At 39.6% G+C, this 144,179-nt stretch overlaps 2 protein-coding genes across 2 annotated transcripts; both read right to left on the bottom strand.

Annotated features, from left to right (window-relative positions):
* Positions 1–72,317: 72,317 nt before the first annotated feature.
* OPTC (opticin) lies at positions 72,318–96,280 on the bottom strand. The gene is made up of 7 exons (XM_074222417.1): positions 92,990–96,280; positions 84,024–84,252; positions 81,699–81,834; positions 79,928–80,086; positions 77,552–77,751; positions 77,009–77,104; positions 72,318–72,767 (listed from the first exon to the last, which is right to left on the bottom strand). Exons 2-7 carry the CDS (start codon positions 84,246–84,248, stop codon positions 72,597–72,599), a joined length of 987 nt encoding a protein of 328 aa, XP_074078518.1. The 5' UTR covers positions 84,249–84,252; positions 92,990–96,280; the 3' UTR covers positions 72,318–72,596.
* A 1,766-nt stretch (positions 96,281–98,046) lies between these two features.
* PRELP (proline and arginine rich end leucine rich repeat protein) lies at positions 98,047–128,279 on the bottom strand. The gene is made up of 3 exons (XM_074222416.1): positions 128,133–128,279; positions 111,447–112,438; positions 98,047–104,466 (listed from the first exon to the last, which is right to left on the bottom strand). Exons 2-3 carry the CDS (start codon positions 112,432–112,434, stop codon positions 104,291–104,293), a joined length of 1,164 nt encoding a protein of 387 aa, XP_074078517.1. The 5' UTR covers positions 112,435–112,438; positions 128,133–128,279; the 3' UTR covers positions 98,047–104,290.
* Between the last annotated feature and the right edge of the window lie 15,900 nt (positions 128,280–144,179).

The following is a 144,179-nucleotide window of genomic DNA, read 5'->3' as shown; positions in this document are numbered from 1 at the left end:
TTGATGGATGCAACTCCTCTAAGCACTTCAGAGAGCTAGGACAATCCTAGGAGACTGCTATGGGCAATGTTATCCCCATCCAGAGGAAGAAAAACAAAACAAAACAACAAAAATGTAAAGAATCTGAATGAACACTGCACTCACTTTTTAAAAGTTTCTCATATATTTCTTTCCTATCTCATGGTTTTCTTTCTTTTCCCTTAATACTAATTCCTCATACCAAAAATAACTAATCTATAAACACAAATGGGTATATACAATATTCACCAGTCTGTTTACCACTGAGGGGGAGGGGTGTGGGAAGGAAAGGAAATTATGTAACTTAAAAATATGCATATGCATGTGGATGAATGTTGAAAAACTTTCATAACATGTAATTGTAAAAATAAAATAAAGTATCAATTAAAAAAGAAAAAGATCAATTTAAATAGATCATGTGGAAGTGTGGGAGAAGGAAGGCATGACAACAAACTATGGAATCAGACTTTGTAACATCGAAGTGACTAGTCTTTGGAAAAATGTAGAGCAATGTGGGAGAGGGAGATAAGACTGATTCACAGGCTTTCTTGATGGAATTACTTATTTTCATTGATAAAATCATTTGGCATAGGATCTTTTTGAAAGTTAATGACATTTGTGAACTTTTAAAGGGATAAACTCACATAATCACAGGACCTGAAAGCCTAGTCCCAGATATAAAACATCATTCTAATATCCCTGATAAATAATAATCTATCTTCAGCTTGAATACCTCCAAGGAGGATGAACTTATGCCTTCATGGGGCAAGCCAGTCCACTTTTGTACACCTCTGACTTTTAGGAAGGTTTTCCTGGGATCAAGCCTAAATTAACCTTTATGCAACTATCCATCCATTTTACTTAGTTTTGCCCCCTAGAACAAAACAGGGCAAAACTCATTCTCAACAACCTTTTAAATAATTAAAGATGACTAACATATGTCCCTCATATTTCCTCCAACCCAGTCTTATCTTCTCCCAGGTAAAAATACCCAGTTCTTTCTCAAAGGCCTTCACCATCTTGACTTCCTTCCTCTGGGCACTGATCACCAATATCCTTCTTAAACCCAACACCCAAAACTGAACATAGTATTCTATATGAGATCTGACAAGGTCAGAGAGCAGTGAAATTATCACCAGCCTATTCCTGGAAGCTAGGGCCACCTTAATGGAGTACAAAATCACATTAGCTTTTTTGGCTGCCAAATTATACTACTGAGTCATGTTGATCTTAGTTCAATAAAACCCCCAAATTGTTTTCAGATCAACTGGGATTCTAATTATGTCTTTCCTATCTTATACCTTAGTAAGAGAACTTGTATATTAATACATTAGAATTAGGGACCAGGAGACATGAGTCCTAATTCTGGCCCAGTTATTAGATTTCTGTACTCTCTTCTGGATTCAATTTCAACCTAAAAGGATTGGGCTCCATGACTTCAATGAGTCTGATTCTAACTCTATGATTATTTCTAATAAATATATTTTTCCAATCTTTATTTGCTCTTGCTGATAAGCTCATTTGATATAGTTCTAGCCTCAGTAGTTACAATGCTAACTGTTCTCTATACAGCATCCCTTTACCTACCTGTTATTTTTGACCAATAATATGAGTTCCTTTTACAGTTGGATTATAATCATTATACAGAACTCAATCTACTATAGACTTACTCTGTTTAGATAGAAGTTTGTAAGATAGAAGTCCAGTCACTCTTTTGCCTTGATATCACTGCTCAGACTCTTTCTTGGAAGTCTGAGGAAATTCCTTCTTTTGAGAATATCCCACCAAGAGAAACTGTGAATGAGGTAGGAACCTAGACATCTACTTCATTAGGAAATCTAGTTAATGACCTTTTCCAAGATTAATTAAAAACAACAAGCAAAAACATTCCAATGGTAGTCATGGAATTGCTAAATGGAGATATTTAGGTTCCTGGGAAATACAACCAAGATGAACTAGCTCTGACCTAATAGTCTAGTTCATCACTATTCATTCAGACCTTAGACTTACCTCCCAAGTCTCCTTGATGGATTTGCCATCTCTCAAATCATAACTTCTTTTCTCTGGTACTTGGCATTTTTCTAATCACTTATAAGTCCTAGGATAAAGCATTCCCTCCCTAATATGTACGGGTCACCATTACTCAGTTAACCAGGGTGCCTTTAGCATTTACATGCAAACTCAGAAATGTACTCATTTTAATGTAGTTCACATTTATTCAACAATTTAGCTTTGAACTAGGTACTAGGCACTTGTAGAGATAAATGGTTGTCCTGTGTAGCTAACTCAAAATACAATGTGTCAGGGTTAATGTAGAAAAGATGAGGGAGGATAGTTGATCTGGGGATCATAGGCTTCTAAGTTTAGAGCCTTGAAGTACTCTCAAGACCAGGTAAATCAATCCCTTACTTTACAGGTGAGGGAATTTCCATGGAGAAGGTAGAATCTAAAGGAAGAGAAAGCTTTCAGTTTTTCTTCATCCATGCTCACACTTGATCTCTGTGTCTTGAGGCCCAGGCCAGCCTACCTCCACACTGCCAATCCCAAGCCCCAGTCTCCAACCACTCACAGCCTTATTCCCAAAGAATTATGTTTCTCCTCTATTAGAGGCAGCTTAGGTGATATGACAACAATAACAACAAATTTATATAGTGCTATACTTGTCATCTTACTTGAGTATCAAAGTTCTATGGGATAGGTACTCCATTTTGCAGATGAAGAAGCTAAAGTTGAGTGTTGTTAAATGACATTCCCTAAGACCCACAGTTAGTAAGTGTCTAAAGCAGGATATGTATACAGAAGACAATTTTTTTAATCCAAGTCTAGAATTCTATCTATTGTGTCATATTGCTCTTTAGTTTAGTTAATAGAGTGCTGAACTTGGAGAGAGGAAGACATGAATTTGAATCTTGCCTCAAGACCTCTTTAGTTAGGTGACCCTAGTCAAATCATTTAATCTCTCTCAGCCTCAGTTTTCTATCTATAAAATGGAGAACATGGTAGCATCTATCTCACAGGATTGTGAGGATTGAATGAGATTAGTATATAAAGTACACTTTCTAGAATTTAAGTGCTGTATAAATAATAATTATCATCATCATCCTTAAGCTGAGAACTTCCCAAGGACAGAGGTTGAGCCTCTTCTTCCCTATAGATTCCCTTATCCTTCTCTCCCAGGATCACACATAGAGGGCATTTTCTCACTGACTAGAAGGGTAATGTTGCTTTTTGTCCTTCCCTCCCCCACCTCATCAATGTTAATCCAAGTGACCCAAAACTGTTTTCAAACCCACTTGGGACAAGTTGCTTCGACAAGCATTTGGCTTAGCTTGTGGTTTGTCTTGAGAGGGCAGATTCCCACAATATATTTCTCTTCACTCTGGATTTCTCTTTTGCTGACTTCAGAGGCAGGCAGTTGCTTATCATAGCTGATTTTTGGGTTTCCCTTATCTAGTTATTTGGGATTTAAGGGAGTTTACTAACTACAGCAATCTGTGAATTGAGCCCTGAGCTGAATGGTGAAGGGATCAAAAAAAGATATTAGATGGTCTTTATTCATTCCAGGTTTTGGTGGAAAGTGCACATCTGCAGACTTAAGGACATTCATCAGTAAAACTGTCTGTAGAAGACAAGTGACCTAGTATATTATAGTTTGATTATGTAATTAAGTGTGTCCAGGAGATCAAATAAGGTAGGATGAACCAGGGAAGACTTTCTCCAGAAGAAGAAATTAAAAAGAGGGGTGAACTTGTCTTGATGATTGATCAGGAGGAGGAAAGACTAAATGTTTGGTGACTATATGGGGATTTAGAGGGGTACTGAATGACCCAGAGGAAAGAACATTAAAGTTAAGACCTTGGGTAACTCAATTCGATTAAATAGTTAAATTACGAATTGTTTTTTATTCTTCAACTTGAAGAGGACCATGACATCAGGAAGGTTGAAGTCATGTCTTGCAAATGTATTGAATTTAAGTAAGGGAGGTTTGTGCAAAGTCACCAGCATCACTTTCTCTTCTGGAGTCATCTGGGTCCAGTGGTAAGAAAAGGATCAGGATGCTGGAGATGACCCTGGATGCAATGGAAGATCTTGGTCTTTTTAAGCTAAAGTTTTTCTAGGTCTCATTTTGACAAAGGCAAGGCCATTCAGTGATTAAGGCTAGGTAAAAAAAATGAGGTAAAGAGGAAAAGAGTGACCTTTTTTACCTAGTCAAAAAAAAAATCAATCTGGAAGGGGAACACCCTCAGAGTTTCTGGCCCAAACAGAAACAATTGCTATTTACATTCACTCTGAGAAATCAGGACTCAAACAATGACTCTTGGGTTTGGACTGGTGAATCAATAAGAGTCAGAGTGATTAATGTGGCACTGTGCTACAAAAGACATATAGAGACAGAAAGGAAACACTGTCTGCCTTCAGAAAGCTTATTAGGAGTATAAAACATGTATATTTATATGGAATTTTTACAAATAATTTAATTTTTTTATTGTGATTTTAAAATTATTAACAAACCATTCAATGTACCAAGAACAAGATGGTTTGTCTAAAAAACTATGAGTTTCTATTCTGTACAATTGTTTTTTGTTTGTTTGTTTTTTTAGTTTTTGCAAGGCAATGGGTTAAGTGGCTTACCCAAGGCCACAGAGCTAGGTAATTATGAAATGTCTGAGGAAGGATTTGAACTCAGGTACTCCTGACTCCAGGGCTGGTGCTCTATCCACTGCACCACCTAGCTGTCCCTACAGGTGTTTTTAGAGAAAGATTTTATTTATTTTGAATTTTACAATTTTCCCCCTAATCTTGCTTCCCTCCCCCCCACCCATTACACCCCACAGAAGGCAGTCTGTTAGTCTTTACCATTGTTTCCATGGTATACATTTATCTAAGTTTAATGTGATGAGAGAGAAATCATATCCTTAAGGAAGAAAAATAAAGTATAAGAGATAGCAAAATTACATAATAAGATAAGGTTTTTTTAAATTAAAGGTAATAGTCTTTGGTCTTTTTTCAAACTCCACAATTCTTTCTCTGGATACAGATGATATTCTCCATCACAGATACCCCCAAATTGTTCCTGGTTGTTGCACTGATGGAATGAGCAAGTCCATTAAGGTTGACCATCCCTCCTATGTTGCTGTTAGGGTGTACAATGTTCTTCTGGTTCTGTTTATCTTATACAGTTTGTTTTAAAGAAATATTTAAACAGGGTAGAGGAAAGAGAATAAATACATAGATACACATACTCATGATATTCCTGGCACATAGTAGGCAATATTATATATATCCAAAATACTGCTGCTGGCAGCCACAACAGTGTGATTTTATGTGGCCCATCTGTGGGTTTACCAAATGCTTTAGTAATCGAAGCTCAGCTACCACAGAGCTCTCACTAAAATGGCAAATCAAAATATATTGTCTATTGTTTCAATAAAAACTTTTAATAGTAAGGTTGGACAGCCCTTTTATATATGATTGTAAATTACATTATTTAATTATATTATGTTATATTTAATTACAATATATAATATAATATTTCATATATTATCTATATAAATATATATTTTACAAATATTATGTCACATGATTCTCACAACAATTCTGTGTGGTGGGTTCTGCTATCATCCTCGATTTAAAGATGAGGAAACTGAGGCAACCAGAATTACATAACTTGCTCAGGGTCATACAACAAGTGTCTGAGTCACCTTATACTCAGGTCTTCCAGACACCAAGTCCAGCACTACCATCAAGCTCTCAATAAAAAAGATGCTATTCGTGTCCCCTTTTGCACTCATTTTATCCTGAACATTTTGGTTTATTTCTTATAACCCTTTATTGATATTTTCTGATCCTTTTATTGCCATAGTAGTCCCTATATCCCTTTCCCTCTTCCTTCCCAAGTACCTTTCCATATGACAAATTATATTTTTTTAAAGGGAGGATAAGATAAAGTCAGTGCAACTGATCAATACATAAAAAAATCTGAAAACTAGTATAATATTAACCTCTGTGAACAACCCCCCCCATCTCCAAAAAGGGAAACGTTGGGAGTATTTTCTTATATTTTCACATACAAATCCCATTTGATCTTTATAATTTTGTTACCTTTTTTGTTATAATATTACATTAAATTTTGATATGTTGCTCTTTTCATTTACATTATTATAGTTACTGTGCATGCTTTGTTTTCTTGGTTCTATCTATTCATTCTGTATTAGTTCATATAATTGTTTTCATGCTTCTCTATTAATCAAAGAGGACTTCTTATAGTACAGTGATATTCTATTACCTTCATGTGCCACAATTTGTTAAGACATTTTTCCAATTGATGGATATTTACTTTGTTTTCAGTTCTTAGCTATCATGAAAGTACTGCTATAAATATTGAGGAGAATGTAGGAAAAAATTTTTTACCTAATTTTTGGCTTCTTTAGGGTATAAGCCCATTAACAGAGTTTTTGGTTCAAAGGGCATGGACATTTTAGTCATTTTATTTACATAATTTCAAGTTGCTTTGCAAAAGTGTTGTACCACTTCATAATTCCACCAACAATTTATTAGCTTCCCTATCTTTCCCCCAAAAGAAAATGCCATATATTGTCATTTTTATCAATTTATAAAATATGAGATGAAACCTTAGGTTTTCTGTACTGTTTTTTATTTCAAGAAGAAGAAGAAACTAATATGTGAAGGGATCAGGGAATGACTTTTCAAACTAATAACCATGTATTAAGTGCCTACTATGTGCCAGACTGTACTGCATACAAATAAGTCTTTGCCTTCAAGGAGCTTATAATCTAATGGGAGAAGACAATACAGAAAATGAAGCTGACCAGGTGAGAAGGGTAAGGAGAGTCACCAAAGGCCACCAAGTGTGGTGAAATAATGTTGTGTGGAGTCAAAAGTAATCTGAACCATTGTTGGAAAATGGAAAGTAACTTGGAAAGTTTTAAACCCTCTATAAACAAAGGTTTTAGGAAGAGTTTAATACTTTACCCTCTAGCTCTCTATGTAATTAGAAGAGAAAAGAAATTGAGGGATTTGAGAAAATTTAGAGTATTAAAAGTCAGCTAGGTATAGCACAGTAGGTAGAGCAGTTGACCTGGAGTTGGGAAGAATCATTAACCTGAGTTCAAATCTGACTTCAAACACTCACTAGCTGTGTGACCTGAGGCAAGTCACTTAAATCTATTTGCTTCAGTTTTCTCATCTGTAAAATGAATTGGAGAAGGCAAATGGCGAAATGGCAAAAAAAAAAAAATGGTATCTCTGCCAAAAGAAATAAACAAACCCAAATAAAGTCACAAAGAGTCAGACAGGATTGAAACTATTGAACATCCACAAGGGTATTAAAAGCTGAATCATTTGTTTGGGTGATGAGATTTCAGGTGAGCCATTTATTCTGGGAGAGGCATGATGAAAGCAGATTGGGTTGTCAGTGGAAAACAAAGAGCATCTTTTGTAGGAGATGGCATCTGGGTTATATTTTGATGGAAAATATTTATTAAAGAGGGAATGAATTTCAGACATGGGAGAAAATATGTATAAAGGTGGAAGTTGGTATGTTGTATAGTAGACCAGTTAGGCCTACTAAAATGAGGGAGAACAGAGGGGAAATAAGAATGCCACTGCCTCTCTCTGTGGTTATATTTCTCATCAATAAAATGAGTGGGTTGGACTAGATGAGGTTCTTTCTTGATCTAAATCCTAGAATCTTATGAACTATACTGATTCAGAATTAACTGCCATACCCCTTGTGCCTAGAACTAGAATAATCCTATTCAGAGAGATGATTCTGATGGCACTCAGATGAATGGGAAAAATGGTCTGTGCAAAAGAGAGGGTAAAGCAAGCAGATGGTGCAGAGGATTGAATGCTGAGTCTAGAGTCAGGAAGACTCATCTTCCTAAATTAAAATCCAGTCTCAGACATTTACTGACTGTAAGGCAATGTGACTGTAGGCAAGTCACTTTACCCTGTTGCTTCAGTTTCCTCAGTTGTAGAATGGCAGGCTACTGGTATCTTTACCAAGAAAATTCCAAATACACTAAGAGTTGGACATGACTGAAATAACAGAACAACAACAGCAAAAGGAGAGGGTAACTTCATATCTGTGATGATTGCCGAATTGTAGACCTGTACCCTTAGAAATCTTCCTGAGCAAAAGGCCAGAACCACTCACCAATTTGGGTTTGGGGGTGATCTTGTTCTAACATGAGACCCTTCATTGCTCACTGGGGTGCCAGGGAATTCAAGTTTCTCAGATATAGTATGAAATTGCCTTCTCTTTGGTACATAGAGAAAAGAAGGAATTTAATTTTAACATCACTAAATCTGAGAGTTCATTGGCATCACAGAGGTCAATTAAACCAACCAAGTGCTTAAATACAAATTTCCCCTACAATGCCTTACTGTCCATTTTTTTTGTCCTTCTTGTTCAGTCATGTCAGTCATGTCCAACTCTTTTTGCTTTTCTTGGCAAAGATACTGGAGTGATTTGCCATTTCTTTCTCCAGTTCATTTTACAGATGAGGAAATTGAGACAAAGAGGGGTTAAGTGACTTGTCCAAGCTCACACATTTAGGAAGTATCCGTGGTCACATTTGGGCTCAGGTCTTCCTGACTCCAGGCTATCCATTGAACCTCCTAGCAGATCCAAATGTTAGAATTTGGGGATTTTTTCCCCAATGGTATGCTGGAGCCAGTCAGAATCCTACCAAATTGTCCAATTTTCAATGTAAGCATTTACACATCAAATATCAGTAAATGCTACAAATTAGGGCTTGATATATTGTGTTATGGATTGTCTAGATTTAAGAAAGTAATGGAGAAAATGTTGATAATAATAAAATATATCTTGTATATATTCTTCCTTGTTAGCTGGTTTTTAAATGTTTTCTAGCCAGTCCCTGTTTTTTCCCCCTTATATCAAGTTTGAATCTGGTTCCTCACAGCTTCTTTCCTCTTTAATTCTTCTTTTCCTCTTTATCCTTCTTCACACTGGAACCAAGTAAAACAAATTGGATACTTCTTCCATGAAAATATCCTCAAAGACTTTAAGAATCCTATCTTTGGGGGCGGCTAGGTGGTGCAGTGGATAGAGCACTGGCCTTGGAGTCAGGAGGACCTGAGTTCAAATCTGACCTCAGACACTTAATAATTACCTAGCCATGTGGCCTTGGGCAAGCCACTTAACCCCATTGCCCTGCAAAAACTAAAAGAAAAAAGAAAAAGAATCCTAGCTTTTTCTAGCTAAATCTTCTGTTCTCTGGGTCAAATATCCAAATTATATGGAAAGATGGATTCTCTGGAGTCAGAAGATGTAGGTTCAAATCCTGCCTCTGACACTTATGCCTGTGTATCATTTGGTAAGCCTTCAAGCCTCTGTAAAAGAGACAGTTGGATTAAATGACCTCTGAGGGTCCTTCCAGCTCTAGATCGATGCCCTTGTAATTCTTTCCATTTCCTTCAATCAATCATGGCTTTAAAGTTCCAAAGTAAATCCACCTACCCTTTTCTGAATGGACTCAGTATTCTAAGAGGAGAGAGAAAAATACAAAACAGAATACCAGGTTAAGTTGAGTGGGTAGTGTAGGGTAATGGAAAAAAAAATACTTGATTTGGAGTCAGGAGATTTGAATTCAGCATATCACTTAGTTGTATAATTGTGATCAAATCAATCTCAGTTTTCTCATCTTAAAATGAGGAGGGTTAATAATGTCTACAGTACTGTCTTCTTAGAATTGATGTGAGGACATTAAATAAAGATGAGTTATTATAATGATGTGAATTGACCTGAACATATTATATTAAATGCTTATACTACTGCATTTGTTGGGTATGCTATGATAAGGATTTCTTTTATGTTTGGGTTGAACTAGATGAGCTGAGAAGCCCCTTTCCACTCTCAGATTGTGTGATTTGGTGGCTTTTGTTGCCAAGAGTAGTGAGTCCTTATTAGAGGCTATGCCAGCAACCAGGGAAATCATTGTGATCTCTCTGCACAGGTAGGTTCTCAAATGGTCATGGTCATCTCAACTTGAAGTCTGTTTCCAGAGCTACTGAGAGCACAAATGGCTTTGTAATTATAGGGAGATCTATAATGTGATAGTTATAAACTTTGGGCAGGGAGCAAAGTCAACAACAGAAACTAGAGGGTAATTGATCAAGAATTTATGTATTTTCTGTTTTTGTGACTAACTGGATTGGCATTTTTCTCAAATGAACCATAGAAGGCATTGACTAATCAAGGAGAATGATCCTCCTGTTATTAAGGGGGAAACTGAGGTCTCAGGGTAAAAGGTGTCTTGAAGATAAATGTAAGATGATGTGCCAGTTCTTAATCTATGATCCTAAAATCTAGAAGCTAACAAACTGTACCCTGCTCCCCCATCAACCCCTGCTATAATCTTTTGACTCCAGATGCAGACCTGTGATGCTATAAAAGGCAAAGATGAAAGCCCCTGTCTCCTGTTGAAGTCATAGGTTGAACCACTTTACCTTATGTTAAAGGATATGTACCTGGGTGCATTCAAGCCAAATTATCTAGGTACCAGACCATGGTCAGAGTTTATAAGACTCAATAATACAACAGAGGAGGCAATGTTAGTCTGAGCAGAGGCAGAATTCTGCCAGATCATAGGACTATAGATTTAGAGAGGAAAGGGCTATAGAGTCCATCTACTTCAACTGATGAAGAAACAGAGCCCATAGGATCCCTAGACTCCACATAGGTAATAAGTATCATCAGAAGTAGGATTTGAAGCCAGAGCCATTGTTCTTTCCATTGTATTACTGTTTATCCACTTCTTTTTATCTTGCCACCCTATCTCTCCAACCCCCAACCATACTTTCTGGGGGGAAATTCCCAAAAGCCCTTTGAGGCAGCCCAGTTCTAGGCTTCTGCAAGATGAAGCTCCTTCTAGGGAGATGTGATATCTCTTCAAAGTCTGACAGTGAAACTAGATGCATTTCAGGCTACATCAGCTCTCTTACTAGCAAAGTGAGGAGTGATAGGATTTCCTCACAGCCCAGGAGGAAAATGACTACATTACCTCTTGGGAAGTTCTCTTATCCTCTACTAGACATTTCCCCCCTTAGAGTTTACCCTAGTCCTGGGTATAAAACAAGAGAATATTGGTTCTTGGTGACTACCTACTCCAATTCTCTCATTTACAACTGAGACCCAGAAAGATTAAGAGCCCCAAGGTCATACTGGTAATAAATGGCAGGTAAAATTTGAAACTCTGATAAGCTTTTCTCCACTAACTATCTTAATACTAAATCCATAGGTGAAAAGAAAAGGCAGCAACCTGGAAATGTCCAGAATAACTTTCCAATGGGGCTAGATTATGGACCATAGTTCTTAAGACTTGATGATATCACACAAAAGTATAGAATCAGGTTTATAACTAGTATATTGCTCCCCCTCCTCCAGTCCTTCCTACAGCTGGGATCTCATTCCTTCTCTCTCCCTCTCCACTCTATGAGTCTAGGAGGCATTATCCATTCATCTCCCAGGCTATTAATACACAATAAGTTGGGAAACCAACTTGTTCATTTGGGGGCATAAATTTGCCAAGACACTGCCTTAATAAACAGAATAAATCTCTCTTCTAAATATTTTCTCCCATTATGAATATGAATAAGCTCTCATAACCTTAATGGGGTTGAGAAGAGGTGGAGAGAGCTGAGCTTTGTTAAGACAGCTCCTGAATGCAAACTGTGTAAGAGAATATCACATTCAAGAGCCATGCTCCCAGACACCTCCTTGACCATTATAAACCCTGGAGAAATTTGAAAGGGCTAAATGGAGAGGTTAGAATGATGTACTGAGAAAATGGGATTTAGAAAAAAGACATATTAGAATTTTTTGTGCCCTGGAAAATAGAAAGAGAGTAGAGTTTAAAACATAGGAAGTTAGCAAAAAAAATATGATATAATAGAGGTGGTCAATGCAAATATCGTTCCTGGAGAAGAGAAGGCTGAGGAGAATGGAATTATAGATCAAAATGAGTTGAACTAAATGTGATCCTGGGACTTTTCCAAATCACTTTATAACTTTGATTTATTTTGGCTTGAGAAGACCCCTCTGTAGATAGATACTCTTGGCTTGCTTGTCAGAATACAATTTAGAAACAGAAGTGGCCTCTCTTTGGGGGAGAGTAAAGAGTACTGGGCTATAAGTCAGGAAACCTGGGCTTTAGTTCTCTGCTCTTTTGCTAATTTACTGTGTTACTTTGAGCAGGTCACTTCATTCAGTTTCCAACTCTAAAAAATGGATAGAATAATTCACCCTGCTCTTTATATAAAGGGTCATTATGAAGGTCAAATATGATCATAGATTCAATCAATGAGCATTTATTAGGCACCTTACTCTGAGCCAAGAACTATGTTTGGAGCTGAGAATAGAAAGAGAAAAGTGAAATAGTCTCAGTCCTCAGGAAGCTTCTCTCTGAAGAGATGATGTATACATATCTAGGTATATACAAAATAGACACAAGGTAATGGGGGAAGGGACCCAATCCTTGGAAAGGAATAATATAAAAGGAAATGTGAGTCAAGTCTTGAAAGAATCTAGAGATTCTAAGAAATAGAAGTGATGGGGGGATCCATACAGCAGACATCAGGGCAAAAGCATTGAGCTAGAAAGTAGAATGTTATATGTGAATAAGAGAAAGATGATGGAATACATGAAGAGAGCTAATGTATTAGTCTGGGGCCAAGTTATGAAAAGCTTTAAATGCCAAACACTGGAGAAAGGACTTTGAAAAACTTGAAGAACCTTGTACAAATATGAAAAGTTGGGAACGAGTGCTTTCTGATCATGTATCATCTCTTTGTCTCATTTGGCACCTCTATGCTGCTTGGAATCATTAATTTTATTTTCCTATGGGTAGGTCTTATTTCTCTATTCATATTACAACCTATTTTCAAAGTTAAGTGTAGTAGCATCTCTCATAGACCTAACACATATTCTTACAGCTAAGAAATGCTTGACAAATCACTGTTGGAAGCCATCTATGCAGGTCTTGGGTTCTGCTGTATATGTGGAGACACAAGTTTCTGAAAGACACAACTAAGGACAAGATTAGGAAGTATGAGCCTGACCTGTTGAAGGAAAGATTTAAGTTAAATCTGAAAGAGATTGAAGAGACTGAAAGGGAAACAGGGTGTTACCAAAGAAGACTGCGGAGTCTTTATCCTCTTCTGTTTGGTTAGGTTTTTTAATTTTATTTTTCTTGATATCTTTGGTTTTTCTATCATCTTCATTTCTAAATATAGCCCTCTTTTCCTCCCCTCTCCAGTTTAAATGTCCTTTGACAGCATAAAAACAGAATTGATATCTGTTTTTATTACCATCATTTCTGAATAGTTCCCTTATAACAAAGTCTAAAAAGAGAAAAGCCAGTCAACAAAACCAACCAACACCTAGGAGGGAATGAGTTCAGGATTTGGAGGCATTTGGAGAAAGGGTTCAGGATTTGGAGGCATTTGACTGGGGTTCAATTGTCTCCTCTGATTATTACCTACCTTTTGGACCATGGGCAAATCATTTAGCTATCTTTGGTCTCAATGACCTCTAATGTCCTTTCCATCAATGATCCTATAATATCAACTGAAACAGCATATATGAAACTACACAACCTTCATTCCCCACTTCTGAAATGAAGGTTAAGGAGGTTCATTTTCCCAACTCCTTTCTGGATCCAAGCTTGGTAATATAATCACACAACTTCATTTTTATTGTTTTTTTTTTCAATTTAAATTGTTATATTAATTGTGCAAATTGTTTTCCTGGTTCTGCTTACTTCACTCTACATCAGTTCATATGTCTTCCCATATTTCTTTGAATTCTCCATAAATATCTTTTCTTATGGCGTAGTACCTTGTTTAAATAAGGGAATAAAGAACCCTCTTTTTCTCCCCTCAGAATCATACAGTAGATTGTTAGAGCTGGAAGGAATCTCAGATGATCTGAACTAGTCCAACTTGAGGCCCAGAGAAGGGCAAGTGACTTATCCAATTCTATATGACTAATGAGTGTAGAGTTGGAATGCAATGCTAGATCTCCTGACACCATGTTCATTTGATGTAACCTTTCTTAGCAGGGGAGAAATGCAAGCATGGCTAGGATTTGGGGAATAAATTGAAGGACTACTTGAAGCCTATTTTGGCCTAGGATTCTTGTTTCTGGAGAGATTCTTTAGCCAGCAGGATTCTGTAAAGTTATCATTGGTGGTGTGGTATTCCTGGATCAAGAGAAAGGAACAGATGGGCAAAGTTGACTTAAGGGAAAGTTTAATGTTTCTCTTTCTCCCTTCATTGCCTTTAGCTCCTGTTGCTTAGTATCCATCTCACCAGGGACTCCTTCATCTCTCTCCATGAACCCTGAACAAAATTGAATGCTGAGTGTGTGCCAAAATCACAAATCAGTGGAACTAGAATTAAATATTGATTTTTACCTGCCCCTCACTTTTCTTTCTTTCCTTCCTTCTTTCTTATAGGGTAGTTTCTTTAGTGTAATTTGCTTACTGGTTATTCCACCTTACTACTCCCCCACCCCCAAACAGTCTCTTATTGAAAGACTAAACTTCAGAGTTAATCTGGGCCCCCTCACCTCAACCCTTCTCCCCCCTCATGCTGGTAACTTTCCTCTGAGACTGAAATATCAGGAAGTGGAAGAAATGTCTCATAAAAATGTGACTCCCACACAGTTGAACCACAAAGCTATAGCTGGGTAACTGTAATGGAGAGAGCATCTTTCTGATATTTTGAGGATGTTAGGTTTTTGCTGGCAGCTCCAGAGTTCAAACTTTGACTTGGAGATTCGGAGGAAAGTTAGGTTCTGGTCCAGGTCATCCAGGGAGGTTGGATTAATCCCACAATCCCTCTAGGAGTTTGTGTATAGTATGATGCTCCTCCCTTTCTTCTCCAATAATTTTCTTTTTCTCTTTTCCATCCTGTTTAGAATTCTCCTCATTTGGGAAGATTTTAATAATCAGTTCATCCCAATCAAAAGAAATCATTCCAAGCCCTTCATTAGTCATAGAATTTAAGATTCTAAGGGATCTTAGAGACAATCTAGTTCATTTCCTTCCCTCATTTCACAAATAGGGAAACTGAGACCAAGATAAGGGAAATTATTGTTCTAAGGTTTTATAGTTAATATTAGAGTCAGGATTTTCATCTGACTCCAAATTCAATACTCATCTATCATATTACACTGCCCCTCAAGGCAGTGGAAAATGGATAGCAAAGGAACTTTTGCAATTTTTTTTTTGTTGTTGAAGAGAGAAGAATGACTGGAGGTCCTTGGATATTGTCCAGTGACTAGGACTTCTGAGGATAGGAATGGCTGGTTCTGGGATGGTTGTTTGAAACAGATTGTGAGAATCCATGACTGGCTATTACAGAGGACAGCTTCCTTCTGGAGAATTCTCCTTTTATTTCCCTTATTCCTGTGTCTGCAGTCTTTCTCCAGTGACCCAGGTCTTTGGGGTTAGCTTGTCACTCAGGCAGTAGAAAAATAAAACAGACCAACTTTCTATCTCTCAAGGGACAAGTCTGGAGAGTAGGCTGTTCCAGGACAGCTTATTAAGGCCTAAACAGAATTAAAGTCCAGACTGCTGGCTCTGCATTTCAAAAAACCCTCCCTCTCCATAGTTTTTCATGAGATCTGTATGACTCAAAAAGGGGGAAACTGAGGCTCTGAGCCAAGATCTCTTGAATTATAGCAGAGTAAAAAGTATAAAAGAGCCCTCACCACTATTGATTTTTACCTTCCCCCTCACTTTTCTTTCTTTCCTTCTTTTTTTCTTATAGGGCTGTTTCTTTAGTGTAATTGGCTTACTGGTTATTCCACCTTACTACTCCCCCAGCCAAAACAGTCTCTTATTGAAAGACTAAACTTCAGAGTTAATCTGGACCCCTTCACCTCAACCTCCTCCCTCATGCTGGTAACTTTCCTCTGAGACTGAAATATCAGAAAGTGGGAGAATTTTTCTTCTTTTTAAAAAAATCAATAAACAAAAACTTGAGTCCTAAACCCTGTGCTTAGAGATGGGAAATGATACAGCCCTACTCTCAGGATGTTTTCAATCCAATAGAGAAGAATATTCTTATGCAAATAACCAATATGAAGTAGACAGTAATTGCAGATGAGAGGTCTACACACAGTACTATGAGAAACTGGAAAAGAGAAGGATCATTTCTAACAGGGAGTTGGGAGAAGTGTTCCCCACTCAGCGAAGGCTTCAAGGAAGAAGTATTTCAGTTGGACTCTGAAGGAAAAAAAAATGTTTTCAACAGAATTGGGAGAAGTATCCATTTTAAGCACAGAAAATAATTAGTAATAATACCTAGCATTTATAGAATATAGCATATTCAGATTTGCAAAGCACTTTACTAATAGCTTATTTTATCCTCACAAGAGCCCAGAGAAGTACTATTATAACCTCCACTTTACATATGAAGAAATTGAGATTTCTTACCTTACCCAGACCATAAATATCTGAGGTCAGGTTTTCCTGATTCCAAGCCTAGCGCTCTATCACCTATTTCTCCTAGCTGCCTCTAGATACTTCTAGGCAAAACTAATCCAATGTTGCCATGAAGATTTTTTTGATTACACAAAATATTTTTTAATTTTTACTTTTCCTCTTTTACATTATTTTATGTGACTCATTACTATAATCTAATAAATCTCATAATTCATTAGTTATAAAGTAACACAGAATTCCTGAGTAAAATTTTTTCAAATTGAGAAGATAAGGTTGGAAGTTCAATTTGCAACCAAAGTTTGGAGAAGTTGGAATGCCAAGATATTCTATGATCTCATTGAAGTAGAAATCTGCCATTTGGCGTGCTGGGTAATTTCTTCTAGATCTCTGGAAATGGGTAAGAAAACAATGGCACACAGGAACCATGTAGCAGTTAGGTCTCTCTCTTGGTATGTGATCAGCTTATCCCCTTTATTCCCTCCAATTAAACATTTCTTTGATGGCATCTTTTATGCTAATCTTTTTTTTGAGGCATTTGTATCAATGCATTGTTTTTTGGGTGATTACTTACAATCCAATAAAGGAGATTATTCTTATTCAAATAACCAATATGAAGTAGATAATAATTACATTGATCATTTTCCTTTTTTGTTACCTTGAGTTAAGATTCTATTAATTTAGATTGAAGAATTTTCTCTAGAATTGAGATGCTGAAACAGGTAAAGTACAAGGAAATAGTCATTTTTTAAAGGTGTCTACTATTTCCTAGGTACTTCACAAATAGTATCTTTTATGATTCTCATAACAACCCTGGAAAATGTGTGCCATAATTATCTTCCCTTTGCATTTAAGGAAACTGAGACAGATGGGATTAAATGACTTGCTCAGGGTCATCCAGCTTGTTTCTGGGGTCAGGTTTGAACTCAGGTTTTCCTGATTCCAGTTCCAGCACACTATCCATGGTCCCATCTCGATACTTCAAGGCCACAAAATAAAGGTTGTCATGAAGACTTTTATGCATTAGAAAGATAATCTTCCTTCCGATGCCTGAGTAAACCTCCATACAGGTTGATAGCCTAGAAAAACTTCAGAACTTTTTTCTCTCATACGTGGGGCTGTAAATTTGCTTATACCAACCCTGGGCTTCTCTTCATGGAGACAGTGTGGCATAGTAAATAGATTGTTAGATTTGGAGTAAAGAAGACCTGAATTTGAATCTGACCTCATGTTCTTATTTACTGAGGGTTCTTGCACAAATTACCAAGCTTTAGGGGCAGCTAGGTGGTGCAGTAGGTAGAGCACCAGCCCTAGAGTCAAGAGGACCTGAGTTCAGATCCAATTCAGACATTTAATATTTACTTAACTATATGATCTTAGGCAAGTCACAACCCCATTGCCTTGCAAAAACAAACAAAAAGAGGCATTAAGCTTCTCTGATTCTACTTAAGAATAAAATGGAGATCATAATAAAGATAGCCTACTTTCCAAGAGTTGTAGGAATTAAGGAAAGAATGTTGTAAAACACTAAAACACCACATTAGCATGAGCAATATTTTTAATTGTTTTTTTTAAAGTTTTTTTACAAGGCAATTGGGTTAAGTGGCTTGCCCAAGGCCACACAGCTAGGTAATTATTAAGTGTCTGAGGCTGGACTTGAACTCAGGTACTCCTGACTCCAGGGCCTGTGCTCTAGCCACTTCACCACCTAGCCACCCCTGTAATTGTTTTTAATAGGTTTTATTGATGCCTTTTGTTTTTACAACCCCAGATTTCTTTCTAAAATCTCTTCCTGTTTCCTCTCAACCAGCTATCTCTTATGGCAAATAATTTATTATAACTACAATTAATGGAATGAACTCTGGATTCAGCTTTGGGATTAGAGGACCTGATTCGACATCTGGGCCTTGCTTGTGAACAATATGGTCTATGTCCTGGACAAGTCATTTTATTTATTTGACTTCTACCAAAGGGAAGGAGTTTGGATTTAATTGATCCCCAAGATCCCTTCCAGTGAATGAACTTGTGGGTAATCTGTTTGAACATGAACCTGTGAAATTTCACTCCCATCAAACCCACACATTCAGGATGAGTTTTCCTATGAAAGATTACCAAGGTCTGCCAGGTTGAGGTCAAAAAAATCTACTCTGAATCCCCCTGATGCTTTGATTCTGCCCTCATTCTCCTCATTCCCAACTCCCAGCTCCCTCTGGGATTGAACACCCCCACTGAATGCTGGTTTCCTCAAGGGAAGCTCCTCCTGAAACTGTATTTCTAGGTTTTTTTAAATTTAGAGCATATAAATCATGGAGGAGTCTGTCAGTCTGCATGGAAAGGAAGTGAGAGGAAGTGGGAAAGGGGCTGGATGCTGGAAGGGAAGGTAAAGTATAGAACCCTAGGAGTGATGTCACCTCTCCAGAACTGTGGTAAGGTGAGGGATGAGGTTTTAATAAATCTATGAAATTTGTCTCCATTTCCTTTGAGTACTTCAATAAAGTTTATCTGAAAGTAGTTTAAAAATATCCCTAGCCCTTGGTCAGGGAACTAAGCAGGAGAGAAAGGAGGCTAAGTTTGAGGCTTCTGGGGCTAAGCTCTAAGAATGAGGTGGGGGTGGGGGGAGGGGGAGATTCAGAGAAGAAAGCAGGAGAGAGAAAAGCAACTTAGGTCAGCAATCCAGTCTTAGCTTCAGGTTCAGGAAATTCCCCTGAGACTTGATCCTAACACTTACTGCTTTCAACCTAGGTCAGGCTAAGTCAGTCAGATTCAATTCACCAATCTCCAAGGACATCAAGCAATCAACAAATATTCATTAAGTGCCTACTCTGTATCTGGCATTGTGCTAAGCACTGAAGACACAAAAAGAGGTAAAAAGCAGACTCTGCTCTCCAGTAGCTTATAGTCTAATGGAAAGATATTATCCAAATAATCACATACACACATATGCATATACATATGTGTATATGTGTATGTGTATAAAAAACATTTGGGTTATTTCAGTGGTGTGTGACCCTCAATAACCCTATTTTCAGTTTTTCTTGGCAAAGATGCCAGAGCAGTTTGCCATTTCCTTCTCCAGCTCATTTGACAGATGAGGAAACTGAGGCAAACAGGGTTAAGTGACTTGCCCAGGATCACACAGTTAGTGTCTACATTTGAACTCAGATCTTCTTGACTTCATATCTAGGGCTCTATGCATTGTGCACTTAGCTACCCCAAACCATATATAGCAGAAATAATTAGGAGAGAGAAGGCCCTGGAATTATGAGGGATCGGGCAAGGTTTCTTGTATAAGATGATATTTTAACTAAAACTGAAAGAAAACCAGGTCAGATAATAGTTAGAATAGAGGAAGGAGAATATTCCAGACTTGGGGGACAAACAAAGAAAATACCTGAAGCAGAGAGATGTGGGATATCTTGTTACTAAAGTGACCAGGAGGCCAATGTCCCCAAATCAAAGACTATGAGTTGGGTAGTATGGTGAGAAGAGACTGGAAAAGGTAGGAGGGGGACTAGGCTAGGAAGGCTTTGAATGCCAAACAGTATTTGCTCTTGGAGGCCATAGGGAGCCACTAGGGTTTATTGAAAAGGGGGTTAATATGTTGGGACCTATACTTTAGGAAAATCATTCTAATGGCTGAGTGGATTAATGGATTCTGGTAGTTCATAGACTTAAGTGGGGAAAGACTTGAGGCAGACACATCCACCCACCAACAGGCTATTGTAATAGTCCAGGTAAGAGGTGATAAGGGCCTGCACCAGAGTGGTGAAAGCATCAGAAGAGAGACAGGGGCTTATGAGATATGTTTCAAAGGTAAAATTGATGAGCCCTGGCAACATATTTTATACTGGCAGAGGGTGGTGTGGGGGTAGGGATTAGAGATAGTAAGGAATGCAGAATAACTGCTAGGTTGTTGAATAAGAAAATGAAGTTTTCTTATAAGTAAGTTCTCTCGAGCCTGTATGAGGATGTGCCTTCCTCATGAATTTACACCCCCCCCCCCCGCCCCGCCACACTCCATAGGTGATTTGGCCACATTCCAAAGATTCCAGGAGCCAGCCACTCCTTGGGATACACAGGTAGTACTGGGGAGAACTGGCTATTCTCACAGTATTGACCTTATTCAAAGTAAAATCTTCCAGCCCCCTATGGCATTTCCTTGAAGTCTTCAAACTGGTAGACTTGCAGACTTTTCCCATAGTTCTGTTAAAGGAACTAAGGGAATCCCTCCTAACTAGATTAGCAACTACCCTTCTTTGTTCTCCAATGACAAACTGGTAGACTTGTAGGCTTTTCCCATATTTCTGTCAAAGGAACTCAGGAATCCCTCCTAACTAAATTAGCATCTAGCCTTCTTTGTTCTCCACTGATAAATACTCTGAGGCTCCAAGCATTGGTGGGAATCTCACCCATGGAGAGTTGATTCTGCCTGGGGCTTTTTTTTGTTTTTAAATTTATTTTTTATTCTCATTTTGTACAAATGTTTTTTACATTAATAAAATATTCTTGTTTACAAGTAAACAAAATAACCCTCCCCCCATGAATATAGATAGACTTGCTTGGGCAAAAAAAGTAAAGGGGAGAGGAAAAAAAATTAAAATTAAAAAAATAATAGTAATAATTGTAGGTATGGTCAGGTGGCGCAATGGACGAAGCACCAGCCCTGGAGCCACGAGCACCCGAGTCCATATCCAGCCTCGTAAAACCAACAATCACCCAGCTGTGTGACATGCAAGCCACCTGATCCCCACTGCCCTGCAAAAACCAAAAAGAAGAAAAAAAAAAGACCCAAAATAAAATAAAATAGTAATAATAGTAGGGGTGGCTGGGTGGTAGACAAAGCACTGGCCCTTGAGCCAGGAGCACCTGGGTCCAAATCCAGCCCTAGACACCCAAAGATCACCCTGCTATGTGGCCCCAGGCAGGCCACCCAGCCCCACTTGCCCTGCACCCTCCCCCAAATAATAATAACAAAAAATGTGCTTCAGTCTTTGTTCCAACACCAACAACTCTGTCACGGGTGGACCTCATTCTTTATGATAAGTCCATCACAAAAATTACTTCCATATTTTTCCAACGTTGCCATTTCTGATCGCAACTCCCTCCTTTCTTATTTCTCCACTACCATGTACTATATTTTCTCTCTCCTTTCACTCTGACTCTGCTGTAGGGTCCCTGAGTGGTGCAGCAGACAGATCCCTGGTCCTGAGGCCAAGAAGCCCTGAGCCCCCATACCACCCCTTAGGCCCAGAATCCACCTGGCCCTATGGTCCTGGACAGGCCTTCCAATCCCAGCCCCTTGCAAGAAGTAAAAAAGAAAATGTGTTATATCTGACCACTCTCTCCCCATGGTCCATCCTCTCCTCCTCTATTCACATCCCCACCCCTTCCCCCTGCTCCCCCCTCCTTCTTATTCCAGATGTCTATACCCCATTGAGTATATTTGCCGTTTCCTCTCCTAGGCATCTCTGATGAGAGCAAAGGTTCCCTCATTCTCCTTGCCTCCCCCCTTCCATATCATTGCAATAGCTCATTGTAATAAAAAAAAAATCTTATTATGTGAAATATCTTGGACTATTCCCCTTCTCCTTTTTCTTTCTCCCATTACATTTCCCTTTTTTCCTATTGACTCCATTTTTACACTATATTTTATCTTCGAATTCAGCTTTCTCCTGTGCTTCAACTTTAAAAGCTCCCTCTACCTGCTCTATTAACTGAAAAGGTTCATATGAATATTATCAGTATCATTTTTTTTATACATGCATTTCATCCTCATTTAGTCCCTCATATTTCCCCCCTCTCCTCCAATCTCCATGCTTTACCTGAGTCCTGTATCTGAAGATCAAACCTTCTGTTCAGCTCTGGCCATTCCAAAAGGAACATTTGAAATTCCCCTGGTTCATTGAAAGTCCATCTTTTTCCCTGGAAGAGGACATTCAGCCTTGCTGGGTAGTTCATTCTTGGCTGCATTCTAAGCTCTTTTGCCTTCTGATATATTGTATCCCAAGCCCTGCGAGCTTCTAGTGTAGCTGCTGCTAAGTCCTGTGTGATCCTGACTGCAGCTCCATGATATTTGAACTGTGTCCTTCTGGCTGCTTGTAATATTTTCTCTTTGACTTGGGAGTTCTGGAACTTGGCTATAATATTCCTAGGGGTTGGTTTTTTGGGATCTCTTTCTCTGGGGGATCAGTGGATTCTCTCCATCTCTATTTTGCCCTCTGCTTCTAGAATATCAGGGCAATTTTCCTGTAGTAATTCTTTGAAAATGATGTCAAGGCTCTTTTCCTGATCATGACTTTCAGGTATTCCAATAATTTTTAAATTATCTTTCCTAAGTCTGTTTTCCATATCAGTTTTTTTTTCAAGGAGATATTTCACATTTTCTTCTAATTTTTCATTTTTTTTGTTTTGAAGTATTGATTCCTGATTTCTGGTAAATTCATCAATCTCCCTGAATTCTATTCTTTGTCTGAAGGATTTGTTCTCCTCAGAGAGTTTTCTTATCTTTTTTCCATCTGGCCAATTTTGCTTTTTAAGGCATTCTTCTCCTCAATAACTTTTTGAACTGTTTTATCCATTTGACCTAAGCTGGTTTTTAGCATGCTATTTTCTTCAGCATTTTTTTGGATTTCCTTGACTAAGCTGCTGACTTCATTTTCATGTTTTTTCCTGCATCTTTCTCCTTTCTTTTCCCAGTTTTTCTTCCAACTCCCTCATTTGATTTTCAAAGTCTTTTTTGAGCTCTGTCATAGCCTGAGCCCAATTTCTGTTTTTCTTGGAGTCTTTAGAGGAGCTTGTGCTTCCTCATCTTCAGACTGAGTATTTTTTATCTTTCTTGGGCTCATTTGCAAAATATTTCTCAATAGTCTTCCTCTTATTTCTCTGCTTGCTCATTTTCTCAGCGTGGGCCTAGTTTTGGGGTGCTTCCTGAGCTTTTGGGACACTCCCACAAGGGTTTCAGTGTGGCTCTGTCCTCCCTCCTGGTCTGTGAATGACCATAAGCACCCCCCTCTGCCACGGGGCCGAGGTGGGGGGGCCTGTTGTTCTATGGGGGGGCCTAGACTGCGATCAGGATCTGAATGTGGTCAGAGCCCCAGAGTCCTGTTCCAAGGGCAGAGGACAGAGCTGGGCAGTCTCTCTCTCTTCACTCCCCTCCCTCAGCTCAATCTGCCTGGGACTTTTCTTTCTTCTTTCTTTTCTTTCTCTCTTTCTTTCTCTCTTTCTTTCTTTCTTCCTTTCTTTCTCAAACTGGGACTTAACAGAAAGGCTGGACAAGAACTTGGGGTCCCCCCAGCCACGGACTGTTCAGAGTTGGTGCTCCCCCAAATTGGTGATGTTATCTTCATCTTTTTCTTCTACTTTGATTATAGTATTACTAACTCATTGTCTTTAATGTATTAGTTGCTGTATTGGATGTTATTGTAATCAGTCTATTCCTTGTGTTGTGTAATTAAAACACTTTCATTCTCACGAGTGTCAGCGAGAGTGTCATTTGCAGGAAAGAATCTGAACCTCATTTAAAATCACAATATAGTTGTGAACTTGAGAAACTTGGAGAATGGTGTTGACGACCTCTACAGTAACAGGGAAGGAGGTAGGGAGGGTTTAGGGGGAAATATAATTTCTGTTTTGGATATGTTGAGTTTATGATGCCTACTGGACTGTCTTTCAGCTTAAAGATGGGAATGAGATTGGAAGTCAGTAGAGAATAATCAGTATAGAGCTGATAATTAAATCTGTGAAGTGGTATAGAAGGAGAAGAAAAGAGGATACGGGACAGAATCCTGAGGGACACCAATCTTAGAAGGTGAGGTCTAGAGGAAGATCCAGCAAAGGAGAAAGAGAAGGGGCAGTCAGGTCAGTAGGAGGAGATCCAGGAGAGTGGGGTGTCCTGAAAATCTAGAGAGAAGAGAGAGCAGCAGAGGAAAAGAGAGGGGTCAACAATGTCAAAAGATGCAGAGTGGTCAAGGAAAATGAGCACTAAGAAAAGGCCAATGGATTTGCAGCTGATTTTGGAGAAAGCGCAGTTTGGGTAGAATGCTAAGGTTGAAAGTCAGATTGTAAAAGATTAAGAAGAGAGGGAGATGAGGGAAATTGAAGTCAGTCTTTCTGAGGAGTTTAGCTACAAAGTGCAGAAAAGATATAGGATAATCACGTAAAGGTTTTTTTTTTTTTTTCCCAGGATGAGGGAGACCTGAGCATGTTCATAGACAGTATGTTCCATTTGATTTTCTCCCCCTATCTGAGTGAAGCAGGGAGGCTAACCCCTCTCCTGCAGGTAGCCATAAGATGCAGGGTCAGCAAAGCCTTGAGGACATATGTGGCAGGAGGTAGGGAAGCAGCAGAGGAGAACTGGGTGGAGGGGAGGAAGTTTCTTTAAGATACCAGTTCTGGGTTTGGCAGTGTCTGCTCCCTCTCATTGATTCTGGAGGGGATTCCAAGAGGAGGGTGATATAGAATCTGATCAAAGCAGATTAATATAATCACTATATTACCAGCCTTTCTCACAGCCCTAATTTTTCCTTAAGGATGAATTATTATACTTATTAGGGTTTTAGCTGTCAATGGCTATTGATACTCCCTGTGACAGCATTTTGATCAAGGATCTGAAGCTGTTGTTGATGATACTACCAGGCCCTGTGAGTCTTGGGGAACAGGTGCAGAATGAAGCACTGGAATCTTTTCCACCCTACCCCCAGGGTTCTGGAGCCCCATTGAATGTTCTCATTCTGCAACAGAAGGGGGTAGGGATGGGCACATGAGCAGGGGGATGGTTATCACCTCACTCTGGGCAGTCTTCTCAGAAGTCCAACCTACTGCTTCTCCAGTCAGGCCCTGCAATGAGTCCAGCATCTCCCTCCATTCCTCTTCTCCATCCTTTCCTGACAATCCTTTTGCAACTCTAGCTTTGGAGCATTTAGAGTAGGGGGCAACAGGCCCCAGAAGGTATCTTTGCAACTTTTTCTTCCTCCAGCCTGGCTTTGTGTTTAGGTTTATCACGTACTCTTGCTAGTTCCTCAAATGCCATTGGAAAAAAGGGAAAACAAATCTCTAAATCCTGGAGTCGGGTAGTTTGTTGATTGGAAATCTTTCTTTTTTTCATTGACCAGGCTTAGGTCAGGGATATAGGCCATAGAACTCCAGAATAACATAGGATTCTCTGGTAGCTTCATGTATGAAGCCTGAAAAAAATAGTTCAGTTAAATAAAATAAAATCACAAAAAACAAAGACATTATTTAATGAGAGGCAAGAAAACAGAGTAGACAGCAACCATAGACACTGGCCTCAGAGAAAGGTTTCTGGCATGGTCTCTCTATGTGACCCTGGCAAATCAAAACCTCTCAGCACCCCAGAAAACTCTTTTAAAGGATTATAAATGACCAATTTGTAATCCTAATTTATAATTGTTGCTAATTTATTTTGGCAGAGTGAATTTCCTCCCAAGCAATTCCTTATACCAGTGTAATCACAAGTAGAGACCAAACAAATATTTGATCAACAAGTTTACTTACAAATGAAAAAAATGAATAAATAATAAAAACTTATCAGTTCTGTTTGGTATAATAAATGACCTAGTTAGTAGCAGAATTATAACTGAACTTTGTCCTGGACAAATAGAACTAACTGGTGAATTCTGACTCCTCCTACCTTTGGTTAAATTTATCCTGTCTATATTGTACTATGTGTGGACATAGATGCTAGCCCATGGGAAAGTTTTTTCCCTTGGCCAAGCTATAACACACTGGAATATTTGGGAGCACTGCTACAATTGAGGTCCCTTTTATCACTAGATGGAAATATTCTCTGAACCTCTCTAAGTTATAGTTCATGGGATTTAAGGATGGGTGGAACTTTAGCAATTATCTGGTCCATAGGTTTTAGCTCTTCTGGGCCACGTTGCCCAACAAAAACTTGTCAAAGATCACTTTATAGATTTTAATATTTATTTATGACTACAATGAAACCCATATCATTGAGTATAATAATAATAAAATGTAATAATAATGCAGGAATGAGTTTTAATCATACCTGTTTCTAGTCTAAACCTCATAATTTTACAAGATGGGGAAATGGAGACCCACAGGGGGAGAACAATTTGCTCAGAACCATGACAAGTAGTAAGAGACAGAGCTGGGATTTAAATCTAGGTCTTTTGATGTCAAATAAATTATTCTATATCACCAGCCTGACTCAAGAAGGTTGTAGTGTTTGTGTATGTGTGTGTGTGTGTTTGTGTGTGTGTTTGTGTGTGTGTGTATGTGTATTCAATGATTAATCTGGGGACATAAAGTAATACAAAATCCATGCACAAAAACATTCTGCCTGAACCTTAGCCTGGCAAATTGGGAAAAAGCCTGGATTGGAGTCAAAAGAGCTGAGTGATCTTAAATAGATCACAAAATTTCTCAAAAACTCATATTCCTCATTTCTAAAATGAACATAATCCTAGCATTCTACCTATTAAAGTAGTTGTAATGATTCCTATTAGAAATTTGCACCTTCACCTACATCAGCTATCAATTGTTCTCTATTCACTTTAATTAATTAAATTTAATTCAATGAACATTTATTAAATGATTGATATAAGCGGATCACTATGCTGGGTATTGGGAGAGATACAAAGTTTAGATAACACTCAATCAAGGAGCCTACAGTTAAGTAAGGCAATGTAATATATACAGCATGTTACTCAATAATAGAAAGTTCTGAAAGGAAGCTTCCGGGAGATTCTAAGAAGACAATAACTAATTGGGGAAATGAGAATTATTTTAGGTAGAAGGGAGCATTTGATGTGAGTTGTAAAGGATGAGTTGTGATTCAGCAGGTTTAGAGGAAAAAGAAGGGCATTCCAAGCATGAGGAATGGTAAAAAAAAAAAAGGCATGAAAATGGTAGTTTTAGTCAACAGCTCCTATATCTCTTTGTTCCTATAGCTATTTCCTGATTTATCTTCTCTGGAACAATTAAGTCCAGAAGACTTGGGTTTTGTTCTAAATTCTGTCACTGACTTTGTCACCTGGAGCAAATTACTTTATCTCTCTGGGTCTTGACTTCCTCTTCTGTGAAATGGATGATTTGGATTAGGTGATCTATAAACTTTATCTCCCTGATTCACTCAATATTTATCATCCCTTCCTCTTCCTCCTTATGCCACTCCCAAAGGAAGTTATTCTCTTTTCACTCCTCTGAATAGGGACAGGGAACATGAGTCAAATATCTTCATCTTGACATGTAGCCCAATCCAGTTTCTTTCTCTTTTCATCTCTTTCATCTCTCATTCCTCTGATTCCCCCACCCCCACCCTTGGCTTCTTTTTGTCTCCTTCCCTTTCCTAGGGCCTTTATACAGTGGTGGGGGAAATGGTATAATTACCCAAATTTTGTAAGGAAAAGGGCATATGCCAGTTTGGGAGTTGCAGAGCTGGATGCCCAAATCCATACTTAGAACTGCCTCCCTCCCTGATTTGTGTCTCAAGCATCCCATTATTAATCATGATTTTCTTTTTTTCCTGTTATTTTTATGGACCTGCTCTTCCCCATTCCCAAGTAATCTCTCCTTTCTCTCACTCCTTCTCCTTTCCCTCCCAATCATTCTCTATCCTCTTTCTCTCTTCATCCTCTCTTTTCCATTCTCATTCTCTTTTTCCTCTCAATCTCTCTCTCTTATCTCAATCTTATACCCCTCATTTTATCTCTCTATTTTCTCTCTCTTCTTCTCTTTCATCTATGTCTTTCTCTATTCTGTTCTGTGTATCTCTCCCTTTGTTTCTTTTGTCTTTCCTCTCTCATCTTTCATTTTCTCTCCTCTCTTCCTTGTCATTCCCTTTCTATCTCTTGTCTTTTCATTCTCTCTTTTGATTTTACCTTCATTCACTCTCTCTTATTTCTCCCTTGTCTTTCCTCTTTTCCCTCTCTCTCTTCTCTCTCAATTTGTCCCTCCTCTATCTTGCTTTTTTCTTTCTTCTCTCTTATGTCTTTCTCTTCACTCTCTTCAATTTCTCTCTCTCTCCTCTCTCTTTCTTTCTCTCTTTCACTCTCTCTCTTTGTTTTTCCATCCTATCTTCTAGAACGCTGCAAAAATAGCAGAGTGGACCTGGACTTCACACATGACTACATATTCTCCCATTCTCCAGACTAGCCTTGAATTTTCACACCAGTGAAAGATGATCAATTCTGCTGTCTGAGGATGTCTTTGATCTCAAGTCTGGAGAGATTCTTCAGAGGACATATCATATCCTCTCTTCCTTCCAGCTAGATTTTCCTTTGATTTTCCAAACATAGGCCCATCTTATCTGAGTTGCTATTAGAATAGTAGAAGAGCAAAGCTAGAAGAAATTGAATCCAACTACCCTCTTTGGAGGCATCTAGATGGATTCAGTGGATAAGATTGTGGAGTCAGGAAGATAAATTCAAATTCATTTTCAGACACTTACTAGTTATGTATTCTGGATAAATCATTTATTGTTGTTGTTCCTCTTCTTCTTCTTCTTCTTCTTCTTCTTCTTCTTCTTCTTCTTCTGCTTCTTTCATCTTATTCTAAAAGAGGAACAATGATATCATGAGGGTGATGTCTTGACTTGCTGAAGAATTAGATTTTTGTAAGGCAGTCTTTAGTCTCATTTTCTCCTCCAGAGTCATCAAAGTCCAATGGAAAGACAAAAATCAAGACAATTGGCAATGGTCCAGGATGAAATGGGTGACCTTGATCTTTATAAATTGCTTGTCTGAGGCTATATCCAGTCAGTCACTATTGACTAGGTAAAATTTAAGACAAAAGATAGCCCAGGACAAAAAAGGAAATCATGTCAACCTTTTGGAGGAAAGAAAAGGAGAAGAAGGTGGAGTAGGACAAGGAGGAAGAGGAGAATGAGGAGGAGGAGGAGAAGAAAGAAGATGAAGAAGGTGAAGAAGAAGAAGAAGAAGAAAAAGAAGAAGAAGAAGAAGAAGAAGAAGAAATAATATTAACATTTCCAACTTCTGTTTGGATTGGAAAGTTGGGGGTCTCCAGATGGTAGCTATTATTTCTCTCAGATAGCATGGTAAGGATAGTTAATAATTTGGTTCTTCTCACAAATACATACAACATCCATGGAGGAATAAGTTTAAGCTTAGACCATACCTAATAGTAGTGAGACACACATGTAAGAAATATGTGTGTGTTTAACTCACATCATTTACTCTGTAAATGTTTCTGTGTAGAGACTTCATGTAGAACCTTTCTTGTTGTTCATCCTTTATTCTCCAAGAGGACCAATGACATCAAGGAATGATGTCTTGAGAGAGATACAACTGTACAAAGGTAGAGTCCTTCAGAGTCATTGGAGTCCAGTGGCAAGACTTCTATTTGTCTTAATCTACTGGAGAAGGAAATAGCAAACCATTCCAATATCTTTCCCAAGAAAATCCTATAAACAATATTAGTGAGCTATGGTCTATGGGGTCACAAAGTTGGATACAAATGACAACCAACACTCCCATTTTACCAATGAAAAAGAATGAAGTCCAAAGAAGTAATGTGTTTGTGGATAGTCACACATCTGTTTAGTGGTTTCGTTAGGGGCAGTGAGAGGTTAGAATGGATAGCTTGCTGGCCCTGGAGTCAGAAAGACCTGACGATAAATAGACATAGATTTTTAATGACTGTGTGACCCTAGGCAAATCACTTAACCTCTTTTTACCTTGGTTTCCTCAATTGTAAAATGCATGAGGAAAAAGCATCTACCTCATAGGGTTGTTTTGAAGCTCAAATTATATAATATTTGTAAAGTGCTTAATTAGCACACTGTCTAGCACTTTAAAGGGGCTAAATAAATATTTATTCCCTACCTCCTTTTCCATCTCCCAGTGGAAAAGTGACTACTAGCCCAAAGCACCTGTGTTCAAATCTAGTCTTTCACTTTTACACTCTTGTGACCTTCAGTATAGTCTTTAATCTTGGACTTCACTTCCTTCATCTGTAAAACAAAGGGGTGGGCTGAGATGACCTCTGAGGTCCTCTTCCTCTGTCTTTGTGATCCTCCCACCGTATGAACCACACTTCTCTCAGGAAGTTCTTCCCCATCTGAGCTACACATCCAATTCTTTCTGAAAGGAGAAAAGATGGTGGTCCTTGGGGGACAGAGTTGAGAGTCTGATCAGTTTCATTCCAACCAGATCCTTCCATTTTCCAACATCTCTTAGGTTAGCCTTTCTTTGGACCTCAATTCTCTTTCCTTCCCTCACCCTACCCTCTACCATTCTCTTCCATCCCAGAATAAAGTAGAGGATTCCTGCCATTTGCAACCTCTCTCAAAACTACTCCCCAGGGTGCTGTGAGAGTTAGGGAATGGAATACAGCATCTGATAACACATAGATATTAGAAAAGGGGGAGCAGGAGAAATCAAAGGAGTCAGTATTATGTACATGATAACCTGCTGTTGTCTCCTAAAAAACTTAGAAATAGAGAGATATTCTTTCATTCCTTACCTTCTGGTTTCCTGCCAAATGCTTCTGTAGACACAAAGGATCCTTGTTGATAAAACCTTCATCCTCACTCCCTCCCTTGAACCTTCCACTGTCCTTCCTCCAACCTGATTTTGTTGATAATTTCCCCCTGCTATTCCCAGGACTCTAGAAGGAAAGAAAGAAATCACCTGGGTATATTGTTTTTCAGAAGAGGTAGATCAGATGGGGACACCAAGTTCTAGAAACTGCCAATTCTCAATCTCTTTTTCCACAAGGCCTTTTCCTTCAACCTCTCCCTTGGCACCTGGGCAACATCAAACCTTATTCTAGAATTACAAAATATCAGTGTTGAAAGCACCATAGAGGTCATTCAGTGCAATGCTCTCATTTTGCAACTGGGGAAACTAAGACTCAGAGAGATTGAATTATTCACTCAAGATCACTCAACTATTAAATAGGAGAGATTGCACACCAATACAAGTTTTCTGTTTTCTCGTCTTTTTGTTGCAGTCTGAGTGAAGTGTGGGTGTGCCTATATAAGATATTTATGTCCACATTGATTGTTTAAGTGTCCTTTAAGTGTGATAGATACAATCTGAAGTATTATCTGCCCCCCAGAAGAAGAGATAAGGCAGCATCATGGCTGGGGTGGTGGGGGTAGGGAAAGTTAACAAGTCCCCTTAGCACTACCAAGTTGAAGGCTCTTTCCTGTAGTTTCTGAGAGGTTGCCACATTAGAATACTGTCAGTCTCTCTTCCCCCCTGAAATATCAACACTTTAGGTGTATAATATGTTCAGAACAAAAGCTATTTCCTTAGCTGCTTTGCAGGTTTAACTCCTTTTCACTAAATGCTGGTGCCACAAAAGACCTTCCCAAACAGCAAATCACAAGTAAACTCATCTATTCAATTAAAAAACATACAAAGAATCAAAGAATTTCTATAGAATAGAATACAATAAAAATACACAAAGTGAATGAGCTAGATGAGATCTCAGTTCCTCTAAGAGAGGGGTCCCACCTTTCACCCAAAGGGAAATTTCTCATAGTCTTTAAAGAGGGAAGCCAAAAATTAAGAATATTGAAAAGTCAACTTCCCCTACATGTCTTCAACTGTCAAAGTTTGTTTGCTTTCTGTTTAGCTACATTGTGGAATTAGTTTCAAAGAAACTGTCTAGAACAATATATCTGTGTTTACCTCTCTCTCTCTCTCTCTCTCTAAAGTCTTTCCACCAACTCCTCTCCTCCCAGAGGTATTGTCTTCTCTCCACCAATCTAGAGTCATGATTTAGCAGAGTATGAAAAATTTCCTAAATTGTTTAGATACCTGGATTATAGCTATAAAGTGGATCCTGCTACTACCCAAGGGAATTGAATAAGAAATTCCTTAGTAGAGTGGCTAGGTGGCATAGTGGATAAAGCACCCGCCTTGGAGTCAGGAGTACCTGGGTTCAAATCTGGTCTCAGACACTTAATAATTACCTAGCTGTGTGGCCTTGGGCAAGCCACTTAACCCCATTTGCCTTGCAAAATCCTAAAAGAAAGAAAGAAAGAAAGAAAGAAAGAAATTCCTTAGTAGAAATAGTGATTACTCATCTGACTATCTTCAAGAAGGAAGTCTTGAGATGAGAGGATTATGGAAGAAGGAGGGGAGGAGACATGAGTCAATCAAATTCTTGACTTTGACCTCCCTCCCAAATAAATTTTGAAGGCTCCCTATTACCTCTAAGATCAGATATATATACCTCAATGACTCCTTATTACCTCTAGGCTCAAATAAATAATCAGAAGACTAATTTATATAGCATTTTAAAGTTTCACAACCTGACCCTTTCCTATCCTTGTCTTCTTACACATTACTGAGCCCTACAATCCAGCAATACTGGCCTTCTTGCTGCACCTCATGTATCACATCCCATCTTCTATCATTGTGCTTTTGCTCTTTATTCCCTATATCTAGAATGGTCTCCTTCCTCACTTTTTCCTTTTAGAATCTTTTAAAATCAGCTCAAATGCCACCTTCTGCAAAGAATAGGAAATCTTTCCCCAACCCACTAATTATTGGAACTTTCTCTTCTACTTTTACTCTGCATGTATCCTGTACATCCCTATTTATGTACATGTCTTCTTAACTAGACTGGGAGTTCCTTGAGGGCAGGGACTGTTTTTGCTGTTTCTTTGTATCCTACCACTTAGTATTTTCCTATTCCTTCTCTTTATCTTCCTTCTCTTCAACTTTGATGTCCTCATTTGCTTGGAAGAGACTCTTGGGTCTGTTCTAAAGACACATGGTTCCCATCTGCAAGGAAGACATGGCATCAGCAGTCCTTTATCCTGCTGGTGAAGAAAATGGAGGGATAATAACATGGGCAAGGTGATAGAAGCATGTGTCTCTCAACTGGACTTTTCCTTTTTTTATTTTGATTGAGTTTTCTTTTTTGAGTGACAATTTGGTTTATTTATTTTATATTATAATAATCATGTTGTGAGAGTAAACATAACCCCCACCCCCAAAAAAAAGATAGAGAAACTTCAAGAATTGAGAGAGAAAAAAGTGTACTTCAGTCTGTGTTCAGATTCCAATGGCTCCGTCTCTGGGATGAGTTGCCTTCTTTATCATAAGTCCACCAGAGAAGTTGCTTCAATGTCTTTTCCCACAGTTGTTATTACTAGCTATGTTTCCCTCCACTCTATTCCTCCCCACTCTCATTTATTCTATTCTCTCTCTTCTTTTAACCTGTCCCTGCTCAGAAGTATGTTGTATTTGAGTATCCTCTCCCATGATCTTCCCTCTCTTCTATTACCTATTCCCCTCTCCCATCCTCCCATTCCCCCCTTATCTCATCCTTCTTCTCTCATTTTTTATCTAGGATAAGATAGATTTCTATACCCTATTAAGTTCAATTGGAGTTTTCCAAAGAATTGTAGATATTTTGAAGCTCCATGACAGTGAAAATGGTACAAAGCTAAGAACTATTGGGTGATGGAAATATACTGAACTCTTAGCCAGGAGAAATGAATTCTACTCCTGATTCTGATAGAAATTCAGTTTCTGAGATTGGGCACATCTCTTTGTCTCAATGTTTTTAGCTGATATTATTCAACTATCACTTTAGTGAAGGTTTGGAATATGAAATAGCCATAGTCTCTTCTAGTTCTGTGATTCTAATTCTATGAAGAGCCTTAGAATGTTAGCTCAATTTTGTACCATAGCTTCATTGTGGAGACACATTCACTTTGAGCACTCCCTGGAGATGTGACCCACTAAAATGACAGATCTCAGCATGTAACACTGTCAGTCTGGGGACTGAGAGGTTGGGAGTCGACAATTCCAAGCTATACTCACAGTTTTCTAGTCTTTTCTGTATCTGCATAACAAAATCGGGCAAGATAGTCCATACTATCATAGGACCCCTCCTAGTGGCCATGCTGGAGAATGGATGGAGATCCTTAGGGAGGGTGTATCTTTGAGGTAAACAAGGAGGGGAAGAAGGAAAGAGAAGCAGACAAAGATATAAAGGATTTTGCCAGAAGGAGACCTTGGAAGAAAAGGGTCTGGGGGGATGGGGGGGGGGGGGTTAGACAAGCAAAGAGAATTTATTAAGGTAGGTGGGCTGAATTTTCCTTCAGAAATGCTTTCATTGTAGTAATTCAACCCATGGTTCCAAAAACACTGAGCACCCACTATGTATAAAACCACATTATTACCATCAGAGAAACTGAGCACTGTTCATTGTTGAGTCCCACATACTTAAAGAATTTACCATGTCATATCTGGAAGTAACAAGGCCTAGGTCCCATGTAACCTTCTCTAGGCAGCTCCCTTCAACCACTTCAGCCTAGTGCTCTCTACTTTCTATCAATTCATCATTCAATAGATCAACTTTTTGACATTTATCACATACTCCCTGTGACGCCAACTGTGTATTGCCTCCTTTATCCAGTATACTGTCTTGGACATATAATTTTCATCAGTATGTATTTGATGAATAGAGGCAACTGGTATACAAGTGAGTAGAGGAATAGACTTGGAATAAGGAAGACAGTTCAAATTCAACTTCAGACACTTATTGACTGTCTGAACCAGGACAAGAAGTTAACATCTCCCAGTCTGTTTTCTCATCTGTAAAATGATGATTGTCCTAGTATCTACCTGCCAGGGTTGTTGTGAGGCTAAAATGAGATAATATTTGTAAAGCACTTTGAAAACTTTAAAGCAATTTCTAAATGCTAGCTATTACTATAATGAAAACTGTAGAGGGCAGCATCTTTATCCCAGGGTTATTTACAGAAAAGCAGAGAGAAAAATGAACAGAGGGGGAGGGAAGGTAATTCGAAGAGAGAGGAAAGAGGAGGAAAAGAGAAGAGAGGCAATAAAACAAACCTGTTTTAATTAGCTATTGCATGCAGAGCACTATGCTAAACCTTAGAAATACAAAGGTAAATCCAATAAATCATTGTCTTCAGGAAGCTTACATTCTCTGGGGTCCTATCATGGAGACACAACTAAATATAAGATAACTTCAGTAGGGAAACAGCACTAACAACTTGAGAGTGTGGATGTGAGTGCACGTGTGAAGGTCAGGAAAGGTTCTGTGTCAAAGGTGGCTCTTGAACTGAGTCTTGAGGGAAGTTAAGAATTCTAGGAGACAAAAATGAAGGGTCAGTGAGTACAGATAGCCTGTGTGGAGAGACAGGGATAGGAATAGGCCAGTTTGACTGGAATGGAATATGCTTAACATGGCACATTCATAATATGAAATAAAGCTGGAAAAGAAAATGGGAGCCAGAAAGAGGCCTTTAAATGGCAAGAAGCATTATTCATTGTCTGATATGTATTGTCAGGAATACAAAGAAAAACAAAAACAGTTGGAAATTCCAAAAAGGTTCCATATTTTAATGGGTGGGGAGAGTGGGTGTGGGGAACAATGAACACAAAACTATATCCATATAAGAAAATTGCATACAAGGTAAATTGGAAGAAATCTCAGAGGGAAGCCACTAACACAGAGGAAGACAGAGAAAAGCTTCTTGCAATTGAATCTTGAAGGAAGCCAGGGAAGCCACAAAAGAGAGACAGAGGAAGAACATTTCAGGCATTATATATTATCCTAGAGACACTAGGCAACCACTGAATATTTTAGAGCAGAGGAGAGAGGAAGTCATGTCTGTCAATAATAATTTGGCAATTGCATAGAGGATGGGTTGGGTATCAGGTAGACTATTTAGGAGGCTATTATAAAAATCTAGATGAGGTGATGATAATAATAAAAATGAGCATTCATAAAGCTCTTTGAAGTTCACAAATCTCAAGTTAGGTAGCACAATGGATGGAATCCTGAACCTGGGATCAGGAAGACCTGAGTTCAAATGTGGCCTCAAACATGTACTAGTTATGTAACTCTAGGCAAGTCACTTAACTCTTTTCGCCTTAGGTTCCTCATCTATAAAATCAACTGGAGAAGGAAATGGCAACTACTCTAGTATTTTTGCCAAGAAAATTTCAAATGAAATCAAGAAGAATTGAGTATAACTGAAACTATTGAATAATCAATCCTTACAACAACTCTGGGAGGTAGGTGCTATTATTATTATTATTATCCTGTAGCAGAAAGAAGTTAAATGATTTTCCCAGAGTCACATTGGAATAAATGTCTGAAATTGAATTATGAACTTTCAGTCCAATGCCTGGTTCATTTTGTTACCTACTTGATGAAGCCCTTGACCAGGGGGATAGTTGAGTAAAAAAGATGAATGTGGGAAATATTATAGAGGTATAATTGAAGAGATTTAATGTCTTATTGGGATATGAGAACAAGGTGAGGGAAAACCCCAAGGATATGAACTGATAACTGGTAAAATGGTGAAGTTTTCAAGGGTAATGTAGAGGAAAGATGAAGGTGAAGGTGATGAGTGCCATTTTGCACATGCTGAGTCTGAGGTGCAATTGAGTCATCCAGGTGGAAATGTACAGGAACAGGTGAGGATGTGTTCAGGAGAGGAATTAGGTCTGGCTATATAAATCTGGGAGTCATATGCTTTGAAATAATTAAAACCACGGGAGCTGGAAAAATCACCAAAAAATGAGAGACCACAGAGTGAGAAGTCTTAAAACATCAGGCTTAGGGAGAGAGAAATGGATGATGAGCCACCAGAGGAGAAGATACAGTGAGAAAGGTAGGAGGAGAACTAAGAAAGAACAGTGTGTTTAAAGTCAAGAGAAGAGAGGAGAATATATAGGAAAGGGGATTGGTGGCAGCATCAGAAATGGCAGAAAAGTCAAGTATGACAAGGAAAATGTCTTTGGATTCAACAGTTCATGGATTGTTGGTAACAATGGAAAAGTAATTTCTACTGGGGATTAGGTCAGAAACCAGATTCTAAGAGGTTGGGAAGAAAATGGTCTATGAAGAAATGGAAGTAGGGATTTAGATAGTTATTTCTAAGATTTGGGCTATAAAAGGAGGAAAGATAGAGAAGATGGGAGAAGCTGAAGGGGCGTTTGAGAGAGAGAGATAGAGAGAGAGACAGACAGACAGAGACAGAGACAGAGACAGACAGAGACAAAGACAGACAGACAGAGAAACAGAGACAGACAGAAAGACAGAGAGAAACAGTGAGAGACAGAGAGAATGATCAATAATGCAAGTTCCTGGGAAAGGTATGGGATAGAATTGAAAAAAGGGGCATCTCTTCTTCAAAAGAAAGAGAGAATGAAAGAAGGAGAGATTCTGAGGTGGAAGATAGAGGATGTAAGGAAGTTCATGGTCTTAGTTTCCTCATAGATGTTCACATTCCCTCGGGGATTTGGGGGCTTGAGGAGGAAAAAAAGAAACATTTAAGTAGAGTTTACTATGTGCCATCTCACAACAACCCTGGGAGGTAGGGACACTCATTGTCCCCATATCACAGTTGAGGAAACTGAGGCAGGCACACAGATAGTTCATGACTCCAGGTCCAGAGTGCTGCCTACCACATTACCTAGATGGAAGACATTTGTAATAGCTAATAAGGGTAGAAGATTAGATAATTAATCAGAAAGAATTAAAAAATAACCACAGAGCTTTAAGGTCCCTGTTTAGATTATGTGGAGGTAGATCCAATCAATGTGGTTCTGTGATGTCTTATAACTACTATCAACAGATTAGGGTATGATCAGAGAAAGTAGGTGGTAAGGACAGAGGAAATGATATTGGCAGGAGACTGAAGATCAGAGAATCAAGGGAGAAGTGAAATATGGATGAATTTGCTAACCGAAGGGTCAAGGAGGCAAATGATGACTAGGAGTAAAGGGCAGGAGGGAACAACACACACTCCAATTATTCCCTCCTATCTCTACCATTTTCCTCACCTTTGATTCTCTCATTCCTTTAACCTCCTGCCAATATCATCTCCTCTGCCTTTATCATCTGCTTTCTCTGATCAGAAAATATTATGAATGGGGAGGAGGAATAGTGTCACATTTCAAAATTTGAACTAATGGAGTTAATGCAATTATGGGTTACAGTGAAATCTACAGTGAAATCTTATGGCAAGCTGAGGTGGAGAGAAGATGTAGGTCATGAGAGTTGAGGAGACTGAGATAGGAGGAATATGAAAGAGAAGAAGAAATTTGAAATCCTTTACAAAGGAGAAGGTTCTTTTCAAGGCACCTCCCCACACTACCTATATATTCAATAAACTCCAGTGATTCCCTATTGCCTCCAGGATCAAATAGAAAAGCCTCTGTTAGTTCATTTCCAGTCTTCTTCCACCTCCATGTACTCAACAATCTAGTTTCCTCCATGTTTTTGTGTTTGTTTGTTTGTTTTTGTTTTGTTTTTACCTAAGAACATAGTTCCTCACTCATTGCCTTACACTGTGACTTTCTTTTTTCTGTCCCCTATGTTTGGAAGGTTCTCTCTCTCTCTTCATCTCAGTCTCCTGTCTTCTCTGACTTCTTTTACATCTAAATTAAAATCCAAAAGCCTTTCCAAGCCTTGCTCAACACTTCCTTCTGAGATCATTTCCTATTTGTCCTGAATTCAGCATATCTCATATGTACATAGTAATATCACTATTAGATCATGAGCTTCTTGAGGGGTAAAGATTGGATTTTTGCCTTTCTTTGCATTTCCAGCACCCAACACAGTGCCTGATTCATAGTAAATACCTAAAAACCTTTTTCAGCTTAAGTTTCTTCCTTTGTAAAATGGGGATAGCAAGAGTATGTATCTTACCAAGTTGTAAGGAGCAAATGAGTTGTTATGTAAAGTGCTTTGCACTTAAAGGGCTATGCAAATTCTAGCATTTTTATTATTATTCAAATGCTTCAATTATAATAGTGTTATCATAATAAATATAATAATCTAAAATAGAATTTATTACAATCCAGTATTTATAAATGCATAAATTCTTCTTCACAAATGTTTTTATGATTTTTTTTATGCCTCTAAGTAAAGAGTAAAAAAGGGTAGGGATGGATGATGTGAATCTCAAAAGAGGAGAGACTCTGAGCAAGATGGGTGCAGGCGGATAATTCCAGTGGCAATGGAACATAGGCTCTTCTGTTTCTTTCATCTGCCTCTTTCTTGGGGTCATGAAAGAAGGAACAAGTAGCACAGGAGAATGTGGCCTGTGATGCTACATCTTTGTAGACCGGTAGGGTTATGTGAATGTAAGAAGACAGAAATAACATGAAAAGAGTTGAAGGGTTATTAAAGCTGTTAAGGTGGGGGGGTCCAAGTCAAGTCAAAAAGCACTTAATAAGCTCCTACTATATGTGATGTAATGAGGAACCAAAGAAAGGTAAAAGACAGTTCCTACTTGAGAAGATCACAGACAGAAAGGGCCTAGGAAGGGACAGAGTGGAGCTGAAAGGGGCCTAACATATTGGCAGGTAGCAAACCAAGGGGATTTTAGCCTTGGGAGAAAGCAAATGAATCACAGGAATTAGGGAAGCCAACTTGCACATTTTCTAGCTGGTGGCCAGAATAGGTTTCTTTTCTCCTCAGTCTATGAGAATGTAGAGTGGCACTGAGGTATATGTCTGTTTTCTAAATGTTTGGGAGAGGGTGATGGGTTGAAGCCAGAAATCTGAGTACTCAGAGACTAAACTAAAATATGGCACAAGTTGTATAAATCTAAACTAAGATGTTGAAGGATTAAGGAGGACACTATGCAAAGCCATAGAATATGTGATTCTAGGAATAAGGTCTTGGTTCTGTCAGGCCTGGCACTGGAAACCCTTATTATTTTGTAAGTGATCCTGTTATCTGAGACCCTAGAACCTTTAGAGTTGACTGTTGGCTAAAGTCATAGTGCTTTTGAGGTTGGGTCTTGGCTCTTTTCTAACTACAGTTTTTTAAGACTCTAGCCCTTTTGGATTTGGATTTGCTGCCAGAGAACCCTGGCCCTTTGCAAGTTGGGTCTATTGTCCAAGGCCTTAGACCTTTTGAATTTGGGCCTGTTGAGTCAGGTCCTAGCCCTTTTCAAGGGCTTTCAAGACTTGTCTAAGGCCCTGGAGCCTTTGGGGTTGGAGCTCAGATATCTGAGCAGCACTAGGTTCTTGTCTGAAACATCACTAACAACTGACTGGGACCAGGTGGGCAGCCAAAATAGCAATATTAACAGCAGCTCCTGAGCCACAACATTGCTCTGTGCCTTGACCCAAACATTGCAGCTAGTCAATCCTCAAAGGACTAGAGTCCAGGTGACCTTGGGAACTATGTAGAAAAGTTTATGGGGGGTGGGGAGGAAGTTGTAAGTCTTTGTAATTTATTCTGGTCAGTACCTAGTACTGATGGTGATGTTTGACATGGTAGTTTTTTTCCCCCTGAAGAAAGAGACAATAAAACTGAGCATTAGATTTTTGGTGTTCCTAAACCAGCTTCCTTGCTTTTTCTTGGCTAGGTGACTCTATGGACAGAGTGCTAGATTTGGAATCAGGAAGATCTAAGTTCAGTTCTTGCCTCAGAGAACTATATGACATTGAGAAAATATTATAATCTCTCTCAACCTCAGTTCTCTATCTGCAAAAGGGGGTGGTGATAATAATAACATCTATGTCTCAGTGTTGTGGTGAGGATTAAGACAGAAAATATATGTAAAATGCTTTGTAAACTTTCAAGTGCTATCTAAATATCAGCTATCCTCCTCATCATCATCATCATCTCTATCACCACCTCCACCCATCATCATTATCATATTCACTTTCACCACTATCATCATCACCACCACCACCACTATCATCACCACCATCATCATCATCACTATCCCAATCATCACCATCATCAACATGATCATCCCCATCACCATTACCATCATCATTATCACCATTACCATCATTGTCATCATCATCACCATCATCATTATTATCACACACACATACACACACACACACACACACACACACACACACCATTCCATCTATCTCTGCTTTTGCTTGGACTGTTCCCCATGACTTCAATGCATTCCCCCCTCAACTCCTCCTCCATTCATTCAGTCATGTCCCACTCTTTGTGACTTCATTGGACTTGTTGATATTGAAGGGTTTTTGTCATTTCCTTCTCCATTGTCTTCCTATTTTAAAGATGAAGACTTGATACAAATAGAAGTCAAGTGACTTGCCCAGGGTCACACATCTAGCAAGTATACAAGGTCAAATCTGAAGTCAACTCTTCCTGACTCTAGTTCCAGTGCTCCATCTACTCTACTTTACCACCTAGCTGCCTCCTCTTAAAACATTTCAAAGCATCTTATTTTATACAAGACTTTCCTGATTGCCTCTAACTTCAAATGCCCTTCTTCACAAATTACCTTGTATATATTTCCCAGATATTTTGGATAATTAATTATACATTAATATGTATACACATTTCCATACAAATTTAATCTCCTTGGCATAGCATTGTTTCATTTTTGTCTGTGTTTTCTGAATCTGAGCTTGGAACATAATAGGCACTTAATAAATGTATTTTGATTAATAACAGTAGGAAAACTTATTCCTAGCCCACCTGCCTACTTTAGCTCTCTTCCTTTACCTTGTTCTCTTTTCCCAAACTGCCACTTCAACATGTTCCTTATGCTCCTCCTCAGAGACACTCCTCTCTACTAGCCCCCCATTAGATGTTCTGGAAGGAGATCTCAAAAAGTAAGATTTTGAGCAGTATTTAATTGCTGTGTGAGGTCCACTTTACTCTCTGCAGTCACAGGCATATCCTAATTTCCAGGAGGGGAATCCTTATTCCAGGGAGTTCTGGACATTTCTTTTTTATCAGTTCTTGGTCCCAGTGTTTCCTTGCCTGCAGTCCTTAGGTTGGATGGGAGCCAGAAACTCTGAGTAGAAGAGTTCACAACTGGCCTCGTTTCTGGGGCACTAGGGCAGAGATGGTGCTTCAATTTTGCAAGAGCCAGATCTCAGGGATTCTTGTATGCCTACTGTCCTACAAAAAGGGAATATAAAAATTGACTTGAGTTTTCACTTTCATCTTACTTCTTCATGCTCTTGATTTGTCACTAATAATAATAATAATAATAACAATAAAAACCAGCATATATACAGTCTTTTAAATTTTTGTGAAGTTCTTTGCAAATATATCATCTGATCCTCATAATAACTCTGGGAGGTAAATGCTATTATTATCCCCATTTTGTAGATAAGAAAACTGAGTCATAAGAAGGTTTGCACTTGCTCAGGGTCTCAAAGCTAGTAAGTGACTGAGACAAGATATGAACCTGATCTTTCAGCACTGGTTTTCCCTTCTTTATCCCTTAATCCCCCTTTCTCCTCCCCCTCATGACACCTTATGTCTTAGCACTAAGTATCAAAGAAAGAAGACTTGTATTCTGTATTTTGTATGGAAGACTTGAAATTGGTGGATTGTATGACTGAGTCCCACACATAGAGTGTCTCCCAAATACTTGGAATCTTATGTTTCTGTCAAAATTCTCCCCCACTTTAGTCTCTTCTGTCTAGAAAGTACTGAATACCATCTTTGGCTTTCTCTCTGTCAATCTGACTGCAGGCCAAAGATGCACATCTGGGAAGGAAAATTTGGGAACCTAGATCTTAAAAGAGAAGAGGTCAGCTGTCAAGGAAGAGATGGGTTTCTTGTCCCAGGATTTATTGGCCATGAATTATGAACACTCTCTCAAAATATTCTTTGTTCATATGTATCTCTCTCTCTCTCTCTCTCTCTCTCTCTCTATATATATATATATATATATATATATATATATATATATACACACATACATATATATGTACATATATATATATCAGAGATGATGTTCTTTACTCTGTAATTCTTCTTTAGCTTGGATGTGATAAGGTTATATTCATTTGCTTTTGCTTGTAAGTCACTTTCAAAGTGCTCTTAAGTCTTTAAATGGATAATTGTATAAATACTGATAGAGATGTGGATGGGTTATATACTTACTCTCTCCCCAATATACAAATGGTAGCTTCCTGGAGTTTGGGACTATGCTTCCCTTATCAGATTGAGAGTTCCCCCAAACTATGGATCACTGTGTCTCCCATTCCATCTTCCAGTATGCATTGTAAGATGCAACAGAGAATGACTTCTCAGATTAAACTGAGTAATGCTTTGATGATGAAAGGGGCAGAAAGGGGCAGCTAAGTAGATAGAGCACTGGACCTGGAGTCAGGAGGAAAGGGGACAGAAGAGAAGAAGTAAATCTTCTTGGTGGAGCTTGAAGAGATGCTGAGAAGAGGGGCTAGGGAGACAGAGATGAGTATGTAAAGATAAGGTGTGGTTTTAGAAACCAAAGAAAAACTTAAGTGAGAATAAGAAGTAGGTATACTCGATATCTACAGTAGGGAATGGAGTCAGATTCTGTCAGGAAAACTAAAAAATCAATAAACTATACATCATTTTCCTAAATGATTTTATCAGGGAAAGAAAAGAAGGAAGAGAAAGGAAGGAAGGAAGGAAGGAAGGAAGGAAGGAAGGAAGGAAGGAAGGAAGGAAGGAAGGAAGGAAGGAAGGAGGTTGATCTTAAGATAAACACCCTGCTTCCCTAGTGGTAGTAGCAGAGATGGGTGGGGAAGGGGAGAAGGTAAAGGGAGGAAGGAAAGATGAGAAAAGAGAGAAGAGAGTGAGACAGGAGTTGGATGAGGAGAGAGTTATGTGCAATGATTACTAATGTGTCAGCTAGGCTCAGCAGGTTCTTTGGGGAAGCATTTATTGTGCATGAGAAAGCAGGCAGTGTGTTAGAAAAGCTGTCCACGGTTTACTGCAGTAAAGGGAGGAAGGGAGGGGAGGTAGAGAGAGAGAGGGAGGAGAGAGAAAGTGAAAGGAGAAGGAAGATTCTGGCAGTCTATTTGCTCCAAATGAGCAATTTGAATGAATGAAGGTGTGAAAAAGAGAAGGGGGTGGGGTGCAAATACTGATTTCTCCAAGGTCATCTTTTTTAGGTCCCTGTCCTCTGAGGAGGGTTGCACTTGTAAGAAGCTTCATTGAGCACATAATTTAGTAGGGAAGATGTAAAAATAACTGAGGTTGAATGAAGAAGTCCAACAGGAGACAGACAAGAACAGGACTCTGGCAGCTCTTGGAGGGAGAACCACCAAAAGCTTCATGGCAAAAGTGATGATGATGGTGTTCTCCTTTGTTCTCAAAGAAGATTATGACATCTGGGAGGTGATGACATGACAAACAAGTGAATTGTATTTGAGTGAAGGGGTGCTGCAATATCACCAGCCTCATTTTCTCCTCCAGAATCATTGGTTTCCAGTGACTAGATATGAATCAGGATGATTGGAGATGGCCCTGGATGAGAGGCAATCTAGGTTAAGTGATTTGCCCAAAAATCACACAGCTGGTAAATGTCAAGAGTCTGAGGTCAAATTTGAACTCAGATTCTTCTGACTCCAACCATCTAGCTGCCCCTTATTTTGAAAGAAGGGAAGGAAAAGGGACCACATGCAGCCCAGTTCAGGCAGACAGGACTCTGCTATTCTTGTTTAACAGGTTGAGCTTAGAAGTAGGGGGAGCAGGAGATAACTGAGTCTTTACTCCACATCTGCTTCCAGGAGCAGAATTCTTTTTTTAGGGAGAAGGCAAAGTAAGATGTTACCTACTTCCTCTTCATCCCCCGTCCATACCCCAGAACTACCCAAGGACTGCCAGTGAAATGGCTAAGCCTACTCACTTCTGGGGCAGGAGAGTCCCAAGTAGAACCTCCATACAAATAGAAAAATTTTGCCTAAAGAATTATTCTCTTTGTTTTACTAACTGGTCATTAGCAGACTTCTACATTTAAAAAACACTTCTATACCCTTTTTACCAGAAAGAATTCTTTCCTGGCTCTCCTGTTCTCTAAAACACACCTCTCTGGGGTAGGTAGATGGCCCATGCTAAATAACAGCCCCAAAGCCTGGGCTTTCCCTGCTATTATCCATCACTTTCAGAATATGAGAGAGACTAATTCTCTGTTTAAGGTTATTGATAATAGTTGATACTTTTGTGCCCTTGAGATTAACTGCCTGCCCTTTTGATTATAATTTGAACATCTCTATTCCCAGGATGATTATTTCACATTATTAGAAGTATCACATGCCCACATCCACCTTCCACCCCACTCCTAAAGGCTAAATCTCAAGATTAGATGAGGGCCTGAGGATTCCCCTGGACAGAGACTGGTAAAGACTTATGGGAAGCCTTCAAGCGCAGCAGTTGTGGTCAGTCATTTATGTCAACTATAAGCTGGGAGGATATATAAATATATATATATATATATATATATATATATATATATATATATATATATATATATATATATATATACATGTATGTATCCAGCTCCTGGTGGTGATTTATGGGCTTTTCACAGGCTGTCATGGCTATAAATTGTGAAGAACTGCATTTTCCTAGGAGAGCTCTCTTAGTTGTGTTTCAGAAAAAATCTCCTTTCCCCTTCCTACTGCCCACATTTTTGTTCACTACAGCTTTCCATGGGGAGAGATAGCTGTAGTACTCAAGCTCAGTTGAAGTAAGGAGGTAATAAATGTAGGGTTCATTGAGCCCCTTGGTTCTAGACCAGAACATCAAGATTATATGGTAAAAATATAGACAAGGAATGAGGAGAATGCATCTCCCTCCCTTTGCAAAGGTGGGGGATGGATGGGTGTGGAACACTGCTTATAAGGTTGGATTTGCATGATGCATTGTTAAGTTTGATGAATTACTTTTCCCCTCCTCTTTTTTCATTAATAGGAAATACTTTTTGGATAGAGGAAGAGAAGGGATACATTGGGAAATGAAAGTGCTGTAAAAAATAAAAAAGTATGAGTAATTATTTTTAAGAAGACAATTAAAGAGAGACTGGGCCAAGTCCCAGACACAATATTCCCAAATGAGGGGAAACTGATGAATTAGATGCTCATATATGGGACCTGAGATACACCCCTTTGGGGTAGGCTGGAATCCAGTTCACTTACAAGCAGGAAGGACCCTATTGTATTCTGAGATAAAGGAGCAGGAAGGAATGGATGAATAGGAGCTCTAGAGCCAAAAAAGGGGGGCTTAAACAACAAAAGATAGGAAGGGGAGATTATGGAAAAAATGTTCTAACAAAAAATATTCAGGTATAAGAATTCTCAGGGTAGACATGGAAGGTCCATGCTTACAGAAAATTTTCTTTAGAAGAGATTTCTCAGTCAGTCAAGCAAATGAGCAATCCTACTCACCAGCATTTATTAAGTGCTTGTTGCATACTGAGCCCTTGGATGAAGTTTGAGACAAGTGAAAATGTTGGATGATAACTCTTGAGTAGAGGGAGTTTTCAAGACTGGGGCCTGATGTCCTCTGGATTAAAGCTCACAGTTGCCTCTTTTCCCCCCTCACCCACAGGGAAATGAGAGATCCAGCAGGTATAGAAAAGAGCATACACACTTGTGTTTTGAATTCACTACAAGTCAGATTATGAAGTCTGTTTAAAAACAGGGGAAAGAACCCACTGTATAAGATAAACAACACTCACAGGAATCAAGAGTTCAGAGTCTGAGTCAGGGAGCAGGAAAGGTCTTTATTTCCTTGATAAGGGACACATCCGGTTGCAAAGTAGCACCAGAGAGTGTATCAAAACTAATAACTAGCAGGTCATTTTTATAGTAATTAATAATCCTACCTCTAAATTCTGTCTTATCCCACCATTGGCTGGTAAGACAAGCTCACAATCTCTTCCCTAATTTTCCTCAACTGGTGCAAAGCAAATTCAATCCTTCTTATACTAATTATTCATAATTATTCTCTATCCTTTTAGAAAGATATAGTTTTCAATCCCTTATTACCATAAATATTCATAGCTAATCTATACCCTATAAAAAGTGAAGTTCTAAAAATCTTCATCATGCATTTCCTTTAACCAAATTAGAAGATACCCAAACAGAAAAAGAATCATTTTAATTCTTAAAATCATATCATTTTCCAAGAAGCATAGTGCTATGGAAACCAGATAGTATTTTTCTTTGTACTTCCTCAGTGACACCCCAATGATAAGAAGAAGCTTTACTTGAAGGTCATTCTCACCAACCCCATAAGAATTATTTTCTTTCTATATATAAACAACAAAGCCCAAAGGCAAGAGGTAGAGAGGAATTCCATTTTAAAGTAACCATAGACAATATTAAATCCTTGGGAATCTACCTCCCAAGACAAAACCCAGAAACTATATGAGAAAAATTTTTATGAGGAAACTTCAGGGAAGACCAGCTCTCACACTCATGTCTGTTGGATGAGTTAAGTATGGTCTTGCTTGAATTTTAGAAAGGTTTGTTTTTCTAGGAATTTAAGATGCCAGTGGTAATGGAATTTCTATCAGTTCCTTTAGGTCTTTTATTCTCTTTTCCAGAGCATGTCTTTCTCTCTCTCTCTCTCTCTCTCTCTCTCTCTCTCTCCTCCCATTGCCTCCTCCTACAGGCTGTTTTTCCAATGAGATATTTCAAATTTTCTTCTAATTCTTATTTTTTTGGAGTTACATTTCAAAGTCATCAGCTTCCTTTAGTTCCACTCTGCATTTGAAGGAGCTACTTTCTTCAGAGAGCTTTTTTATCTACTTTTATCTCCTTTTTATCTCCTTTTCCAGCTGACCAACTCTGCTTTGCCTTGTGTGTTGCTTTTTCGATTTGGCCTGAACTGGTTTTTAACTTATTATTTTCTTCAATATTTTTATGTATTTCTTTCACCAAGCTGCTGATTTGTTTTTTATGATTTATCTGTATCACTCTCATTTCTCCTCCCAATTTTTCCTCTACCTCCCTTTTTAGTTTTTTTTGAGCTCATCCATAGCTTGAGCCAATTTTCTATTTCTCTTGAAGGTTTTGGATACAGAAGCTTCAATTTTGTCATCTTCTGAATTTTCCATGGGATCAAAGTAATTTTCTATGCTCAGATTCTTCTTTTTCTGTTGTTTTCTCATTTCCTCACCCTATGACTGATTTACTGGACTTCCAAAGCTTTAGGGTGTTTTTTGGGACATCCTACTTGGCCTTTAATTCCTCCAAGGTCTTATGAGAGGCTCTGCTTTCCTGCCTGTGCTTTGATAGTGGATGACTACAGGTGCTCCCCTCTGTCCTGGAGCTGTGAGGAGGGGCCCTGCTTGGCTATGGTAGTAGGAAAGCCCAAACTGCAACCTGAATCTGAGTATGGGCAAACAGGAGAGTCCTGCCCCAGGGAGAGTAGAGAGTCCTCTGCAGTTCTCCCTGACCCCCTTACCATCTGTGGGCTGCTCTCTGGAAGTGTAGGTTGGCTTCCCCAATTCCCACTGCAGGTTCTCACCTCAGTGAGCTCTGGGAGCTCACTCTGCATTCACTCTGGTGGGGCAAAGTTCTCTCACCACCCCTTCAAGCTGTTACGGATGATCCCTGGGCCAGGAGGTCTGGAAACCACCACCTCCTCCCACCACGGACCCAGGAGCCCTCAGGGATCTTGGCACTCAGCCATTGTGCTGTGGCTGCAGCTTTTTCCAACCCCTAGTCCCAGTGAAACAGACATTTCCTGTGGAACTTCTAAGTTGTCTTGGATTGAAAAATTGGTTCACTCAGTCTTTCTGTGGGTTCTGCCCCTCTAAATTTTGGTTAGAGTCATAATTTGACAGCTTTTGGAGTGTTTTGGGGAACAAGTTTCTGGGAATTCCTGACTTCATGCTGACATCTTGGCTCCACCCCCCCCATGCATTTATTTTTTCCATTTTTCTTTTTCCTTTCTTTTTGTTTTGTTTTTTTTGCAAGGCAATGGATTAAGTGACTTGCCCAAGGTCACACAACTAGACAATTATTAAGTGTCTGGGGTCAGATTTGAACTGAGGTCCTCCTGCCTACAGGGCTGGTGCTTCCTAGCTGCCCCCCCCTTCTTTTGAATTTAAATTCTTTTTTAAGCTCTTCTATGAGCTTAAGGTATCTTTTAAGCTCTTCTATAGATTTAAGTCTAATTCCTAGACTCCTTTGAGACTTCCTATGTAGGTTATTTGTCACTGCTTTCTTCTTCTGAGGTGGCCTTTTTTTTCAACTCTCTATGCATAGTAGCTTTCTAGGGTTCGTGCTATTTTAGTTTTTTTTTCCGTAATTTGATTGAGTTCTGCTCCTGGGGTAGAGGAAGCATAAACCTAGGCTTTTTGTGCTGGAACTAGAGTCTGATCCCTGACTTATTGCTGGCCAAGATGTTGCTATGCAGCCTGGGCATTGCCTATGCAGAGGTTTGTTTCCTCCTTTAGGTCCAGGCTCTGCCTATGCAGTGGTTTGTTCCCAACCCAGTTCTGTCTTTTGCCCCAGGGTTCCCAGGATGCATACTTTGTCTGGAGTTGGGACCCTAACTGCTAGCTTGCTATCTACCTGCTAGGACCTGTGATATTGTCTAGCTGCCAGGACCTGGACTGCACTATGGCTAAAAGCCTCTTGCTAGCTTTCCCATCTAGCTGGGCTTTGCCTCCCCTTTTCTCCTGAAGAGACAGACCTTCACTGGAGATCCTCCACAATGTCTACAATTGAAAACTTGTTTCAATTTTTTTTTGGTGGGATCTGCAGCTTTAATAACTGTGTAAAGGTTTCATTTAATGTTATACAGGGAAAAGGTCCAGGAGCATACTAGCTTCACATTGCCATCTTGGCTCCGCCCTGGAAGTCAAATTTTCATCATTGGAACTACTTGAACAGAAGAGGCCACTGTCAGACTGGACTTTGGGAAGGTCACTTTGGCAGGTACTCAGGGAAGGTATTGAAGAAAGGAGAGACAAGGTAGAGAGCACAATTAGAAAATTATTGCATATTTGGAACCACATCCAAAGTTATTCACCTGTATCATCCACTTAATAACCCTTTGATACCACTGTTAGGTCTATAAAACAAAGATTTCAAAAATAAAAGGAAAAGACCCCTATGTACAAAAATATTTATAGTAGCTCTTTTCCCATGGTGGCAAAGGATTGAAAATTAAAGGCATGCTCATCAATTGGGAAATGATTGAAGAAGTTATGGTTTTATATGATTGCAATGGAATACTATTATGCTGTAAGGATATTGGTAGTGAAAATGATGGTCTAGGAAGAAGCAGGGGTAAAGGAGTGGAAAGGGATGTCAGTCCTTAAAGTCATGTACCTCTTTCCAAAAGGCAATCCATTCTATTTTCCTCTCCCTTTTCCATTCTGTTTTTCTTTTTAGGTTTTTTTGCAAGGCAATGGGGTTAAGTGACTTGCCCAAGGCCACACAACCAGGCAATTATTAAGTATCTGAGGTCATATTTGAATTCAGGGACTCCTGATTCCAGGGCCAGTGTTCTATCCACTGCACCACCTAGCCACCCTTCCCTTTTCCATTCTGGATCCAGGTCTACCTATAATGCCTATCTAAGATATCCATATATGTCTCTGTCTATCTGTCTATCTCTTTGTCTGTCTATCTATCTATCTATCTGTCTGTCTGTCTGTCTGTCTGTCTATCTGTCTATCTCTGTCTCTCTGTCTAGCTATCCACATATAGATATTGAGAAAGATATATATGAATTGTATTTAGTGTGCTTCTTAAAATGGAAATATAGAATATTTATATATATATACATATATATGTATATATATGGGGAGAGAGAGAGAGAGAGAGAGAGAGAGAGAAATTAGGATGAAGAGAATAAAATGCTGAACTTGGATTCAGACAACCTGTGTTCAAATTTGCTCTCAGACACTTATGAGCTATGTCACTTTGCCTCTGCTTGCTTTGGTTTTCTCAGTTTTAAAATGGAGATCATAATAACACCTACCTCATAGGCTGTTGTGAGGATCAAATGAGATAAGATTTGTAGAGCTCTTAGCACAGTGCTGTGTGGTGTATTGAGACCCTAACCCAAAATGACTACTCAGAATCCTCTCAAAGTGGCAGCAAAGAGTTAAAATTTAATTCGGTTCTTGCAAGAAGTGGAGCAGTTCCTAACTCTCTATGAAAGAGAGAGCAGGAAAAGAGGAATTACAGAAGCTGAAGCAGGTTAAAAAAACCCACAAAAACCACAACCCATTCCCCCTCCTCTTTTCTGCTGACCCGTACAATTGGTCAAACTTGATGGTCTGAAGAGAAGGGGAGTATACCTAAGCTTTCTCAGGAGGGTCTGTCTTTGTTTACATCTTATATGGTTAGGGTGACATAATTTATCTAGCCAGAGATCCGGGTTCTCACGCTCACCTGATTCTTGAGAAATAGAAACTGAGGCCTATGGCTTAGACTAATTTGGCACTATGTTTCTGAAAAGTCAGCACTTTTGCCCCTCACAATCCCTCCTCATATTTATTATAGTCTTTGCTGACTTTTTCAGCCATTCTATCCCCTGTTCTGCTTGAATTTTTGTAATAACTCATCACAATGCTCTTCAATTTCTTCATCTCCACTATCTCAGCTTACAGGAGTCCAACCTTCTCTCTTTAACATCAGCATTCGGCTTGGTCTTCAGCCAAAAGAATTTGAGGGAGGATTTTATGAATTGTACTAGTAACCAACTGAATCGTGCATGGTATACAGGCAGGAAGGATTATCAAGACTCCTAATACTACAAGTCTGTACCACACTAATTGATGCCACCAGCTCCCTCCGACCCAAGACCACCATGAAGTATTAAAGGGAGAGTTTCAAGTCTGGACAGGGACATGGGCTATTTTTCTAATTTCTGTGGTGATCTCCTTCACCAATTTTCCATTGTCATCAATTTTCATACAAGTAGACAAATTCAATTTTCCACAAACACCCCCTTCCTCAGACAACAGATAATCTAACACTAATCTGTGTTATAGTACAGTTTCCCTAGTTTGGGTGATCTCATCTGTCACTAAGTCCAGTGCCTTTGTTGTTTGATTAGTTATAATTTCCACTACAGCCTGAAGTCTAATGATTCTATTTAACATATAGATTGGTGTCCTGTATCCCCAACTCCCATCTTGTGCCCACATAGCAGGGCCATACTCCTTAATTATCCTTTGTGGGGGCCAGGCATTCCCCCCAACCATTAGCATCTCTAGTTATCATTAGAGAAGTATCTATACTCTGTTTCTGGTTTCTTATGTCATCATATAATTGAACACCTAAAGAACTTCTTATTTGATCTGGGAGGAAAAAGAACTTAGGTCTAATTAATCATATATAGCAGATCTCTGTCCTATTTAGTGGGAGGTGTGTATAGGCTGTTTGCCCACATACCCAATAATGCCCTTTTAGAGACAGGTTCTTTTTCTGGAAAATCCTGGTCTGATTATATTCTGTTACAGGGTAATACTGTGTATCCTGATCCCCTAAAGGGCCTCTGTCACACCTCATCTGCCCATCATTTTTCCACAATTGTGGCCTTTCCTCCCAGCTACATCTCTCAATGCAAGGTTCTCCACCTCTATTTCAGGCACTCCAAAAAGTAATAAAGAACCTTTCCCATCCATTTTTGCTTACCCATCTCCAACTTTGGAGCCGAGTAATCAGGGACCATTGTTCTGATTATACTTTTTACATTCTGCTATGGATAGGTCACCTTTACATCTTCCCACTCCACTGAGTATATCTTGGCAATGATTTTCATCCATTTTGCCAGTATGACATCTAACCCAGGTGCCATCATTACACTATACATGGGTTCTATCCCAAGAGCCTGGTACCTTCTGCAATCTGGCACTAATTGTATATTGTCAACCTTAGCAGAGAAAGTCCACCCGCAACTACTTTGTCCTAAGTCACGTCCCTTCCCAGTTTGGTTAAGGCAATATCTCCCTGTCATGGATTCTGCCAGTGGCCTTTGGTGTTCTTCTGTCTCATTCCAAAATCCAGTTCCACTATGTACTAAGGACTTTTTACTCAATAACCAAACAGGTTCAAGTGGAACCGGCATCCATGGCCATGTGCTCAATCCTTGAGGCCCCCCACAAATCCAACAGTTAGTTACATTGAAAATATTAGCAATGGTTTGAATTAAATTCTGAAAGGTGTTTTCCTCTACAAAGAAGGTGTCTAAAACTGAGGCCTGATATAACAATAGGCTCAAATTTAAGAGGGACACTCTCAGAACATGATATCTAAGGCACATTTCTGTAGGATTGTAGTCTTGACCAGAGCCTAGAAAGTGAAGGGGGCCAACCCTAGGGAGTGACACTGTAATTGCACCCAGGAATGGATCCCATGTGGAAATCCCTTATGTTATATACAATTATACCAGCTAGGAAGCAAAGGAGTGATAATAAAATTATAACAAAGGGGAGAATACCAAGAATCCTCCACCTCCTGGGGGGAGGTATTGGAGACTCCATTAGTCCTATACTAGCTTAAAATGCAGTTTCAATTCATTCGAGTCCACAGTCCATTCTTTTGGTGGATTCACAAATCTTTTTACTCTGGTATGGTGGGTCCAACCTCACTCCTGGGTCCGCACAGCAGTGTCTGAGATCAGGAGAACCTGAAACATTCCTTCCCAATTCAGAGTCAACTTTTCCTCCTTCCACGTCCGTATCAACACCCAGTTGCCTGGTTGAAATTTGTGGACTGAAAACCCTAAAGGAAGAGTCTGTGCAATAAGTCCTTTTAGTTGAATGTCTTTCAAATGTTGGGCCAGTACCTTTATATATATTCCCTGACAAACTTATCCTTATTATCTAAACTAGGATCCCATTGTTCAATTGGGCCAAGAGATGGATGGCCATACAACATCTCATAAGGAGATAACCCAATGTCCTGTCTAGGCTTTGTCCTGATCCTTAACCATGCAAGGGGCAGGCATTTGGTCCAAGGAAATTGTGTCTCAAGAGACAACTTTTGTTAACTGTCTCTTAATTTCCTGATTCATTCTTTCCACTTTGCCAGAGGAGGGAGGATGCCAGGGAGTATGTAGTTCCCAGGAAATTTTCAAGGCTTGAGCCAGGGACTGGAGAACCTTGGAGGTAAAGTGTGTCCCTTGATCTGAATCAGTCCTGTCTGCCATACCATACTGGGGAATTACTTGTTCTAGCAGAGTTTTGCTGACCATGGGGGCAGTTGCCCTTGAAAGAGGGAAGGCCTCTACCCAGGAGGTCAAATGACCAACAAGTATTTGAGGCGGCCAACAGGAGGGAGCTCAGTAAAATGCATCTGTATGATCTGAAAAGGTCGAATTCCCAGAGGCTGTCCCCCTGCCAGTGTTTGGTGCTGGGCAGCCCTATTTGTCCTTCGACAAATGAGACACCCATCTACTGATTGCCTGGCTATTGTATGGAAGCCAGGAGATACATACTTGGCTAAGACAGCATCGCACAGATTCTGGACTCCCCAATGACTGCCTTGATGTAAAATCTGCAAGACTTGCCTCATACTTGCTTTATTCAGCACTTCCCGTCCATCCGGCAAATGCCAGTGCCCCTCATTGGACTCCTTAGCCACCAAGTACAACATTTTCTGCTTTTCCTTATCAGTAAAGGATGGTGGAGAGATGTATGAAGGGATCTTTGATATTAGTAATAACATACCTTTCAGTCCTCCAAGCTTTCCTTCCCTAGCTGTCTGAGCTGTCTCGTCAGCAAGGTGGTTACCCCTAGCTTCAAATGAGTTCCCTGACTGATGTCCTTTGACATGTACTACTGAAATAACAGGGGGTTTAAGCAAATTATTTAAAACTTCTCTTATTAGGGCATCGTGGGCCAAATTTTTCCCTTTACTATTTATCATTCCTCTCTCCTCCCATATTTTCTCAAATATGTGTACCCCTCCCCAAGCATATTTGGAATCAGTATAGATTCTCCCTCCTTTGTTTTCCAATCCTTTTAATGCCTGGTTCAGTGAATACAGTTCACAAGTCTGAGCAGACCCTCCTTTTGGAAGGTCTCCCGCTTGAACAACTGTATTTTTATTCCCATCTATTATAGCATATCCATTCATCCTTTTTCCTTCCACCACCCTCAAGGATCCATCTACAAACCAATCTTCCCCACCTGGAATGAGTGATTCCTGTAAGTCCTCTCTCACTTTAGTCTGAAAATTCACAACTTCCAAACAATTGTAATTGCTGAGAATCCTCAGGGGAAGTAGTCAGAAACTTGGCTGGATTCTAGTTATGATCCTGAGTTAGTATCAAATCATCCCTATCTAAGCGAATTGTTTCATATTTTAATATGCTAGAGTCCATTTCTGTTGTTCATCATCCCTTCTAATAAAAACTTTAGTAACTTCCTTCAAGAGGATTCCAAGGGGCTCTTCATTCCATAAGTCTATCTTCTGTAACTTCCTAGCTATGTCTGGCCAGGCATTGGTTACAAAATGAATTTTCAGCATATTTTTCCCTTCTGGACTATAGGGATCTATCCCTGAACATTTCTGGATCCCTGCCTTTAGTCTCTCTAGAAATGCCAATGGGGATTCATCTTTAGTTTGCTTAATCTCTTTTTTTTCCTTCGTTTTTTTGCAAGGCAAATGGGGTTAAGTGGCTTGCCCAAGGCCACACAGCTAGGTAATTATTAAGTGTCTGAGACCGGATTTGAACCCAGGTACTCCTGACTCCAAGGCCAGTGCTTTATCCACTATGCCACCTAGCTGCCCCTAGTTTGCTTAATCTCAAAGGCTTTCTTTAAATTTGGGGTCTTTGGGATTGCATTCTTAATTCCAATTATTTTTAATTCCCTTAAACCCTGCATATGGGCTTGATGCACTGGGTTCTTGTTATCCCAGTGGGGCTCCCAGATAGGAAACTTGCCTTCCCCAGGGGGTGCCCCTCCCACTCCTAATCCTTGGGGGTGGTAAGGGTCCCATTCTAGAATAACATATTCATAATATGCATGAGCTCTCCCCAGGTATTCAACCTCTGACACACCCAATCCTCAGTGGAGTCCTACTTGGGCCAAATTACTCCACCACCCAAATTTTTATCCCCCATATAAAACGGACAATACTTAATCATCTTTTTCTTATGCTTACTTTGATATTTTGGTGATTGGTCCTAATCTTGCAACTGGCTGCCTAATGGACTGTCCTTTGGTATTTCCTAATCTCCTGCTGCACCTTTAACTTTAGATTGTTCTTTTTCCCCATAATTTAGCATGAAGTCTGTCACCGGCACCTCCAAGTCTGTGACTCAACGAATCGTCCTAGTCTCTACTAGGCCCACAGTGGGGGTCGCCTGCCCACCAATAGTCACCCCAGAGCCCTGGGTGCTCTGATGAGTCAACTACCCTTATGACTCACCAGATTGCGTACCTCTGGGTTATATGCGTATAAATTGCCTGACTGAAACTCCACTGGCCGGGTTTCCTTGGGGAAATTTCTTGGATCTGTTTCTGGTCTTTGCTTCCACTGAGTTACTCTGTTTTGGGTCTTTCATCTCAGTTAGGGGGAGACTGTTGGAGTAAAACTCTCAACAGGCTCCTTGAGCTGAGTCAGGGGTTGTCTCTCCCTAAAATCACTATCTGAGATGAGAGCCCCCCAAAACTGTGTGGGGTATTGAGACCCTAACCCAAAATGACTACTCAGAGTCCTCTCAAAGTGGCAACAAAGAGTTAAAATTTAATTTGGTTCTTGCAAGAAGTGGGGCAGTTCCTAACTCTCTATGAAAAAGAGCAGGAAAAGTAGAGATACAGAAGCTGAAGCAGGTTAAAAAAAACACAAAAACCACAACCCATTCCCCCTCCTCTTTTCTGCTGACCCTTACAACAGTTGGTTAAACTTGATGGTCCAGAGAAGGGGAGTGTACCTAAACTTTCCCAGGAGGGTCTGTCTTTGTTTACATCTTATATCGTTAGGGTGACATAATTTTTCTAGCCGGGGGTCCAGGTTCTCATGCTCACCTGATTCTTGAGAAATAGAAACTGAGGCCTATGGCTTAGACTAATTTGGCACTATGTTTCTGAAAAGTCAGCACTTTTGCCCCTCACAGTGCCCATTACATGATAGCTGCATAATAGTTTTTCCTTAATAGGCCAACTTGTTCGTTCTCTCTCTCGTTCCTGTCTTCTTTCTCCCCTGCTTTCTCACACCAACCACCTTACCTCCTTCTCTCTCCCCCCATCATATATTATCATTTATTTACAGGTCCTTCCCTCCCCTCATTGGAATAGAGGTTCCTTGAGAACAGGGACTATTTTGTTTGTCTTAGTTTGTCTAGTACTTCATGTAGCCACATCCCAGGGTACTTGATTTTTTGTGTATTATGGACACCTTGCAGGCTGGTGAAGCCTATGAAGTCCTTCTCAGAATCAAATTTTAATGCACAAAATAAAATATAAATGACTACAAAGGAAATAAATTATACTAAAATATGTTATTAAAGTGTTTTTTTTTTAAGTTCACTGGTCAGGTTAAGAACTTCTGTAATAGAAAAAAATACTGGACTTGAAGTCCAGAGTTTGGAAACTTTTACTGAAACAGTTTGCCATTTTCTTCCTCAGCTGAGGCAAACAGGATCAAGTGCCTTGCCCAAGGTCATATAGCTAATGTGTGAGGCCAGATTTGAAAATTATTCTTCTTGACACTGAGCCTGCTACACTATTTCACCACCTAGCTACCCTTTGAAGTGCAAAGTCCTGAATTCAAATTCTTACTCTGTTACATATTAATTGACATCAAGTCCCTTCACAACTTTAATCCTCAAAGGGGCACAGAAAAATTTAGGAGGAATCTCAATTATCAATCAATCCTAATCAATGAATTTAACCCCTTGATTGTATAATGGGAAAACAAGTTAGCTCCCAAAGAGTTAAAGTAATTGATATAGGTACATTGAATAACATTTTCTATTCATAAGGAAAGTCTTATGGCCTTGAGCCCCTGGTTAAAGTAGCAAGTAATAGAGATAAGGAGTAGCATGACTGAAATTTAAACCCAAGACCTGTAGCTTTAAACCTATAACACGTGTGTGTGTGTGTGTGTGTGTGTGTGTGTGTGTGTGTGTGTGTAGATATGTGAGCCATGGATGGTCTTGAGACAATAGCAACCCATTTGGAGAGATCTGCCTTCTCCCCACCCCAGCGCTCTAATCTAGGCAGGGTACTGAACTGGTCCCCAACCTTTATTAACTCCAACAAGCATAGAGAGGTTGGGGGAGAGGAATGAGTGAGACTGGCAATCTGGGTTAGATACTAGTAGTCAGGAGATGGGGCTTCTGGGCTGCACTCCAGGAAGCAGGGTGAGGAGGCTAGGAACAGGAGCGGAAGCAACCCTCCCTCCAGATGGAAATCCACTCCCCAGTGGGTGGCAGGCAGTTAAGCTGGTAGGCAATGGTAGACATGCTGAGATAGCAGCTGGCAGCTGCCTCTGGAACAGCTGCAGAAGGAGAGATGACCTTGAGAGAAGTAGGAGAGAGTCAATGTCTGGGCATGTAGAAAGGGGTGGGATTGGGACAGGCAAAGAGGGAGGGCAGGAGCCAGATGGAGAAAGGAGAGAAGGGCAGGGGTTCTGAACAAACCTGTTTGTCTGAGGCCAGGGGAAGGTGGGCATCAGCTGTGCCCACATGTGTGGGATATAGGACAGTATGTCTATGATGTCTGGTGAATCAGAGAACTCAGAAAGGAAGGGATCCCCTTGTTATTTCACATCTTTTGGTCCATTCCCAAGAATTTTGGGGTCATCACTTGCTATGCTGTTGCCAAAACCCTTGCTCTGTGTTTTGGTCTGCCTGAGGGCAGATAAATGGCTCAAAAGAAGTCTTAAGTACAATTATTACCTTAAGTACTAATTGTGTGATCCTGATATTTTGAAATCTATCTTCTCATCCATAAAATGTGGATAATAACAGTGCCTGGCCTACAAAGTTGTGAGAATCATGAGTTAACATATAAAGTGCTTTGAAAGACTTAAAATACTATATAAATGTTGTTGTTGCCATTATTATTATCACCAAAACCACCCTGGGGAAATGCTCTCAACATTCTCCAATTTTCTTTTTTTTCTGATATGACCAGCTCTGTCTCAGGTAGATTACATTCTTTATGATAAGTTCATCGCAAAAACTCCTTCCATATTTTTCCACAGTTGCCATTATTGATTGCAACTCCCTCCATTCATACCCCCCCCACTACCATATACCATACTTACGCTTTCCTTCCACTCTGTCCCTCTTCTAAAATATGCTGTAGGGTAGCTGAGTGGCACAGCAGACTGATCACTGACCCTGGGGCCAAGAGGCCCCGAGCCCACATACCACCCCTGAGGCCCAGTAACCACCTGGCCCTGTGGTCCAGCACAAGCCACCCAATCCCAGCCCCTTGCAAGAAGTAAAAAAGAAAATGTATTATATCTGACCACTGTCCCCCCAAAATCCACCCTCTAATCCATCACCCACATCCCTCCTTCCCCTGTCCCCCTTCTCTCCTTTTTACTCTAGATGTCTATACCCCATTGAGTATATTATGCTGTTTCCTCTCTGAGCCACCTCTGATGAGAGTGAAAGTTCCCTCATTCCCCCCCTCGTTTTCCCCTTCCATATCATTGCAATAGCTCATTGTAATATATATATCTATATCTATATATCTATATATATATATCTATATATATATATATATATCTTATTATACAAAATATCTTACCCTATTCCACCTCTCCTTTCTCTTACTCCCAGTACATTTCCCTTTTAGCCATTGATTCCATTTTTACAATATATCTTCAAATTTAGCTCTCTCCTGTGCTTCATTTATATAAGCTCCTTCTACCTGCTCTATTAAATGAGAAGTTTTATTTGAGTATTATCAGCATCATTTTTTCTATGCAGAAATATTTGCAGGTCATTATCATTAAGTCCCTCATATTTTACCATTCTCCTCCACCCTCTATGTTTCACCTGAGTCCTCTATTTGAAGGTCAAACTTTCTGTTCAGCTCTGGTTGTTTCAACAGGAACAATTGAAATTCCCCTGGTTCATTGAAAGTCTATCTTTTCCCCCTGGAAGAGGATGTTCAGTTTTGCTGGGTAGTTGATTCTTGGTTGCATTTCAAGCTCTTTTGCCTTCTGGAATATCACATTCCAAACCCTATGAGCCCTTAATGCAGTTGCTGCTAAGTCCTGTGTGATCCTGACTGCAGCTCCACAATATTTGAATTGTGTCCTTCTGGCTGCTTGTAATATTTTCTCTTTGACTTCGGAGCTCTGGAACATGGCTATAATATTCCTGGGAGTTGTTTTTTGGGGGGGATCTCTTTCTGGGGGAGATTGGCAGATTCTCTCAATTTCTATTTTGCCCTCTGCTTCTAGGCTATCTGGGCAATTTTCCTGTAGGAATTCTTTAGAAATGAGGTCAAAGATCAGGTATCCCAATAATTTTTTTTTAGGATTTTGCAAGGCAAATGGGGTTAAGTGGCTTGCTCAAGGCCACACAGCTAGGTATTTATTAAGTGTCTTAGGCCAAATTTGAACTCGGTACTCCTGACTGCAGGGCAGGTGCTCTATCCACTACACCACCTAGCTACCCCTCATACCAGTAATTTTTAAATTATCTTTCCTGAATTTGTTTTCCAGATCAGTTGTTTTTTCAATGAAATGTTTCGTATTTTTTTAGGCTTTATTTTTTGTAAGGCAATGGGGTTAAGTGGTTTGCCCAAGGTCACACATCTAGGCAATTATTTAGTGTCTGAGGCCAAATTTGAACTCAATATTCCTGACTCCAGGACCAGTGCTCTAATTTTTCATTCTTTTGGTGTTGAAGTATTGTATCTTGACTTCTTTTAAAGTCATCAGCTTCCTTTAGTTCCATTCTACATCTGAAGGATGTGTTTTCCTCAGAGAGCTTTCTTATCTCCCTTTCCATCTGGCCAATTCTGCTTTTTAAGGCATTCTTCTCCTCAATAACTTTTTTGAACTGTTTTATCCATTTGGCCTATGCTATTTTTAACATGTTATGTTCTTTAGCATTTTTTTGGATCTCCTTGACTAAGCTGCTGACTTCTTTTTCATGTTTTTCCTGCAGCTGTCTCATTTCTTTTCCCAATTTTTTCTATCTCCCTTACTTGATTTTCAAAATCTTTGTTTGATTTCCATTTTTCTTGGAGTCTTTAGATGCAGGAGCTTATACTTTCTCATCTCATCTTCAGATTGAGTATTTTGATCCTTCTTAGGATCATAGACAATTTATTTCTAATTGGTGGTCCTCTTTTTTCCTTTGTTTACTCATTTTTCCAACCTGTGCCTGGTTGTGGGGTGCTTCCTGAGATTTTGAGTATTATTGGGTCACCCCCACAAGGATCTCAGTTTGTGAAGCTCTGATTTCCTTCCTGGATCTGTGAATGACCACAAGTGCACCCCTCTGTCACAGGGCTGAGGGGGGGGTCCTTGTTCTATGGGGGGCCTAGACTGTGATCAGAATCTGAATGTGGTCAGAGCTCCAGAGTCCTATTCCAGGTACAGAGGACAGACCTCAGAAGTCTCTCTCCACTCCCCATCTTCTGTGGGCTGAGCACTCAAGGCTCAGTTGCCTGGGGGCTCCTGCTTGTGGGCTCCATGCCTGCTCCATTTCCTGGATGCCACTGCAGCTGAGTGCCCTGAGGGCCTGGGTTTCAAGCCTCTGCTGATCCTCCAGTTTGTGCCTGGTGCTTCTCCAGGGTGTAGGTCAGGAAACTGCCTGGGCTACAGTGAACCACTGTTCTCAGGTACCCTGGGGCTGCCTCTGGGAGGCTGAAGTTTCTTCACTTTGTCAGGCTGCCCCTCTAACCCTGTGGAGTGGAGCCTTTCCACTATGTTCCAGGTTATCTTGGTCTGGAGAATTGCTTCACTGGATCTTTCTGTGGGTCTGTCTCTCAAAAATTTAGAGTCATAATTTTAAGATTTTTGAAATATTATGAAGAGAATACCTAGAAAAGGCTCTTCCTCCTGTTGCCATCTTGGCTCCATCCCCAATTTTATTTTCTTTTTTTCCCTCCCTCCCTCCCTCCTTTCTTTCCTCCTTTCCTTCTTCCCTCCCTCCCTTCCTCCCTTTCTTCTTCCTTTCCTCCCTTCCTTCCTCCCTTCCTCCCTCCCTCTCTCCCTTCCTCCCTCTCTCCCTTCCTTCCTTCCTTCCTTCCTTCCTTCCATCTATCTATCTATCTATCTATCTATCTATCTATCTATCTATCTACATAAATGCATATAAATGTCTTTTCTGGTAGAATGTTAACTCCTAGAAGAACAGGAGTATTTCATTCTAGTTTTTTTTTTTTGTATCTCCAAGGCCTTAGCAGAATACTAGCTAGCCAGATCCTGTTTCCAGACAATCCAAACTCCCAAAGCAATTAAAGGTTTGATCCCAAAGCTCTAAAAATCTAAGGATGGTGTTTCCTATCTTTCTAGTCACTTTCAAACTTCAAAACTCCTGGGAACCTTTTATCCTTTATCCTAAGTGGATCTTCCTCTGCAGTGAGGGGGCAAAGGTGAAAAAGGAATGGGAAGCTGGAGGGGAAATGTGATGGTAAACAGGTGGAGGTCTGGACCAGATCAGAGCAGGAAAAAAAGACCTCCAGGTCCCAAAAAGGATTCAGTTGTGGAGAGGGGACCTACTGCACTGGATCTGGAATCAACACATGGGATTTAAATCTAAACTTTTGCTTATTGGCTTCAGGTAGGACCTTGGGCAAGCACACCCCCAATTGAGCCTCTATTGCACTACCTAACCCCATAACATTGTTGTGAAAAAGTGCTTTGTAAATTATAAAGTCCTATAAAATATGAGCTGTTATTGTTAGTCTAAGATACCTGATAGGGTGAGAAATGTATTGAATTTGGAGTCAGGTGGCCTGAGTTCAAAACTCAGCTCTCTCATTGACTGAGAGATCCTGGTCAAGTTGCCTCATATCTTTGAACTCAGTTTCCTCATTTGAAAAAATATAAAGGCACTCTAAAGACTTGTCCTGCAATCCTATGATCCTCTGTTTCATTCAATTGTTTGTGGATGTCCATATCTACCAGAATTTCTTACAGCCCTATTCAGGGCTGTGTATTTTTCAGAATAATTGAGAATGTTAAGGAAGTTCTTCATAAATTCACCCTTTCTATCCCCACCCCCAAACTGGCAGAGAGTCTATCATTCCAAAGCTGTCTGCTTTAACTTCTGCTCCATTTCACACTATGTTTTCAGGGGTCATAGGAGCAGTCAAGTCAATACCCACAAAGCACTTCTTATATAAAGAGCACAAACAAGGAGCTTTTCAGGGATTCAGAAAAAGGAGGAAGCACAAGTACAGTCTTTGAGGGGTAGGAAAGTTCTACAAGAAACAAACATCACATAAAGAGGATAAAGAAATTCGAATGAATTGCAGCTGGACCTGGAGGCAGGGGTCCCAGCTTGATCACTAACTGGTTGTGTGATCTTAGATAAGATCCTTCTCTCTGGGTTTTAGATTCATCATCTATGAAATGAGAGAATTGGGATAGGTGACTTTTTCTAAGGTCTCTGGAATTTTGAGGTTCTAAGGTCCTGAGGCTTATTACTTTTCCCAGGTTCAATGTGGGTCAATCAATTATGCAAATCATAGCCCAGGACCCACAAGTACAACATTTTATTTAGAGATGCTGTAAAAACCAACAGTCTAATAGGAAAAGTCTTGGTTCTAAGACTTAAACTATTTAAATAACAAGAGAGAATCACTTGGGAAGATAAGATAAAGAAAATTGGTATTATAAAAGAGAATTATTCCCTGCTGACAGATATAAATAGGGGCAATCTCCTAAGCCTCTTCAAGACAGTGGGTAGACCAGAGACTAAGAGAAATTATGGAAACTGTACCTTATCATGTGTCAATTATTTCCTATTTTCTCCTCAGATTGTAGTGGGTGTGTAGGATTGAGGTCTATAACAATTTTCTTGGGGCTGGACCTACTACAGTCTGACCCTGGTTATCAGCTCCCCTTGTAACAAGTCAATCTTCTGGTTTCCTCTTTTCAGAAGTTGATAAGTGGTGCATGGGTCAAGTATAGATACAATGCTATTTCCTGCCAAGAAGACCATGTCTCACAGTATCAGATTCCGGATACTCCCTTTCTATGTGGCTCTGTTTCTTCCTTCCATCTTCTTTTTTATGTTCTATCTACTGAATTCCAAGTAACAAATCATATCACTTAAGTTTTGGAAGAAGAACCTTGAATAGATTGACGAGAGACAGTAGCGATGATCTCAACATGGAATTGCTTAAAAATCTTGGGGATATGAACCTTTTGTCCAAGAAAACAAACTTCTCAACTCAGAATCAACAAAAACATACTATCTTGTATTCACTGCTAAAGAATAAAAGAAATATCTTGATTTCTTTTGGGAAGGAAACTTTTAAGAGTTGGGATTTTTTTTAGAAAGAGTTGACTCGGGGCAGCTAGGTGGCATACTGGATAAAGCACTGGCCTTGGAGTCAGGAGTACTTGGGTTCAAATCCAGGCTCATACATTTAATAATTACCTAGCTGTGTGGCCTTGGGCAAGCCACTTAACCCCATTTGCCTTACAAAAACCTAAAAAAAAAAAAAGATAGAAAGAGTTGGCTCAGAGGGATAAAAGGTAACTAGGAGGCAGTTTGGTTTTGAGACAATAAATGTTTTTTTAAGAAAATTTTTATTTTATTTTCTTCAATTACATAAGAACAATTTTCAAGATCTTATTTTTTTATAATATCTGAGTTCCAAATTCCTTCTTTCTTTCCCTTCTCCTGCCTTGAGAAGACAAGCATTTTGATATAGATCATACTTGTACGGTTATGCAAATCATAAATAAGTGTGTTTTTTTATTTTTAATATGTATTTGTAATACTAATCAGCATTTGCTTCATTTAAATAATTCAATATTCTGATTTAGTATTTAATTATCAAAGATTTATTCAACTTTTTAAAAACTTTACTCATTATTGTATGAATTTATCTTTGAATTTCCTCCAATTAACAGCTTTCTTGTCACATCAATATGAGCATTCAAAGCAAGGGAAGGGGGCTTCATTAAGGATAACCTGATGTGTCTCTTTTACATAAATAAAAGACAATTTGAGATGAGAAAGAAATCTAACAACTTGGAAGTTGAGAAAGACTTCATATAGGAAGTTGACAATTGAGTTGGATCTTGAAATATGTTAAGGATTCTAAAAGGTAGCAGGTGAGGAATGAGTTCTGTTCTAGGCAATAAGGACAGTCTGACAACTGCATAGTGACTGGAGATGGAAAGTCTGATTCAAGGAACTGAAAGTAGACCAATTCTGTTGGAATGTGGAATGTCCAAAGATGCCTAATATGAATTAACTCTAGACCCATAGGCAGTAAGAAGACAGATTTGGGAAGGGCATTAAATTGCAGACAGAGATGGTATTCTATCCTAAAGGCCTTAGGAAGCCAATGAAACCTTTTGATCTCACTCAAAAAACAGCACAAGGGCTTTTCAGTAATGGAAACAAACCTGGAACCAATATAGCTTAGCACAATGACTAGTACAGAGTAGCTGCTTAATAAATCTTTGCTGACTATTTCTGTCTCTCTCTCTCCACATACACACATACTCATGAAATATATATATGTATATATACATATATATATATATATATAAACATGGACATGCATATGTTTTATCAAATTTATTTTGGCAACTATGTGGACAGAAATTGGAGAGGGAAGAGACTAAAAGTAGGGAAATATTTAGGTGAAGTATTCTATGTGAAGTTCAAAACCTTAACTAAGGTAATGAATGGAGGGAATGGAATGGCTAGAAGAGAGGTAAAGCTAGAATCAAAAAACACAGCAACAATTTTAATCCTAGCAGTGAAGGGGCTATTGTTTATCCTTTGACATCAGGGAGGTGATGTCATTCATATGCTAGTGAATTAGATTTGAGTAACTGCAAAATTCCCAGCCTCCCTCTCACCTCTGGAGCCATTTGAGTTCAGTGTTCAGATATGGATCAGGAGGACTACAGAGATAGTCCTTGATGCAGTGGGAGACTTTACCTTTCTAAAGCTCTTTCCCAGATTAAGGTTTGATTGAGGCAATCCCCAGTCATTAATGTTAGGTAAAAGAGAGATGAGGCAAAGAGGCCAAGAATGACTACTTCCAAAAAAAAAAAAAAGGAAAAAAATTCTTGGAAGGTTAAGACCCTCAGGGTATCTCGGTGATTAAGACAGGGAAGAAAGAAAAGAATAAAGGAGCTCTTTTGCATTATCCAAAAAAAAAATCCATCTGGGAGGGGAAGATCTGGTAAGAGAGTCAGAGAAGGATAAATCAAGGATAAGTGATGGTTGCAAACCTTGGTGAATGTAAGGATGATGCTTCCCTCAACAAAAATAGGGAAGTGTTTAGGAGGGGAGATATTGAGATCCATTTTGGACATTTTGAAATTAAGTCACTTACAGGACATCCATGGGGGATGTCCAATGGACATTCATGAGGGATTAGAATTCAAGAAAGAACTCAGGTTGTATTATTTTGTGAATTATCCATATAAAGATAAAAATTGAACCAGGGGAGTTTTCAAGATCAACAAGAAAGTGGATATAGAGAAAGAAGAGAATATGACTCAGGACAGAGCCCTGGGAGGCACTCATATTTTGTGTCTAGGATCTTAGATCTGGATACACAAGAGAATATAGAGATCATCTAATCTAATGCCCCCACTACCATTTTGCAAAATTGACCCCAAAAGGAGACGTAACTAATCCATAGGTTGTAAGTGGCAGGTTGAGGATTTGAACTCCTAAGACAGCCCTCTTTTCCATTAGAGCATACATTTGATCCAGCAAAGGCAATAGGGAAGGCTCCTCATACATAAGAGAATCAAGACAGTCAAACTCAAGAGAGAGAGAAATCATCCAAGAAGAGTAGGTCATCAGCAGTACCAAAAGCTTGAGAGAAGTCGAAATAAATGAGAATTAACAAAGGCTAGAAGATAAAGCAATTGAGAGATAATTGGTAAATGCAGAAAAAGAATTTTCAGTCAAATGATGAGATCAGACACCAGACTGGAAGGGATTGAGAAATTTGTGGAAGGTGCGAATAGCAGCAGCAATGAGTATAGCAGTAGTTTTTAAGAAGTTTGTCTATGACAGGAAGTAGAGATATAGTATAATATTGAGAGGGGTGAAGTTTTATTTTAAGGATTGGGAAAAACTAAGCATATTGGTACACAGCAAGAAAGAATCCAGTGTATAAAGAGAAAATGAAGATGAAGGAGAGAGAGAGAGAAAAACAAAGACATAGAGACTGGGAAATGGGGTCAAGAAAAGAGCCAAAGACAGAGAGACAACAAGACAGGGAGAAAAGAGAATGATCAAAAGGGTAGACTCCTAGAAGAGATGACTGGGGTTAATATTGGGGAAAATGACCTTGAAGTTGTTGTTTGTTGCTGTTGTTTGTCCTTCAAAGATGACATCAGGCAGGTGATACCATGACATGTATGTGAATTGGATCTGAGATGGTGCTATGCTAAGTCATCAGCCTCATTTTCTCCTCTGGATCTTCCTGGGTTCAGGGGCCAGATATAAATCAGGATGACTGAAGATGACCATGGATTCAAGTCATTCAAGGTTAAGTGACTTACCCATGGTCACACAGCTAGTAAGAATCAAGTATGTGAAGCCAAATTTGAACTCAGTTCCTCCTGTCTCCAGGGCCAGTGTTCTATCCACTATGCCACCTAACCATCCCTGGTAACCCAAATGACAGTCTGGTAAAAATCTCCATTCCTAACTCCCTTTATTCCTTCTTATCTTTCCTTCTGGTCATTCTTCCTGGAGTACTAAGTCTCACACTTAAATTTCCAAAATAGTAGGTGCTGACTGCCAAAAGAAAGACAGCAGACCGTTGGGTCCTTACCTGATAGTCATTATTACTGTTTCTGGGTGAATGAACTGAGAAGAACATCTACAGCTAGGAGAGCCCAAACAGAATAACTGCAGGCCCAGACTCCCACCTACCCAGTGACAGGTCATGACAGACGCAAGGTTTCCCAGACCCCAAGGGAGCCACGAGGAGACCTGACATGTTGGAATCCCCATTCAGGAAGTGGTCCATAGAGGAAAACCCTAGAGAGTTTTTGACTTGGGATGCCCAGGTATATCTAGAGCTCTTCCCCCTCATTCCACTTCACCTTTTTCTCCATCCCCATCCCTAGTTACCTCCTCTCCTTTTTTTAGGTTATGGGAATATACAGATTTTTACCCAATTTTTACTCCTGACTGATATTAACCAGAGTATCCAGACTGGGAAATAGCTTATTTTAGGACCCTTCCTGATTACTTCTGAGGGTCATTCATCTCTGTCTCCTTAGCCTCAGCCAAAATCAACCCCTAATTTCAGGCCTCTAGGCATCTAGCATCCTATGTCCTGTGACCTGGAATCTCTTCCAATTTCAGTTTGTCTCCTCTGTTAGTCAGTATCCTTCCTTCCACAGGGATCTGCCTACTGCCTGAACGAAGAATTCACAGAATCAAAGATTTGGTAGGGTTCTTTCTCTCTCTCATATATACGCTCAAAGGAACAGGTATTCCCTCTGTGATATTTGGCACATGTTGTTCATGCAGATCTTTCTCTGTCAAGACTGAGAGGTCATCTTCTCCCAAGTCACCCATTCTAATTTTGTGTCAGCTTTACTTGTCAGGAATTTGGTTACCCCTTCCTACCACATTTGGAGTCCAAATCTGCCCTTGTGAAATTTCCACCCATTGCTCCTAATTCTTCTCTTTTAAAAGGCAAAAAAGACAAGACTAATCCCTCTTTCACAAAGCAGTTCTTCAAATACTTGAAGACTGGGAACATTTACCTCCTAAGGATTCTTTTTTCTGGTTTCAACATCCTTTCAAACAATTTTCTTCCTTTTTAAAAGTACTTTATTCATTTATTTTTTCATTTTTTTGCAGGGTTTTCAGTTTTACATTTTTTAGTTTACATTTTAGTTTACATTTTTTTCTCCCCCTTCCCCCTTCCCCTGACAGAAAGCAATCTAATATAAACTATACATGTTTTAACCAAGCTAAACCTAGATCCATTTTAATCATGTTGTAAAAGAAGAATCAAATCCAAACAGATTTAAAAAGCATTGGAGAGAAAAAAGATAATATATAAGATAACTTTTAAAAGCTTTCAAATGATTTTTATATGACATGGTGTCCAATATCCTCCCCAGTCTTGTAACTCTCCTCTGTACCCCATTCCAGGTTTGTTTGTTTTTAATAATGTAAAGAAAAACTGTTTTGAGAAGAATCCACTTCTGGTATTGTTCTAGGGCCAATGTACTTGCTTTGAGGAGTTAAGTGAGATGAGTTTCTTGAAATGGTACGAGTTTTCTTATTTAAACACCCAATGGGGTAAGAGTGGGGAAGAGAAGGAGAGGAATGGAGAGGGAAGAGGAAGGATTGGACAATAGTTACCCAAGAAACCCAGTGAGAACTAGGAAAGAAGAAAAGTCAAACCAGAAATATGAATCTCATGTGGATAGGTCTACCAATCAGAGAGTAGGAAAACCAAGAGTTGTATAATTCATGGTTTATTCCCCTCTTGGTCTTCCATTCTAACTTATGAGTGAAGTCATAGCATGTCATGGAAAATCCCCAATTGGCTCCTTGACCTCTTCTCCCTCATCCCATCTTTCAATTGATGACCTCAAAAAGTATAATATCCCAGTAAATAGGAGAGCCCTGGGGCTCTAGTGGCTGCCAGGGCTGACATTTAGTACCTATTACCATCCCATCACTTTGCCTATTATCCTCTCCCCAACTTCTAATTGACTAAGAAATCTACCTTTCTTCTGTCCATATTAGGTTATAGTAATATACATATTTCTGTATATAAATAAGCTATTTCCAAATCTGGATACTCTGGTTAATACCAGTCAGGAGTAAAAATTGGATAAAAAATCTGTATATTCCCATAACCAATCTGGATACGTACAATTGTCTCACATTGGGGCCATGATCTCTCTAGATGGTCTCTCATAACTTCTTTCACTATGATTAGTTCAAGACACAAGGTTACAGTGTGAAAATCATGATTATTCAAGGCTCAATAGCCCCATTCCAGGTCTCAGATTGGTGGGTGAGTGATAGAGATAGCTTTCTTTCTTTCTTTCTTCTTTTTTGCACATTGCCTCCCCCTAGTGGATCAAGGTGGGAAATTAAGTGATCATAGATCTAGATAGAGCAGGAAAGGAACCTGAAGATCATCTAGTAATTCTAGTACAAACTGAGGCCCAGTTAAGACAGAAGTGCTTTTCTCAAGGTCACACATGTTTTAACAGACAAAGACAAAAGCAGTGTTCTTTCTACTGTGTCCTCCCCAGGAAGGAGAGAAACCAGGTGAAGGGAACAGAAGGTTCCTAAGGTAGTTTTTCTCTGGCAAAGTAGGAAGGAGACTCTAAGGGTAGACTCATAGGATCTTAAGATTTAGATGATGGACCTGAGAAGTCTTCTAGCCCAACCCCTCTACTTTTATAGATCTGGAAACTGAGGGAAGTTAAAAGATTTGCCCAAAGTTACAAGATAAGTGCAGAGTGGAAAAAAGAATTTAAAGGACTACTCTGAGAAGAACAGAATTGAGATGGAATGTAAATAAACGATAAGATTAGCCTCCTTGCTCCTGGGCAATGATTTGGGGCAGCCAGTGAAAAAAAATGGGATGAACCTCATAAGGCATGGGGGATGAATGAAAATCAGATTCTTTCTTTCTTTAAATGGCAAGGTAAAACAGAAAGGAAATTGGTTAGGATATCAGAAGACCTGAGTTCAAATCCATTTCTTCTCCTTCCTAGCAGTGTGACTTGGGGTAATCTTCTCAGTTTCAGTTCCCTTTCCTATAAAATGATAATAATAATACTGTGCTTCCTAAATGACTCACAAAAGTGAGATAATGTAAATAAGTTTTACTTTGTAATGGTAAAGAGTCATATAAACATAAGCTCTTTTTTTTCAATCTGAGTTGCTTGGAAAAAAAGAGAATTTAATGGTAGAAGAGAATTTGGGTGAGTTTGCACATTTGTTGCCCTCCTTGGAGACAAGATGTTGAATACAACATAAGGGACTCAATCTAAGGGGTTTCTGATCCTAGAGTTGTTTGTTTTCCCATTTGGGATTTCCTTGGCAAAAATATCAAATTAGTTTGCCATTTCCTTCTCCAGCTCATTTTACAGATGAGGAACTAGAGCAAAGAGGGTTAAATTATTTGGCCAGCGTCAGCTGAAAAGTGTCAGGCTGCATTTGAACTGAAGAAGAGGAGGTTCTTGATTCCAAGATTAGTTCTTTATTCACTGTGCCACCTAGCTGCCTGTACTAGAAATTTCTATACTGAAAATAGAGAGAGGGAAATGGTATTTGGGAAAGATTACAGATACTAGATGTGGAAGGCCTTAAGAGATTCTCTGGGCTAGTTCTCTGCCTTCTGTCAGGTCATAGGAGCATAGATTTAGAACTATGAGGGACCATACAAGTTATCTGGTAAGTCAACCCGTCCATAAGTATTTATTAAGCCCCTACTATGTTCTGGGAACTGTGGTAAGTGCTAGGAATGCAAGAAGGGGCAAAAAACCGCTTCCTGCCTTGAAGGAGCTTACATTCTAATAGGGAGACAAATATGAAAATAACTAAGAATATAAATATTATATTATTTCTCCTCTCAGAGAAGAAGCAGTAGTTGGAGGAGGGAGCAGAAAAGGATTCCTGCAGAAGGTGAGATTTGAGCTGAGTTTTATTCACCCTCCTCTTTTTATAGATGAGAGAAGTGAGACCCCAAAAGATATATTGACTTGTCCAGGGTCTCACAGTCTTCTGACTCCAAGTCCAGTGCTCTCTCCATTACACTAGTAGTTCTTATTTAAGAGTTTTAAGAAGTTCTCCATGATAGTCCAAGGGTCATTAAATTCTTTATTAGTGACTTATGCAGTAAATAATTGTTAAAAAAAATTATGAGTAGTACATTAAATGGAAATTTATAACACAGTTTTGTTATTGTTGAAAGGGATTCCAAGGAACAAAATGATTTCGGAAGCATTGCATTACACCATGGTACTTGCTTAGGAAAGGGACTAATTAGTCCAAAGACCTCATTTTAAATGAGGAAATTGAAGTCCAGAGAGGAAATGCACTCTTATCACTGTCCCTATCATTGATAATAAACATTTATTGAGTATTCATGCATACATAAATGTATTAAACCCTGGAGATTAGAAAAAAAGAATCATAAGATGGTACGCCAGATAGACATCAGTTCTTCAAGATGAAGCAGCTGAGGATCAGTGGGATCCTATGAATTTCCTAAGGTCAGGGTCAAATGTAGCTGCCTATGGGAAGTCGGGGCAGACAGAAGTAAGCATTGGGAAAGAGGCTGAGGTTGATGGGGTTGCCATCTAGGCGGATGTCTTCAAGGGCCTTTCTGATATACTTGAGGTCCTGAGCATCACAAAAGGTGTCTTCAGGAATCATCCGGATGCGGTTGTTCTGAGAAAAATAGAATAAGTGAGAGTTCTAGAAGGTTTAGAGGTTTACAAAATGCTTTCCTGGTGAGGTAGGTAGTGACACAAGTCTAATTACCCCTTATTTAATATCTCCATGTCAGAAATAATGCCCTCCCTTTTGGAATCTCTATTTTCCTTTAAGGTTTTCCTCAAGAACCACATTACTTCTGTCATCTGGGAAATAAGTCTATATTTTATATCTACTTATCCAGGTTTTCCCCTCCTAGACTGAAAACTCTTTGGGGATAGAGCCTGTTTGTTCTTCCAAGGTCTATCCCAGCCCCCCTCCCTCCAGATGTCTATAATTCTAATTTGCTTCCTTTAAATTTCATCCAAAAATCCCTTTTCTGCTAGAAGCCTTTTTCTTGTAATCTTGGCACCTTCCCTCTGAGATGATCATCAAATTATTTTGTATATGAGTAACTGATTTGTGTGGGGTTGGGTGCATGTTGACTCTCCTACTAGACTGAATGTCTTTTGCTTTTCTTTGTATTTTTAGCCCTTAGCCTAGTGCCTGGTATGTTTGTTAACTTGAATTGACAAAACTCAAAGAAAACTGGATTTAAGTCTGACTACTTGGTCACTATCTTGCTGTGTGAGGTTGGGTTTTGTTCCTTTCTTTCAGTTTCTCTAGTTGTATAATGGAGAGAATCCTAAAAATAAAGATTGATGAGGGAGAAGAGAAGTGTCTCCCCTCTCATCTTCAGTATAATGGAGAAAAGAACAACAACAAAAAAAAGACTGATCATAGAATTAAGAGGCCTGGATCTGAATCTTGGATGAGATCAGATTGATGGATTTGGGGGGGTGTCCCAATTAATGAGCCTCCTACCCATCATTCATATTTGCTCTGTGTTTCTTTCCTGAGTCCTTGCTAGAACTATGAATTCTAGTTATGACTTAATTACTGGCTTCTCTGTCCCTGCCTCAGCCCAAGGCTCCTTTGTTGCCTCTGTTTCTGCCCAAGATTTTTTGTCTTCTTCTTGTCCATTATCAGTGCCTATTGCTCCAGATCTGCTTGAGGCCATCCTTGCCCTTTTACTTCACTTAAGTATCAGGGTCTGCCAAAGACTTAATTACCTGTTATCAGCACCTGGGGTCTTCTTTGACATCCAAAAGCCCTCTTTAACAAGCATATTTATAACTTAATTGTAAGTTCTGTCCTTTCTAACTATCCCTTAGTGGCCCCAACTTTTGACATCTAGACCCACTTCAAACAGATTTAATTATTTATCAGAGATCATTTTTTCTCCCTTCTTCCTTCTTCTCTTCCTATCAACACAAGAATATGCCAGATCCTCCTTTGCTAGAGCATCTCCCACCTCTCAGCCCACTGTGCCATCACAGTGCCCAATAAAATTCCTACTTGCCTAGGAGAGAGCCTGAGTCTTGTGAATTCTCACAGACATCCTATGCCAACCCCTAATATTTCTTGGGGTATAAACACCAACTAGTTTATTCAACTTTCCAGAGCCTAAGTGTCCTCATCTGTAACTCAATTCAGTAAGTTTCTATTATTGCTCTTTTTGTGCTAGGTATACTGACATAGTTACAAAGGCATACAATGGGAATGCAAAAACAGAAAGAAAATAGTGTTCCTCCCCTCAAGAAGTGTACATTCTATTGGAGGAATACAATTTGTGCACAAGTAAGAAAACACAAGGAAAAGTCAAAATGATACAAACTGATTTGAAGAGGGAGAGAAGACTGCTAATGACTCTAGGGATCAGGAGAGAGCGCTACTCCATCTACAGTGGAAAGTAGGAAAGAGACATGTGAAAAGGCAATGCTTGGGTTGGGCAAGAGAGAAAAGTTCAGATTATGCAAAGGTAGAAGAGATGAAATGTCCTATTATATAGGAAATAGGTCAATTTGTAACCAAGTAACCAAGGGAAGGATTTGCCCTTTGGGGGGTGTGGGGGGCTAGGAGTCAAGTCTAGTTGATGAGTTAAGGTCAAGTTCCTACTATTTGCCTGGGCACTTCACTAGGAGCTAGATCCTGTTCCCCAAGCAGATGAGCTAAAGTTCAGGTAAAAGATGATTTAATAGAAAGGTGCCTTTCGAGGACAGCCTAGCCTACCTTATTGTCTGCTCCAACCTGACTGAAACCCTAGGAATTCCTTCACCTTTATGGGGTGGAATGGGGAAGATGGGCTTCTCTCTCTGCAAAGTAACAGGAGAATAGAGAGAGAGAGAGGTCCTTTATTATGTTGCTTAAGCGTTCCAGTCTTTATATCTCATTAAAGCACCTACTGCTTGTACTCCTAGGTTCCAATTGATTCATTGCATCAGATCTGATTCTGGCTAGAAATAATGACTATGCTGAATACTCCCTCTCCTTTCTATTCCCAGTAGGGCCCGTTTCCATGGGAGTCTCTCTAAGGGGAGGAGGAATGGGTTGTGATTCTGAGATTGTATTGGGCTGACTCTTGAGTTCTCTGATCTGAGGGAAATGGGGAGCAGAATTAGGGGAGAGATAAAGATTAAGGTCAGAGGTAAAAGGAGACTGAGGACTCCAGCTTTTATTTTCCAGGAGCCAGGCTTGTTCCCCAATGTTTCTCACAAAGGACTCCAAAGTCAGGAATAGATTCAGTGAAAACTTGGTCATTGGGATCTTAGGATTATAGATTTAGAGCTGGAAAGAACTCTTGGGGTTATTAAGCCCACTCCATTTATTTCATAGATGAGGAAACTAAAACCCAAAGAAGGGGAGGCATGCCCAGAGTACAAAAACATCCAGTTGTACTCGATGCTCAGTTTGAATCTAAGGGTTTCTGACACCAGTTCTGCAGTCTAACCTAATACTAAAAAGCTAAGTGATTCAGAGGATAGATGGTTGGAATTAGAAGCAGGATCAATCTGAGTTCAAGTCCTACTTTGAGACATTTATTAGCGCTGTAACTATATTCCAGTCACAACCTGACTTGGGTTATCTTTCTGTAAAATGGGCATAATAATAGCACCTCACTCACCAGACTATTGTGAGGATAAAATGAAAATAAAAATACAATGCTTTGTAAACCTTAAAGTATGATTTCAAAGCTAACCCTTATTATCTTATGGTTTTTAACCTCCCTCCTGAGGTAATTTCCATCCCTTTTACCTTGCAGTCCTCTTTCGGGTCACATTTCTATTGCTCTTACTTTCCCCTTAATCCCTATAGAGTAAGGCCCCAAGACTACCTGAGGGATGGGCTACTTCCTTCTGGAACAACTATGCCACCAATCAGACTGTCCTCAGATATACTCCCAGAGGAAAGGGACTCAGGAAACAGATTAGACAGGTCTGTTCCGTACAGGATGTTATTCATGGGAACTGACAGCATGAGGGTTCAGGACCATATCACAGACAGAGGCAGGAAAGGGCCAGACAAGATGGATATGAGGGAAAACCCTGCAGGGACATATGGGAGAACAGAATGGAGAAGGAGGAAGAGAAGGGAAAAGGAGGAGAGGAAAGGTAGAAAGAGAAAATGAATTAAGTGATGGAGAGGAAAGAAGAGAAAGGGGGAGAAAGGATGGGGTGAGAAAGGAATTGAAAGAAGAGGGTGTGGCTTAGCGGGGAGAAAAAGAATTAGGAGAGAAATACAGGAAAGATTTTTTAAATAAAAAAATTATTTTATTCGTGTCAGGGACTCCCCACTAAGGAAACACTCTACCAGTACAGATCTGCATTACTGAGTGTTAAAGTTTAGAGTTTTCAGGGACATTCTTCAATATAGATTGGGGGTGGGGTAGAATTTTAAGGTTTGCAAGGCACTTTACATGTCATCTCCTTTGATCCTCACAATAACCCTGTGAGTTGGATCCTCATATTATCCTCATTTTGTAGGCAACAAAACTGATTCGAAAAGACTTTCTCAGGGTCACACAGCTGAGGCAAGATTTGAACTTGGATCTTCCTATTTCCAAGTCCAACATTTTATCCACTGAAATTCCTTGACTGATCAGTGATATCTAGATGATACCTCAAGATTTCAGATAATAGATATAGAAGGGAGAAGGGAGAAATAAAAGGGGGGAAATGGGAGAAAAGGTTAGGGGAGAGATAGGAAGAACTAGGAAAAAGATGGGGGGGGGGGAGGAACAATAGAACAATTACTTAGAGTTTATCTCCACAGAAGGAAAATTAACCATCTTTTATACTCTTTGATTTTTGAGACCCCTCATTGACAGAAAATTCTTTCATTTTCCAATCTAATTCTCTCCTTCTGTGAAGTCTCACCTGCAAGTGTAGGGAACGAAGACTTGTAGGCAGGGGTACAGGGATGTATTCCAACTTGTTATCTGACAGATAGAGAAATTGCAGCTTCTTCAGCTCCTGGAGAGATAAAGAGAAGTTGTGCCCTGGGGACTGATTACCAGATTTTAATGGATGATGCCAGGGAACATTAAGGAAACTTGACAGTTGCCTACTATGAGGTCTTGATAGGAAAGAAGGTAGTGTCCTTCAACTAAAGGGATTTTTCCCAAGTTACATATCAAAGGTCCTCTTAAACACAGCAACTTTGGAAGTAACCAGAAGTCATGGAAGAAACACAATTAGTCTGGAACATATTTCCAAGTGCTTGGGGGCAGAGCAAAGGAGTCCTGGAGATGATTGGATAAAAATGGTATTAGATGGTCTGAGTCAGGAAAACGGTATGTTCCAGGGTTGCCCCAGGAGGATGACAGTCTCTGTTGCCAGGTTTTGTGTGTCTGTGTGTGTGTGTGTGTGTGTGTGTGTGTGTGTTATTGTTGAGGAATGAGAGCCCAGGGTGTGACTCACTCCGAAGCTCATTGGTAGGATCCCTGAGCCTTGGAGGTTGTTGAACTGAGCATCCAGTATCACAAGACTACTAGGGAGGCTGGGCAGAAATACCAGCTTGTTCTCAGAGATGATCAGTTCCTCCAGGGCAGGTAACAGGAAAGCATCATCTTCAATGGTGGAAATGCTGTTACTCGAGAGGTCAATCCGCTTTAGTTTTTCTATTGAAATATAGAAGAAAGGAATGTTATGTGTAGTTGATGAAAGTGGGGAGCAGGGAATGGAAATGAGCTGCCTTTCCAAACCTTATCTGTGATCTTATTTACCTAGAGTCACTGGGAACACAAGGAGGATGCTGACCACCTCTTCTCCATCTCAACCAAGAACTAAAGCAAGGAAAATGGGTTTCATGTAGGTAGGTAGGTAGATAGACAGATAGGAAGGAAGGAAGGAAGGAAGAAAGAAAGGGAGGTAGGAAGTGAAGGAGGGAAGGAGGAGGGAAAGTGCTTCTATCACTGCCTCTAGACTCAAATATTACAAATCCTGTATCTATTTTGACCTTATTTTAGTAGACGGTGTGAGATGTGGGTCTATATATCTAGGTCTTGCCATACTATTTTCTAGTTTTCTCAGCATTTTTGTTGAATATTAAATTCTTATTTCAGAAACTAGTGTCTTTGGGTTTATCAAACAGTAGATTACAACACTCCATATTCTGGAATCTCTCCCAGGATGGATTCCTGACTGTTCAATGTAGTCCTACCCAGAGGCAAAGACATATGAATTTACATTTCTGTAAAGCTTCATAGGTTTCTGAAATATCCCTCATACCACTCCTGTGAGAGATGTAATATGAGAATTATTAACCTGACTTTGCAGATGAGGAAACTAAGAAATGGAAAACAAGACAGTTAAGATCACAGGACATATAACTGGATGGAACATTTAGAGATCATCTAGTTCAAACCCCAAATTTTACAGTTAGTGAAACTGAAATCCCATTATGGAAAGAGACTTGCCTAAGGTCATTTACTAAGTGGTAAAGGAAGGTTTTGAACCCAATTCTTCTGACTATAAATCTAGTTCTATTAATATTACATCGCCAGAGTCATTAATCACTGGGACTAGAACTCATGTTTTTTGGCACCAAGTTCAGTGGTATTTCTTGAATGTGATTCTCCTATCCTGACTCTGGGCACTTTCACTGACTGTCCTCCATGCTTGGAATGCTCTCCGTTCTCATCTCTGCCTCCTGGATTTCCTGATTTCCTCCAGGTATCACTAAAATTCCATCTTGTACAAGAAGCACATTTCCCTTTATTGCTAATACCATCACTTTGAGAGTATCTTCAATTTATCATAACTAAATTTATCTTGGTTTGCATGTTGCCTCCCTTTTATAAACTGTGAATTCTCTGAGGGTAAGGAGTGGGGTTGGCTTTTCTTTTGTATCCTCAGCACTCAGGACAGGCCATCCAGTAGGTGATTGATAAATATTTGTTGAATTGTTATGTTGTCTGTGCCATATTTCCCACCTAGCTACTTTCCTTTGGATTTTTCCATCATGACATATGGCAGCTAGGTAGTACAGTAGATAGAACCCTGGGTTTGGAATCAGGAAGATTCATCTTTCTAAATTCAAATCTGACCTCAGACATTTACTAGCTATGTGATCCTGGGCAAATCATTTAAACCTGTTTGCCTTAGTTTCCTCATCTGTAAAATGAGCTGGAGAAAGAAATGGCAAATCAGTATCTTTGCCAAGAAAACCCCAAATGAAGAGTTAGAAATGAAACAACTGAACAACACAATTTCTGTGCTGAATACTTTCTCTTTCCACTCTCTGTTTTTGGCTCCCTATCATGTGCTCTCTCCCCATTAGATTGTAACCTTATTGAGGGCAAGGACTGTCTTTCTTTTTCCCTATTTGTATCCCTAACACTTAAAATAATGCCCCCAAAATAGTAAACACCTAACAAATGTTCCTTCTGACTCACTGCCTGGACTTGGGTCAAGTGTGCCTGTTGAAGTTGCAGTAGAACTCTGGGAAATATCTCTAACTTCCCTGTGCCTGAACTTTCATCTCTACCCCTCAAATCATTCCACCCCCAGAAAAATAGAATTAATACTATTCCTGCTTTTCAGACTTTAAAAGACTTCTGGTAGAATGAAGGAGAATAAGTGAATAATACAACCGGAGGCATTCAGGAAGAAATATTCAAGAAAACCCTATACTACTCATTTTACAGAAGGAGAAGCTAAGCCTTGAGTTAGGGGGAAAATAGTGAAGTTCTTTGTCCCAGTATATTTGACTAAGACAGAAAAATGGAATTAGTTCCCTTCCCATCCACTTCTGCTTCCCTCTCCTTCTCACATCCATATCCCCAAATGCCATACTTAGCCCTTTGAAATCTGCTGACTGGATCCGGCTGATCTGATTAAATCGGGCGTAAAGGTAAGTTGTCTCTTGGGGCAGAGGGGGAATGTGCTCCAGGCCAGCATCATCACAGTACACAGAGGTGCCAAGGCACACACAGACCAGACAGGTGGGCCATCCTAGGTCAGACAGAAGGCCAAGAGATGAAGAATAAAGGAAACCCATTTGTAGAGCCCATGCAATGGACCTTACTCCTCTCTCTTTCATTCATTCATTCATTCATTCATTCATTCATTCAACAAGCATCTCTTTAGCAGCCACTTTGTACTAGTCTCTATTCAAGGTCAGTATAAAGAGAAAAAAGTATGCCTCATAGGGCTTATATTCCACTAGAATTTTTCTTGGGAGAATCCCAGGACTGATGCCATTGCTGTCTGTTCCAGCTGCTCCAGGGACTATTTCTCTGGATTGTCATTACACCCCTTTCTCAGTGCTGATGCTTCTGCTATGCTTGTGTCCATTCCACGTTAGTCTTTACTGTGTTGACTTTACCACTACCAGATCCCTTGTCTTTGCCAGCTAAACATTCCATAATCCCCATCAGGAGAAATTATTCCGAAGGAAGGTTCCAAAAAGGCTATGATGAAGGAGACCTTCTGCAGGAGACACTTCTTGATCCTGTTAGCTGATAGTGCTTCACCTGCTAAGGGTTCCTTCCATCTATTTTGTATATATCTTCTAGATACCTAATGATGTAAACTTCTTGAGGGCAGGGACGAATTTTGCCTTTTCTTTGTATCATCCACACCCAGCTCTGTGTATAGAACTTAATGAATGCTTTTTGACTGAATGATTGATTCCCCCTCCCCCCAGTCATTCTTTGCCACTTTCCTCCTTATTGCACAATGACAAGTTTCTGGTCACCAAGAAAACCATAGCTCAGATATTTGAGACTGGCACATTCAAAGTGGGAAGGGATGGAAAATTAATAAGAGAATTAAAAGCTAAAAAGTCATTATTCCCCAAGTCAGCTGCTCCATTTGCCATCACCCCCAAGTGATAATCATAAAGTTATTTATCTTTCTTTATGGGTTTTTAATTGTCACTAATATAATTACAATTCATTCCTGTTATTTTTGTGCCACTGTTAATTAAGCCTAGGTGACTTTGTTGGTATTTCTTACTGATTTCAGAGTCTTTTCTGACCTCTCTCTCTCTCTTTCTCCCTCCCTCCCTCCCTCCTCTTCTTTTGTCTCTCTGTCCCTGCCTCTGTCTCTCTTATTTCTGTTTCTTTCTGTTTCTTTTCTCTGTCTTCTCTTCTCTCTTCTCTTTTTCTTCATCTCTGTGTGTTTCTGTCTTATCTCCTCTTCTCTTCCTCTCTCTCATCTCTCCTTTGTCTCTGACTCTATATCTGTGTGTCTTGTCTCTCTTTGTGTATGTAACTCTGCCTCTGCTCTGTCTTTTTGTTCCTGTCTTTGTCTCTTTGTATATGTCTTTCTTTGCATGTGTGTGTGTGTTTTTCTTCTGTCTATGCCTCTCTCTGTATCTGTGTCTCTGTCTCTGACTCTTTGTGTATGTAACTGTCTCTTCTCTCTTGTCTTCTTGTTCCTATCTGTCTCTCTGTGTGTATCTTTCTCTGACTCTCTTTGTCTCTCTGTGTCTGTCTCTGCCTCTCTGTCTCTCTCCCTGTCCTTTTTTTTCCACCTTACTAACACTGGCTCAGTCACTGCTAATGACGACTTCAATTTTCCAACTTTTCCTTACTCTGTCCTACTATGACAAAGTACTCACTCTGGGCAGTCAGCAAGCTAAGTAGATTAGATAAGGAAGAGTTGGTGATTGCAGTCCACGTCCTTGGGGCCATGGTGGCCATCACTGTCTTGGTGGATACACTCGTGGTTGAAGGGGCCAACGTGCCCAATTTAGTCTGAGTCACAACACAAGTGCCAAACAGAAGTGGGGAAGGACAGGCAGGACAGATTAAAAAAGAAAAAAAAATAAAGTTGTATTGATGTTCTTTGTTTTTATATCAAAGTCCTTTCTGGATATTTCTCCACCCACTTGTTCCCCTATAATAAAGGAAAAAAAGTGTGAAAGAAAGCCAACTGACACAGTGACTGCTTTTGACAGCACATTTAACTTATTGAACCCCTAGTCCCTTACTTCCCCAAGAAAAGGAGGCAAGTAAATTTCCTGATAATTCTCCAGGCTATGATTGGTTATTATACCTACACAGCAGTAATTCTTTTAATTTACATTATTGCAGTGATTGTGCATATTGTTGTCCTGTTTCTGCCTACTTCACTATGTATCTTCCTATTTTTTTCCCAAATCCCTCAGTCATTGTTTCTCAGGGTGTACTAACATTCCATTCCTTTCATATGTCAGAATTTCTTCAGCCATTCCCTAATTGATGACTTTCCATTTGTTTCCTTTTTTTTTTCAAGGAGAGTAGATTGTGTCCAAGAGGAAATTCGTGCTCATGGAAGAGAAGAGGACTTCTTGGACCAGGGTGAGAGAGGCAATTTTTTTTAAATTTTTTTTTGAGAGGCAATTTTTTAAAAAATAGCTAAAATTAATTAATTAAACACCTAACATTTTTATCATGCTTACTGTATATTCTAAGCACTTTATGATTATTGTCTTATTTAATGCTCACCAATAACCTAGAGGTAGGTGCTATTATTATCTCCATTTTATGGATGAGGAACCTGAGGTAAACAGAAGTCAAGTTTCTTGTGATATAAGAAGAAAGACCCAATAACCATGTTTTTTTTTCTTTTTTTCAGCAAGGCAATTGAGATTAAGTGACCCAGCATCACAGAGTCAAATGTCTGAGGTTGGATTTGAACTCATGTTCTCCAATCTCCAGGATCAATGCTCTATCTACTGTGCCACTGAACTGTCCCTCCATATTCATTTTCAAGTGTCTGAATGGATAGAAATAATAATAATAATAATAATAATAATAAATTAGAAGTTGGGGGGAGAGGAGAAATCAGGTGACCTTCAGCTCCCTAAAAATAAGTACCAAAGAATAAGCAAAAAGGCTTTAGACCAGAAAGAATAATACATTGATATAACACTACACAGTTTATCCAGCACATCCCTCACAACAACCCTATGAAGAAAGAAATTCCACAATCATGGCATCCATTTTGTAATTCCAGAAACAAAGGCTCACAGAAATATGTGACTTGCACATGGCTACACAGCTAGTAGATGCCAGAGTCAGGACTCAAATCCAGGACATTGGATCATAGATGTGGAACTGTAAGGGACATTAGAGGCCATCTTAAATAACTCTCCTCATTTTAATAATAATAATAATAATAATAATAATAATAATCTTATATAGCACTTCAAGATTTGCAAAGAGCTTTTCAATCATTATTTCATTTTAATCTTCACAACAACCTTGGGAGAGAAAATGCTATTATTAATCCTGTTTTATAGATAAGGAAACTGAGGCAGATAGATGTCAAGTGACATGCCTAGTGTCATACACCTAGTAAGTATACAAAGCAGGATTTAAGCTTGTCTTCCTTACTCCAGGCCCAGCACTCTCTTCAATACAACATTCAGATGATATAGCTAAGGAAACTGAGACCCAGAAAAAGAAAGTGTCCAAGTTCACACAGATGAATGGACAATACTGAGATTTGAAATTGGGCTTTTTAATTTCAAATCTAGTACTCTTTCCAGTGTACCACAGAGTCTTTCATTTAAAAAAAATCAGACAGGAAAGAAAACTAAGACTAGATGAAAAGAAGTTGTGACATCTCCTTTATTGGGCAGGAGAGGAGACATTTTGCACCACTCATTGATCCCCAATAAGATAAGGTATGCAATTCTACTTGAAGGCAGAAGTAGAAAAAGATGGTCACTAAATTTGATAACAGATGACAAAGTAAATAAGGGTTCCCTATTCTCTAGTTACTGATTCTAATCTAAGGTACTTAGCCTTCAGAGACCTGAAAAGAACTCTTTTATTGCACAGAATGGGAACCAGAGGCCTATATTAATGACATTGTGAGCTGGGGAAGGTAGGCAAGCATCTTTTATCTCAGGCCTAGACAGACTTGACCCATTGAGTCCCATCTAGGTGAGTCTCACCTTTGGAGTCAGGTCTCTGTAGTCACTCTTTATGGTTTGATCTTCATAGTTACTCAAATCATAATTATCCAGATTTGGGTCATAGCTCCCCAGCTCTAGATTGTTGTAGTCTGTCCTTTCATCTCGAGGTTGCTCCTGCTTTCCCCCTCCATCTGCCCAGGTTGGCATAGTCTCCATCTCCTGTATGACCAGAGCCATCAGCCCCAAGAGGGTAGATAACCTCATGGTGCTGTCAGTGGGGAAAGGGGAAAGGAGTGTGAGGATCAACTCAGTTAAATATAATATAATTCAAAATGAGAAAAAGAACTATAATATTTCTTGAGCAACAAACATAGCATGAGGAAGCAACCCTTAGATTCAGAAAGACCTGCTTCTGATTTAATTGACTATATGGTCATAGTCAAATTACTTATCTTCTCAGTGTCTCAGGTAGTTCCCTGAGTTTAGGAGTAGGTTTTCTGCTTCTATGGAGGATGTTTCCACTCTTGGAAATCCCTAGCCTATCTAAAATCCATGTCTGGATAAGGTTCCCCTCTTCCACCTCCCCACCCTAAAAAAGCACAAAGTGCCAGGTTAGCATTGGGAATCCACAGTCTGGTGTAGAGACAAGTTCATAGTGGGAACAAAGAGAACAAACCTTTATTGAGATCCTGCAATCAACCAGGCACTAGGTTAAGTGTTTTCCAAAAATCATCTCATTTAATCCTCTCAATACTAAACATTAGGCATTTTTATTATCCCCAATTTATAGTTGAGGAAACTCAGAGAGACAGACTAAATAACTTGGCCAGGATCACACAGCTAGAAGTATGAGAAGCAAGATTTGAAATTCGGGTCTGGCCCTTCATCTAGCTGCTCATTGGATACTTAATAAATACTTGTTTGTGGTTATAAAGTTATAAAGACAAAAGTGAAACAATCCCTCTCCTCTAGGAGAGATAGTAAGAGGTACCTTCCCCCTTAAACTATATATATATACATATATATATATATATATATATAGGTTAGGGAACACCATGCTCTAAGCACAGACACAAAGTCTCTTAAACTTCTCTAGCCTCCCCACACACATACATACATTCACTCATTCATACCCTCAGGCATGTTATCATTGTAGACACACTGATAGGTGTAAAGGTCCACCATCATTTTTTCTAGAATTTATAGATCTTCCTCCATCTTCTCCCTGAGGTGGTCCATAAGAACATATATTGATGTAAGGAGGCCATTATTTTACAAATGAAGAAACTTAGGGCAAGAACACTGTGATTTGCTCTAGTTCACGCAGGTAGTCAATAATGGAGGTAATATTTAAACTTAGTCCTCTAATCTCAGATCTAGAGCTCTTTCTATTGTGCCAAACCATTTCTTATAGTGGTGTGGATGGTGTAAGTAGTGAACTCATTATCTACTCTGCCTTGCTTCACCAAACCACCTAACATAAGCCATAGTCCTCAGGTTACCATTGAGAGTCTAGGGGTGGCTAGGTGGTGCAGTGAATAGAGCACCGGCCCTGGAGTCAGGAGTACCTGAGTTCAGATCTGGCCTCAGACACTTAATAATCACCTAGCTGTAGTTGTGTGGCCTTGGGCAAGCCACTTAACCCCATTGCCTTGCAAAAACTAAAAAAAAAAAAAAAAAAAGAGTCTATACCCCTTGTTGGGGAAGCAGAACTTGGGTATAACTCTAGCTGAAGCCTACAAATACAGTATCTTCTCATCATGCAGTATTTCCTATTTTATCAACATAACTAGGAAACTGGCCCTAAGTGTGAGTTCAGTAAGTTGTCCTGAGGATCTGATCACCATATGTTTATCAAGCTGTATATGAGATCTGGCTCATTTCTGTCAGCAGTGTTTGAGATGGTATATCTTGCTGTTGCCCTCTGTTAACACAAAATCTGGAGAATAGGAATTCCATTCATTTGGTGTTCCCCCAGGTCTATGACTAACAAAATTCTTCCTGCTCCCTTCAGTACTGTATAATTAATACATCATCTGGTGATGATAACTGCTGTTGATAGACTGTAATTTCCTTAAAAATGTGGACCATCTTATCTTCACCTTTGTATCTATAATCAACAAGCATTTATTAAATGCAAAGCTTAGTACATAAGTGTTGAATAAATGTTTAGAGTATGACTGATGAGGCAAACCACCTTCCTTCTTATGATCACTCTCCATTATCTCAATCTTGCATATTCTTTTCCCATCTCATTCTTTCTTTCCAATTCCCTATACCCTCTGAACTTTTTGCCCTCAAAAACCTTTCCTTCATCCTTTTACATTCCTTACATCTTATTGAATTCAAGAATTCTGGTTCTCTCTAGAAGATATCGCATCTCTGACCATTTTCTCTAGTACTCGGTAGTTCTCTGATATTTCCTGACACTGGGCCAGGAGAAGGAATAGGTATATTCCATACTCTTGACTGCCACCCTAAGGCTATACATTTGCTGCAATTATTCTATGACCTCTCCTTCTTTTAGTTTCATTCCATTCATCTATTTTTTTCTCCCAGGTTTCAACATAGCTTGATGAGTGATTCATTAATTGTCTCCATTTTACTGGTCCCCAGATCATTCTCTCTCCTTCCTCAGTGAGTTCAATCTACTTTTTATACCAAACTCTACATTCACATTTGGGAAGTTCAATATACTCATTGATGTTCCCTAGAACATCTCAGTTCTCCAGTCATCAGCCTCTGTAAATCCACTTCTGCTGTGCACTAGAATGTTCATGTTTTGGGTCTCAAGATCACCCATAGCTAGGTTACTTCCATGATCTCAAACTATGACTTTTTTGGTTACAGTCTCCTGCTTTTTTATCTTATCTCCCTCCTTATCCTTCTGTTTTTGCCATCTTTCCCCAGCACTGAACACAGTACTTGCTTCTTTTTTTATTTTAGGTTTTTTTTTTTGCAAGGCAAATGGGTTTAAATGGCTTGCCCAAGGCCACACAGCTAGGTAATTATTAAGTGTTTGAGACCGTATTTGAACCCAGGTACTCCTGACTCCAAGGCCAGTGCTTTATCCACTACGCCACTACGCCACCCCACACAGTACTTGCTTCTTAAAAAAAAATGTTTGTTGATGACTTTTCTTCCACTCCAATCTTCAGTGTCTCCACCACTCCCTATTTTCCTAGTCCATCATCTCTGCTGTGGCTTCACTTTCCTCTCTTCCCAGGTTTAACCATATAACTGGTAAGCTTAACTATATGTTATTCTCTAGCCCTGATTCTCCTAGCCCATTGCTATCATTGTTCATACTTTGCCAAACCCCACCATTTGCCTTGCATATTTTTAATGTCATTCTGAAATCTGTTAAAGACTTCTGTTGAGTCCACTACAAATTAAGACACTCTAATTCAAATGAGTCCTTGATTGACTGTCTAACCCACTCCCAAGGGGCAGCTAGGTGGCAGTGGATAGAGTGCTAACCTTGAAGTAAGGAGGACTAAGTTCAAATTACAACTCATACACTTACTAGCTGTGTGACTTTGGGCAAGTCACTTAACCCTGACTACCTCACATCTAGGACCATCTCTGGGTATCCTGGGCCATATCTGGCTACTAGACACAGATATCTTCAGAGGAGAAAGTGAGGTTGGTTACTTTGCACAGCACCTCCTTCACTCAAATCCAAATTTACTTACATGTCATGGCATCACCTCCCTGATGTCATGAGCTTCTTAGAGAATGAAGGATGAACATTATTATTATAACACACATCTTGCAGTGAGAAGTCATTCATTTATACATTCAATTAATCGACTATAATTTATTAATCACCTACTCTCTACTCAACACCACATTAGACAATGGAGATAAAAGACAAATACAAGATAAAAATTATTTTAACAATTCCTGTACTCAAAGAACTTAGATTTTATCAAAAAAGATAACATGAACATATGTAAGCTTATGTAGAACAGATTAATACAAGATAAATGGAAGGTAGTCAGATCCAGAGGATACTAGCAGCTAGCAAGAGGATGGTAAGGAGAAAAGCATCACACAAAAGTAGTGTTTGAGTAGTGGTTTATTATTTTCTTTTAGGTTTTTTTGTAAGACAAACGGGGTTAAGTGGCTTGCCCAAGGCCACACAGCTAGGTAATTATTAAGTGTCTGAGACCAGATTTGAACCCAGGTACTCCTGACTCCAGGGCTAGTGCTTTATTCACTGTACCACCTAGCCACCCCTTGAGTAGTATTTTAAAGGAAATGAGGGGTTCTCTGAGGCTCAGGTGAGAAGGAAGTACATTCTTGACTCAAGGGATGTTGGCTAGGGAAAAGGCATAGAAAAGGAAGAAAGAGTATTATTTTGGGGGAACAGAGAGAATGCCAGTCTGGCTGTAGAGTATAAAGAGGGAAGTAATATTTAATGAGGATGGAAGTAGAGCTTGGGGTCAAGTTTTAAAGGCAGTAAATACCAAGCAGAGGAGCTTAGATTTTATCTTAAGATATTCAGGGAAGGAGCATCATGGTCATATGTGTGGTTGAGGAAAATTGCTTTGGCAACTGGGTAGATGAAGGGTTGGGATGGTTTGAAAGTTGAGACAGGGTGACAGATCATAAGAGCAGTGAAATAGTCCAGTAAAGAGGTGATGAAATCTAAACTAAGGTAAGTAGCTTCAAGGTAAGTAGCAGAGAAAAGGGGTCAAGTGTGAGAAGTGCTATCAGTAGAAACTGCAAGATCAGTAGAAACTGCAAGATTTGGCTACAGATTGGGTATGTGGGTTGAATGAGAATCAGATATCAAGGAAAACAAACCTAGAATACACAAAGAATAGCATTTTACCAAACAGAAATCAGGAAATCTGATAGAGGAGAGGGCCTTGGGTAGGGAGGGGGGAAATGATTAATTCTGTTTTGGACATTTGAGTTTGTCTCAGGACATTTGGTTTGAATTGATTAATAGACAATTGATGATGTAAGGCAAAGGCTCAGGAGACAGATTGAAGTTGGATTTATTGATGGTGGAGCTGTATAAAATGAGTTGATCATGAAACCTACTTTTTCTGACCCTAAGCCTCCACATCTTTTCTCTTTTCTACTCTGCTCTCTTACTTCCTACTTTACTTTATTTTAATGTAATTTTATTTTTCCTTTTCAATTACAAGCAAAGTTAGTTTTCAACATTCATTTTTATAAGTTTTTGAGTTCCATATTTTTCTACCTCCCTCCCCTCCCCATGACAGCAAGTAATCTGATATAGGTTTCATGTATAGATATGTAAAATCATGTTTAAAATATTTTCATACTAATTATGTTGTGAAACAAGAATCAGAACTAAAGGGGGGAAACTTTGAAAAAGAAAAAACATAAAAAGTTTTAAAAGTGAAAATAGTATGTTTTAGCCTGCATTTAGACTTCATAGCTTTTTCACTGGATGTTTATGATATTTTTCGTCACAAGGTTTTTGAAATTGTCCTTGGTCAATAAACTGCTGAGAGGATCTAAGTCCAACATAGTTGATCATAATGTGTACAATATTCTCCTGGTGCTACTTACTCCATTCAGCATAAGTTCATGCATGTCTTTCCAGGCTTTCTCAAGTCTAGCTCCTCATAATTTCTTTCTTTCTTTCTTTCTTTCTTTCTTTCTTTCTTTCTTTCTTTCTTTCTTTCTTTCTTTCTTTCTTCCTTCCTTCCTTCCTTCCTTCCTTCCTTCCTTCCTTCCTTCCTTCCTTCCTTCCTTCCTTCCTTCCTTTCTTTCTTTCTTTCTTTCTTTCTTTCTTTCTTTCTTTCTTTCTTTCTTTCTTTCTTTCTTTCTTGGTTTTTGCAAGGCAATGTGGTTAAAGTGACTTGCCCAAGGTCACACAGCTAGGTAATAATTGTCTGAGGTCAGATTTGAACTCAGGTACTCCTGACTCCAAGGCCAATGCTCTATCCACCGCACCACCTAGCTCATTTCTTACAGAATAATAGCACTCCATCACATGTATATACAAAAACTTGTTCAATCATTCCCCAATTGATGAGCATCCCCTCATTTTCCAATTCTTTACCACTATAAAAAAGAGCTGCTATAAATATTTTTGTACATGTGGATCCTTTTACGTTTTTTATGATCTTTTAGGGATACAGACCTAGTAGTGAATGGTATTGCTGGATCTAAGGATATGCACAGTTTTAAAGCCCTTTGTGCATAGTTCCACATTGCTCTCCAGCATAGATGGATCAGTTCACAACTCCACCAACAGTATATTAGTGTCCACCTTTCCCATATCACCTCCAACATTGGTTATTTTCCTTTTATGTAATTTTAGCCAATCTGATAACTTCCCACTTTACTGAGAAAATTGAGACCTGTAGAGCCTGGCTTCCAACTACCTTTCCAGACAATACTCCCCTTCAAGCACTCTGTGTTCCAGCCAAACTGGCATATTGTTATTTATTCTCTTGAACTTAACATTCTATCTCAGGTCAATGGCTTTGCATAGACTTTGTGCCTGGAATGAACCTCTACCACAATCCAATTCTTTTCTTTCCTTAACAGCTCAAGTCATTTTTCAGTCATGTTTGATTTTTCATGACTTCATTTGATGTTTCTTGGCAAAGATTCTTGAGTGATTTGCCACTTCCTTCTCTGGCTCATTTGGCAGATGAGGAAACAGGCAAATAGGGTTGAGTTACTTGCTTCAGGATCATACAGTTAGTAAGTGTCTGAGGCTAAATTTGAACTCAGGAAGATGAGTTCCCTGATTCCAAGCCTAATGTTCTATCCATTGCTGAATCAATGCCTCAAAAATTCACTTATACATGGACTGGGAATCAAAACCGCTAAACTTCCCATGTGAGAGGTAACACTCTATCTCCTAATATGAAACTTCAGATTCCCAGTGAATGTCCTCTTTTGTCTCAGATTGTATTGTATTTAAACCATCTGTTTGCATGTTATTTAAGTTCCTTGAGGGCAGGATTGATTATTTCATTTTTTCCTTATTGTTTGTCCAATAGCTAATTTGGTTCGTAACACATTAGTAGGTCTTAATATGTGTCTGATAAACTTGATTTTTTGGAATCGTGCCCCCCCATAGCCCACTCCAATTTCCATATCTGCAGGAAGAATAAATATCTTTCACAAATAACTATACTCATGCAGATAGAGTACACTCTTTTTTTCCCCACTGGAAATGATGAGTTTTATGAGTCTCATCAACTCCTGCTATATAAGGTATACTAGAGCAATACATTTAAAATTGAGTAGGACCAAGGAGAGATGACATGGATGTAATTAATATTGTTTGATAGAATAATGTCACTAATGAAATTAGAGTTCTCATTTTGCACCTAACTATACTACTCTGGGACAGCTTTGATATCTCCATTATACCCTAAATTGGGAACTTCTCCCTTACCCCAGATTTTTAGCTCAATATTATATGTTCAGTAGAGTACACTCTTGCCCATAACAGCCATAGACTCTGCACAGCTGAAAGTCAGGGTGGATAGTAGATGTCATCTAACTCAATTTCCTATTCTAGGGAGTGTTCACTGTATTCACTCAAATCCTTGCAGTCACACTCACACCTACTTGTAATCTCCAAGTATACCCAGGATCCACTTTATCTCTCTCCACTCAAAAGACAGACAAATCCACATGAAGAAGATATTCTCATTAATTGTGAAATGGATTTAAAAAAAAATTCACACCAATCAAAGGAAGGAAAGAAGCATGGAAAAGGGAAGGAAGGAAAGAAAGAAGAACAAAAGGAAGGAAAGACAGAAGAAAGGAGGAAAGGAAGGAAGGAAGGGAAAAAAGGGAGGAAGAAAGCATAAAAGTATTTATTAGGTACTTACTATGTGCTAAAAATGCAAAAACAAACAAAATGAAAGCCAGAGTCTACCCTCAGGAAAGTTACATTCTAATGGAGACAAGTAATCACTAACTTTTTAAAGCATTTATTATATAAATTATATTATATACTAGGTACTGTATATGCTAAATATTAAGGGATAACAAAAGAGGCAAAAGTCAGAGGTTTTAGAATTTTTCAAACATCTTAGACAGAAATGGACAATGCTAGTTACAGAAGAAAAACCAATCCTCTCAGTACAAGAAGGAGCCTTTTAAGAATAGAATCTAATCTTTCAATAAAGGAATCCTCATCCCTGCATATCTGGGAGTCTGTGTCTATATCTCTACACATATCTCATGGTATTTTAGAATTGTAGGAAACCATACATATAAGCCTCTCAAATGTAGCTAGATACACATTGTAACTCTCTACCACTATTTAATGGAATTATGCACACCAAAAATATGTATATGCACATCCAAAATATTTGCAGATATACCCAGACTCTAATGAACAATACATATAGACATTGCCACATACAATCATGCAGGCAACAAGCATTTATTAAGGGCTTCTTAGGTTTCAGGGGCTGTGCTAATTATACAGATATAATAAACTCAGAGTTAGGATTCTGTGTATCTATGAACACATGTGTGTCTTGGTTTAGGTTGAATGTCTTCATTCTTCATATGTGATCAGGTATATTTGGAATGTTGTGTATGTGATTGGGTATGGGGTTACATATTGTTAATGTATACTAGGGTGACTCACATATATAGGACCTGGGACATGCATACATCCTTCTAAGGGTTGAATATCTATATACCCCCTAGGGACCTAGTCACATTATACAAGACAGTCCATCAATAAAGCCAGTCATGAGAAAACACAAACTTGGTCCCTTACTTGTGGTCCTTTCTGGGTCAGCTCCATCCTTTGCCTCTCTCTTTGCCATCCTCTCCTTTCCCAGACTAAGTTCAAATGATCTTAAGAAAACCTTAGAGATAGAGTACATAGTCCATCCTGTAGCATGTACCCAAGTAGCAATAAACTTAGAAAAAAATCTTTGCAGTCTTACTCAATTCCCCCTCTTTAAGACAACCTCTTTCCCTTTTCAAACTAAAACTAGATACCCCCCAAACCAAGAAGGATCACAGCCTACCTCTCCTGGCTTTTCAGCTCTGGACTGGAACCGATGAATTAGGATTAAAAAAAGTTGACTGGGTGTGTGATTTGGGGTTGTACAGAGAGACCAGGGAAGGAGGGGTCGAAGGTGCCAGTCAGACCAGAAGTGTGACCAATCAGGATTTTTATCACTACACTAGCCAATCAACTCCACTTTTCTAACCACAAACTTTCCCCACCTCCTCAAGTCCCATGAGATCTCCTATCATTCCTCTACTTAATTGGAGAGAATTATTCTCTCTGTCTCTGCTTCGTGTGTCTCTGTATCTCTTTGACTGTCTCTGCTCTCTCTGTGTCTATCTTTAACTTTCAAATGGGGCATACACTTTAGAGCTAGGACTCAAACGAGAGAGTAACCCTCAGAGTGGGTTTTGCTTGAGATTGGGAGGATCCTACATCATCACAGAGCTAGAGACAGGCCGTCCCAAGAAGTCTCATGCTTCTCATTTTCTCTGTTGGTTTCCTTTTTTCTTTTTGTTGTTGTTGTTTTGTGTGTGTGTGTGTGTGTGTTTTGCAAGGCAATGGGGTTAAGTGGCTTGCCCAAGACCACACAGCTAGGGAATTATTAAGTGTCTAAGGCCAGATTTAAACTCGGGTCCTCCTGACTCCAGGGCTGTTGCTATATCCACTGCGCCACCTAGCTGCCCCTTGGTTTCCTTTTGAAAACATTCAATTCTTGGGTTTCTCTCAAATCTGGAAGTTTCAAGGCTGCTCCATCATATATCCTGAGACTAAGAAAAGAACTAGATGATTGTAGTAAGCAACTGTTACTGAGAAGTGCAGAGACACTGATCTTCCCTAACCTAGAAACTGTACAGAAGGAGCCTCTAATTCTGAGAATTAACACAACTCCTGAAAGGCCTGGGATTAAACATAGAAGAGAACAGAGCAGAGACAATCATAAGGCAGACAGTGAATGACTAATTTTCTTTTTCACTAAGAACAGAATGAGACAGAATAACCTATAATGGCAACAGGGAAAATTCATGTTAAATGCTAAGAAACACTTACTGATTGGATATGCCTGGAGAAATCGCAGGGAGTTTCTGAAGGAGACCTTGCAGTTTTCCTTCCTGAAAGCCTTTTGCTTAGGAAATATTTCATTTGACCCATGCATCTCTTCCTTTTCCTTCCCTCCCCAGTTGCCCTATACCACCTGATTCCTATCTAGGAGAGCTGAAATGATCTCCAAAGGCTCACAAGCCTATAGAAAGTGCTTTGTAATTTTTAAATGACCTCCTCTATCACTTTACAAACCTTTCCTGGCTCTTCCTGGGAGCTTATCATAAAATTTCTGAGTTGGAAGGCATCTTAGGGATCATCTAGCTGAAACTCCTTATTTTCTGGATGAGCTGCCAAAGCCAAGAGGTGGAGGAATTTGTCCAAGGTCATCTGACTAGCTAAATAGTGATAGAACTGGGACTAGAAACTGGGGCCCCTGTTTTCTAGGCCAAGGAGTTACCTCCAACACTTCGTTTGTTCTCGGAATGCTGAACCTGGATGGCTGGGAACCCTCTAAACACATGGTCTGTCAACTTGATTGGAGGTACCAGCTGGCTTGGGAAGGGACTTAGCCTGGAATTGAATCTGGTAAGGAGGGTAGCATGATTCCTTTCTGATTCTGGAGGTTTCTGTTGGGAAGGACTGGCCATCATGGATTCTCCTTGAGCTGAGGAAAGGAACTAGAGGCAGAAGGAAGGACCTGCAGCAGCAGCAGATGGCTGGCTTGGCAGTCATCTTCTCTCCCACGTTCTTAATAGCATTCCTTTCTCTCTCTCTCTCTCTCTCTCTCTCTCTCTCTCTCTCTCTCTCCATACATACACACACACACCCTTTCTCAGTGACACACATACCTGACCATGTTCCTTGCTCTCTCTCATATGTCAATGTGCTCTTCCTACTGTCTTAATTACTCTTTCCCATACACTCAAAAACGAAGACACAAATTTGCTGCCACACACATATACAGCCACTAACACAAGCAAACTCCCACACCCTTCTTGCAATTATCCAAAATCTGACAAAATCTCATGGTCTCTCAAATCTACACACACACACACACACACACACACACACATGAACACACCCTCAAAAATCACGGGGGGGGCTGTGTGTGTAGAAGAGAAACATGTATATGTAATGACACATGCATGTGTGAGAAACAGCTGACCTTACCCTAGGAAACACTGACCCTACTAAACATGAGGGCCATGGGGCAAGAGGTGGAAAGGGTAGTATCAAATCCAGAGCTCTCATTAGGAAGGATAGGATCCAAGATGATGGACCAGAGGTGGCAGCCTGGAAGGAAGTTTGGCTCACTGCTCCAGTCAGGTGCCCCTCTGAAATAGTTGTTCTTTAAGCTTGACCCACTTTCCCTTCTCATTCCAATCCTGCTTTCCTGAATCTAATTCCTTCAGGTTTCAGATCAAGTCCTATCTTCTACAAAGAGTCTTTCTTTGTCCCCGTTTACATTAGTGCCTTATTTTTGATATTATCTCTAATACATTCTGTCTGTATATACCATTTCTACAGAGTTGTTTTCATTTATCTCCCTTGTTAGAGTGTAATGGGAGCTCCAGAGATGATTTTTACCCTTCTGATTAACATAGTTTTTGGAAAATAGTAGGAGCTTGATTAATGTTTGTTGGTTTGACTTGACTTGAAATGGGGTTGGGGGGAATATTTAGGATCCTTCCTGCCCTTTGCACAAAAGAGAGGCAGTCTCTGCTTTTGATAAGAGAGACTGAGTAGGGGCCAGTGGTGAGAGAAGCACACAGATATTTTGAGATAAGACCAGAATTCCCCCAGTTTTTATGCTAAAGATGCTACACTGCTATTCTATCCTCTGGGTAGGAGACCCAATGTCTCCTATCTCTAGAAGGGCCCTTTCCACTTAACAGAGCTTCCAAGTCATACTAACCTTCTTTGGACTTTAAGAATCATTGTAATCCACCAAACAATATGGATACTCTATTTCTGGTTTTGTTCATTGATTTTTTTTCAATTGGGTTCTTTCTGAAGAAATGACCCCATAAAGAAAACCAATCTAGCTCACCCCTACCCAGGATTTTCCTCTTCTTTTCCACTTCTTGTTCAGTTACAGGAACACTGAACTGCTGGCTTGAAGACTTCTTCAGCAATCTGCTGGTGCCATTAGCCCCATTCCTGACCTCTAGCTGGTCCAATTGTTTCTAGTTCTACTTTCCTTCCTCCATTTCTCCATTTCTTCCTTTCTTCCTCCCTCCCTCCCTTCCTTCTTCCTCCCTTCCTCTAGATTCCTCCCTCCCTTCTTCTCTCTCTTCCTTCCTCCATCCCTTCTTCCTTTCTTTCCTTTCTCCTTCCCTCCCTCCTTCCTTCTTCCCTTCCTTGCTTCTTCTCTCTCCCTCCTTTCCTTTCACCCTTCCCTCCCTCCTTTCCTTGTTTTTTCTCCCTCCCTCCCTTCCTTCCTCCCTCCTTCCTTTTCTCCCCCCTCTCTTCCTCCCTTCCCTCCTCACTTCCTCTTTCCCTCCCTGCTTTCAAGGACCTCACAGACTAATAGAAGAGAAAATGTAAAAATAATATACAAGCAAAACCATATATAGGATGAATTGGAAGTAAGCAGAAAGGGGAAAATGCTAGCATTAAGGGGAATTAGAAAATGTGGGAGTTGAGTTGAATGTTAAAGGAAATTGGGAGGGAGAGGGAAGGAGGGAGAACATCCTCACCAGTATTTCTCCACTTCATTTCATCCTCCCTTCAGTTATTGAACTTATCTTCCCAAAATGCAGATCTGTCACTTCCATAACTGAATGGAGGCTAAGCTGAAGTAGGGAGAGATTTGAGTTAGAGAGGTACTAGTAGGTTATGGCAATAGTCCAGGTGTGGCATGATGAGAGCCTGCATCTAAGGAGGGAATGGGTTATTTACAAGAGATGTTATGAAGGTAGAATCAGGATTTGGCATCAGATTGGATATAGAGTTGTGAGACAGAAAGGAGTTGATGATGACATTAGATTATGAGTCTGGGGGACTAGGAGGATGGTGGTACCCTCAACAATACAAGGCCAGTTAAGGAGAGAAGAAGGTTTGGAGAAGGTACTTAACAAATATTAACAATGGAATATGATATAAAAGCATGATAGGCCATGAGAAGTTCTGATACTTCCTGATCAAGATCCAGTTTCCTCTTCTATAAAATCAAGCTAGAAATTGGCTCCTAATGTTCAGTTGACAGACCATCCAATGAATTACCTATTTTCTAATTTCGATCCACCTATTTCACAGGATTGTGGAGATAGTGCTTTCTAAACCTGAAAACACTGTAGAAATGAGTTATCTGTTGAGAGAGTCTGAAATATTGGAGTGAAGAGTCAGCAAGAGGAATTCTGGTAAGATTTGAAGATTGCATGTATGGGGGCCAGTGACAAAGAAAAGGACATGGAATGACAGTGACATAACAGACAAGAATGATGGATTTGGATTTGGGGAGATCTGGATTCAAACCCTACCTTCATCATTTATTAGCTGGGTGACTTTGGGCAACTCATTCCACCTCTCTCAGTCTCAGTTTCCTCATTTGCAAAATGAGGATACCTATAGGACTTTACAGATTGCTGGGAGCCTCAAAGACAAGTGTATATAAAATATTTTGAAAGCCTTAAGATATCATATAAGACATCACAGGATCATAGATATAGAACTGGAGAGGGCTTTGGGAGTGATATAGTTTGAATCCTGTTTCATAGATAAGGAAACTGATGTTTTAAGAGGGTAAATGACTTGTCCAAAATCACACAAATTGCAATGGAAAAAAAAGCCAGGATTTGAAGCCAAGTCTTCTGATTCCAAATAAAGAATATTTTCTTCTATACTTTGGCAAGTGAAAAAGAACATTTCCAGTTGCCATTGTCCTTATTCTGACAACTTCTTTAAGTCTGGGATAGTTGCAACTATGATCTCCCTGGGAGAAACGAGAGGTAGGATTAGTAAGAGGAGAAGATCAGGGAGCAGGGAGTAAATCTGATGATTTGCCAACACCAACAAACTCAGACAGAATTCCTTTCATACAGTTTTATTTCCACTCATATGGAAAATATGAGAATGGAAAAAACTCCACAAAGTTAACATGACCAAGAGTGGATACACGTACAATGAATAAGTACATGCACATGTTATATTTGTATACATACAGCATAGAAGCTTTTGTCTATGAAGATGTGGAGATGAAAGGCATCCCAGGAAAAGCAATAGATGTGATTGACTCTGAAGCCAGCTTATCTCTGAGACTATTCAGCTTGCTATTGCCATTCGGAACAAGGATACAAATTGAGGAGGAAGAAGAGGAGTAGGGAAAAGGGGAAGAGAAAGAGTACATTTTCATGAGCTCATGTTTATGCTTATATCAATCAGCTCTGATTTGGGTCATGTAGGGATCCCTCCTTCCCTTCCCCACCAGGGACCATGGAAGTAATGCTTACCTGACCACCAAGTGACAGGGATAGAGGTTGAAAGTCATGTGTAAGGGAAGGGCCTTGTTGGAAGCAGAAGAGTAAATTATTTAATCTACTAATTAATTAATACCCAGGGGAAGAGGTCTTCTGTAAAAATCTAGATCTGTCAAAGAAGACAGGAGATGAAGAGAAGATGAAGAGAAAAAAGAAGAGAGATAGATTGGAAACCTATTGAAGGAAGGAATAAAGTTTTGAGACTTCTTTTTAATTACTCTATTCCCTTAGAGTTCAGTTCAGTACTAAAAATACAAATTGTTCTTTGGATAAGTAGATATCAATTAAAGCATAAACTATTCACAATATTAATTTCTGCTTGTTTTTTCTCTCTCTGTGTCATAGGTGTTCTATATGCACAACTCAATATTGACATTTCTCCTCTTCAGTGGCCCACCACATTTGGGGCCTCACAATACAGAGTCACAGCCCCTCCTTCACAGTCCATCCCCTCCTCTACTTCTGTTCATTCCCATTCTAGGGTCCAGGGTAGGACTCTATTGGAAGAAAGAGCTGATGGGGCAGCTAGGTGTCACAGTGGATAAAGCACCAGCCCTGGAGTCAGGAGTACCTGGGTTCAAATCTGGTCTGAAACACTTAATAATTACCTAGCTGTGTGGCCTTGAGCAAGCCACTTAACCCCATTTGCCTTGCAAAAACCTTAAAAAACAAACAAACAGGAAGAAAGAGCTGAGTGTCATCCAGAAGAGACTATGGAATGTTGGTGAAAGGGAACAGGGCAGGGACATTACTGTGAAATACTTTCAGCAAGTTGTACAGAAATGAACCTGATACTGAAAACCCATAGTTCTCATTCTCATAGTGTTTTCTTCATAGCCTCCAAGTAATGTAGTTGGACATCAGGTCTGTTTTGTCTCCTGACTGTGATAAGAAGCAGTAAAAACTAGATGCTGGGATATACTCAATTCACCGTAAGTCCAATCACAAGCATATTATATTTGTATTCATACAGCATAGAGGCTTTTGTCTATGAAGATGTGGAGATGAAAGACATCCCAGGAAAAGCAATAGATGTGATTGACTCTAAAGCCAGTTTATCTCTGAGAGACTGTTTGGCTTGTTATTGCCATTGGGAACTATCTAGAGGGTTGAGGATGTGGCAGGAAAGCACAAAGGTAAACTACCAAGAAAATGTCTAAAAGGGCCTATAAGGAAAGCAGAGGACAGGAAGTATGTTGTAATAATGAATATTAGACTGGGAATTTGGGGAACTGATTCCTAGTCTGAGTTCTATTACTAACCACCCCAAATAGGACATTTTATCTCTTAGTAATAGGACATTTTATCTCTTAGTTTCCTTAACAATAAAATGAGGCAATTGGACAAGATGACTTTTAAGACCCCTTATATTATAAATGGTTCTAGAAGTATTAATCCCCATGACCCTATATCATAAATCTAGCCAAAGGAATATTTAAAACCCAGAGTCAAAGGAGATTGTAGAATTGGTAGATATTGACAATTAGAAATTATTTAGTTCAACCTTATAATTTTATATATAAGAAAATACACTGTTTGCACAATTATATCTCAGAGTATCTACATTTCTTGTGTATGTGAAGTCATTAATGATCTTTGAAGAATCATGGAGAATAGAATTGCTATGACTGATGATGATCAAATGCTGCAATTTTCAAAACAGAGGAACAAAAGGTAGAAGTTGAAAACCAAACCAATTAATGCAGCATCCAAGACCTGGAAAAATTATAACTTAGGTTACTGAAAGGATTGGTTTGTCTGCTGAGCCAAATTTGGGTTCACTAAGGACAAATGATATCATTCTCTCTTTTTACATAGCTCCTAACTAGACAGATAGATGAGAAGATTTTTATTACAGCATATCTGGATTTCAGCAAGATACTTCACAAAGATTCTAATTATATCCTCATGAACAAGAGAAATGTGAGCTCATTAAAGAACATTTAGGTGAATTCATAATTGATTGAAAGATCAGATCTGAAAAACCAGAATGTTGATTAACGAATTGGTGTTAACATGGGAAGAAATCTTTCAAGTGTCTGGTTAGAAGGATCTGTCCTTGGTGCTGTTTGGTCCAAAAGATTTATAAGTAGAAAAGACATAGATGATATGCTTACCAAATTTGCTGAGGATATGAACAAGGAGGGAAAGCAAATACATTGCATGAAAAACAGATATAAAAAGGACTCAAGACACTGTGATCAAATAGATCAAATTTAAGATGAAATTTAATTGAGAAAAATAGAAATAGGTTAGATATGACTATGAAAGCAGTTTAAATGAATAAGATTTGGAGATTTAGTGATGACAAGTTCAATGAGAGCCAATTATATGATATGGTATCAGAAAATGAAATGGGACATTGGACTGCCTCTAGAGATGCATTTTGTCCAAAAGAAGGAAAGTGATGGTCCTCACCCTTCTATTTTCTTTGACAGATCTCACTTGAAATAATAGGTTCAGTTCTGAATGACAAATTTGAGAAGGTACATTGGCAAACTAAAGTGTATCCAGGGAAGAGGGGTACCTAGGTGGATAAAAAGAGTCAAAATGAAATCATATGATGGAAGATTGAAGGAATTTGGGATGTTTACACTGAAGAAGAAAAGAGAAGAAAGAATGGCAACTATGTCAATTGTTTGAAGGACTCTCACATTGAAAGAGGAATTAGGAATCTTCTTGGTCCTAGAAGCAAGACCTAAAAATCAGACCTAAAATCCCATGAATAACATAAATAGGCAGAACAATTCAATAAACGGAGGAATTTTTAGGCAATTAGAATAATCTAAAAAAGAGGATGAGTACTCAAATATCTGTTGACAGATATATTCAAGCAAAGGATTTGATGAATATTGGATCCTAAAGAAGGGATTCATCATTCAGTAATATGTACCACAATCAAGAAGACAAGGCAGTTGAAGTGTAGGACAAGAATATTCATAACTCCTGCCAATAACCCAATTTTATCCCTTTTCTCTTTTGAGACTTATATTCTTAAAATGAATAGCCTTAGTACTATGTCTACAAATTGAATAGCTACACAGTTGGTTAAGTTGACAGGAAGGAAAGGAAGAGAATCAGGTGAAATTTCTTTGAAAGAATAGTATGACTTGAAGATGAAGGGCCTGGTATTTCCTTGAAATTTTTCCATTTGTGTTTGCAATTCATTCCTTCAAGAAGTCTTGTGCATCAGGCTGTTCTTCAAACTGTTTGAAGGATGAAGTTGAGATATGAGTCTTTTCAATGAAGGATGCATTCTTAGCAACACCTTCTTGAGATACTCCTACATCAAAGATTATGGAATCTTGATACAGTGCTTGGACTGGAAGACCTTTTGGATGCTCTTCAACTCACAGATTTTTATTAAAAACAAAACCTGAAGAGCTGAAATGACTTACATAAGGACTTTGGAATAGTATGTCTGTCACAGGCATTACCTATGGGATCTTTCAATGGAAAGGAAGCCTCTGTGGAGATTAAAAATGCAATTTTCTCATCAATTAGAGGGAAAAGAATGGGAAAAGAAATAACTCTGCATGAGCAATGCCATAGTTATGGGAAGAAGAGAGTGCTTGGTTTTGGGAAGTTAAAATTAATCTAGATTAGAAATGATTTTTCCAAGTCTGCATGAGCCATTGAAAAGGGGAGGCCAGGAGATGGTGATGGTGGAAACATGGAGGAAAGGAGGGAACCACACCCAGAATAACCTAAGTCTATTTGGAGTATTGTGACAAATGAGAAAATAGATTTGCATTAAAAGAGGTGAAGCAAGGTCATTTAATAAAGAACCTAGGAGAGATAATAACAACCAGGAGAGAAGAATATTCTCCAAAGGAAGTAAAAATGAGGTACTCTTGTCAGCACCCCAGTTATACCTTGGAAACCAGCCAAGGGTTTTAACCTGGGGGTCAGGCAAGAAGAAAGGAAAGAAATTGGAAAGAAAAGGTCCATAGAGAAGAACATGTTATTAGGCAAGGGAAGAGGGAATAAATTATTGAGAAAGGGAATGGAATCTTAGGACCTATCCCATTAAAAATCAGTTATGCGAGGGAAGAGATGAGATTTTTAATTAGTTTCTTTCAGTTCCCAACTGGATTTTAATCAAGAGTTCTCAAAAAAATCCTTACACTGAAAAAAAGTAGATCCCAAATTGGAGCTCTCAGATCCCCAACTTGTGGTAAAACAGAACCTAGGCTGACCAGACATCTCTAACATGGAAATTACTGGCCAGTAGCTGGCTCTAATGCTAAGCATCATTCTCTGTATTCAGTTCTGACCAGTTACAATCATAAGCAGAAAGTCATTGTACAAAGATGCCAATGGCCTTCCATGATATGGGCATGTTGGGATGCTGTGATCCATATGCTCCATTGTTACTTTGAAGTCAGAAGTTGGTCCCAGGTCGGGATCATTTCTTAAAAGACATCACCAGTATTTTTATCAACTGTCCAAGAAGTACTAAATCAAGGAAAAATGGATCTCACAACACTGACCTCTATTGACCACTAGGTGTCACTAATGTGTCTCATCTTCTACATGATGGAAGAGACTTCGGGGGGGGGGGGGGTATACAGTTGTTCCTCCCCTTCTCCCTACTTTCTACACTATATTTTGAGTTGTAGATATATTGGGTAGATGATGGTGGTCTAATTTGGCTAATTCAGAACCACATAGACACCAGATGATGAAGCTGGCATTGGTAAATGACCAAGCCCAACATTTTGAGAACTGAATGCTACAGTGAAGCAGACATCTCACTGTGGGTGGCCAAAGGAGATTTGAAGACTGCTCTTCTAAAAATCCCATTTCTATTCTTGTGTTCTGCCTCACCCAAACCTACCAACTATTCCTTCTAGAAACATCATAATTCCCTCCTCCCACCTTCCCCTCTACTCACTGCTCCTTCGCTTTCTCAACACACTTGAAGATATGAGAAGATATACATATGGGAGGAGGGTGGAAGCTTCTAGCCTACAGTTCTCAGCAAGTGCAAACCTCCTAATTTGATATCACTATGAGATTATCTATCCAATGCAAAATCTAATCAGGAAAGTATGAGGTTGCCTGAAACTGGTCCTTGCTAGAATACCAAATTTACTTCTTTCTAGGAAAAGTTCTTAGCCATTCCTTTCCACTTTCAGTTTAACAAGAGGCTATGGAAATGGGTCAAATGTCTTCTCATTTGGGGTTTAAGACTATTGGGGAGTGGAAGAGAAAACAACTGTGGCTATAGAGAAGGAAGTAGTAGAAGAGATGATATGATAAAGATTTCTTCTCTCACCAGGGCAGTTATAAAATATTTACTAGACCTGTTTGGAAAGACATATCTCATCACCTAGGTCAAGGTTTTCTAGACCTGTTAAGGAAAAATCAACTTCTCTCCTAGGTTAAGATTGATAATCTAGATGAGGTTGGAATGGAAGTAAGTGAAGGTAGAGGAAAGAAAGAAGGTTAGGTAAAGCACCAGGGGAATGAAGGGGCTCCTAAAAAAGGGAGACTACATCTGGCAAGAAGTTTGGGACTGGTGTTTATATGTGAGAGAAGCAGTTCTTTGAACTTGGTGGATCAAAACTAAAGTCTTAGGCTTTATAATCCCACATGAGGGAAGGGAGGTGCAATAAGGGACTGGAATTGTCTTCCTCCTTTCTTTCAGGAGACCTACACAGGTGGAAAGGAAAAGCCTAGAGAGGGTAGAAAAGGCAATGAAACAGGTCAGGAAGTGAGGACATGGGCCACCCCTGACTGAGAGGTGTTCAAGTCTCTTCAGAAAAGTCCATCTGGTGTCAAAGTAGGAGTTAGATGATCACAGACTGCAGGAGCCGGAAACACATCATCAGGTCCAGTGGAATAGGTGGCTTCAGTTGGTTCCCATCGAGCCTCAGGTAGCGGAGATGTGGCACATTTTCCAAGTCTGAGGAGAAGTCATGGAATGCAACCAGGTTGTTGGGACAGATCTGGGTCCCATTGATTTCTATGGAGAGAAAAAGAGAGAGAGAAGAGGATAAGCCAAGGGAAGAAGATAGGCAAGGGTTGGGACTCAGATGGGAAAGAAATTCTAGCAGGGAAACACCTGGAATCAGGATTTCTGGGTGACTTGAAGGTGGGGGTGGGTTTTCTTCTATGTTTGTCCCCATTATCTATGTCCCTAATGAAGTCATATATGTACTATATTCTACCTGAGGGCTAAAATTAGAAGATGATGGCCCTGTATGACAGTCTTCTCTCTGCCCCCTAGGTGGCAAGGGGGGAATAGGCTAAGAATAGCTATTCTTCCATAAGCTGTAGGCATCTGCACCCTAGTTCCCCCCTCTACCCCTGCCCATGCACATATTTCTAAAAGTCAGATCCCAAAGAGCAAAGGCAGCCTGTGATTTTTGGCTTCCTTCCCTTACATACCACTGAATGTCATCTGATCTAAATTTGATTGGAAATGATAGTGAATCTGGAGGTAATATGTTCTTTCAGCAATCAGACTTTTGGTCAGAGAATATAGAGCTAGATGTTCCAAATGTAAAACCTTTCTATGACCACTGCATTTTCTTTATTTCACCTATTTAATCTAGACTCGAGATAGCTAAATAATAATGGAAAGAAAAGATTTGAGTTTTGACCACCATCTGTTAGCAGTGTGATCTTGCCAAGTTGTTTATCTACTCACAACCTCAATTTTCTCATCTATAAAATGGGAGAGCTAGACAGAGAAACCTGTCTTACCTATTCATTATGTTGTGGTAACAAACAGCAAACATTTAATAAGTACCTGCTAAATACAAGTCTGCTGTTCCAGGGATATGAGGATAAAATTGAAACTGTCCTTGTCCTAAAGGTGTTTACATATCTATTAAAGAACCTACAGAGATGGTATATATAAATATATTTTGAAAATCATACAATACATATAAAAATATCATTTTATAGCACTTTAACATTTTAAAGCATTTCCACCAAAATAATCTTATCATTTTTTATCTATTTTGTAAATTAGAAAAGAGGCTTAAAGATGTTAATAATTGTCTACTAGTAAAAGTCAGGACCTGCATTTGAACCCAGAGCTCTTGACTCTAAGGCTCTTTCCATTTACTATACCAACTTAAATATTACTAAAAATGTTATTTTTCACATAGAATTGGATCTGACAGGGTCTCTTAACCTCTGACACAAGCATAATCAAAATAATGGGGAAATGCTTAGTAGGGATGGTTCCAGATACAGCTGTTTTAACTTTTTTTGTTGGTTTGCTGTTTGTTGATCTCTCTGCTGAAGATCATAACAAGTCTAATGGGAAGCTAGGTGGCACAGTGGATAGAGCACCAGCCCTGGAGTCAGGAGGACCTGAGTTCAAATCTGGTCTCAGACACTTCATAATTGCCTACCTGTGTGAACTTAGGCAAGTCACTTAACCCTATCACCTTAAATAAATGAATTTTTTTAAAAAAGAAAGTCTACAGCACAGTATGGCACAAAAGACTTCTTCAGTAACAGATATCAAACAGGGAACAGCACCTAGACCAAGTAGATCCTCCCTGAACTATTCTGATCTACCACTTAAAAAAAATCTCATTTGACTCTTGTTTTTCTTCCTTCCAATATGATTTTGTGATGGATGAATAAAGGGGTCACTTCAATATCAATTTAGAATCTGTAGATCTCCTTATTTTATACGTTGTACAACCCTCCCTCATTTAAATCAAAATTACTTGTAAGTCACAGTATAACTTCCCTGATGTCATGGTCTTCTTCAAGGATGAAGGATGAGTAATAACAACAGAACATACCTCCGAGGTCCATTCCCATTATTTGCACATGGACTACCTCAGTATACCTTTATCTGGTGGTCTTTATCTCTTATTTTTGGAAGGGGGACTGGAAACTTCCTCCTGGAGAAACTGGCACTTCTCCTAATGGACTAAGGACAATTCAGATCATCCTCTTTGTTCCCTTTGTATATTCCAGATTCTCTCAAAATGGAATGCATAAATTTTCTTTGGGTAGTCTCTCCATTCAGGAATTGTTTTATTCCCTGAAGCCTTCTTTCTTTCTAAGTACCAAAGACTTCTTTGTCCAACCTGCAGACAACTAAGAGAATCTTGAATACCTTTATTCTCCCTGGGAGCTTCTTTTAGCTCTTGGATCCATGTGATATATTCTCCTATTGAATTAACTGTGAAACTGGTTTCTTATCAATCTGGTGGAGGTATATATACTCCCATGACTGTGAGCCTAGTCTAGGAGAGGTGCACTACTGTGTTCTCTAGTCTTAGGTGCCCTCAGGTCAGATGGCAAGGGCACCAAAACAAAAATATGAGATTTATTGGGCTACAAAGAGTCATACCCAGAGGTACTAAAATCTCTGTACCAATACCATAAGACTAATTCCAACTCTTTCATACTTTCCCTAGGATTTCCTTCTATTGGTCCTGATACTGGTTCTAACAGCAGTACAAGGTTAAGTAATCAGGGACATTGCCCCTGAAAGATAGCTTATGCTAATATTAGTATCACTAATTCTGAGAAACTAAACACTAACAAACTGGACTCAGCTACATGGACTCAGAATTCTCTTGCTGGTTTATCCTTAGTTCCTTCTGCCTACTATGAACTCAGAGCTTGCTTCCTTTTCCATTCACTCATTCATCTATATGAGCATCATGTCTGCATCAGATCCATCAGATTATCTGGAGTGGCATGCCTTGCCGACTGCTTTTAGAGATACCCATTTAGAGTTCCACTTTTAAAGATACTTCTCAGCATTGCTACACTGATAGAGGAAGCAGCTGTTTCCTTTACTGTCGACAACTACAGTTCTGGGAGTCATGGCTCCTGCCTCTAGTCACCAGTGAGACCTTTTATGGAAACTCCTCATTCAGAGTTTATATCTTATCCTAGAGGCAATAAGGGACCACTTAAACTTCCTAATCTTGGCAGTGACTTGCTCAGCTCTGTGTTATAGAAGTATTAATTTAGTAGCTGTGTGGAAGATAGATTAGAAAGGGAGAGAGACCTAAAGTAATGAGATCAATTAAGAGGCTATTGCAATAGTTTGAACAAGAGGGGTTAGTAATTCTTAGGAATCATTACTGACATGAGAAATAGTCTTGAATCTCAACATGTGCTACACAATGAATCTGTAGTACACTGCTTCTTATGAGGCTTTCTAAATGTAAATGAGCATGCAGAATGAATATAGGAAAAATACTGCATTTGGAGGAAGGGAGAGTAGTAATAATTATAAAGATGAGAAAGTTCTTCTATAAGGGGTGGTACCTGAGTTGTGCTTTCAAAGAAGCTAGGGATGGCTAGCATCGGATAAAGAGTTGGGTCTGGAATCAGAAAGGCCTGAGTTCAAATTGACCTCAGATACTAGCTGTGTGACCCTTGGCAAGTCACCTAACCTTGTTTGCCTCAGCATACTCATCTGTAAAATGAAGTAGAGAAGAAATTAGCAGACTACTCCAGTATCTGCCAAGAAAACCCCAAATGGAGTGGTGAAGAGTTGGACATGACAGAAGGTCTGAAAAACAGCAAAAAGGGAGTCTCTGTCCAAGGTAGTCTCTTCCCATTACTGTTCTATCAATATAACTTCTTCAAATTTCCCAATGATGAATATCACCAGTGCCTATTGTAATGGAAGGTCATGGATCCAAGTCTAGCAGATCAGATGACAATGCCCAGAGAAAGTCAATATTTCTGATATTATTTTTTTTAGATTTTTCAAGGCAATGGGGTTAAGTGGCTTGCCTAAGGCCACACGGCTAGGTAATTATTAATTGTCTGATGCTGGATTTGAACCCAGGACTCCTGAGTCCAAGGCTAGTGCTCTATCCACTGTGCCACCTAGCTGTCCCTAATATTTCTGATATTAACTGATATCAGAAGGCTTGGCTGCCATGGAGTCCTTATTGAAGGAAAGCTTGGGAGGGTCTGTGAGTGTAGCCTATATAAGGTGTGAATACAGACTGTGATCCTGGCAGTTACCACCTGTCTGCTACAGTTATTTCCCCAAGCTTTGTATTGTTTAGTCCCCTCTAAGACAATGTGGGGAGGGGGAAAGAGACTTTATGGAGTGCTCAGAGTCTCCACCAAGAAGTGATTTCCTCTGCTCTCCTGCCTCCAGTCCTCTTGGCTCTGTGATTGTTGTCTAATGAGCAACATGGAGACTCTTTCTATTCCTGGTTTTCTCACATTGCTGAGACAGAGAGAGAGAGAGAGAGAGAGAGAGAGAGAGAGAGAGAGAGAGAGAGAGATCGCTTCAGATTAGTCACCTCAGAAGAGATGACTTGATGCCTTCAATTCAGTTCAACAAGCTTTAATAGAGTATCCACCACAGGACAGGCACCATATTAGTTGCTGGGAGTAAAAAGACAGAAACAAAATAGCCCCTGCTCTTGCATTGTTTGCATTTACCAAGGGAAAGTAATATATGATGGAATAATAAAGCAAAATATAACCCAAAAGTATTATATGAAATATATAGAAAGCAAATTCAATGCATTTGGAGGAGGGAGAGAGCAATAATAATAATAATAAAGACAACCTGTAGGGCAAGCCCCCCGAGCTGTACATTGAAGGAAGCTAGGGACCCTGTGAGGCAGAAGTAAGGAAGGGCATTCCAGGCATGGGGCACAGCCTATGCGAAGATACAGAGTGGGAGATGAAACGTGCCTATGAGGGGCCTCAAGTGAGCCTGTGTGGCAGAAGATAGAATGCATGAGGGGAAGTAAGTGAAAGTGGTCTGGAAAGATGGGCTGGAGTCATGTTGACTTTTAAAAAAAACTCCTCATACAGAGATATTTTATCCTAGAGGCAATAAGTAGCCACTAAGCTTCCTAATCATGACAGTGACACAGTCACACACTGTGTTTTAGAAGTATTCATTTTGTAGCTACCAAAAACATGGAAAAGGAAAGAGACTGAAGGGAAGAACAATTAAGAGGTTGTTGCAATAGTTCAGACTAGAGGTGATGAGACTGTGAACCAGGATGGGGGGTTGTGATCAAATGAGATAGTCTTTGTTTTTGTTTGTTTGTTTTTTGCAAGGTGATATCACTCAGCTAAGTAAGAATTAAGTGTCTGAGATCAGATTTGAACCCAGGTCCTTCTGACTCCAAGACTGGTGCTCTATCCACAACACCACTTAGCTGCCCCATAGGATAATATTTGTAGAAAACAACAAAAATGCTTAGCACAGTTCTTTAAAAAAGTATAAGACTCCACATAAGTGCTTATTGCTGTCCCTTCCCATCTCCATTGTAATCCCAGTCAAACTGCAAGTTCCCCATACACAAGGCTCCACGCCCCATGTCAGCACCTTTATACAGATTGTGCCCGGAGGCATGGAATGCCCTCGGCTCACTTGTGCTTCTAGGAACCTCACTCCCTTGAAAGTCAAAGTCACATTGCTGCCTCCTAAATGAAGCCATTCCTCACCCCCCAAGTGCTTTTTATAATCGTAACTTTATAGAAGTAGCATGGTGGAGTGCCCATATGATCTCATGAAAGTCAGTTTATGAAGCTTAGGCAGCTGTGACTTGTCTAGCTCTAGCCCTTGAACCATAGGTGGCTAATCGCTGCCTATTTAGTTTAAGCAACCTTGGAGAAACTCCTGCCTGACTAAAGACTGGTCCTGTATGATGACGAAAAAATATACTAATTGGTAGTGGAGCCAGCAGAATGGGGTGGGGGTGGGGGGCACAAACAGAACTGAGTGTGCACATAAAAGGTAAAAACCCACTGACCTCTGGGTCTCTTTTTCTTGGTGACTTCTCTTTCTCTCCCTCTCTTTCTCTCCCTCCCCCTTCTCTTTCTTTGTTTCTGTCTCTTTTCTCTTTTTTCCTTTTTTCTCTCTCTGTCACTGTCTCTCTTTTCTCTTCTCTTTCTGTCTTTGTCTCCATCTCTCTGTCTCTCCCTCCTTCCTCTCTCTCTCTCTCTCTCTCTCTGTCTCTCTCTCTCTGCCTCTGTCTCTGTATTTCTGTCTCTGTTTCTCTCTCTCTCTCTTCCTCTGCTTCTGTTTCTGTCTCTGTCTATTTATCTCTGTTTCTATGTGTTTGTCTTTCTTTCTTTATCTCTGACTCCTATCTGGCTGTCCCTCTCTCTCTCTGTGTCTCTCTCTCTTTGTCTCTCTCTCTCTCTGTCTCTCTCTCTCTCTCTTTCTCTCTCTCTCTCCCTCTCTCTCTCAGTTTCTCTGCCTGTCTTTCTATCTTGCCCAGAGTCTATAAAAATTCTTGTCACCTACCTAACATAACATCTGGCACATAATACGCCTTTAATAATTGTTTACAGTCTGTCACAGGATGATCAGCTGTGAATGACTTACCTTTTTTTCAACAGTGCTGTTGAAAGACAACTCGGAAGAATTTAGGATAAAAAATGCTCTCTATCCCCACAGAAAGAGCTGATGGTGTCTGAAGCCAGATTGAAGTTTACTTTCTTTTTACTTTACTTAGAAGAAGGGAGGAAAAGTGGGAGGGAGAGACACTGAGAACCAAAGAGACAGAGAGGTTTCTCTTTTTCTCACAAAAAAGTGAGGGAATTATATTTTTTTAGGGTTTTTTTGCAAGGCAATGGGGTTAAGTGGCTTGCCCAAGGCCACACAGCTAGGTAATTAGTAAGTGTCTGAGGTTGGATTTGAACTCAGGTCCTGACTCCAGGGCTGGTGCTCTATACACTGCACCACCTAGCCACTCCTATATTTACTTTTATGACTACTGGGATAATGTTTATCATGACTACACATTTTTAACTTATATCAAATAACTTGCTTTCTCAATGAGGAGGTCTGGGGTGGGAGGAAGGGAGAGAATTCAGAACTCAAGGTTTTAAAAGTGAATGTTGAAATTTGTTTTACATGTAACCAGGGAAAATTAAATTAAATTAAAAAATAATTTTTTATTATCTGACACTTCCATCTTGTCCCACCCTTCTTGCTCATGCCCATTCCCCTATATTACTCACTCTGAATCTCATTGTTGTTGAGATACAGGTGTTCCAGCCGGTTGTTGATGGCCGGCACATTGCTGAGCTTGTTGTGAGACAGGTGGAGGACCAAAAGGTTGGAGATATTGAAGGAGTTCTTGGGGAGCCCCTTGTCGGACAGTTGGTTGTAGTTGAGTCGGATAAAAGAGAGGTTGGGGAAGCCCTTGAAGTAACCATTAGGGATGTTCTCAATGTTGTTACTATCCAGGAAGAGCTGGTGGATGGCTGAGGGGACCTTGGGAGGCATCTTCCTCAGAATGTTATGAGCCAGGTTGAGCTGCATGAGGTTCTTGAGGCCTTGGAAGGTGTCAGGCCTGAAGACCCCATCACTGAGCTTGTTATGGTGCAGGTCTAAGAGTACCAGGTTCTCCAGTTTGCTAAAGGCTCCTGGTGGGATTTTGTTGATTTGGTTCTGGCTCAGCCTCAACTGCTCCAGGTTTCGGGGCAGGGCCATGGGGACTTCTTCAAGCTTGTTCTTCTCCATGTAGAGAAAGACCAAACTCTCCAACTTCTCTAGTACCCTCTGATCTATCTTGCGGATACGGTTGTTGTCGAGGTTGACCCACCTTAGGCCAGTGGCATTCTTGAAGGACTCCATGGGAAGGTCTGTGATGAAATTGTTCTGAAGGTAGAGATAGTGAATTCGGGATGGGATGACTGGTACCTTTCGCAAGTTGCGGCTGTCACAGTACAGGGCTGATGGGAAGTCTGGGGGGCAGTAGCATTCTCTAGGGCAATCAGGAAAGATTGATGGGGGTCCTGGGGGGAGGGGAGGAGGCAGGTCTGTGGGTTCAGAGGGCTCTTCAAGATCAGGTCTGTATGGAGGAGGGGTTCTGGGTGCAGGCCTGGGTTTGGGCCCTGGTTTAGGTCGCCTCTTGGGAGGCCTTTGTTGGCTATGAGTTACTGAAAACAAGATGAAGAGGAGAAGGAGGGTCCAGCAAAGAGAGGGCTTCATGGTCCAGGGCATTCACCTGCAGTAAGGAGACATAGAAGAATCATTAAAATATAAAATAGATTAGACCAAGGTGGCTTAACAAAAAAATGGCCAATTCTACAACTGGGGTCTCCAAAAGACAACAGGAGAGAACTCATTCCATAGTAAACCTCAGTCAAAGGCAGGGAGGCATTGGGTAGGGAACCTGTATTTTCTGTATTTTCTCCAGAAGAAAAGGAAGACAGTCTGAGTCCCTGGAGACACTGCCCAGTGACTTTGGCCTCCCAGGAATGTTCTTGACTTCCTCTGGGGAGGTTGAGAATAAGGAACCTCAGCTCTACTCTGAGATTGCAAAAATGTCATCTAATCTTTCTGTTGTCCATTTCAGGTACAGGAAAATTGTCTCTCCCTCCCAACTTTCTAAGAGAAGGGTGGTGGTCTGATGTAAATTATAAAGTATTAGAGAACATCCAAGTTCTTAACTGAGTTCATGGACCCCTCAATGGATAAGTGGATAAATTTCAGGGGGTCTGTGAAATCAAATGAGAAAAAAATGACATCTATGTATTTTAATGCGATGCATCTAAAAACATTCTGAGGAGTCCATGACAAAGATTTCCAAGGGTTTCCTGACATAAAAAAAAAAAAAGGTAAAGAGCCCCCTGGACTAGGTGAATGACTTCCTTTTACAGATGAGGCTGCTGAGACCAAGAGACAGAGGTGACTTTCTCAAGTGACCACAGTGAGGTAGTGGTAAAACTGGGATTCAGTCCTGAACCTCCTGCCTGCCAGACCTTTGGGAGCTGCTTGGTGAAGAGACACCATAGGAATCTAACCATCCACCGCACTGCTCAGGCAGCTCTATGCTGCTCCTCCTGCTCTCTTCCTACTTGGCTCTCACAGCCCCAGTCTGTTCCTGCAGGACACAGACTCAGAATTTCCCCCAGACATCGTGTTCCTTGGAAAAAGTAAACAGAAAGATGCGAGATAGAAAAGGCCCTTTCAATCTTTCTGACCTGGGATTACTGCAATCCATCTCTTCTGCAAAAAGAAAGAGAACATGGGCCACCATAGCAGGAGAGACTGAAGGTAGATGTCTAGAACTTTCTGACCATCAGCAGTGGGAAAACATTGGTGTGGGGGATTGAGGGAAGGTGGAGAGTCTTACTCTACAGGGAGGTCCCTATTTGGGGTGGAGCAATGCTGTCCAAAAGCAGAGAGAAGGACAAGCTGACCTCTTGCAGTTTTGGCTAGCCTGGGGATTCTGGAATTTCTAGCCCTACTTTCTACCCCTCCCCAACCGCTGGTATTTTCTCAGAGGCCTTCTGAGGGTCACATTGCATCTAAGTTCTCAAATGTTTCAATTGGAAGAGAAAAAGGAAGTTAGAGAATTGATGCATGATGCCAGTCAGAGAAATGAGGACAATTATGTGGTTGACTGGCTGTGTTTTCTCCTCTCATCATGACATTTATCCCTATCAACTTGTATTTTATATCAATCTTCTAGAATGTAAATGGAAGGTTTGTTTTTTGTTTTGTCTTAATGACCTCAGAACCAAGAGTCTTGATTCATGCTTCTTGGAATGAATTGGAATGGTTTCACTATAGGATCAGTCTTTTCAGACTAACCTGTTGTGGGCTCTAGTCCCCCCAAGGAGTGAATTGCTTTGTCTGGCAATTGGTCCATGCCCTAGGGCATCTAGGTGTGCAGTGGATAGAGCACCAGTCCTGGAGTCAGGAAGACCTGAGTTCAAATATGACCTCAGACACTTGTCACTTATAGGCCCATCTCCAGTTGTCCTGATTTATATCTGACCACTGGATCCAGATGGCTCTGAAGAAGAAAGTGAGACTGGTGACTTAGCATAACCCCACCCCCTCCACTCAATTCCAATTCATGTGCTTGTCCTGACATCACCTCCCTGATGCATGGTCTTTTTCAATAACTAAGGACATGGGGTGGCTAGGTGGTGCAGTGAATAGAGCACCAGCCCTGGAGTCAGGAAGACCTGAGTTCAGGTCCAGCCTCAGACATTTAATAATGACCTAGCTGTGTGGTCTTCGGCAAGTCATTTAACCCCATTGTCTTGCAAAAAAAAAACCTAAAAAAAAAGAACTAAGGATATAATATCATCATCATTTCACCTGATTCCAGTCTTACCTCTCTTCCAGGGCATTTTCCTTCTACTAAGCCCTGAAGTTGATCTGGAGCAGAACTTAGAGAAATAAAGATAAGAATTGGAGAAAGGAGTCCAAATAGCATCAGAAGAGGAATAACAAAAGTTAAAGTTTTAGGAGTCCTGGGGAAGACCTCAGGAGTACTAACTGCTTCTTAACATAGGAGATACAAGGAAGAAGGGTGTCTGCTTCAAAAGTTAGATGAACTAGTTTGTCTCCATTAGCACTGATGACATTCTATTAACTTTCCTAATGTTCCTGACACTTTCATATTCCTCAGGTACCATAGTGAAATTTTTTCTCCAAACTCTTTACTCTCTCCTGGGCCCCGGAGAACTTTTTAATGAATCAAGAGGATCCCTCCAGAATGGGACCAACTGGTAGAACTCAGTAAAGTGGATGGTAGAGTCAGGAGTGGATACCCACTCTCAGGTGCCAAGCCTAGGCAAAAGAAAAGCTTACCTACATAAATAGGCCATCCCCCATTTCTCCCCCATCCTGCCTCCTTATGTTGGACCATGACTGGTCCTACAAGGTTGCTCACATATATTTGGAAAACTGACTCATTCCTCTGGACTACCTAGTTCTGATGGTGGCTTCAGGGGAAGAAAAGGAGAAAGGGCCCCACAGATGAGGGAAGGGGAGTGCTGCCAGCTCTCAGCAGTTCTTCCTGCCAGTTGGCAGCTGCATGTGAATGCCCAGACAACCCCCCAGAGAGCACCCAGTGGCTTCAATCCAACTGACAGTGGGGAAATATCAATAAGGATGAGGGCATTGGTAAAACGGCAGACTCCCAACCCTCCCTCCCTCCTTTCTCCTCCTTTCTTGAGTTGAGACATTTTCCCAGCATCAGTGAGGTATCTGGGAAGGGGCATGAAGAACATCCCCCCCCAGTTACCTACCAACAGCCCCATCCCACACTCCACTACCTTTTGCTTCTTTGCACAGACACTGGAACAACTTGTCTTAGTAAGTAGTCCTATTTCAAATCCAGACCTCTCCTTCCTTTCAACCCAATTGTTGTTCAGTCATTTTTCAGTCATGTCTGACCTTTCATACCTCCATCTGGGATTTGCTTGGCAAAGATACTAGAATGATTTACCATTTCCTTCTCCAGCTCATTTTACAGAGGCAAACTGGTTTAAGTGACTTGCCCAGGATGACATAGCTAGTGGGTATCTGAGTTCAGATTTGAACTCAAGAAGATGAATCTTTCTGATTTCAGGTCTGGCTCTCTATCCACAGCTCTCTAAATAGATTCTAATTCATTTTTGTCAGATTTCTCCAGAAATTCTTATCCAGACTGGAGCCCCTGAAGTCACAGGGTATAATGGAGAGTTTCCGCCAAGCCTTAGAGCATGCTGGGGCTACAAAGAACTCAGATGTTTGGAAATTTTGCTTTTCTTGACTATGTATGTTTGTTACAAGGATTTTGTTTTTCTTTCTTTTCCTGCCCCTCAAAGGGGTGAGTGGGGGATGGAAAGAAATAAATGCTTGTTAATTGAAAAAAATGGATTAAGAAAAGAATCAAAGTGGGGACAGAGTTGTGTGAGTCCTAATTCATTCTTGGGCATGATAGTAGCTGCTAACTGTACTTTTCCCAAAAAGTATTTCCTGCCTCTTTTTTTGTATTTTAATCTTTTTTTTCCTCTTTCCTTCACTTCCTTCTTGCTCCTCTTCTCTTTTCCTTTTTTCTCTCAATCCCTCTTCTATAGTCTCTCTTTGTTCCTCTTCCCATTCCTTCTCTCTCTCTCTCTCTCTCTCTCTCTCTCTCTCTCTCTCTCTCTCTCTCTCTCTCTCTCTCTCCCTCCCTCTCTCCCTCTCTCCCTCCCTCTCTCCCTCCCTCCCTCTCTCTCTGTGTTTCACTGTCTTTTGTTCAGTCCCTCTCTCATCTCTTCTCCCTCTCCTCTCTCTCTCTACCTCTTATTTTCTCTTCTAGACTTCCATCTGGTCATTCCTCCTCCACCCCTTCTCTGTAACACGCCTTCCAGCTGGTTCCAATCAGAGGAAAGACTGGTCACTCACAGGGTGACTACAGGGATCCACTGCCCAGCTTCCAATGTCAAGGTCACATCCTCTCACACCACATAACCATGTGCATTGGCTCACCCTTCTCACATACATAAACACTCATGTACTCACATAAACATCTTCATATGTCCACATGGGCATATATATATATATATATATATACATACTCCATGTCCATGAACATACATATCATGCCTAGGCAAGGGGGAGGAGGCTTGTTCAGATTCCAAGATAATTCTTCAGTTTATTTTTAAAGTTACAAGGAGTCCCTGGCATTCAGTTATTTCCTTACTTCTCCATTCTCTTGCCATCAAATTTTTTTTCACTAATCCCTAGATATCAATGAAATCATTAAATCTCCATATGACTCTGGGCAAATTCCCTCCCTACTATAACCCTCCATTTCCTTCGTTAGAAAATTAGCGTTTTATTCTAAAGGATGCCTCAGTTCCATCTAGTTCTGGATACCAACTCTTAATAGCTGTGTGAATAAGAGGAAATCACTTAATCTTTCTGGGTCTCCCTTGCCAGGAAGAGCTTAAACTAGATCATTTTGGAAGTCCTTTCTACCTCTGAATCAGTCTTCCATGAGCCCTTATAGTATTGACCTCATAGCTGCTATGTTAAATGTCAATAGATAAATGCAAATAAGGTTTTCTGTAAATTTTAAAACACTATTCAAATGTCAATTATTGTTATAATTCTAACGATGGCAAAACATACAGACATTTGTTCAGTTTTATGTAATTGAACTGACAGTGACAGATGAAACTTGGAAGAGAGGATTAGTGATGGTACCTTGAGGTTCTGGAACTCTTTTTTTTTTTAGGTTTTTGCAAGGCAAATGGGGTTAAGTGGCTTGCCTAAAGCCACACAGCTAGGTAATTATTAAGTGTCTGAAGTCACATTTGAACTCAGGTCCTCCTGACTCCAGGGCCAGTGTTCTATCCACTGCACCACCTAGCAGCCCCAGATCCGGAACTCTTAAATGAAATAGTAAGGAAAGCAATGGACTGAGAATCAAGAAACCTTAGAATTCTTGTCTCCCTCTAGAAGTAACCAGCTTTGTGACCTTGGATCTGTCATTTCATCTCTGAAAGTCTCAAAGTTCCCCTCCAGTTCTACCACCCTCTCAACATCTGACCAGTCCTAATGGGGTGGGAAGGATGGAAAGTGAGAGGGGAATCCCAGGTCCACTTGTGGCCTTGTGACCTTGGACAAATGATTTTCTCTCTCTGCATATCAGTTTCCATTTTTGTAATATAAAGGAAATGGTAGGATTAATGTGGCTAAAGTTTGCTTTAATATAGGTTTTTACCTTGCTTTAAAAAATTTGAATAATTTCATTTCAATACAATTGGTTTCCTTTGTAATTCCATGTACAATTTTTATGCATTTAAAAATATTATTGTGAGAAGTTATTCATAGGTTTTACCAGACTTCCAAAGGAGCCCATTTCACAAAAAGGTTGAGAGTTTAATATTTTTGGTTCGTAGGACCCTGAACTTAGAATCAGAAAAACCAGATCCAAACTGTGTCCATAGCTATGGGATCCTGGGCAAATCACATAACCTCTCTATGCCTCTCTCACCTGTAAAATGAGGGGGCCAGACATAATGGCTTTGAAAGCCCCTTCCAACTCCAAATCGATAATCCTGAACCCACAATTCTTTGTAAATTGCTGCCTTATTCAAAGTCAATATTCCTGTTTCTAAGCTGGATAATCTTTTAACCTTTCTGGGATACCCTTCTTCCCCAACACCTCTTCATCTCAGCTCTGAGGCAGAGAGGGGGCCAGCATTTCCCCCAAACCCAGACACCAATCTGGAGGAGGTTGTTATTGCTCTTTCCATTACTGGCCCACAGTCCGGTGCTACTGAACTATTGGACCCACTTACATAAATCTAGAATCTCCAAAGTTGGACGAGACCTCAATAGATCTAACTCAGTCCTAAAGAAGAATTCTAATTACACTCCAAAAAGCATTCAGTCATCCTCTGTTTCAAAAGATTCAAAAGAGGCCCTGAATGGAAAATGGAAACCCACAGTCTGCCAAGCCGGCACATTTCACTTTTGGAGAGCTCCCCTTGTTATGTTGGGGGAAATCAACCTCTGCAACCTTCTCTCCATTTATTCTACTTCTGCTTGCTTTCTTCCATAGCATACCCCTTGAAATCTTTGTGTTTCACAAGTCTTCTCACCGCTGATCTTTAACCAGTCCTTACATGGCAGCTTGATTCTTCAAAGCCTTTATTTCAGTCCTATGGCATCCTAGCTATCTCTTGATCAAGATCACCAGACTTTGGCCAGCCTCTAGGATATTTGGATAGTGCCCCAGATTTTCCCTGCCTGGGGCCCTTTCTTTATTCTTCTATTATTCTTCTCCTTCTGTCTCACCCCCATATTTCAGGGGTTCCTAAATCCCCCCCTAAGCTAATTTGATGCTTCACAGAGGGGAAAGCTGCTCTTAACCACAGGAACTGAAGAGCTTATCCTTTCTCCTTCTCCCATCCCTTCAGGCCCCATTATTTCTGTTGATTTTACTCAGGACAAGCTGCTCCCTGCTGAGGCTTCTCTGACAGGTCACAGCCCCTTCCTCCCCTAACTCAGCTCTGGAAGGGGAATATTTGACAGTACAGACATTGCTGAGGTAATAGCAGTTTAATGTCATAAGCCTCAGATCTGGAGTCTTTGTAGAGGAGGCAATGGGGAGGGAGCATCCCTGATGACCAGAAGCCTTTGCCCTAGGTCTAAAAGCCCCTAGTTGTATTTCCTGATCAAAGCTTCTTAGCTTTGGATTCATGGATAGCCTTCAAAGGGTCTGTGAACTTGGATGGGGGGCAAAGCACATGTCTATATCAATAAAATTTATTTTATTTCTAATCCTATTCATTCAATCCCATTCATATAAACATTACTCTGAAAAGGTAGATTTCACCAGAATGCCCAAGAGTTTGATCCATGCAAAAAAGGTTACTGGTCACTGGTCCAAAGGATGAGTTTTGGAGACCATGAGCATGTCTTTTTTTTTCTTGCTGCCCCACTCTGTGTTTCTTATAGAGCTCTGCACACCCTAAGTGCCAGATGGTTGTTGACTGCCTGTTGTAGTGTTTTTTAATCAGATCCAATTCACTAAGCATTGGGGTGTCTGTGTGTGTGTGTGTGTGTGTGTGTGTGTGTGTGTGTGTGTATTTTCATTTAGCATTTTTATAGCTGCTTTCATTCTCCTAATTCACTTTAATCAACATTTTAAAAGTTAGGAACTGTGTTAGGTATAGATTATAAAAATAGCACAACTCCTGCCCCCCTAGGGGCTTAAAATGTAATGAGGACTTAGGATACTGGTGGGGATAGGACAAATATGTAATAATAAGTGTAGAAGTAAAACAGACCAAGCACTTTAGGAAAATTTGGTGGGCTTTTTTTGGTTTGGTTTTGGTTTTGCAAGGTAATGGGGGGTCAAGTGACTTGTCCAAGGTCACAAGCAAAGTAATTATTATTATTATTAAATGTCTGAGGTCAAATTTGAACTCAGATCTTCCTGAATCCTGGGCTATGTGCCACCTAGCTGCCCTCCTCCCAGCCCCCCCCCCCCCGCTTTAGGAAAATTAAGGAGAAAAATATCTACTTTTAGCTGGGGTGATCAGAGCAGGTTTCATGAAATAGGTAGAATTTGAGTTGAACCTTTAAGGAAGAGAAAGATTTCAGTGGAGTATCTTATAGTTTAATAGAGTATTTATTGTCCAAATCAACCTGACCCTGCACTCCATTAACTACTAAAAGATCCTCGATGGTTCCATATTGCCTATGAGAACTTCCTTCAGTATGCTTCCTACCTTCTTTTCTGTGCTTTAGAAATATCTTCTTCCTCTATGACTCCCTCTCAGGTTGGATGACCACTCCCAGAAACTCCATTTAAGGAGAGTTTCCAGGCAAACCAGGGATCCAAGGGCAGCTAGGTAGAAAATGTATCAGCCCTGTGGTTTGGAAGACCTGAGTTAAAAAGGGAAAAAAATAGTTCTTTTTGTAGTGGTCAAGAATTTGAAATTTTGGGGATGCCCCTCAATGGACAATTAAGCAAGTTATGGCATATGAAAGAATACCATTGTTCTGTAAGAAATAATGAGCCATTGGACTATAGAAAAGTATGGAAAGATTTGCATGAGTTGATGCTGAGTGAAGTGGGCAGAACCAAGAAAACATTAACATTAACAAAATCATTGTGATATGATCAACTTTGATGGATGAAGTTCCTCTCAGCAGTTTAGAGATCAAGGACAACCCTGAGAGAGATCTGTTAAGGAAAATACTATCCACATACAGAGGAAAAAAGCTATGGAATCTGAATACAAAATAAAGTATATTATGTTTGCTTTTAAAACTTCTTTTATGTTTTTTCTTTCTTACTCATGATTCCCCCCTGCCTTAGTTCTAATTCCCCTTTCACATCAAAACTAATATTTAAATATGCTAAACACAATTGTACATGTGCAACTTTTACTAGACTGTTTGCCACCATGGGGAAAGGGGAGGGAGAGGGTGGTAGTAAAATGTGGAACTCAGAAACTTGCAAATGGATGAATGTTGAAACCTACCTTTGCATGTAATTGGAAAAATAAAATAATTTTTCTAAAAGGTAGACCTGAGTTCAAATCTAGCTTCAGCCATTTAATAGCTATGTAATCCTGGGCAACTTAACCCTGTTTGCCTCAGTACCTCATCTGTAAATGAACTATGGAAGGAAATGGCAAACCACTCTAGTATCATTTGCCATGAAAACCCCCAAATGCAGTCATGAAGAATAGGACATGGGTCACCTAGATGGCATAAATAGATAGAATTCAAATCTAGCTTCAGACACTTATAAGCTGTGTTATCCTAGGCAAATCACTTAAGCCTGTTTGCCTCAGTTTCTTCAACTGTAAAATGAATTGCAGAAGGAAATGGCAAACCACCCCCAAATCATTTGCCATTAAAATCCTATATAGGGTCATGAAGAGTCAGACATAACTGATTGAGTAAACACCTTCCAGCAAACCATACCCTATTCTGGTTGCTTTCTGTGCTTCCCCTACCCTCCCTCAGCCTTCCCCCTTTTAACATGTGGTCTTCATCCTTCAGAATGTAAGGTTTTTGAGGGCAGGAACTATATCTATTTCTTCTGATATTTGTACTCCCAGGACTTGACAGGGTCTGTTACGTTGTAAATACTTTACAAATGCTTCTTGGCTGGACTTGATTCTCAGTCTTATTTTACATTTTCCCCCTTCACATGATGTATGATGCAGCCAAACTAACTGTCAGCTGTCCCTTTGTCTCCTCTTTCATTCTTCTACCTCTGCCTCTGTGCAAACAATTCTCCTTACCTGGAACATACTCCCTAATCTCCATTTATTGAAATCTTCTTTTGATGCTCAATTCAATGTCACCTCCATTATGAAATGTTCCCTGTTTCCCTTGCTCAGGAAATCTTAATTTTCTTTGGGTAAATCAACAAATACATGGTTTGTTGTGTTCCATGACCTATGAAGTCCATGGACTGCTCAGAATGATATTTGCTGTCTACATTATAACTGAAGGAAATGCTAAATTTCCATTAAAGATTAATGGGTAATAAAGCTGTAGATTTTTTTCATCTAAGGTTATGGATCCCCCTGAAATGTATCTGTGATACCTGAGTAAAGAACCCCCGCCTGAGCTGAAAAATCACCTCTACCTCCTCAAAATTTCTACCTACTTCATCTGTCTTCTTTGCCCCTGTCATATTCTACTCACTATTACATATTTCTGTTTGTAAACATTCAATCTGATCATGAACTCCTTGAGAATAAATACTGAGTGGACATTTGTAGAAAGAAAGGGTACCTCCAGAGTTCATACTAACCCCATAAAAGAAGTTTGTAGAGAAATCTTTCAAACTTAACTCCAACTAGGCAGCTGGTTGCAGAGTGGTTAGGGCACTGGTTCTATAGGTGAAAAAATCTGAGTTAAAATATGACTTCAAATACTTAACTGTGACTCTGGGAAAGTTACTTAGTCCCTGCCTCAGTTTCCTCATCTGTAAAATAGCAATAATAAAAGCATCACCTAGCTCTCAGGGTTGTTTCAAAGGTCAGATGAAATAATGTTTGTGAATACTTAGCAAAGTTCTTAACACATATTAGGTGCTTGATAAAAATCCCTTCCCTTTAGACAGATCCCAAATCCCAAATCTTTCACTTTAGGATAGGGCTAGGGTGACCAGGTTTGAATTAAGCTTTGTGATGGGTTTGAGATTAAGGTTGGGCTTATTTGTTTTGATGGTAGCATGATGGGAATAACAGTGATCTTGAAGTCAAAAAACTACAGTTTGAGGCCAAATCCCAACACTTATGTTTGTCTGGACCCCAATTTTCTTAATGCTGATGTATCATAGAATCAAAGAATCATAGAAATTGGGAGCTTAGAGGAAATGACTTGCCCAAGGAAACACTTCTACAAATTGTACATCATTGTAAACTTTTGGACTTTAGTTGAGTGGGCTTTAGGTTGGGACTGAGATTTGACCTTGCTTTTGGCATTAGGGTTGAAGTGATGGTTTGAGTTAATGTTGAGGCTGGTATTAGTATTGGAATCCAGACTGGGTTTGGATCCAGGGTGGGCAGTTGAAACTGAGATTAGAGTTGAGGTTAAGGCTATCTTTATTCCATGTTGCTTATTCACATGTCTAAACATAAATCACTGTCAAGTTAGAATTTGTCTACAACAAATTGCTTAACACACCCAGCTCTTCTCAAGTGGAGAATGGCCAACATCTCTCCATCCAGAGACCCTGCCCCAAAGGAGATCCAAATGACCTTTTGCCTCTCTTTTCAGTCCAAGCTTCTCTATTCCAAGCCTAATTACCCCCAAATATAAAGATCCACCCTGGTCCTTTTACCCTCTTTTCTAAAGTAGCCATGAGGAAGAATAGCCAGCAAGATGGACAGGTTTATTTATTGCCTATCTCTGAAGTAATTCTTTAGTCAGCTTATGGCAATCCGCCTCCAGCAGCAATGTCCCCCACCTTCATTATCCCACAGCCCAATCAAAAGACTACAGAATTTAAGATTTGGAAGGGAATTTAGTGGCCATCTAATTTCAATCCCTAAAGCCCCTACAAAAGAATCCTATTACATATAAACAGGCAATCATCTCTCTAGCTTAATAAGTGTTCTCCTTAAATGATGTGACCCAGAACTGAATACAGTCCCCTAGATGAAATCTTCTGTCCACCTATGCCTTCCCTACCTTATACTTGTGAAACTGATTCTTTGCACCCAAGTGTAAGATTCTACATTCCCTTCTTTTGAATTTCATCATCAGGGCTCTAGTCTATCAAGATTCTTTGGATTGCTTCATCTAATGGGTTAGCTATCCCACCCACTTTTGTGTCATTTGTACATTTGGTGAATATACCATCTTTGCCTTTATCACAATCTCTTCTGTAGCCTTGAATTCTGGTGTGATGAGAAGATAGAAAGGGGTAAGTCTTTGAGGAGTGGTTCCTTCTTAGGAGCAGCTTGATCCAGGAAGAGCAAAGATGACTTACAATTGTTTCAGTCTGATTCTCCAAGTCTTATTAGGAGTTTTTTGGGGGCAGAGATACTAAAGTAGTTTGACATTTCCTTCTCCAACTTGTTTTATAGTTGAGCAATTGAGAGAAATAGGGTTAAACAACTGGCCCAGGATCACACAGCTAGCATCTTAGGTCAATTTGAACTCAGGCCTTCCTGACTACAGGGCTGGCATTATCTAGCTGCCCAGAACTGGAAGAGTGAAGAAGGATCTGGTAGGGAGGCTAAAGTAAATATGACCTGTTTTTTAATGTGACTTTGCTATCACTCCACTGATAAAATAAATCCAAGTGAATCTAAACCTAATCCTATAGAATGTCAAACATTTGAGGGCAGGGATCAATTTTTTCATTTTGTCTTTTTGGAGTCAGGAAATTTCAAATTTGACCTCAAGCACTCACTAATTGTGAACCCTAGGCAAGCCACTTCATCTTTGTTTGCCTTGGTTTCTTGACTATAAAATAAGAATAATAGTAGTATGCATTGCCCAGGATTTTTGCCAGGATCAAATGAGATAACAGTAAGTGCATAATAAATGCTTATTTTCTGTTTTCCCTCTTTGTATCCTCAGCATAGTGTATTGCCCATTGTGGTGTTTTGATGAGTGGCTTATTAAATTGGATTGGAAATACTTAGCTCCAACTAAACAAAGTGGTATGGTACAATGAAAAGACTATTATCCTGGTCAGTATGAGGCTTGGGTTCCAATTTTAATACTACCATTAGGCAGTTATATGACCCTGGGCAAATCATTTCCCCTTTCTGGGTTCAGTTTATCATTCTGAAAATTAAGAGTTAGACTTCAGGGTTTCTGATACTTGTTTCAAATTCAAAATTTTGCCAGTCTATAATCTGTTAGGCAAATTAATTCACCTCCTGGAGTTTTTGTAGCTTCATCAATGTTTTTAAAAAATGGGGTTAATAATCCTTCTCCTACTCACCCCAGTTGCTGTGACTCAAATGAGATTAAAACCCTGAATTTGTGTTACAGAGGAAAATATTCTACATAAATACACATGACTCTGGAGAGACTTTCTCTTTCTCTTCTGAGTCTGCCAGAGACAATTGTAAACAGGATTGAGTTTGCTTAAGAGCAGTGGCATAGGACCAAAAGCAAGATTTTCATGTGAAGAGATTGGGGAGACGGGGAGAAGTTTTGGAAATGGCCATCTGAGCACTCAGCCACCAAATATCTTTCTATGGGTTATCTTTAATATCTTTGATAATACCCCCCTGGTTCAAGCTGCTCCTAAGAAGGAACCACTTCTCAAAACTTCCTCTGTTCTGGCTTTCCATCTCCCCAACCCTCAAGGTTGCAGAAGAAATTGTGAAAACTAAGAAGAATTTGACAAAAGATTCCAAAGCACTAATTCCTTGAATTCTTTTTCTCTTATTATTATGATCTAGCCATTTTAGGAGTAATAACAAGCTGTTACATCAGCACCACACCTTATAGTTTTCTTTTTCTTTTGTTTGTTTTTTTGCAAGGCAATGTGGTTAAATTACTTGTCCAAGGTCACACAGTTAAATAAATATCAAGTCTCTGAGGCAGGATTAAGTGTCTGATTTCAGATCCTCCTGACTCCAGGACCAGTGCTCCATTACTTTACAACTTTCAAAGTACTTTCATAAATGGTCTCATTTGATCCTTATGACAGCCAGGGAGGTAGGGCTTCATTAGTCTCAGTTTACCCATCAGGACCCAGAGGATCAAAAATGTTCAGAACATACCTAAGATCACATAGCTAAGGTAGGATGAGAAATTAGATTTTCTGTCTCCTAGTCTAATACATTTCTTGTAGACTATTAATGTTTAAAGGACAATCCTACCCTGTAGCAAAAGAATAAATGCAAAGCTCCTTTGAAGTCCTTCCCAACCTATTTTTTTTTGCCAGAGCACCCCTTCTCTGATCCCTGCTATCATAGGTACATTAGATAACATTTTATTGTTCTTTTTAAGGAATGGTAGAGGGGTTCTTCCCCTCCCCCACTCCCACCCTCCCGTGTGCCATAGTGTGGTTAGATTCCCTTGGTCACTTCCGTGGGCATAAACATGTCATGAATGCTAAAGATATGGTGCCCAATACACCACCATCTGTAGATTACAAGGACCCTCTGTGCGGCTGTGTAACAGCAGGGGTGAAACTAGAGGGGAAATGATGGGAGCACTGTGTTCTCAATCCCCTGGGGAACTGAGGGATGGAAGATTGACAGGTGTGAGGAAAAATAAGTTCTTTGGAGCTAAATTAGGAGGGCTGCCTTGTTTATTATGCCGAAGCAACTAGCTGTCAATGCCTGCCTAAGTGAAAGTGGGCAATGAAGTGGGGGGGGGCAATTCCCCCTCTAGCTGCAGCCCACCAACCATGGAATCAATTCTTCTCTCCTCTCAAAGAATGGAACTGAGCCCCATTCTGAGGGGTTGCCTACTCTGATTCCTTCTCAAAGGAGCCCCATTGAAGATTCCTTATTAGAACCAACCTCTAAAAGTTTAAGAAAATGTGTAACTATTATCTATCATTTTCAAAGCACTGTATTCAGATTCAGGGAACCTGGGTTCCAATCTCATTTCTAATATGAGTTGCTCTGACTAGGTGACCTTGGTCTGAATTTTCTCACCTAGAAAGTGATCAGCATCTCCTCTCAATGTGCCTCTGTATTGTGCCTCAATGTTTCCTCACCTCTAAATGAGGGGGTTGGATTAGATGGTCTGTTGGGTCCCTTCCAGATGACTATGTGATCTCTGAAATCCCTGATAAATCCATGAAACTATGATTCTAATGAAGTTGGGGGAGAGGGGAGTCTCTTTTTTAGGGAAGTTTCTTCCTCAGGAACTTATTCCACAGTCAGTTTCTCCCCTCTCTGCCTGGCCTCTTATTTCTCTGCCTTGAGAATTTCTCACTGACCTTGACCAGAAGAGAAGTCAAAAAACGAGAGTGGATGTGGACTGGGTGGTAGTAAAATACTGCTTTTTCTGGTTACCAGGCAAGAAAAAGTTAATTCCTCCTCTGAACTGGAAATAAAGGAAATCAGAAGAGAGCCATGCCTAGGAATTCATACCACTTTCTTTTCTGACGGAAAAAAAGTGGTTGGGAGAAGAGAAGCAGGTAAAGTCAAGTCTGATTGCCAGAAATTGGGAAGGTTCACAGTTCCCCCTTGCTAATAAGACACTCTGCTCATCTCACAAGGCAGTCTAGCCTTAAGACTCCCCCACTTTTTTCTCCATCCTGAAGTTTCAGTGGGAAGGTTCTCTCCCCCTCTTTCTTTTGCTTTTACAGCTTAGGAGGCAGGGAGTGTGTGTGTGTGTGTGTGTGTGTGTGTGTGTGTGTGTGTGTGTGTGTACTGGAGTGAGAGAGACTGTGTGTGTGTGTGTGTGTGTTTGTGTGTGTGTGTGTGAGAGAGAGAGAGAGAGACAGAGAGAGACAGAGACACAGAGAGAGAAACACAGAGAGAGACACACACAGAGAGACACAGAGACACAGAGACACAGAGAGAGTCAGAGAGAGAGAATGATAATATGTGAAAGGTGTGGGGAAGCAAACTCTCTAGCCATGTTTCTATGGAAACACCTGAACTGTAAAATATTGCAGGGAGTCCTGAGTTCCACAGAAAACATCTGTGCCAAGAAAGTTTTACATTTGAAACAAACAAACCGCTGGTTAGAAGGTGAGGAGAAGGGAGAAAAAAAGAGGGGGAAGAATACTGGGAAGTGGGGATGAGGGGAAACTGAACTTTGGATTAAGAGAGAGAAGGAAAGATAAAAGCAAGAAGGGATGAAGGCAAGATGGAAAGGAGGAAGCAGGGAGGAGAAAAGAGGGGAGAGAGATTGGATCAGCTTGGGTTAGCAAGTTGGAAAGATCAAGAAGAAATTTGCTAGAGGAGAGGATGATCCATATCTTGTTCCCTTTCCCCCCACCTGTTGGACCTTACCTTAGTACACCCGCCCTTCCTCTTAGCTCTGTGTACAACTCCCAGGAAGGTTTCTCTCTCCTCCTCTGCCTCCCCCACCCTTCAGCGGAGCTTTGGAGCTGTGAGTCTGATTGCTCAAAGGTCTGATCTCTGCGAGTGTTTGCCCTGTTTCTATTCCTCTAGATTCTATTGGGGAGGGGAGGGGGGTGGGAAGAAGGGAGGGAGGGAGGGAAGGAGAGAGGGAGGGAAGGATGGAAGAAGGGAGGGAGGGAGGGATCTAGGAAATGGGGGGAATGACAACAATAAAGTCTTTATTTGGCAGCCAAAACTCCCAAAGAATTAATCCTCACACATCATGCCTTCTAACGGACTCAAATTTAATAACATTTCCTTCTGCTGCAGTCGGTTCTAGAGAAACTCTACATGGTCCATGTTTTGAAAACAAACTGAATTACTAAAAGAAAGAAGCATGCAAAGAAACCTCACCCATAGGCTGGGCAGGAGCATTAATAGGACAGCTGGGTCCTCAGCCAAACTAATTTTGATTCAAAAAATGACTTCTCTTTTGGGAAGCCCAAGACAACCGAGATTTTCAAGTGTCCTCTGAAAAGGGATGGCAGTTGCTATTATGTCCTTGAAGAGGTGACAGGATAGACCAAATAAACTGACATCAGACCATTTGACAGAGGGAGATTCTCTGAGGTCATACAGCAAGAACAAGGGTAGCCTCCAATTTTTAACTCCTTCTCTTGGAGTCCAAGTGAATGTTGATGAATGTTCTCTGTGAACAAAGTTTCTGCACGTTTATCCCATTTCAAACCCACATAAAATTTGATGATGATGATGATGTCTGCCCTTTGTTCTCAAAGACCATGACATCAGGGAGGTGATGCCATGGTAAACAAGTGAATTAGATCTGAATGAAGGGAGGCTTGCTAAGTCACCAGCCTCATGTTCTCCTCTGGAGTCATCTGGGTCTAGTGGCCAGATATGAATCAGAATGGGTGGTCTGGATTCGAAGCAGTCAGGGTTAAGTGACTTGCCCAAAGTCACACAGCTAATAAGTGTCAAGTGTTAGGGGTCAGATTTGAATTTGGGTCTTTATTATTCCAAGGCCAGTTTTGCATCTACTAAGTCACCTATACAAAATTTAATTGCTGAATGAATACCACCACCATGGAAATTCCCTAAATGAGACTCTGACCACCCTTTGTTAACTCCAGGACCTATGTCATCTTCTCCATTCATAGAAACCTAGAATCCTAGTGCTAGAAGTACCTTAGAGATCATCTAGACCAATTCCTCTTTATAGGGTCAACATCTACTTAAAGCCATTTCATGAGCCACCCCACACTCCCCTTCCCCCTATAGCTCAATGTGTTTGTTTTTGTTTTTGTTTTGCAAGGCAAATGGGGTTAAGTGACTTGCCCAAGGCCACACGGCTAGGTAATTATTAAGTGTCTAAGGTCGGATTTGAACTCAGGTACTCCTGACTCCAGGGCCAGTGCTCTATCCACTGCGCCACCTAGTCACCCCAATGTGTTTGTTTTTGATAGACCAATGAGATGACACATTAGTTCAAATACAAAAGACATTAACAAAAAAAGGATAGCAAAATAAATGAGGATTTCCCTACCTACAAATAAAGGAATACTTTCCCACTATTTCCCACACTACCAGGGAAGAGTACACATAAAGACAATATTTGGGACACGTGTATAGATAATATAGACAATAAGTTGAGATGGATGTGCACATTTGGAGAACACACATGACTAGTAAATACTTGTGACTCAGGCAACTGAAATCTCTAATGCTACATGGTGGACATCTTTACTGGTTGCCCTTTACTGGATGTCTCTGAAGTACTGTTCTTTTGGAGCTACCTGCAGAATAGCTCTACTGAGGTGCTCTCTGCTGCCCCTTGCTGGTCACCTGCTAGGTAGCTTCTTTGTTGGGCAGCTATGACTATTGCCATCTCTGTGGTGCTTCTTCCCTCCCATGGTTGGAGGCAAGGAAGGGTAGGTGGAGGGGGAAGGATATTGGTATACATACTCATATATATGGGTTAGCATTAGTTCTTTGTTATATAGTCCCCAGACAGCTATATCCAGCCAGCTATGAGGGTAGAGAAACTTATGACTTTTTTACTGCCTTATTTCTTGCTGTTGCTTTGACTTTCAGTCCAATTTCTTATTTGATGAGGGTCCAAAATTCTTTTTAACTCCTTTCATACAGCTGGGTAATTAGTCCAAGTTCCTTTCAAATCACTCCAGGATGGTCTGATCCATAACAAAACTGCAAAGGATAGTGAAACTAGGAAATTCTTGTCACACACACACACACACACACACACACACACACACACACACACACACACACACACACACACACACACACACACACACACAAACACACACCAGGTTACCTTGCAGAACAACAAAGACCTAAAATGTCTAAATGAAACTGATGGTTTACCCAGGACTGTTAGCAGTGTTTGACCCCTTCCTGTATGATCTCTGGACTGAACCAGACTTGCCCTTGGCAAACCTTTATGATCTCTGATTCTAGAAGGATATTCATCTAATATTATTTTAGACTTTCCCACAAGGGTATCTCTTACCTGAAATGCTGCCAAGAAGAAAAGGGGCAATAGAAAGGAGCTTTTTGTACAGACTTTTCAGCTTGGGACCCATCTGGTTTCCTTCAAGCACAGAGCAGGTGGGAGTAAGTTTTGCCTGAAGTTCCAGTGGTTCTCTATTGCCTCTAGTATAAAATATTAATAAACTCTTCTTGTTAGCATTTTAAACCTTTTCTGATTTGGATGCAGTCTGCCTTTCCAGTTTTTTAGCATATTACTTCCTTTCATATGATCCACCCAAATACTCAAGGTTCAAATGATCTATGGTCTCATAAATTCAGGAGTTTCCTCTAAAAAAATACAGTTCACAACCAATCAATGTATGCAATTTGTAAATATATCCTTACAAAAGTTCACTATTGGGAGTCCATTCACCATGTTGGAAACCCAATTTATCCAGAAATCATGAGGTACCAGGGTAACATTTGGGTTGTCCAATGTCATCCCCTTTGCTCTCATCATGTGACCAGTTCACCTCTTTTTTCCTAGAATGTTCTGATTATAGCACTTATTCCTATTCTTCTTCATGTTATATGTTGCTCCCTAGTCATATTTATTATGTACTTTTCCATTACTCTCTCTCTGCAAAGCTCATCTACATTTCTTCAAGGACAGTGGTTTTCCACATCCCACAGTGATAACAGGCTTGTTTTGAGAAGATGGGCCTTTGCATTATGGGAAGCTTGGACATTAAAGGCAGTTTGCAATTGTCCAAAAGAAATCTAGTCGGTCTCCTCCTTTTCAGTTGCACCCAATTTATTGTTCATCTATAATGTGTGTCCCATATACAAATATTGTTTGGGCAAGCCCTCTAATTTGCCCATTCATATTTATATTGAAATCTAGGCAATATACATTATTCATGCATTTGGTGTTTCTGATGTGGGACACATCCGTCAAGCTCTTTGAATGATACCAGATCTCTTTTGCAATGTCTGGAAATGTGATGCAATCAGCACAGTATCATCCATGGACAAGAATATTTGGAATACTTCACCATTACTGGAAAGCTCTACTCAGCTGTATCCATTCTATCACAGTTGAAGATTTTTAAATAGCATACACCACCCTATTTTATGCTTCCCCTGGTGTTTATTATCTTAGCATCATGGAAGAGGCTTACCTCTGTTGTTACATCTTCCAAAGAGAACAGGTTGATCTTCACCAACTTTATGGATCAGCTGTAAGAGAGCCTGTAAAGATACATTTTGTTCTATCAAATTGAATGCTTTTTGTATCATCAAAACAGTAATGGGATCTTTTGTTCTCTACATTGTTCCATTAGTTGTGAAAGGATATTCCCTGCTAATACTCTCATTGAAGATATTATTAATTCATGTGTAGATAACCTTTATAAAGACTTTGTATTAATGGAATAGTTAGTAATTATAGTGTTGTCTTGGTCATTTCATTTTTTCATTTCCAATAGCATCTGAAACTTCCCCTACCACCCCATACCTTTAGTATCTTCCTCTCAACTGATACCTTATAACTTGGTCCCTCACTATCCTCACAATCATGACACACCAGCAAGTATCTCTTCTATTCAACTAGGCAATCTTTTATAATTTTGCTCTTTTCTGGGCCATTTCTTTTTCCTCTGCAAGCTCTTCATGGATTGTGGTGTTAGTCTCTGAACATGGTACTTATACTTGAAAGAGAAAACAATTCATTGTTTTTGTAAATCTTTTTCATTTTTCTTCTTTCTATTCCCTTTCATTTTCTTCTTTCTATTCTCATGCTTGAATGCCCTTGAATGATTGCTTATTTGAATATTTTTGTCAAGACTTCCATAGACTATATTTATTTGTATAATATTTCTATTTTATGAAACAATGCCACTCATAATCATCAAGTTTCCTTCTATGTAAAAGTTTACAGATGAATTAATATTCCAACCTAGCTAGCATTGTCTTTGGAAGTTATCTCTCTATATTTGTAAAGGAAATAAAATTTTTGCTAAGGGTCCTATCTTTAGTGACAATTAACTCACATTGTTCAGCTTTCAGAAAAAATTATTATAATCAGTGCTGATGTCATTTTTGTTGCCTACCTTTCTTTTTAAAAAATTTTTTTCCAATAGCTTGCTTAAATTCTTCAGGATTAAATCTCAATTGTCCAGCATGTTTTTTTTCTTATTAGTATTCTTCCTTCTCATTAATTAGAAATTCTAATTTTAGTTCTGACAAGTTGATAGTCTGACTATGCACAGATATCTGACTCAACTGACCCCAATAATCATGAAAAGCTTTTATTTGTTAAAATGTAACCAATTTTATTCTTTGTGATATTGTCAGTTTGTGCTATGCTTAATGCTTAAAATTCTTTTCTTTTCTCAAGACAGTATTCATAATATAGAGATTCAAGTTTTGTTTAAAGTCTTTAATTAAAAAATCAAAATCTTGATCTTTCTCATTTCTTCTTCTGAAATAATACTTTCCTATATATTTCTCCCTATTCTTACTTTTTTCCTACTTTTGCACTGAACTCAACAATAGAGTTCATGTCAATTTTATCTAAGTTATCTTATCTCTAAGATTTCTTAATTTCTTAATCCTTAGCAATTGATGTTGGTCTAATAATTGTTTCCACAATGGTCTTTCAGCAAATATTTATCATGTGTAAACAGCTTCAGCACAGTATTATCCATGGACAAGAATATTTGGAATACAGCAGAATGGGGTAACCAAATATCTCATGAAATAACATTGTATCTTTGGAGTAAGCAATAAAACCCACTTGGCCAGCTCTTTTCTTTGCCTCTCCAAGGAGTACCTGTGAGCCATCCTTCCAAAATACTCACACATTGGTCATTGGTCAAGAATAGTCTGTTTAGAGTACTAATCATCAAGATTAAGTCTATTCACTGTCTAAAATGTGTATCACTTATTAACATCCTCTAACCCCTTTCATTTCCACAGAAATAAAATGGCACTGTACAGAACTTTAAACCATTAAAATTTTTTTCTGTTTGTTTCAAGGATTGCTATAACCAAAAAATGCTTTAGCCATTTGCATTCTAAATGTTATAACCTTGGTTAATGATGATTGATTGAACATATTGGAAGAATGGCTCCCAGATACCCTTGAAGGAGCAAAGAAGGGAGTTGGCATAGTAGGTTTTATTGGCTGAAAACTATAAGCTTTACAAGCAAATCATGAACTCTTTGGATTCTTATTATGTCTTACAATATATTAACTTTGTCTCTTAGTTTCTTGACATCTAGAAATGTGATAATCTTGCCATCTATGTCTTAATCCAAGTCATTCATAAAAAATGTTGAACAGAACATGGCTCAAGAGAGAATCATGACTCATTTCCAATATCAACTTCTCTCCAAGATGAAGAGAGTCCATTAGTCACCATTCTCAAGGTCCAATCATTCAAGTAATTATGAATCCAGTTGTCCATACTATAATCCAACTCACATCTCTCTGGATTTTCTTTAAGAATACTATTAAATGGGCTGGCTAGGTGGCATAGTGGATAAAGCACCGGCCCTGGAGTCGGGAGTTCCTGAGTTCAAATCCGACCTCAGACACTTAATAATTACCGAACTGTGTAGCCTTGGTCAAGCCACTTAACCCCGTTTGCCTTGCAAAAACCTAAAAAAAAGAATACTATGAAAGGGGGCAGCTAGGTGGCACAGTGGATAGAGCACCAGCCCTGGAATCTGGAGTACCTGAGTTCAAATCCGACCTCAGACACTTAATAATTATCTAGCCATGTGGCCTTGGGCAAGCCACTTAACCCCATTGCCTTGCCAAAAAAAACCTAAAAAAAAGAATACTATGAAAGACTGTTGTTAAATTTGTCATACTATATTTATAATGTATAGCTTTTCAACTAGACTAATGCCCCTGTCAAAGAAAGGAAGAAGGAAGGAAGAAATGAAGGAAGAAATTTAGAATATTTTGTCTTGTTCTTAATAAACCCATTCTGGTTCATAGTGATCACTGCTTCCCTTTAAAGGTAGTATGTCAGGCACTGAAGTATACAAAGATGAACAAGACAAACAATTAGAATACAGTGTTTTGGGAAAGCTTGCAATTTAATGAGGAAGAGCTTAGCAACTTCAGCAAAAGAAAATTTCCTATATTTTGGTAACTTTAGTCTCCAAATCTTAGATCATCACAAATTCTCTGAGTGTTGGGAAGATGTTTGCAAGTTGGGCCAGTCAAAAAAGCTGCAGGTCCTGCCCTGAGAGTTCATCACCTAATCAATAGAAACTAAAGTAAGACAGAGGTGTTAAATGTTACAGGTCTAAGGTTTCTTAATATCACCTCTCTCTCTTGTAGCCTCCTTTGCTTTCCTTTAGGTAGAAAAGAGTCTTCCTTTTTTAAAATTATGGAAACAAAATGTCCAAAGGGGTAGAAATGAGAACCCAAAATAAAAAGGGAAAATCCAAACATAGAGTCCTAGAACCCTGCAAGACTGGAGAAACACCTTAAAGGATTTAGGTATTCACATAGATTTATAAATACACTGATGCAGTTCTTTCTCCCAATGATGTAGATTCAAATTTATCCATACTTGCCTATCCTTTGGGAATTCTGTCCACAACCTGTCATAAATAAATATTCATGGTGGTTCCAACCAAGCTTTTAGGACATTCTTTGCTTCTTTTTGGCCTTGTGAGAAAATAAGTTAAGTGCATTGATCATTTCTTGGATTTTTTTTAGTCTTATCATATGTTAAGTCTCTTCTTTATATTTTTTATTATACATTTCTTATTTTTTATTTTTTTACTTTTTTATTTTATTTTTTAATTCTCATTTTGTACAAATTTTTTTTTTTACATTGAGAAAATATTCTTGTTTAAGAGCAAACAAAATACCCTTCCCCCCATGAATATAGACTTGCTTGGGCGAGAAAGTAAAGGGGAGAGAGAAAAAAAAGAATTAAAATTAAAAACAGAATAATAATGATAATTGTAGGTATGGCCAGGTGGTGCAATGGACGAAGCACCAGCCCTGGAGCCACGAGCATCCGAGCCTACATCCACCCTGTAGACCCAACAATCACCCAGCCATGTGACATGCAAGCCACCCGATCCCCACTGCCCTGCAAAAACCCAAAAGAAGAAAAAAAAGACCCCAAATAAAATAAAATAGTAATAATAGTAGGGGTGGCTGGGTGGCAGACAGAGAATTGACCCTTGAGGCAGGAGCACCCGGGTCCAAATCTGGCCTCAGACACCCAAAGATCACCCTGCTATGTGGCCCCAGGCAGGCCACCCAGCCTCATTTGTCCTGCACCCTCCCCCAAATAATAATAATAAAAAATGTGCTTCAGTCTTTGTTCCAACACCAACAACTCTGTCATGGGTGGATCACATTCTTTATGATAAGTCCATCGCAAAAGTTACTTCCATATTTTTCCAATGTTGCCATTGCTGATTGCAACTCCCTCCTTTCTTATTTCTCTACTACCATGTACTATATTTTCTCTCTCCTTTTACTCTGACTCTGCTGTAGGGTCGCTGAGTGGCACAGCAGACAGATCCCTGGTCCTGGGGCCAAGAAGTCCTGAGCCCCCATACCACCCCTTAGGCCCAGAATCCACCTGACCCTATGGTCCTGGACAGGCCTTCCAATCCCAGCCCCTTGCAAGAAGTAAAAAAGAAAATGTGTTATCTCTGACCACTCTCCCCCCATGGTCCATCCTCTCCTCCTTTATTCACATTCCCACCCCTTCCCCCTGCTCCCCCCCTTCTTACTCCAGATGACTATACCCCATTGAGTATATATGCTGTTTCCTCTCCTAGCCACCTCTGATGAGAGCAAAGGTTCCCTCATTCCCCCTTGCCTCCCCCCTTCCATATCATTGCAATAGCTCATTGTAATAATAAAAAAAATTATTATATGAAATATCTTGGCCTATTCCCCCTCTCCTTTTTCTTTCTCCCATTACATTTCCCTTTTATTCTATTGACTCCATTTTTACACCATATTTTATCTTCGAATTCAGCTTTCTCCTGTGCTTCAACTATAAAAGCTCCCTCTACCTGCTCTATTAGCTGAGAAGGTTCATATGAGTATTATCAGTGTCATTTTTCTATGCATGAATACATGCAGTTCATCATCATTAAGTCCCTCATATTTTCCCCCTCTCCTCCAGTCTCCATGCTTCACCTGAGTCCTGTATCTGAAGATCAAATCTTCTGTTCAGCTCTGGCCATTCCAAAAGGAACCTTTGAAATTCCCCTGGTTCATTGAAAGTCCATCTTTTTCCCTGGAAGAGGACATTCAGCCTTGCTGGGTAGTTCATTCTTGGCTGCATTCTAAGCTCTTTTGCCTTCCAGTATATTATATTCCAAGCCCTACAAGCTTCCAATGTAGTTGCTGCTAAGTCCTGTGTGATCCTGACTGCAGCTCCATGATATTTGAACTGTGTCCTTCTGGCTGCTTGTAATATTTTCTCTTTCACTTGGGAGTTCTGGAACTTGGCTATAATATTCCTAGGGGTTGGTTTTTTGGGATCTCTTTCTTGGGGGGATTGGTGGATTCTCTTCATTTTTATTTTGCCCTCTGCTTCTAGAATATCAGGGCAATTTTCCTGTAGTAATTCTTTGAAAATGATGTCAAGGCTCTTTTCCTGATCATGACTTTCAGGTATTCCAATAATTTTTAAATTATCTTTCCTAAGTCTGTTTTGCATATCAGTTGTTTTTTTTAATGAGATATTTCACATTTTTTCCTAATTTTTCATTCTTTTGGTTTTGAAGTATTGATTCCTGATTTCTGGTAAATTCATCGATCTCCCTGAATTCTATTCTTTGTCTGAAGGATTTGTTCTCCTCAGAGAGTTTTCTTATCTCTTTTTCCATCTGGCCAATTTTTCTTTTTAAGGCATTCTTCTCCTCAATAACTTTTTGAACTGTTTTATCCATTTGACCTAAGCTGGTTTTTAGCATGCTATTTTCTTCAGCACGTTTTTGGATTTCCTTGACTAAGCTGCTGACTTCATTTTCATGTTTTTCCTGCATCTCTCTCCTTTCTTTTCCCAGTTTTTCTTCCAGCTTGTTCATTTGATTTTCAAAGTCTTTTTTGAGCTTTGTCATAGCCTGATCCCAATTTCTGTTTTTCTTTGAGTCTTTAGATGCAGGCGCTTGTGCTTCCTCATCTTCAGACTGAGTATTTTGATCCTTCTTGGGCTCATGAGCAAAATATTTCTCAATGGTCTTCCTCTTATTTCTCTGCTTGCTCATTTTCCCAGCCTGAGCTTAGTTTTGGGGTGCTTCCTGAGCTTTTGGGACACTCCCACAAGGATCTCAGTGTGTGAGGCTCTGTCCTCCCTCCTGGTCTGTGAATAACCATATGCACTCCCGTCTGCCACGGGGCTGAGGTGGGGGGCCCTGCTGTTCTATGGGGGGCCTAGACTGCTATCAGTATCTGAATGTGGTCAGAACCCCAGAGTCCTGTTCCAGGGGCAGAGGACAGAGCTCTGCAGTCTCTCTTCACTCCCTAGGCTCAATGGGATCATGCCCTGGAGGCTCCTGCTTACCGGCTCTGCCTGCTTCTGTTTCCTGGATCAGGGCTGGGGAAAGACCAAGCTACTAGCTGTGTGCCCTGAGGGCTGGGTTCCATGTGCTCACTCTGGCAGAGGTCCCCCGCTGTTCCCCCACTTTGTGCATGGTGCTCCCCGGGGTGCAGCTCAGGAGACTCCCTGCTGCTGTGAGCCCCTGCTCCCAGAACCCTGGGGCTGCCTCCAGGAGGCTGAAGTTCTTTGGCTCTGGCAGGCCACCCCTCTGGTGGGCCACCCCTCCAACCCCAGGGAGCAGAGCCTTTCTGCTCTTTTCCAGGTTACCTTGAGTAGGAGAACTGCCTCAATGGGTTCCTTTGTGGGTTCTGTCTCTCGAGAGTTTAGTTAGAGTCCTTAGTTTCACATTTTATCAGAGAGCGCCTAAGACTGGATCACTTCTTGTTGCCCTCTTGGCCTATTATACATTTCTTTGATGGCATCCCTTTACTACAGATCTTCATATTTCCTTATTGGCTATGAGTTACAAACTCCTTACATCCACCACACAGCTGTCTATTGACCTCTATTTGATTTTAATTCTTCAGAAATCATGTTCTTTGACTTGTAGTCCTCTGATAATGATATTAGAATATTGGAAGTAAAAGTATGGATGTTTGTTTCTGGTAGAACTTTGTAATTTACCAAAGGTAATCTGTCAATTCTTCAACTCCTGCTCAATTTTTGTCCCCTGTCTTGTCATTGTCTTGCCAGTATTTGTCAACTATATGAATGTATACCTAGAAACATATTATATTCATGTGTAAGTACATATATACATGTATGTATAACTATATATACACACATATATATTCATACTGATATATAAGTTCTATAGGTTATTCATCTAGCTACATGGCATAACATTACAACAGGAGTCATCTTCTTCCACTTTTTTCCTATGTGAATGGTTTGGCCAAGCTCTTTTTTTTAGTGATACTGATATTGTCAAGGAAACTCTGCTTGGCTCCAATGTCATCTAAAGGAGAACATTTGATGGTTCTTAACATCTGTAAGAAATTCCTCTTCAACTTGGATCAGTACCTTCTCTATAAATTTTAGACTCTTAGATAATTGATTTGGGAAGTAAGCCTCAAGGGTCATGGTTTGACCATAAGTGATGTATGATGAACTAATAAGAGGCAGAAAGATGGTTTGTAGTTAATTCTCCCTCCTATTACTGATTCTGTCCCCACCCCCACCATACCCACATCCTGTCCCCTGAAGAGGACATTCATGAGTTATATATTCCAAAGCACTCAATGTTGAGTAACTTCCCCATCCTTTTCATCTTTTGGTGGGAAATAGTGAGTCACACAGAATAACCAAAATGAACAGGTTTCAACTATATTACCTTTCTCCTCCTCTTCCAAAGATTCTTCCTTCTTTTGAGGGTACCACTATTCTTCCAGTCTCCAGGTTTTCAACCTCCTTATTGTCCTTGACACCTCCCTTCACTGGAACCATTCCCTCCAAAGTTAACACTTTCTTAATTGCAAATTTTGATAGTCCTTTCTTAGTCTTCAGTCTTCTTGACCTGCAACATTAGACACCATTGACTATGCTCTCTTAGATATTGCTGCTCTAATTTTTTTTTACTGAAAGGGGAATGAGATTTAAAAAATTTAGAGACCACTGGTCTGAGACACTGAAAAATTTAAATGACTTGTTCAAAGTCATACAGTCTATATTTGTCAGAGGGAGGACTCCAACTCAGGTCTTCTTGATTTTACTCTTTCTCTCTGTCCCTCCATATGTATTATATATTATTACATTATATATGTTTATGTATATATAAAAATCTATGTCTGTCTCTTTGAGTGAAGTATTAGCTTACCACATACAAAGAATTGTTCTAAGCCCTAGATACACATATAGATATATAAAATAGTCCCTGCTTTCAAAGAGATAACATTTTAAAATAGAAGACAATATATAACGAAGGTTTCAGCTGAAACTTCCATGGTCCTTAGGTCCTTAGGAGCAAAACAGATGGAATACCTCTTCTTAAAATCATATCAGTTTCTGATGAGCCATTTGATATGCCAAGGATTTTGGTGGCAAGGTCTCTTTCTTTTCTGGATCTTCAGTAGCATTTGCAGGCAAGTTGGGAGATGGTTTCTCCAGTGTCGCTTCCTAAAATAATGGTTAAGTGCCCTAGGTTGGAAGTATTCCTTTTTTCCAAGGCTCTTATTCAGATTTTGGGGCTGTCTCCAGGAGAGATTCCACTCATTATGTCATGCTGAACACACCCCTGAAATGGAAAAAATTGTTTCAGGGTGGGGTAGCATTCAATGCCAGATTGCATGGTACGGTCCCAAGAAGTTCAGAGATGAATCTCAGAGAAAATCAGAATAAAAATAGAGGAGATGAGAATCCATCTCTTTTCCAGGTTCAATGGGTTAGGAAGTGGGTGGGGTGTGGAGGTGTTCCATTGAGTACATTTGCTATGTGATCAGAAAGATTGGTAGCTAGAGTAATTGGAAGAAGTGGGGGTGATATAGAAGGGAGAATCAAGAGTAGGAAATGGCAAGAAGCCAGCACCCCTTTTGCAACTGAAAGGATTCTTGAGAATGAATGAGTTTAACAAAATCTGCTCATCTGGGCCCAGGGCCTAATTTTCTGGGTTGTCCTAATGACTCGCAGGTTGGATAACTGAAACAACCTTCAAAGTTCAGCTAAAGCCCATAGCCATAATGATGGTGGGGGCAACATGAGCTTTGCTAAATATCACTGTCCAGACCACCATGATACAAATTAGATCATCAACATAAAATTATGTACTGACAATTAGACCATCAAGTGTCAGGTTTAGCTTACTCTGCTATCAAAAGATTATCATCATTAAAATAACCATATTAATGATTTAGATCATTGAGAAATGGTCTAACCTTGGAAATGGATCAACTTTGCCAAAATGTCATAAATTTATCACCAGAAATGCCATTTTGACTTTCTGTGGCATTACTGTAGTACCTCAAGTATATGAAAGGGACCATATCTAAATGACCAAGGCCTCCAACCATCAACTGTAGTCCTGCTTCCTATACTGATAGTCCACAGGGTATAAAGAGGCAGTAAGAAGGATGTCTTTGCCAGCATTTTCCTCATTATAATCAACATAATGTGTATTCACATCATCATTCAATTGATGTCATGGTCTTCTTCGATTATGAAGGACAAAAATCAATCAATCCTAGTAGCAAGCTGCTAAACTTAAGGTACTGGTAACACTTGTAGTCCTTCAGTAGCTTTGAAACAGTGGAATTTAGCACCCCATTAACATGGGAAGGTATCAGGTGCCACCTGAGGTCCAAATGAGCTTCTGCTTTCTCCCTTCTTTTCTCTTCTTCTTCTTCTTCTTCTTCTTCTTCTTCTTCTTCTTCTTCTTCTTCTTCTTCTTCTTCTCCTTTTTCCTCCTCCTCCTTCTGCCTTTATTTCCTTCTTCCCCTTCTCCTTATTTCATTATGATCGCCCTATCCCCAGAGATCTCTTTCTCTTATCTGCACTATAAAGCTTACTATGAAATTCATCTGATGGGGTCTGAGGTAGTTTGCAATATTTTCTTGTATCTGTGGTATTTTCCAGAGTGGAAGGGTCACCTTCTAAAACAGGGGTGGGGAACTTTTTTTCTGCCAAGGACCATTTGGATATTTATTACATCATTAGAGGGCTATATTTGGTCAAAAGTTTAATTGATACCTTAAAAACTCCTATATTTATTGAATTTTGAGTCCTGTCTGTGGTTGCCTTGGCACTACCAGACCAATGGTGAACCTATTGTAGATTCCCTGCCCCAGTTCTACAAGAAACCCAATCCCTTCCAAATGTTTTTGTCCTCCCTTAGAAAACTAGCTTGTATTTAATTTGCATGTATTGTGTATAACCTTATGCAATAACCTCTGGTTGAGCTGGGAAGAACTGTAATTTTCAGAGCCCTTATGGCTTCCTAGAGTCTATGCATAATTGTATGCCTTACTTATGTACACATTAGAAGGTAAGATCCTTGAGGACAAAAGCCACCTCACAATTGTCTTCATATCCTCAGTGACTATCACAGAAGTTTGGTCCAAAGGAGGTACTTAAGCAAATCAAATGAAAAAACAAATATAAATAGCTTTGTAATCCTTAAAGTGCTAAATATTTATCATTATATTATGAATATTGAATAATTAATTTAACAATTTAGTCATACTTTATATTTATTTCTCATATGAATATATTTTGTATATATTAATTATAATTATGAAATATATATTATGTTGTATTATATATAAATATATGACAAATTTATAATTTAGAATAAGTAATTTATAAAGTTGCTTATAATTTATAATTACTTATAAATGCTTGTTGACTAAATAAGAAACTCTCTGATGGCAGGCATAATAGTTTCCTTTTCTTTAGATTTCTGGTGGTGATCTCTCTTGGATGTTGATGTTTGTTCTTCCTTCTTTTTTTAATTTTAATTTTTTTATTAAGGACTTTGAAATATTAACAAACATGAATATTTCTAAATGTAAAGAACAGATATATTTATATTTGTATAATCATATATGAAATTACACTATTAAATAGTTTTAAATGTACACTAAATTTAATGTGATGATAGCAAAATTCTCTGCATCTACTGAATTTCATTCAGTTCTCTTCTCTAAGATTGTCTGGATATCCTTTTTTTTCTTTCTCTTCTATCAAACATTCCACCTACAATTTCCCCACTGGAAAAAAAGATACTCTCCCTGTAATAAATTTATAATAAAAAATATAGATCCACATATTTTCTAAACTCTTTCTATCTCTCCATCTTGCCTCAGAATTTTTTTCATCCTGAAAAATCATATCAGTCCTTGAAATCATAATTTTTCAATATTCTATACCTGGAATCTACTTTTTTTCTTTATCTTTTTTATTTACGCATTACTAAAATGTTCTTGTTTAAGAATAAACATAATACCCCCTCCACCACAAAAATATAAAACCTCATGAGAAATAAAGTAAAAGAAAGAGAAAAAAAAGTGTGCTTCAGTCTGTGTTCTGATACCATCAGTTCTGTCTCAGGTGGATCACATTCTTTATCATAAGTCCATCATAGTAGTTCCTTCCATATTTTTCCACAGTTGCTGTTGCTGATTGTAATTCCCTCCATCCATTCTTCCCCACTACCATCTATTATATTTTCTCTCTCCTTTCACTCTGTCCCTCTTCTAAAATGTGCCGTAGGGTAGTTGAGTGGCACAATGGAAAGATCACCAGCCCTGGGGCTAAGAGGCCCCAGGTCCATATACCACAGCCTAGAGATCCAGCAACCACCTGACCCCGTGGTCTGGGACAAGCCACTCAATCCCAGCACCTTGCAAAAAGTAAAAAAGAAAATGTGCTATATCTGACTATTCTCTCCTATGATCTACCCTCTCCTCTATCATCCACACACCCCCTCCCCTCTCCCTGTCCCCTTTCTCTCCTTTTTCTTCAGGATTTTTACACCCTATTGAGTGTGTATGCTTTTTCCTCTCTGAACCATTTCCAATGAGAATGAAGGCTCCCTCATTTCCCCTCACCTGTCCCCCTTCCATTCCATTGCAAAAGCTACATGAAATATCTTTTATATGAAATATCTTAGCCCATTCCACTTCTCCTTTCTCTTACTCCCAGCACATTTCCCTTTTACCCATTGACTCCATTTTTACAATCTATTTGTAAATTCAAATTTAGCTCTCTCCTGTGCTTCATCTATAAAAGTTCCTTCTACCTTCTCTATTAAACAAGAAGGTTCATATGAGTATTAACAGTATCATCTTTCCATGCAGGAATACATGCAGTTCATCATCATTAAGTCTCTCATAATTTACCTTTCTCATACACCCTCTCTATGCTTTACTTGAGTCCTGTACTTGAAGGTCAA

Source organism: Macrotis lagotis, chromosome 2 (assembly GCF_037893015.1).
Source record: "Macrotis lagotis isolate mMagLag1 chromosome 2, bilby.v1.9.chrom.fasta, whole genome shotgun sequence".
Taxonomy (NCBI): domain Eukaryota; kingdom Metazoa; phylum Chordata; class Mammalia; order Peramelemorphia; family Peramelidae; genus Macrotis; species Macrotis lagotis.
The sequence above is the reverse complement of the archived record's forward strand: the minus strand, read 5'-3'. Positions and strand labels throughout refer to the sequence as shown.

Coding starts and splice junctions, on each gene's coding strand:
- OPTC (XM_074222417.1), bottom strand. CDS start 84,248: ATGAGGTTATCTACCCTCTTGGGGCTGATGGCTCTGGTCATACAGGAG. Junction 77,752..79,927: donor AGCAGATTTCAAAGGGCTAA/GTATGGCATTTG, acceptor ATATTTCAATAG/AAAAACTAAAGCGGATTGAC. Junction 72,768..77,008: donor TTCGTTCCCTACACTTGCAG/GTGAGACTTCAC, acceptor TATTTTTCTCAG/AACAACCGCATCCGGATGAT.
- PRELP (XM_074222416.1), bottom strand. CDS start 112,434: ATGCCCTGGACCATGAAGCCCTCTCTTTGCTGGACCCTCCTTCTCCTC. Junction 104,467..111,446: donor CAACAACAATGAGATTCAGA/GTGAGTAATATA, acceptor TTCTCTCCATAG/AAATCAATGGGACCCAGATC.